This window comes from Protomyctophum bolini (genome assembly GCF_963924005.1).
Source record: "Protomyctophum bolini genome assembly, chromosome: 10".
NCBI classification, from domain to species: Eukaryota; Metazoa; Chordata; class Actinopteri; order Myctophiformes; family Myctophidae; genus Protomyctophum; species Protomyctophum bolini.
This window is the reverse complement of record NC_137871.1, coordinates 17,856,894-18,001,072: the sequence shown is the minus strand read 5'-3', so window position 1 is coordinate 18,001,072 and position 144,179 is coordinate 17,856,894. Positions and strand designations below refer to the sequence as shown.

Here is a 144,179-nt window from a genome sequence, read left to right as displayed (position 1 = left end):
TCCAATCTAGAGAGTGCCAGCACTGCAGAGGGGAGACAGCTGACAAACATACCAATGCAGCAACTTCAGTGTCAATAAATACAAATAAACATTTAAAACTCTTTCAACCATTGTGTTACAAAAAATGTCATTTGTACAATATATATAAAACCGTTACTTCCAGTCCAGCTGTTTGTCAATTGATCAAGTTGACTTAACTGTGTGGTCTGTTTACAAGGTCCTTGATATTGTCTAGGGGCACGGGCTGCCCTGTGACAGTCTGTGTCTGTGTTTCACAAAAAAATGAAATGTATTGAAAAATCCATTAGAACTCCATTGGATCCTCAAACTGTCGGTCAAACCACCTGCTCTAACTCCACTTGAGCTGTATTTAGGTAACTCAATTAGTTTTAATTGAATAAACAATTGATTAAGTATTCAGCTAAAGTGATGACAAAATAACTTTAATGAGACAATACTGTCTCACGTAGTATAGTGTCCTAAAAACATGTACGTTTATATTTTGAACCGACAGCAGAGATATGTTGAAAAATGACGCACTGTTTAAGTGCGTGCATGCGTGCGTGCGTGTGAGAGAGAGGAAATTATTAGAGTTGTGAGGGCCAAATGTCACATACCGGTACGTAGTAGAGTTTGAGAAATAGACATTGTGGGACAGTACCTGATTTATATTGTACTTTGCTGTGCGCCGGATCTACAAGCCCACAATGTGTTGCAGTGTGATGTGTTGTGAGCTTGTAGATTGGCTATTTTCAGTTATACAAATTACACAGAGAAAACAAAGCATACATTTTCCCGGTCTGTTTTCCTGCTCAACAACATGTCGCATGCTTGTAGATCTTATATTGTTTGTCTCACGGTTAAAAATGGTATAGTATAGTAGTAATACAAATGTGTGTGCGTGCGTTTGTGCGTGAGTACTGCTCTATTCTCAGCATTGTTGTTTGAAATCAAAGGAACAAACATGTGACGAGTGACTGGTGATCACTGATCAATAGATCCCATTGATGACCTCACCCGAAAGGTGGGCGGGGCCGTGGTAGTTGCTCAGGGCTGTGGTGATGATGACGAAGAAACATAGGGGGCGATTATATGAAAGTTCAAGTTATAATGTCAGCTGATTCCTTTTTTGTCCATTTACCAGTCAAGCTGGTGTTGACCCACTTTCTGTTGTGTAAAATCCCTTTAAAAGCCTTAGTTACAGTGCTTGTGGTTATTTCACAGCCGCACAATAAAAACCTGACATGAATTTGTTATTGTAAATTGCACATAACATACAGTAAGATGGTAGTTTGTTACAATGTTCACTGTTTTGCCAACCTGCATATGGTGTGGGCGCCCTTTGGTGAGGCAGTCTGTCTGTCTGTCTACAATACATGCATGTGGTGACTTTATGTGCATATGTAAAAGCAGATGTACAAGCGAGGCGTTGTGAGCTTGTAAATTGGCTATTTTTGCAATGTTTGCATCTTTCTCATGTAATATCTGACAATTTGGCCAATGTGTTATTAAAAAGGTCTTAAAAGTCATTTAATTGTCACTTTAGAAAGATACTTTAGCAGCTAAAGTATCTTTCTAAAGTGACAATTAAATGAGTTTAGCAGATACCCTGTGTAGCCAATCTTGCCAATTAACCTTATACTGTATATTGGTTTGTTTACTGAACCTATTATTTCCAAATAACAGCCCTTACGCCCACTACCTAATAACAGCCCAGGTTCTGACACCTCGTCCGTATAAACGCCCATGGGCCATTATTTGCAAACTTAGTCAGGCTCATTTATATAGTATTTTACATTTTTGTTACATTTCTTTTTACATTTGAGAAGAATTCTGCTCTGGTACCAATGTACCAGCTTTACTTCACATACTAATTATTTGTCTAACATTATGTTTCAGAGTCCATCGATGACGTCGGAGTAAAGGGTAAGTGTTTTGATCGTTCATATGTGTCTGTGTTCGGCTGTGTGTGTGTGTGTGTGTGTGTGTGTGTGTGTGTGCGCGCGTACGCCATGCGTGCGCGTGTGTGTGAGACATGCTGAAGAAATTGTTAAATTGTTGCTGGAGATGTTCCCCTCTTAACTACAGAGCATGTTTTAAAAGTTACACTATAGGAGAATGACCAGAACCGTTACTGTTACTCAGAACAACTTTTGCTGTACTTTTGTGAAAATATAGCCAGACCATAAGCTCACAACTTACGCCTCGCACTGTAAGGCAGTGCAATAATGGCAATTTTCGCAATCTTGCATAATATTTCTTATGTAATATTTGACGATTTGGTAGTCCTTACTGTAAGTTGACACTTTAGAAATGTGCAGATACCCTGTAGTGTATACACTTACGTATACTGTTTGTTGGTTTGTTTACTGTTGAGTGAGAAAACAATGTTGCACCCGGGGGACCCCCAGTTTGGGAGGGGACTGCCCACCGTTTGGGACCCCCAGTTTGGGAGGGGACTGCCCACCGTTTGGGACCCCCAGTTTGGGAGGGGACTGCCCACCGTTTGGGAACCATTGCAGTACAGTACAATGTCTCAGTTGTGTCTGTGTTTTGGTCATGTCAGTTATCTACTTGCTGGTGTACCATGTGATCTTCATCATGTTTGTGTGGGCGTACTGGCAGACCATCTTCACCCAGCCCCTGCATCCCCTGAAGGAGGTGAGTGTTGTAATAATAACCCGTCTATATGCTCATGAGGCGCCACTTACAACAGTATCGTTGCTGTCGGGCAGAAACCACTTATCTTTATATTTTCTAACTTTTGATGTTTTTTCATAAATTAATATCCTACTGTACTTGACCACACTACAGCGTCACACAAAAGCATCAAAAGTAGCAGATCCACAATACTTTTGTTTTTGTTTTTTAATTGGAATCCTGAAAAGTAACTGACATGTTTCCACCCAACAGAGACAATAATATGAAGTTCAATAAAGCAGTTCCCAACCTTTTCTGGATCAGATGCAGGGCCCATTTGGAAAATCGCGAAAAGCAATCGAGGCCCACCCATGTGACCACTTAGATGGGTGGGCTGTGTGCACTTTCAGACCATGTTTATTTGAATTATGAATCAATCAACTGTTCGTCTAACCGTGTTTTTGCATTATTATTATTATATATAACAAATATTTTGCCAATATTTGGGGGCCCACTTGCAATATCCTCACGGCCCACCTAATTCGCTTGTCTAAATGAAGCCTCATGACATGAGTGTGCGTCTGTGTGTGTGCGTGTGCGTGTGCGTGTGTGTGTGTGTGTTTGTGTGCGCGTGATTGAAGGCTGCATTTCCTGTACTTCTGGGTGACAGAGCAGTCTAATGACTCAGCTTGGTGAATACATCTCTGATGACACTTCCCAACAACTGCTACTGGGCTCTTTCAAGAACCACTCACCTATATATAAACATAACAACACAATAAGTTCATACAGTACATTCGTTTATGTCTCTGTTGTAACAATGCTCCTAGTTAATAATTCCTCTGGCCAAGGTGGCACACTGGCTTGTTATTTTCATGTCCTTTAAACATTAATGTTAATCTGTCTTTGTTTTGACTTATGATACGAGTTTGTCCTCAATGAAAGAATAATTCAATTTTTATTAGTAGTCGCTATGACAATAAAGAGCTGCAAAAACGTGCGTGTGCATGTGTGTGTATTTATAGAAGGCTATACAGTTAATCGGTTATGAAATTTTGACTCGTAATGAGTACTGTAATTTATATCTCATGTTGCATGTGTGTGTCCTCTGCTGCCTGTGGCAGTTTTACCTGTCCTACTCAGACAAAGAGCTACTGGAGCGTGAAGATAGAGGAGAATCTCAGCAGGAGATCTTAAGACGGCTGGCCAAGGATCTGCCCATCTACACACGCACCAACTCTGGAGGTGACCCGTACAAAAATGTTACCATAACATAATATCTAGTACACACCCGTTCCCTGTACAAAAATATTAACATCTACAGTACACACGCACCAACTCTGGAGGTGACTGTCAAGTCAAATTCTGTTCTCCTCCAAAGGACATTAAGGAAACAACTCCAAGATGTCCAACTCATTCAACTTTTATTTTCCAACTTTTTCATGCTGTGCACAGTTGGCTTCATTTGTTGATTTGGTTGGTTTCTTATCAGTTAGGTTGAAAACCTTTGAAAACAGAGAGACAAAGATTAACAACAATGCCAAACAACAAATGATAATTATTTTTAAACACTTTTCCAATCAATAAGTTATTTTTAACCAGTCTTGTTTTTAAGCAATAAAGTATTTTAAACAATTAAATGCATTTTAAGCAACCCAATGCCTTATTTAAAGGACTTTAACTAATTTAGAAAAGTCATTTTAAGATTCATTTTAATTAAATATTTCAAATTAACCATTTAAACACTTGGAATAAATAAATGAGATAATTAGCTGATCCTTGAGCTTGTAGCTCAGCTCTTTTCCAACTAGGCATTTTAAACATTTAACACAGTGAAACATGAACTGTTCACATTTTAGTTTGTATTTTAAATTCTTAAAGTAAATAATTTCTAACTTTGTCTTATTTTGTAAAGTTATACCTTTGAAACACAAATGAAAGCTTCCAGTCCTTCTCCAATGCAAACTGTAGCTGTTACTAAATACATTAGCCCATTAAAGCCAGATTTTAAACACATTAAGCAGAATTTAAAAATATCACTGATTAAGACAAAATAATATCACCGACCATTGGCGCCTTTGGACTTGGAACATGCCGAGTAGATCTTGCTTCTTGTCTCTGACACCTGAAAAGGCTGGAGGGAGCATTCAAACAAACTATTGTTTGAATGCTCCCTCCAGCCTTTTCAGGTGTTCCAGCTCAGCCAAACGAGCAGCCATCTTGCTGGTGCACTCTGGGAGATGTAGTTACCAGAGTGTGATGTTGGAAGATGCCTAGCAAACTCTCCACTTCTGAGTTTCGACCAAACAGTGACATAGAACATTTTAATACTGAAAGCAGCTACAAATCATTGTTCTGAGGATTACAAAATAACTTAATCCTCGCATGGCTTATTACTTTTCTATAACGGTTACCAAATATGGCAACATCGCTGTCGGGCTGAAACCGCTAATGTCCATAATATCACATTTTGTGTTTTCTTTCCCGTAAATTAATACCCTACTTGATCATACTACCGTGTCACACAAAAGTATAAAATAGCTGATCCACCACATGTTGTATGTCTGCCACATTTGGTGTTTTTGAATCCTGAAAAGTACAGTTTTGGTTTCCACCCGATGGTGGCGATATCCAAAACACTTTTTAATATCAGTTTCACTTGCAAGAATAATTTCTTCATCAAAGTAGTCCCTGGAACTGTGTCCAAAACCAAGAAAGTTGCTGTGCCAAATTTATGGAAGATATTAAACAACAAACCTTATTACGTATGTATAGGACAAAAAGCAGCACTCCCCTTACCTTGCCATATGAAAAACAAAATCACGAACAGTAATACATCCATGGAACGCTACAGTAAATATTGTAAACAAGATGTTGCTGCAAAGATGTGTTTATTGAGTATTTAACAACGAGACTCAGCCGGTCAAAATCAAGCATAGGAACTATCCGTTTTGGAATTAGATCCAAGTCCAATGATCATTATTCTCACAGCGATCAATTTATTGTTACGTCATACATGCATGTGTATGATGTAACAACAGATATGACAGCCTCCAAGTATGAAGTAAGAACAAATGCATTTTCAAATTCGTTGTGTGTGTGTCGTTGTTGCTGTCGGGTGAAAACCTTGTATGTCCAAAACTGTTCATTATCAGCTATTTCCGCTACTCTATACGATTAAGTAGGGCATTAATGTATGAAAAAAACCCATGAAAATATGTGGTTGTATGGTTTCTGCCCGACACCAACGGTATTATGGTAAAAGGGAGAAGGTGATTGGACAGTCTGGTCTTTCTCCTCAGCAATCCGCTTCTGTGACCACTGTCTGCTGCTGAAGCCTGATCGATGCCACCATTGTTCAGTGTGTGATAAGTAAGGTTCCACCGGCGTCACCTACACTCTCCACAACACAGTCCATTTGTCATTTCTCTGGCTGTGTGGTAGACGGCATGGTGACATCGCTCTTTACCCTCCTCCCCTTACAGATGCATCCTGAAGATGGATCACCACTGTCCCTGGTACCGTATGTCCTTCTTCTATGTCCCACTTGAATCAGTGGGGGGGAAAAAAACAATAACCCAGAAATGGCTGGCAAATGGTTTTATTGACTCGAAAACGGGAAACAAACAGACAGATTGACATGATTACCGTAGACTAGAATGAAAATTAGAGACAAGCCGATATAAATGATAAAATCTTTAGAAATTGAATTGGAATAGAAATATGAGACATCCATACTGCTCTACAAAGCCACAGTGCAGTAACTACATTTTTGGAGACCTTTGTCTAGATTACAGGGGTCTTCAGAGTCACTACAGGTGGGGCACCATCTTTGGGTAGAATATTTCTTTTACATTATCCACTTGAACCCTAGGATCCATATTCTGAGGGGATCATTAGCCAAAAATATAGCCGATCTACAAGCTCATAAAGCCTTGCGCTACGAAGCGTTGAGAGCCTGTATTGGCCATTTTCGGCAAAGAGGTTTTAATTGTGCAGAGGGAAAAAGAGCTGCAACATAATTCTTTAAAATGTGTAGTCCCTGCTCCATCTCTCGTTGAAGACCCCCTGGTCTAGAAGGTCAAATCAGCCTTCATCATGTTGGGGGATAAACAATTACCTCATGAAATACAATTAGTGCAGTGTCACTGCACTTTGGCTTCGTAGAGCAGCATAGATGCAATGCATATTGTATCTTTATTTTCAGAATGTTGAGCAGTGTTTCTCAACCTTTTTTAGGTCTCTAAAGATTATTAGAGACATTCAGTAACGGTTTGTGATACTGCCGTCGGTTTGTCCGGAGATAAAGAGTAGGCAGCTTGATGTGCAAGTACACTGCCTGGACATGACGCTGGTATGACCCACAATCAAAAGCTTGATGCAGAGCGCCAAGCAGGGAGGCATTGGCCCATGCCCCCCTGCTCTGTGACGCATATTAACATTTTAATACTGAAGGCCACTACATACACTAGTACTTTTACAGTGTATTGAGGTATTGTTACTTTTACCTAAATAAAAACTGAGTACTTCTTCGACCACTACAATGCTTGTTGTTGTTTTGTCTGGTTTCAGGGTCAACAACTGTGTAGGATTCTCTAACTATAAGTTCTTTATGCTGTTCCTGGCCTACGCTCTGGTCTACTGCCTGTTCATCACTGCTACCGACCTACAGTACTTCATTATGTTTTGGACGGTAAGTAGGCTCTGTTTACATGGAATATTAATTATGTACTGTATTATGAAATGTATATTGGCCCTGAAGCACAAAACCAAACTGAACTGAACTCTGACAATAATATTATGCATATTATTGTGTTTCACTTGTGGTATTTATATTTTCCTTTTGGAAGGCTTACAGCTGCACTATATATAATGTGTGTGTGTGTGTGTGTGTGTGTGTGTGTGTGTGTGTGTGTGTGTGTGTGTGTGTGTGTGTGTGATTACACTAGCTGCAACTTTCTTCAGTGAAGAATTAGAGCCAGGCACAAAGTTGGGAGAGGAAGAAGAGGTTTTGAACAATGAACCACAGAAACATTATAACACACGGACTGTTCCACTGCACCACAGAAACATTATAACACACGGACTGTTCCACTGCACCACAGAAACATTATAACACACGGACTGTTCCACTGCACCACAGAAACATTATAACACCCGGACTGTTCCACTGCACCACAGAAACATTATAACACACGGACTGTTCCACTGCACCACAGAAACATTATAACACACGGACTGTTCCACTGCACCACAGAAACATTATAACACACAGACTGTTCCACTGCACCACAGAAACATTATAACACACGGACTGTTCCACTGCACCACAGAAACATTATAACACACGGACTGTTCCACTGCACCACAGAAACATTATAACACACGGACTGTTCCACTGCACCACAGAAACATTATAACACACAGACTGTTCCACTGCACCACAGAAACATAACACACGGACTGTTCCACTGCACCATAGAAACAATATAACACACGGACTGTTCCACTGCACCACAGAAACATAACACACGGACTGTTCCACTGCACCACAGAAACAATAATAACACACGGACTGTTCCACTGCACCACAGAAACATTATAACACACAGACTGTTCCACTGCACCACAGAAACAATAATAACACACGGACTGTTCCACTGCACCACAGAAACATTATAACACACGGACTGTTCCACTGCACCACAGAAACATTATAACACACGGACTGTTCCACTGCACCACAGAAACATTATAACACACGGACTGTTCCACTGCACCACAGAAATATTATAACACACGGACTGTTCCATTGCACCATAGAAACAATATAACACACGGACTGTTCCACTGCACCACAGAAACATTATAACACACGGACTGTTCCACTGCACCATAGAAACAATATAACACACGGACTGTTCCACTGCACCACAGAAACATGGAAGACCACTGTGACAGTTATGGAAATTACTTTGCAGTAAAGAGTAGGGTGGGATTAGAACACACAACCTCTGGATAATGTGGACAGCATGTCAACACAGTGAGCTATCTGCTGGCTGGTACAACACAGCTTTTCTTCTCATTTAAGTATCTAACTAGCTTTATTCTCTCTTGAACCAGGTGGTGTTGACTGGATTTGAACCAGCACACTCGATTTACGATTTCTCATTTCTCATTTACGATTTACGATTTCTCATTTACGATTTACGATTTCTCATTTACGATTCACGATTTCTCATTTACGATTCAAGATTTCTCATTTACGATTCACGATTTCGAAATTGTGCGAGAAATGAGAAATTGTGCGAGAAATGAGAAGTGAGAAATTGTGCGAGAAATGAAAAATTTTAAATGAGAAATGAGCTACCCTGCAGATATCATCCAATTCATCCGCTGCCCCACTTTAGCTAGACACTTGACTCTGCTTTCTGTGTACACACACAGACTCACTCCCCCATTATCCCAGTCTGAAAACTCACCTCTTCAGACTCCACCTCACCCCCTAATAACATAGCCCAAAAGAGGGTAAGCCAGGTTGGTACGAGTGTAGGCTATAGCCTATACGGGTGCTGCCTTGCTACTCGCCCATCGTGCCATGGCTCTTTAGCCGACTGGTAACGTACGTGCCTTAGGAATATAGGTCCCGGGTTCGCCTCCAGGCCGAGGCTACACGAGTAGCTGACTGGCTTTGTATTGAATGTTTAGAGGTTTATCTCTGCATTACTAATGAGTCAGTGCCCATAATGAGCTGTGTGTTGATTGTTGCTGTTTGCAGAACGGACTGCCAGACACCCAGGCCAAGTTCCACATCATGTTCCTGTTCTTCGCTGCCTCCATGTTCTCTGTGAGCCTGGCCTCGCTGTTTGCCTACCACTGCTGGCTGGTCTGCAAGAACAGATCCACACTGGGTGTGTGTGTGTGTGTGTGTGTGTGTGTGTGTGTGTATGTGTGTGTGTGTGTGTGTGTGTGTGTGTGTGTGTGTGTGTGTGTGTGTGTGTGTGTGTGTCTGTGCGTGCGTCTGTGTGTGTGTGTGTGTGTGTGTGTGTGTGTGTGTGTGTGTGTGTGTGTGTGTGTGTGTGTGTGTGTGTGTGTGTGTGTGTGTGTGCGTGCGTGCGTGCGTCTGTGTGTGTGTGTGTGTGTGTGTGTGTGCGTGGGTGCGTGCAGAATTTGAGAAACCGTTTCCTGGTCCTCATAAGATTAAAAAAGTGTTTTAATAGATTAGAAAATTAGAAATTTGAAACAATTAGAAAAAGTGTAAAGATTCAGATGCCAGTGTGTAAATCTGCTATTTTTCGGCAAAATATATAGAAATGGCATTCATAAAATGTAAATGACTGTCCTAATTTTTTTTATTTCTTTACATTAACCACTTGAACCACTTATAGCATTCCTATTCTGAAGAGAACTTTAGCTTGAGTGAAAGGTCAAGTTTACTAAGTATTGATGGTTTAAGTGAAAAATGTCATGAATCCAACATGACCGTGCTGTCAAACAAGTCTATGAAGCTATCTATGAAATCTATGAAAAAGTTTACACAATTACATATAATACAGTAGGTAGTGGAGGGTCCCTGCTTCACATCTCTATCTCAGTCTCAGCTAAGGAGTCCTTGGGCTAAAGGAGGTTGAAGACCCCTGCTTATGTCATGTCTCCCCATACACAGAGGCGGTGCGCTCGCCGGTGTTCCGTCACGGCACCGATAAGAACGGCTTCAGCTTGGGCCTCAGTAAGAACGTCCGGCAAGTGTTTGGTGACGAGGTCAGATACTGGCCTCTTCCTGTCTTCTCCAGGTGAGCGTGACCCATTATCTCTCTTCTTTTTTTTATCCCATTATTTTGCAACCCATTTTTCTTCACCCAGTGTCAATTATCTAATGTAATCCTGAGCGCTACACTTCCTCTGCCAACCAGCGGACTGACCTCATGCTTCCTTTTATGCATGAGGAGTCCAAGCAGCGTACTTTCACCTGACAGGGGTGAGTTTTCCCAGCCGGACGTGGAAGGAACACGTTATTCCGACCAGTTCCTTTCCCCTCCATCAGGCTGGCCAGGGGGAGGTAGTTTAGAGACCAGGATTACTGCTTGTTTTTTGTGAGGGTACCTACCCTAGGTGAAGCTAGCTGAAGAAGCAGCATCCCATAACCAACAAGGAACAGTATACAAAATCACTAACCTGATATGTGGAAGAAAATTCCACAACTACTCACCACAGAAAAAGAACAAGAAGATCGCTGGACAGAACACTTCAAAGAGATTCTCAACAGAGATCCCCCTCTACACCCAATAGAAACACAAGAAGCTGTAGAAGATCTGGACATTAACATCAACCCACCGATTAGAAATAATCAAAGCCATTAAATCACTCAAAAACGGAAAATCCCCAGGTGCCGATAACCTAAACGCAGAACTCTTTAAAGTCGATCCAGAGCTTGCCGCAAACATCCTACTCCCACTATACACCAACATCTGGGTGGAAGGGAAGATACCATCGGACTGGACAAAAGGAGTGATCGTTAAGGTTCCGAAGAAAGGAGCATTATCTGACTGTAACAACTGGAGGGGCATCACACTCCTTTCTGCTCCTAGCAAAATATTCTGTAAAATCATCATACACCGTATCACACCAGCAGTTGATAAAGTACTTCGCGATGAACAAGCCGGTTTTAGGAGAGGAAAGGGATGCGTCGACCAGATTTTCACTCTCAGGAACATCATTGAGCAGTGCAGTGAATGGCAACGACAGCTGTACATAAACTTTGTTGACTTTCAGAAGGCTTTTGACAGCATCCATCGCGATAGTCTCTGGAAGATCATGAGAAGCTATGGAATCCCCTCCCACATAGTTAAAATCATCCAACAATTCTATACTGGCTTTTCTTGCACTGTGGGAACAAGCATCACCAGCTTTGATGTACAATCCGGAGTGCGCCAAGGATGTGTGATGTCAGCATTACTTTTCAATCTTGCAATAGACTGGGTCATGAGGAGAGCCACGGAAGACAAGGCAAGAGGGATACGATGGACCCTGCATTCCACCATTGAAGACCTTGACTTTGCGGATGACCTCGCCCTTATGTCACATACACACACACATATCCAGGAAAAAACAGACAGACTCCAGCACTATGGCCAACAAGTCGGACTGATCGTTAACATCAATAAAACCAAAATCATGCCCATTAACACCAGTACACCAACACATATAACAATAGAGGAGCAGGTATCGGAGAATACAAATAACTTCACATACCTTGGAAGCATCATTCACCACCATGGGGGAGCTAGTAAAGACATTCAAAACCGGATCAACAAAGCATACACAACCTTCATAAGACTTAAGCAAATCTGGAAATCAAAGCAATACAGCACAAAAACAAAACTCCGGATCTACCAAAGCTGTGTACTCTCAACACTACTGTACGGCGCAGAATGCTGGAAAACAACAGAAAATGACATCCATAAACTATCCACCTTCCACACATCATGCCTGCGAAAGATCCTGCACATATTCTGGCCCAAGACCATCTCAAACAATAACCTCCTCAACATCACCCAACAAGACAACATGCACAGCATAATCAACAAACGCAGGTGGACCTGGATTGGCCATGTGCTCAGAATGGACATCAATGCAATCCCAAGAGTCGCATTACACTGGACCCCAGAAGGAAAGAGAAAGAAAGGCAGGCCCAAAACAACATGGCGTAGGACGATCGAGAAGGAGCTCCAGCTACAACATCAGAGCTGGGGGACCATAGAGAAGATGGCCAAAGACAGATGCAAGTGGAGGAACTTTGTTGCTGCCCTATGCGCCAGCCGGCGTAATGGGGATAAGTAACCTACCCTAGGGGACACGGGGAGAACATGCAAACTCCACACAGAAAGACCCAAAATATAAACGTGGTGTCTCTACCCGGGACCCAAACGTACAATAATACATGATGAATTAACCACTGAACCACTTAAAGCCTTTCTGCTTGACTGGAGTCCCTCAGGGCTCTATACTAGTGTATTTTCAGTTTTCTGTTATTGTGAGGAAAGCTTTAGCTGAAAATAGCAGATCGTTTGGAGAAGAAAATTCAACATTTTGAGACACGTTTACAATTAATAAAATATTTAGGCTGGGGGTTAGGTTTCCGATGAAACATAGAGATTGTTTTAGGGATACGAGTTATTGAGTTATGCCTGATTTACAAATAGTTGCTGGTGTCGTACACCGGAAAATAGCTGGTCTATGAGCTCACAACACCTCACGCTATAGGCTTGCACATCTGCTCTATAGGCTTATGGCTAAAAATATAATAATAAGAAAATGCTGTGTGTGTGTGTGTGTGTGTGTGTGTGTGTGTGTGTGTGTGTGTGTGTGTGTGTGTGCGTGTGTGTGTGTGCGCGTGTGCATGTGTGTGTGTGCAGTCTGGGTGATGGATGCTCCTTCCCCACCTGCCTGGTCAACCAGGACCCAGAACAACCATCATCCTCTCCTATCAGCCACAACCCTGCTAGCAAGAGGTGAGATATGCTTAATGCTTATGCTGCTGCTGCCATACTGTTACAAGTAAATTATATTCTGTATTTACTTGAGTAAAAGTACAAAAGTATTGGCATGAGAATGTACTTGCAGTATAAAAAGTTTTTAAATGTGTAAAAAATATTTTGTATATCTGCAAGCTCACACTTTGTAAGCACACACACACACACACACACACACACACACACACACGGTGTCCCGGGATATGATGATGATCATGATGATGATGATTATTATTATTATTATTATTATTATCCCAGCACAGTGGAGGCCCACCCATTTCCAGCCAAACCCTTGAGGGAATCACAGAGCAGACTGCTCACTAGCACCCCCTCCTGGACAGAGAGTGACAGTGGAGAGGACAAGGACAAGAAGGGTGAGAGAGGACATGGCCTGTTAACCTGTTAACCTATTAACCTGTTAACCTATTTAGCTAGCCTATTTATACCCTGAAGAAGGCAACCTGCTTGCCAAAACGTTGGTTTATTAAAGTTTCTAGCATCGTGACTACGACTGTGCGTCCTCTTTTCTTTAGTTAAAGCCCATTTAGCTTAACATCCGTTTTTCTGGTTGTTACAAACAGGAAGTTCAATAAATAATAATAAATAATAAAGGTTGGACTCTTCAGGACATTTTTTTTTATTTACTAAAGTAAAAGTAGCAATATATGAAATAAAAGTCCTGCATTCAACAATTTACCGGAGCAAAATTACAAAAGTATTGGAAAGTATTGGCATATAGGTAGTACAAGGTTTTGAAAATGTATCAAACCTTTTTGAAAATAAATAGCAAGACAAACTTGTAGATCGTCTATCTTCAAATAACCAAAGTATGAAATAGGCCTTAAGAGGCTAATGTATATTTGTGTCATACTAATCTAAATCTGTAAGTAACTAGTAACAAAAGTTTTCAAATAATTGTAGTGGAGTAGTATAGAACATGCACCTCTGAGATGTAGTGGAGTAGATGGATAAAGTATTGAAAAGTGGAAATAGCCTACTCAGGTAAAGTGAAAGTAAGTGCTTGAAGAAATGCACGTAGTTACTTTACGCCACTGGTTTACAGGATGAAAGTGGGGTTCATGTTATTTATTGTTCAGGTACATCCAATCCAGTGATGACCATAGAGAATGAGGCGTAGCCCCGCCCTCTTTGAGAAGCGTCACCCTGTATCCAGAGACAGTAAGTAGCTTGTATAACCATCCACATAATATCATCATAACATAAATATCGTCTCTGTCGGGCAGTAAACTGTTACGTTTCCGGATTCCTAATTCCAAAATCGTAAAAATAGCAGATCGGCAAGCTCAAAATATGATGCGTTTCGAGCTTCGAGGATCTGCTATACTTTTGTTGCTTTCGTGCAACGCTTTAGTATGATCAAGTAGGGCGTTAATTCATGGGGAAAAAACACCTAAATTAAAATGAAAATACTGTATGGACATAAGAGGTTTCTGCCCGACAGCTTCTTTGATATCATGTATTTTATATAATGACAATCTGCTATTGTCTCCTCCGGCAGGTCCACGAGTCGTGCCTATAAGGAGTGTTCTGGAGATGGAAGTATTCATGTCATATTAATATCATATCAGGGGCCACGGAAAGTGTTTTTTTGTCTTTGGATGTCATGTCCGCAGTGTTTATTGATGCCCACTTTCGAACCGACCAACCTTTCGCTGTGCTCCAACATTCTGCCATGTGCGTTACAGGGGTGTTGGGGAATTCTTTTTTTACAATTTACAAAAATCGATTACATTTTCTTTTTAATTATTATATTTTTTGTTTTGCTGATGAAAGTTACAGGTCTTCTTACTGTATGGTGTGTGATAGGAATGGTAAGCTTACCATAATCACAGTAAACATTAACATCTTCAGTCATATTCAAGGGCTTTAGGAGAAACATTGATTAATTATGTTGTGTGACTTGTGTTTCTGTATCAAATAGCACCACACTTAACCTAAGATACCATCAAAGCCAAGAATTCTTACAAGCGAACCTTCTCTGGTATTATATAATGTTTTGAGCTGTTGGAAATAACTAGGCTAGACTTTGGTTGTTAAAGTAGCCTACAGATGACAGCAATAGGAGTGTTGTGAATGAAAATAGATAATCATTTTTGAGTGGTGCAACCACTCCTACAACCAGCAATGTCCGTGTACCTGTGTACCTGTGTAAATGAGCACGAGTATGTGACTTATTTATACCAGTAGGGGGCTGTGTCTCTAATGAGAGAGAGAGAGAGGGGGGGGGGGGGGGGGGATTGCACCACTCAGTTCACACGTGTGTGATTTTTTAAAATGAGAATAGAGTTTTGAATCGAGACTCGCGTTGAATCGAATCGTGAACCCCAAGAATCTGAATCAAATTGAATCGTAAAATAGCAGAAGATTCACAGCCATAACTATTACATTATTAGCACAAATGGCTTAGCTATATAAACAACGTGAATGTGGACTTCTCGTGGTTGCGCTGTTGGATTCGACGTCGGGTTGGGTCACAAATGACCGCGTTGTCAGACACAGACGAGGAGGATCGAACGAGAGGAGCTCTCTCCAGAAGTTGAACTATTGTCTGCGTGAAGGCGCTGGGAAGAGGAGCCGCACCAGCAAGTCTTTAGCACATGAATGCATAGCAGACATGGCGTCACCAGCTCAGAAAAACACTTTCTCCACAGCCCGTAACGTCATAATCAATACTGAAGTCTGTCTCCTGGTAGGGCTGTCACGATTACAAATTTAAGTTGCCAATTAATTGTCACACGATTAATGGCGATTTAATTGTGTTTTTGGCATTGAACAATGGAACATATGAATACAATTTAAAATTCTGTTTGGTTTTTAGGCTTCATTTTCACAAATTCGACAAGTTTGTATGACAAATAACTTAAACATACAAATAAATTACTGACACATTTTAGAATTTTTATACCATACTTTCTTTCTTTTTTAGCGGAAATAGCTCATCTACAACCTTACAACACGTCAAGAAGTGAGGCGAAAGTGCTTCAAAGTGTTTTGGAAAATGTTTTTCAACATGGAAACGATTATGATGATAAAATAATTGCGATTATCTCAAATAATTGTGATTAGACGATTATGTAATAATTGTGATTTGTGACAGACCTATCTCCTGGCATCACAAATGCGTGCACTTGCGCGTGCACACATGCACACACCACAAAGTAGTACATTCTATTCTCTTTCAATTAAACCTGGGCCTTACTATTTTGGCCATGATTTTTTTTTTAACGGTTCCAACATTTTCCAAATCATTCAAAAATAGCAGATCGACAAGCTCACAGTACGTCGCATGGGCTATTTTCTTTTAACGGGGGCTTAAGTGGAAGAGGAGGAAATGTACTTTTCCTTACCATTTTGTCTTTTTTATCTCACCTTTTTGCCTTTTAATTTTCCTTTTGTATTGGTAGAAATTGACAACTGTTAGCACATGACTCACATATTATGTGAGGTTCTTTTTTAAATTGCATTCCATTAATCCTAGTTTCATTTTATCGTCGTCTCTGTCGGGTGGAAACCTCATATGTCCAAAACTTTTCAGGATTCAAATTTAAAAAAGTAGCAGATGGACAAACTCGGATGTGCTACTTATGATGCTTTTATGTGACTCTGTAGTATGACCAAGTAGGGAGTTAATTTACAAAATAAATAAAAACACACACAAAAAGGTCACATTTAGAGATAAGGTTTCTGCCCGACAGCAACAATATAGGCCTAATAAGCACAGTGTACCACTCCGTGGCGTTGCAAACAATGTGACACATTTTTACCATGTATTTTGCACACTGTGTTGTTTCTTCCAGTTATGATTTCTTATGATTGTTTAAATGAAGGGAAGAGCTGGAATAAGTAAGCTACGTGTGGAAATTACACGACTATCTTCCAATTTGTTATTTTTGTTGCATTTCTTAGCTTACATGGCACAAATAATAGGCTACAAAACGTATTTTAATATAAACTACAAATAGCATCGATGTGACATTATTTTACAGTGCACTGCATCCATTGTCCAAGTGAAGTCGAATCAGGCTTAAAGGATTTTTTTCAATTTCAATTTGTATAATTGGTCCACTAAGTGGTTCTCAAACTTCTTTGTGTCAAGGACTCTAATCTAATCTATACTAATATGTATTTGCCACAGACCCCCACCCCAAAATATTTTGTTGGCAGGGCCTAGGGACCCCCATAAGATTTGTGTTGTTAAACTGTTTAAAAAACAATGTGTCACATTTCTTCACTCTGTGTCTCATTGGTGGACTGTGGACTGTTCAGAAACCCGCCTGCCATCACAAATTCAGGATGAGGATTATTACAGGCTGTGACTGAAATAACAGCTTTTCTCTTACTGGAAAGTTAGCATGCTGAACTGTAGAAGCCATTGTTCTTGCTTTGAATATTGTACATTTTTAAAATCATGTTTAGAAGACTCATTTTGGAAGCATCCACTGTCCACCTCTGAGACAGAGAGTGTGTCAACACGTGTAAATGACAGCTCATAGTGAGGACCCATACTGTTAATTGATAGCATTTTTTTTTAATAAAATGTAATTTAGTTTCATCTAGTCATCTGAAAAGTTTTACTTTTAGTCTAGTTTTAGTCGACTGAATATCACAATATTTTATTTGACTAAATCTACAGTTGATTATGTCGACAAAAACATTTTGGCCACGTAATAATAATAATAATACATTTGATTTATAACGCACTTTACATTTGAAACAAATCTCAAAGTGCTACAAAGGACATAAGGACAAAATAAGAATAAAACAATGAATGCATTCTGTGGTCACTAGTCAGCATACAGCTAAAAGTTTAAAAACCACACAGGGCATCTAAAAAGTCACATGACGTCCCTAAAGAAATATATGATTAGAAAAACAAAACAATTTCCAGTAGCATTACAAAGTTATATACAAAAAAAAACTACCAATTCCATTTCCCCCCTCTATTAAACTAACGCCAGTGCCACTATTCCAAAGGCCCCTCCTCAAGTACATTTTTAAACTGTTTTCAGCAATGGGATAATAGTTTTTGAGTGGTGCAACCACTCCTACAACCAGCAATGTCCGTATGCACCTATGTGGCCATGAGCACGAGTATATGACTATAGGGTACCAGTAGGGGGCGCCAGAAACAGAGAGAGGGATAGTGCTGCAATGTTGCCTGCTAATGAGAGAGAGAGAGAGAGAGAGAGAGAGAGGTGGGTGGGGGGGGGGGGGGGGGGGGAAGCTGCACCACTCAGTTCACACGGGTGTGATTATTTTTTTGGTGGGTAGATCTTGTTGAGCTGGTCGTTTTGAAAGTAGCTCTCAAGTAAAAAAGCAGACCTGTCTGAAGTGAGTGGTGCAACAGCGCCCCCAGTTGGTACCATAAACATACATAGGGACGGACGGACTGGTTCTCATTGCTGGTTCTAGGAGTGGTTACAAACTGTCGGCACCCCTGTTCCAATTCCTTTAAGGGGGGGCGTGTTTTTTCAATTACGTCTTTCATTAATTTAATGTATTTCTTATTAGCACAGTATCTTCACACAACCAGAAATAGGGACAGGTGTTTTCAATAATATGGGTAAAGGTAGGGTAAGTGATGTTCTTTGGTAAGTGATGCTCTTTAAGGGTGGCAGAGGGGGTGTAGTGCCCAGGATTACATTAGAAAATTCACACTGGATTTTTAATAATAATAATAATAATTTAAAAAAAATACCAATTTTATCCATTCAGGATAGAGAACTCAGAATACAGTGAAATTGGAAGTGAAGTTCTTACACAAAGAAGTGAGCAGACCAAATTGGAACTGGAACACTATACAAATGATGCGGATACTGTAAATGGGTTCTCTCTCCTGACTGGCTGAAACAGGATTTTCTGTTTATTAAAGAGCTGGAGAGACAGGGAGACTGCTACAAATGATAGTTATTTAAGCTTTTATCAAACAACATTTGTTTTAAATAAAAAATAATGACCTTACCCTACCTATAAACTGGAATGATCAAATACTGAGTCAAGAAATGTAAAAACTGTCTAGGGTGCGGCACATGAAAGCCCAAGTGGACATTAAAATGACCCAAAACATGTTTAAAACTGAAGTATTTCTTTAACGTTGTTTTAGTGTGGTAAACACCACAGGATGGACAGAATGTGTACAGTCGCATTGTGATTACGTATAACTTATAAGGGCTCTATTGAATGACTCCGAAACTTGTTCTTGTGTCGTAGCATGAGTGTGAGGAGGACTTATGGTTATTATGTCACATTGACACACTGGCTCTTCCTTAGTGTTAATTAATTCATGTTAATGAAGTCATGTTAATTAACAGCTGTTCCTGTAGACTGCTGCTGCTAACGCTGTCTGTCTGTCTGTCTGTCTGGTAGCCTACATTGCTGGTTCTCAACAATCAGTCCGGGGACCGGGGCCAGAGTCCACATGGTCTGCAATGTTAGCGGTTTTCAAACCTTTTCATGTCAAGGACCCCAAAAATGAATACCGGTATGTATTTGACCGAGGACCACCAACTGAAAAGATTTTGTGTCAGGGACATTTATGTAAAAAGAAACAGATTTACAAGCTCGCAACGCTGAATTTATATGTTGAATAGGCAACATCTAAATGGAAGAAGTGGTTAATGATTGTGATGATATCATCACAATCATACTATGTTAACTACCCCCCTCCCCCCAGGACCACTTTGAAAACCAATGTGTTATAGTTTACAAATGGAACCAAATGGACCTGTAACTCCAACTCCAAATGGTTCCATTTGGTTCCACTTGTACGTTCTCTAAATGAACACTGAGGATGTTACGGATAGATTTGGGGTCCCGGAGATTAAAAAAACAAATACAAAATCCACCAAAAGGGGGTCCATGGCCTAAAGGCATATCCCACTGGGGGTCCTTGGAATTACAACGTTTGAGAATCACTGAACTAAGCTTTATTTCTTCAACCCCATACTGCACTGGTAAACTCATTTAACTCTGAGAGTGTAGAGATACTGTATAGGGTTTTACTCATTTATTTTTACAGATCTGTATTAGGGTCCAATTTGGACCCCTGTGGTGGTCCTCGGACCTGAGGTTGAGACACAGTGGCCTATAATGTCTGGTAGACTACTATATATCAAACACTGAAGAAAGAACCCAGACTGTTTGTAAGGGCTGACACACTGGCCTTTTATAATGAAGACATATTTGTTACGGGGGAATAAATAACACAACCAAAATGAATATCAGTATCGGCCAAATTGTTATTCCAAAACATCAATATCGGAATCACCTTGGAATTACCATATTGTTGCATCCCTAGTTTCAGTGAACTTTGTTTACTCTTATGACTGAATGTGATTAATAATGTCTGTGGGAAATGAAAACACAAGTCTTCTTGTGATTGAATGTATATACAGTATGCTTGTTCCAAAAGCCTTCATGTCGTGTCGATCTATATTTTTTTATTCCCCCGGTCGGTGGGTCGGACGGCGGGGTCTATCTATCATGTGAGGTTGTTGTGTGTGTGGGGGGGTGTGGGGGTGGGGGGGGGGGGTTGTGTAGAGGCGTGATGTCGACAGAGAGAATAAAAAGAGAATAAAATGAGGTTGCCTGCTGTCTGCTTGTTTTTTAATGTGTCTCACACAACACCCACTGGGGAAGCCCTGGACTCTAGTCCAGGGCTTCTAAAAGTGGGTGCCGTAGCACTTAAGGGTGCTGTGATGCAAGTCCAGGGGTAGGTCATAAATAGTTTGATAATATTTGGAATTCATCAGGGTCACTTCAGTTTAACCACCCTCTTAGTAAAACGGACCCGAGTTAAACTATTGGTGCATTCATGTTCAGCCTGCAATACACCAGGTCTCTTCACCAAGCTCACAACGTGTCACGTTGTGACGCGTTGTGAGTTTGTAGATCGGCTATTTTTGGTGAACGTTCACCAGGAATGCTGGGGTTTAAAGATGGAGCCATTTTGTACTTTTTCTGTTTTGTATCTGTGGTTATATGTATTTTTGTTTTTTTCCTGAAAGCTGAAAGCCTTGGAGTCAAAAGGCCCAATCGAAACTGGTGCGTGTAGCCACATAAAAACATAATTTTAACACTTTGTACACTTTTTCCGGCACATGTACGTCTTTAAGTGGTTAAACACCAAGTATAATATTTATTTTCAGTCTGTCCTAATGGAAACAAATATTCTCTTGTATTCCTCGTGACATACTGTATCTTTGGGGGAATGATTTACATAATTATTTACATACCATGATTATAAGTAATATAGTGGTAATAACAATGTAATTCATGGGTGCCCTGGATGAAAAAGTTATTTACAGGGGTGACCCGAGACAAAAATGTTTGAGAACCACTGCTATAGTCACCGGTTGACGGACCACCCGGGGCCCACATGGACCCTTATCTATTTTAACAATTGTAAAGTTGGTCATGTGGCCAAAAGATGTGCGCTCCAGCCAATTAAAACATGTTCGGAAAAGATGTGGCAAGCCAATCAGAGTCACCAGCTCTCAGCCCACACCAGGCCCGCCCCCGCCTCACACGTCACTAGCTCTCAGAAATTCAGAATCTGTTCTCTCCGTCTCTCGCAGGAGAAGACACAAACAAGGAAGGGGAGCAATTGGATTTAGCTTATTCCTTCTAAATGTCTGTATTAAAATATCACTGACATAGCGATTCCCTTACTTACATCAACATTGTTGTTTGTCAATAGTTGTTTTTTGCCTAAGTAAAACAATTAGACTGTTCGCAACTTCGAATTGGCTTCTCATTGCATGCACACACGCACACACGCACGCCTGTAAGCCACCCTCCCACACACACACACACACACACGTGTCCCACACACACACACACACACACACACAGGCGCGATTACATACAGTTTCATTCATGAAAACACGGCACTTCTGCCTGCACAGAGCCGTTTTATTTGCTCGGGGACTCCTATATTGACATTGTTTATCATGGTTAATGTAACTCTGAGTGCTCAAATGGAACCAAAGCAACGTTTATTTTTAGCTCTGGACCAATAGCATAATTTCAAACGACCCTCAAACTAATTTTTTTATAATTAATATTGAATGATCTTAAAGCCAGATTTATAGTTAGTCATGCACAGAAAACAGCCGATCTACAAGCTGACAACATGCCACGCCGTGAGCTTGTAGATTATCCGTAGTTTACGGTGCCTACACTACACCTATTAGATCAACATCTTTCTTAAATAATTTTCCCATGAACAATCTGTAATCTTGCCGTGGACCACCAGTGGTTCATAGACCACTGTTTGAGAAACACTCCTCTTCTAGACGAATTATGACAAAACAATAGAATTACCACTCAAAAATCAGATTGTGTTAGAAAAGTTTCAAGCCTTTATTTACAAAACACTCTTAAAAACAACCTGTATACATACTGTATATATATATTTTTTTATATTGCATATGAATTTTTCCTTTTAAACATGAATCCTTTACATCGTGAGGAACATTGTGTTAAAGGAAGAAAAAGTGAACTATGCTTGATCCATCCATTTTCAACCGCTTATCCGTAGTCGGGTCAATGTAATCCCTTGGTCTGCCCCGAGGTCTCCTCCCAGTGGGACGTGCATCGAGGACCTCCCTAGGGAGACGCTCGAGAGGCATCCTAACCAGATGCCCGAACTACCTAAGCTGGCTCCTTTCCAGGCGAAGAAGCAGCGGCTCTACTCTGAGTCTCCCTCGCGTGACTGAACTTCTCACCTTATTTATAAGGGAGATGCCAGCCAACCGTCGGCGAAAACTCATTTTGGCCGCTTGTATTCGCAACCTTATTCTGTCGGTCATGACCCACACTTCATGACTATATAGGTGACATAACTATGCTTGAAAAAAACAAAAACAAAAAACAGTATGTTGAACCTGACCCACTCTGGAGGTTATTTGGCTGTGAACATCAACAGTCAACAACACGCATATAATGGAAGCTGCAGAGAAAACCACTCAACGCTGCATTTGTTCAAAACATCTGGAGTGCATGCAGCTGTTTCTATAGGAGCAACGGATACATTCAACAAATGTATCCCAACGTAACAGACTTCAATACCAAAAAAGAAAGATTTTTTTTCAAATGAACAGAACTTAGTTTCCCTGAAGCAAGGTTCTTAAGTCGGCTTAAGGTGCATGTAAAAAATATATAAGAAAAAGGATTTTATCCAATGAGTCAATGTGTCATTCTTTTTAGAATACTAAAACTCTACTCTTTCATTTAAATAAAAATAAAAGAAAGAAAATAAAAGTGTACTGTAAAGAGGAGTCAGGGTGACCTCATTGCATGTTCTACAGCAGGCAAAGTTTTTACTTTATTTTGGGTCAGATGTCCCAAAAACGTTTACTCTGTTGACCCTGGGTCAGATCCTTCCCCCACCATAGGAACTAACGTAAACCGTGCCATTATTTCACAGTTTCTGGGTTTGTTTCCATACTCTGTTTCAGAAAAAGTTGCTGTCGGCCAGAAACCTCATATCCCCATATTCTAACTTTTTGTGTGTGCGCAATTTATTTTCTTTTTCTAAAAGAATGCCCTACTTGATCACACTACAGCACCACACAAAAGCAGCAGGTCCACAAGCTTGAAATGCGGCGTGAAGCAAGCACATTTCAATCTTTGTAGATCTGATACTGTTGCCATGTTTTAATATGAATCGTGAAAAGTAACAACTTTGGACATAATGAGGTTTCCACCGGACAGACTTACTTAATAATGTGGGCCCTGCTCAGGAGGTGGTAACGAACCCTCAGTTCTAAAATATCTAATAGCAGACCTACAAGCTTGTACTGTAGATTGGCTATTGTCGAGTTTGTGGCTCTGACTATAATAGCAAAAAAGAAAATAAAAAAACATCACATCACATCAACTTGACGGGTTCTGTTCTGACATGTTTCAGGTTTTTGGGAGGGTTCTGGGTTAAACCCGTAGTGTAAAGGGGCCATCATTGTGCTGTACCGCGTTCAGGCTGATCTCAGGTCAGTGGTGTGTCAGAACACCTCGGTTGTTATGTTTCTATTAAAGTTTTTTTTTCACCTACTCCTCTAGGTTTTAGCAGCGTGTATGTATCATCATCGAGGTCATATTATCAACTATATATCAACTGCAAACCGCAACAAATGGACAGACAGGAAACAGGAACTGGCTACATGACTCAGTCCCCCCTCCCCACACACACCCACACATACGCACACACACCTTGCTCATATTTCCCACATTTCAAATTGGACTTTGACATGTTTATAACTCAGTCCTCAATGTACATACAGTACAGTACTGTACACAAATGAGCACCCCACCCCCTCTACACTTATTAATCTGGTTTAGACCACCATCGGACAAGACACATCTTTTTGGGTTTTTTTTTTAACTGATTTTCTCAGTTGGATTCTCTTTGTAAGTCTAGGTTGACAACCCCCGGTATCCACTCATGAGCTCTCCGATTAATGGTCCTATATTTCTCCATGTAAGTGCTTACCCCCTCGAGCCACGGACTATAGCAGTCAAATTGGACTGCTAGTATTCTGTGCCGTTGTTCACTAAATACGTGTTTGATCCACCCTGTGCCTGGAATTCGTCGTGTCCCTCGAGTGTGATGCTGGCTTTCATCTGCTGCAACAGTGACACTGCACCCACTGAGGAATACAGTGAAATTCAGTCACAGACGTGTAAAACCCATGTTTATAGAACAACATAACATCATTACAACCGTGGCTTGAGGTTCAACACTTCATAATTCAAGACTAACCATTCCTAAAGTCTCTATACTTAGTACTTTACTTGGTAAAGTTGACGCTCAAGCTCCCAGCCTGAACTTGTAGGGTTGGTTATTTGGGGCGAATGTTCCACCCAAAATAAGGATGTTAGTTTCAAGTGGTTAAACACAGTGATCTCAGTGGATATCGAGGGTGGTCGACGGAGACTAATAGAGATAATTTATTGTCAAAATCGATTAAAAAAAAAAAATCTGTCAGTCTCGTTCCAAGGCTTTAGTTTAGACCAGAAAGCAGCACCATCCTATGACCAAGACAGCAGCTACATACGTCATGTTAGTGTTTAATGGGTCAGCAGCTATTGGAAGTTGTCATGACAATCAGCAGCACAATAAATATATATACTATTTAAAACATAAAAAAAACAAAATGAGATAGTGCTAAATATTAAGGCTGAGCTTGGTGAAAAAGGGTTTGCTGATGCAAAATACAAAGTTACATATTTTTGTTTTGTATGCGTGTGTAAAATGGGAACTCAACAAAGGAAGGCAACAAATAACAAGACACCACAAACAGTTTACACTTCCCATCCATATAAAACCAGGTCTGGTAACAGCATTAAAGTGCAAATATCTTCTACCGAACAATTTTAGAAAAAACTAAAATCCCATTGTTTTTCTTTTTTCCATTCAAGCATTTCCTGTTAAATTTCAACCGCACCAACCACCAGACCTTCTACGCTTTGTTGTAGGAATTAAACACTACACACACACACAAACGCATTCACAAATGCACACACACACACACACACACACACACACACACACACACACACACACACGTTGTGGTACAGTCTTCACTCCTAACGACCTCCATGTCCAATTAGAGCTAAAGTGAGCAGAGCCATAATTTAAACTCAGTCGCACGACGGTGTCTCTCACACAATGTTTTTCTTTTTTTCTTTTCTTACACGTGACACCGCCGCGCAACGGACAGAAATGTGTTCCTACACGACAGGGTTGTTGCGTGTTCCTGTTCTACCACTGTCATCTGGTCACAACGCCGCTCTTGATTGGCTTATCCACCACGAGGGAAGGGGAGGGGCGTCGGGAGTGATGTCATGACTGCTGCTTGTTAGCCTCCTCCTCGTAGGCGTTTCCCGTTCCGTTCTGGGCGTACGCTGAGCTGGAGCCCAGGCCGTACAGGTGACCGCAGTACTTAGCGTCGTCGATGTGATCCTCGAAGAACATCTGGAGACCAAGATAAAACTGTTAATTTAAAGGGAAAGACTCACGATATTGAGTGTGGCAAGAAATATTCTGTGTCTTCTATGTATTTCTCTATGAAATGCGTACTGGTAAGTGTACACAAGCTTTTTGAAATGTGTCTGATTTGCGGTGATAATTATGTCATTGACAACCGTTCAGGATGTCAGGAGAGTCTTTGCCATAAAACAAATGATCAAAAATGCTGGCAAATTACTGGACTAACGCAACTAATATTGTGTGTGTGTGTGTGTGTGTGTCTTAATATTCTGAAAATATTTGTTAGTTGTAGCCCTAAAATTCCCAGTCTGTAAAGTGTAACAGTGTGTAAAGTGTACCTCTCTCATCTTGAAGAAGGCCATGCCTGTAAGTAGAGAGTCTGATCCGGCCTGGTGCTGGGGTCCGATCCGCTCCAGTTCTAGCTGCTCTGCAACTTCCTGTAAGCCCCCCTGTCAAGCAACGGACCACCCTGTCAGTCCACATCTTCCCTTCCTTGACTGAAGTCCACACGTTGAAACGAATGGGTGGTCATGAACGGATGCCCTCTCCAGTTATTTTATAACTCCATGTTAAGCCCATCGCACACCGTCTGCGACCGTCTGCGGCGCGGCGGCGGACGGAGCCGGTGTGCGATAGGTTCATTGAAAATAATGGAGGCGGCCGTGTCCGCCGCGCGGCGCCGCGCGGCGGACGCAGCCGGTGTGTGGTGGGCTTTAGACAGTAGACACTATTAGGGCACTGCTACTCTGTTTTGCCTTTACCACTTAGTTATTATATAGGCATTACTGGTGATGAATTGTCCAAAGAAAGCTCACTGTCAATATTAAATGTTGCCAGTGCGATAGCCATCCCCTATACGGAGGTATTAGTCAAGCATATTAATCTCTTCACCAAAAATAGCAGGTCTACAAACTCACAACATGTCACAATGCTAGGGTTCAAGTGGTTAGAGAGCTTTAATTAACTCTTGGGAGGCAACCCAACAGAAAGGTCATCTCTCAAAACAGATGTCTAACGAGCAAAAATCAACTACATCAGTATTTCCTCATTCATTCAGTCCAGCTTCAAGTTCAATTTGTCGACCGTAAATCCAAGGAAACACGGGTAGTTTGGAAGAGACACAAGCCAACCTCTAAATGCTTGTGGCCGGGAGGTGAGCTCTGCAGAGCGGGCAGTATAGCTGCCTCTCACTGGCCATGGAGGTGAGCTCTGCAGAGCGGGCAGTAGCTGCCCCTCACTGGCCATGGAGGTGAGCTCTGCAGAGCGGGCAGTAGCTGCCTCTCACTGGCCATGGAGGTGAGCTCTGCAGAGCGGGCAGTAGCTGCCCCTCACTGGCCATGGAGGTGAGCTCTGCAGAGCGGGCAGTAGCTGCCTCTCACTGGCCATAGAGGTGAGCTCTGCAGAGCGGGCAGTAGCTGCCTCTCACTGGCCATGCGATCTGGCTGCTACTCTCCTCCTCTCCTCTCCTCTCCCACTCGTTCTCAACAATAAAACAAAAACTGTCTAAAAATAATTACAAACCTATACTAGGCTACACGAATAAAGAACATGTTCACATGATAAACTAGACACAAGATACCTCCGTTTCCAACGCATTGTGTTCTTAACGAGCCGCGTTTGAGAGACACACACACACACACACACACACACACACACAGCCTGTTTGTGATTGTGACACAACACCCAGCTGGCTGTAGGAGCTGGACGCACCCCGTCAGTGAGGGTCAGTCAGATATGTATCTGCATTGCAAAGCTCGGCAACTCTAGCTCCCAGATCCTTGATTATCATTTACATGAACACAATTACACAATACACATTGTATTCCGGTTCTAAACCTAAACCACTTAACCCCACATACGTTGACGAATATATAGCCGATACCCAATATTACTATTTCACTATTATTGCACATGCTGTAAGTTAGAGCGAATGAATTATAATGATTAAGTCATTAAGTGATTCATCCCGCACCTACCGTATACTGTAGAGGTAGACTACAACTAAGATCTTCTCTTGTGGGGGTCCCTACATTTGAAAATGCTTTGTGCCAGGGACCCCCAGAAGAGAAAATTGTGTAACAAATTATTCAACATTATTCAAGCATTATTTCAAAAATTTAAAAATAAAATAGCAGATGTACAAACTTGGAGCACAGCGTGGAACAGTATTAATTATTTCTGTGCCACACTAGGTGGCATCAGAGTGTAGGTAAACTCTGCCAGGGGGATCCTTCTAATTTTGCTCATGTTCATTTCCTGTTTCCCAGCCTGTAACGATCGGCTATTATTAGCGTTAGCTCACGCTGTTTATCTTTCGCCAGAAACGCTAACATGTCGGGAGCAATGCGGTACAAAATCTAAACCATTCGAACTTTGAATGGATGCCGATTACCAAGGACATCGCTCGTGTTTTCTGAGCTATAAGGCTATCTACAGTATGACCTTTGAGATGTTAGTGTTGGCTATGCAAAGATAACAGATCTACAAGCTCACAAAGTTCTCACACTTTGAGAAATCTTGAAATGTGAGAACTTCAGAAGGCATTTGTAGAGTCGGCCTCAAGTCTTAATGGGTAAAAAAACACTGCATCGTGCCTCTTGTGAACAAAGGTGAGCACAGAGCTGCGTTCAAATACCTTGAGATTTTTACAGCTCTTCATCAGGTATTTGACATCGTAGATGATGGGGAAGAACAAACGGAGGATTTCAAAGAAATCCACCTCCTCTTCAGGTAGATTTGTGTTGGACAGGATCTTGATCAGGTACCCAAAATCATAGCCACTGAAACGCACACGCCCACACACCCACACACGATGCAAGCTCTAAATACAGGTATTTTCTTTACTAATATATAGTATGGTAAAAAATAATACAGTATATCATCATATACCGTATATGACCTCAAATCACAAAAATAAAATTTAGGTTAGAAAGAAATTATCAAAGTTTCATATCTAGTTGGCACAAAGCATGTGCCATATGACATTTCAACAAACGGATCAATCAACTGACTTCATGGCAGTTTCTCTGTACATAAATATTCTGCCATTACTAGTACTCTACTCCACCACCTCCTTTTAAGAGTTTTTTAATATGATTTATGGAATTATACAATTGAAAATAATAGCAGACAGTCTATACATTTCCATTCCGTGGAATTTAAGGATAAATGGCCTGAGGAGTTCTCTTTCTCTCCTGATTTGTTTAATAAAGAGTTGGGGAGACATGAGACCTGCTATTGGACACTATATAGCAATGATTACTATCAGAATATAGAGCTTTACATTTTAAACTAAATATATATTTATTTTACAAAAGACGATTTAGCAGCACTATACGTCACATCATTTGGAGCGACGCCCACCTGGAAGGGTTGACTCCCACTTCTAGCCCAGAGCGGCCAATGCTTTCCTCCAGGCTTTCATTTTTGGCACAGACGAAAATGAAAGCCTGGTACCAAGGCTACTAGGCCCCCTACTTCTTTCTCTCCATAGACATTTTTTCAAATGTTTGAACTTTTCTTTATATATATAGTTTTTGACAATGTAAACAACTTTATATAGATTTATAGATGACATCACGCAGAGAAACAGCACAAGTCTCCACCAGGTTAGGTAGCTTATTGTGGGCCAGCAATATTCGGAATTCACCAATCAGGACGGATTATGAAAGAATACTGAAATAGTCTGGGAGAGTTTGAATAATTTTGATATATGTTTTAAGACAAATCTTCTCTTCTGGGGGTCCCTGGCACAAAACCTTTTCAGATCCGAGTCCACGTCAAAATTCATATCAGTTTGGGGGTTCTTGGAACAAAAAAAGGAATCAACAGGCTGTATTACAGCCAATGAGAGCACAAGACAGCTGTGCTCACTGCTCACAGCACTGCTGTCTGTCTGTCTGTCTGTCTGTCTGTCTGTCTGTATCGATAGATGATCAGATGATAATATATAACCTTTATTCCTTGGGTAAATCCCTGTCCTGTGGTACATGGTAGCTATATTAGCCCAATGTTGCTGTTAAATAGTCTATAAAACCATAACCAACTCATTTAACTTGAATATTGTTGATAAAACCGCATCAGAGCAAACTTTTGGACCTTGTGCGTGCGCTCGTGCGTGCGCACGTGCGGAGAGAGACGGAGAGTTATTTCATGAAAATCAAGATTTAACGTCTTGTCTCACTGCAGCCCACGTAGGCTACACTACACGCTGTCACAAACATTTCGCAGTGTAGCCTGGCTATTCCTGTGTGTGGGGCATGCACAGAGAGAGAGAGAGAGAGAGAGAGAGAGAGGGGGGCATCCTCTGTGTCGGTCTCACGCTCGTATCACGGAATCCTGCACGTGCGTGAGATGTAAAAATGAATAAAATGAAAACAAATGAATCTGGGTCTGGATCGCATCTTGGTGAACTCTTGCAGCGTGTGATGCCTAGTCTGTGACCGATCGTTTAGTGTGAAAGCCACAACGATATAATGACAGACGATGTTAAAAAAAAAAGACTCCTGCAGTGTGAAATACATAACGATCTGATGACTCGGCGACAACTTTAAAACTCCGTGTAGGAGCCATAACCCTGCGTCCTACCTGTGGAAGGACAGCCATTTGACGCCCTCGCAGAGGACCACGCCCGACGTCATCAGCAGCTCGGCGAAGTAGAGCGTCTCAATGCCTTCATCCTCATGCTTCTTAAATTGGATGCCTGATGTGGTCAACAGCTCAATGGAGTCCTGGGCATACATGTCCTCTCTGAGCAGAGACAAACACACACACAAATTGAAAGTGTAAAATTATTAAATGTCAGTAATGTATTTGTATATTTATGTTATTTGTCATATCTGCTATTATTTGCATGACAATTAACTGTCAACATAACGTTTGTAATTGTGACAGCACTACATTTAAAAAAAAGAAGAATGTGAAGACTATGGACCCTATTTTGCGTTAAGTCCCTAAACCAGTAACTTGGGGGTTTAGCATTGGGTAAGAGGTGTTCCTCTGTAAATATTGCTATCTTGGACACCAGCCTTTATGGCTAAATCACCTCCGCTACCCGTTACATTATGTATAGGTGTGGTTTGGGCGTTACAATAATGAAACCAATCACCATGCCACATGACACTGCCTTTAAGAGAAGACTGCAGAAACCAACATCCATTACTCATTCAATACATTATCCCCAGTGCAATCTTGGCTCTCAACCTCTCTGCCCATGGAAGAGTGATGCATCGCTGCCTTGGAATAAAATTATATTTGATACAGAAGGTTATTTTGGAATCTCAGGAACGCAATGTGTTGACAGCTGGGCGTGACGTATATTAGCAGCGACATTGCTTTCATATGTAGTTTCAAGGCTTTTGCGGACAAATTAATTCCATTTTCTCCAGAAACTGGCTGTATCAAATATTAATGGACATCATTAACGACACACATCCACCCCCATGACAGAAAGACCGGGTTGATCTGTTTATTTTTCAAACACAGTTCTTATATCGCCCTATTTCAATGCAACAAAAAAATACATGAACCTGTGTACAGGCGCCCTCTACTGAAAGTGACGTCAGACTTCGGTGCTCTATAGAATTTTATATTATACTGTAATCTATTCGGTATTACATGCACAATGAATTAATTAAACTAAACAGACCAAATGCATTTGCACACTTACGTGAGGTTGAACTTGAAATTGAACTGCCAGGTGCAGGTGCCAGGAGGGTATTCACCCTCTTCGTTCATGAAGGTCAGGCCCAGTTGAATGATCTTCAACAGGTCAACGTTGCAGCGCAGCAGCTGGTACTGGTAGTCTGCGTTGGAACGGAACTCTCCGATGGGTCGGGCCACCACGCCTGGAAACTCTGTGTCCTAATCAACCACAACCACTCAGTCAGTTAGTCAGTCAAAACTCAAAAGTGAGGTGAAACATGTAATTATCAGTTTAAAGGAGTAAATCGTCACTGCCGGGTGAAAACCATATACGGTATGTCCAAAACAGTTCCTTTTTACAGTTATAAAAGAAAAACAATTGGAATAGTGAAAATACAAGATTTGCCAATCTACATGCTCAGCTCACATGTGATTTGTCTCTGATTTTCGATATGAAAATTATTATGGTACAAATAATTGTGATTAACGATATTATCATATTAATCAAAATATACTTAAATGGCAGTTTTGTTAACTACTTGAACACCCATCATCCATATTCTGACTTCTGAGGGGAACGTTCGCCAAATCTACAAGCTTAAAAGTTCAACGTGTTTTTGGCGAATCGATGTGTAGAGGGTGTAAGTGCCAGTGGTACTGCATTTTCAGCTCAACTAAAAATAATTCCTAGTGTATGACGGAGGACAATTCCACGACAAATTAAAATCTCTACGATACGATAATTGTGAACGATTTTCTTTTTTTATCACCATAAACGATAATGTTTATCGTCCCATCCCTTATTCAGTGGTTTTCAACCAGTGGTCCGGGAACCACCAGCAGTCCTTGAAGGGATTCCAGATGGCCCCAGCTAAATGATGGAAGTTGGTAACCAAATGGACCCGAATAGATCTTTAACTCTTGAGAGCATAAAATGAAAGTACGGGTCCATTTGGTTTCATTTTACACTCTCAAGAGTAAAATTATTGTTAAACATCTGCATTACCGTTACTTCATTTACAATAAGTCTACACAATTAGAGAATGTAGAAGAATTGTTATTTTGATCAACGTTTGCCTGTTATCTCTCCTAATGGTACCATTGCATGCATGGAATTGTGGACAAAATCTTATCCAACGGCAATAAAGAATTCAAGGTCTTGGGTCTGACAGGCTAAATCTCATCGAATGGTGGTCCGTGGCTCAAATGCAGAAAAATATTGGACCATGATATAAAAACGGATGAAAACCACTGCCTTATTGTGACTGTGATGTGAACAGTGTTGGTCAGTCACCATGGCGATGTAGTTGTATTTGCGGATAACATGTCGTATCCTCTTCAGTTCGTCATCGAAGTTGTTGGCCCAAACCTCACATATCCTCTGACTGTGATCCACAGTGGCTGCGGGCATAATGGACACCTTCTGTACGGGGAAATACAGAAAATACAGTAAATTATTGTCTCTGTGTCGGGTGGTGCTTTTGTGTGACACTGTAGTTAGTTACTGCGAAAGACACTAAAAGATAAAGTTAAAATATGGAGATATGAGGTTTTGCCCAACAGCAACAATATGATGTACAGCTTCTGCATGCATACAAAACAATAATGTACATCTTCTGGACACAACAAATACATCATTGCTGACAGCTAAAAACCTAATATTTTCAAAACTGTCACAACTTTAAGATTAAAATAATAAAAGAATAATAATAGTAATAATAATAATAATAATAATAATAATAATAATAATAATAATAATAATAATAATAATAATAATAATAATAATAATAGAAAAAATAGCAAAGGATTTTGGATACTTTTGTATGACAATGTAGTATGTTCAAGTAGGGAATTAATTTACGGGGAGAAATAAAAAATAAATACGGAGATCAGAGGTTTCTGCTCGACAGCAACGACATACAATAAATATAATCTACCCCTTCTGTATGCAAGAAATACATAAAGAATAATGGATCACTTCTGTAGAGAGAAACAGATCACTTTAGAGACAATAATAATGTCTTCTTTAACCACTAACTTAACCACTCATCCCTATTATACACTCTATACGGCTGCCCTCCTTTTTCCCCTCTACAACAAATCTCTTTCCTCAAAATATGTATTTCAATATCTAATTAGATGGCCTGTCTACAAACTCACTGAACGTGATTGTTCACCCGGCCAGGTTCCATATAACCTGTGGCGATCTTATTAAAAATGCAAACATTATCAGGTTAAACATCGCTGCCATGCAGGCCAGGGACAACTCAATTATTTACACGACTTCAGTTACCAACTTACCACCATTCAGAAAAGCTACGGAACTGCAAGTAGGAGCATACACAGTACAGTATACATGTATGAGGATTTTGAGTGATACACTGACTGACTGACTGACTGACTGACTGACTGGAAATGCATGATTCCAATCCATAGTTAACTGTGTGTGACCTTTGCGGCAACCACAGTGGTTGGTTATCATGAGACTGTCCCAATATGATCATATATTGGCATTCCCATATATGGGCTTAATATTAATCACAGTCAAGGATCTCCATATATGGGCATAACAGGGATTGTATTAGGGTATCGGAATGCCCATGTATGGAACTTTTTTCCTGGCCAGACGACGGCGCCGCTCTTGGGCAGTCTCCTCCGTGAGAGTGTTGAGGTCGTACTGCTTTGACATGGGATGAACTTTGACCAATAAATTCATAATGAAAACAGGTATGGACAAGGGTTCCTGGCCATGGCCAGGGTGCATGCATATATAGCGTGTCTTGGAGACCGTGATATGACAATGCGTGACCATATATGGTGACATTCCCGTATATGGGGATTGGTGAGTGACGGGATTGCAAGTTAGGTGTTGTGACAGACGTCACGTGATGTCACGATGACCTGGACACCTGGGGGCTTGGCTGGGGTGACCAGGGGGCTGATGTCACGTGATGTCATAATGATGTCACAATGCCCTGGGCACCTGGGGGCTTGCCTGGGGTGAGCAGGGGGCTGATGTCATGTGATGTCACGATGACCTGGGGGCTTGCCTGGGGTGTGTGACGGGAATTGCGACTTCATGACAGAGTGACGGGAATTGTGGGTAATGTGACAAAAACGCAAGATTTCATAGTTATCTGCGACCTTTGGTCGCAAGCAAAAAAAATATTTTTTTTGCAAAAAAAAGCAGATCGACTGTACAAGCTCACAACGCATCGCAATGTAACTCATTGAGATTGTACAGTAGATTGTCACTATTATTGCATGTTAAATTATTAAATATTCATTTATTTATTTCTACACGGGCACAGTTGAAGGGTAAATTTAGGTCTGATAATGTACCGGCAGTACTGTGCATGTATGTATACTAAATTACTTCAGAACAATTTCCACAGCATACATTTATTCTTGTTTACATTTAGTTAAGAGCCAATTTAACAAGTGCCCACAATGGCCACTCTACCATACCATCCATCCCACCTGGTTGACAATAGCCTGGTATCTATACAGCCTGGCACCCATAGCCTGTTATCTATACAGGCTGGCCTGGCACCCATAGCCTGTTATACAGCCTGGCACCCAGCCTGCATGGCACCCATAGCCTGTTATACAGCCTGGCACCCAGCCTGCATGGCACACATAGCCTGTTATACAACCTGGCACCCAGCCTGCATGGCACCCATAGCCTGTTATACAGCCTGGCACCCAGCCTGCATGGCACCCATAGCCTGTTATACAGCCTGGCACCCAGCCTGCATGGCACACATAGCCTGTTATACAGCCTGGCACCCAGCCTGCATGGCACACATAGCCTGTTATACAGCCTGGCACCCAGCCTGCATGGCACACATAGCCTGTTATACAACCTGGCACCCAGCCTGCATGGCACCCATAGCCTGTTATACAGCCTGGCACCCAGCCTGCATGGCACACATAGCCTGTTATACAGCCTGGCACCCAGCCTGCATGGCACCCATAGCCTGTTATACAACCTGGCACCCAGCCTGCATGGCACACATAGCCCTGGCTCTCATACAGCCCTGGCAGGCTGGCACCCAGCCTGCATGGCACACATAGCCCTGGCTCTCATGCAGCCCTGGCACCCATAGCCTAATATCATAGCCTGGAAGCCCATAGTCTGAGTGAGACTATAGCAGTTTATTGGGCCAGCTAAGTTGACTGTAGGCTGTAGCACTTAGCTTGCTGACAGTCATTTAACCATCGTTTGCATGACAGCAGACAGGCACACACACACACACACACACACACACACACACACACACACACCATGTGTGAACTGTATGAAACATTGACATTACATTAACACAAACAAACACTGCTTCAATGACACACACTGCAGCAGCGACACTCATTGTGTGTGTGTGTGTGTGTGTGTGTGTGTGCTGTTTGTGGATCATTAATATTGTTTACACACACACACACACAGAAAAAAAGCACGTTACCAACCAATGTCTTTATTTATCTTACCGTTCTCCAAACTGCACGGGTATTTATTTTTGTTTTGTTTGTTTACGCCTATTACTGTGTTAAATCAATACACGTGCTCTCCTCCTCTCTCGGGGTTAGGGGGGGTTTAACAAACTTTTGTTATAGTTTTTATATTCAGTTTTTACTGTCTCGACATCAACCTACAGCAGCCATCACAGCTGAGCCCCGGAGCCAGCCCACATGCCTACGTCAGGACGTAAAAGGGAACGTCTATCTGCGTAGGAGCCCAACCACGCGTTATTTGGCATCCCAACCATAGAGTTATAAGATCCCAACTCAACCCCGCCCCCACTGCGGGGGCGTGGTTTTCCTGGAGCTATGGTGGGATCGCCCCAACCACAGTGCTCCTATTTTGTCCACTGCCCCTATCGTGTAGTATAGGTAACTGCATGTGGCAGCACATGGACGTATCATCATTGATTGATTGATATCATTGATTGATTGATTGAAAATTGTTATTTACAGTTTGTTGTAGAATGGGTACAGGTTCCAGGTTCCAGGTTCGCTTTATTGTCCCTTGCAGGGAATTGGTTTGCAGCCAGATAATAGTAAAAGATACACACAACAAACAACATTCAAAACACTAATTATAGAAGACAAGGGCATAGAGAATTCATGACATTCAATAGTAGCAGAGTCAGCAAAAGTGCATAATAGTGGGCAAACTGTGCAAAGAGGCAAGAATAGTTTGACGGGACAAAGGATCGTTTGAACCAGTTAGTCTTTGTAGTGGGCAGTGGGCAGTGGGCACCCTCAGTCGACGACCTGAGGGCAACAGTTCAAACTCAGACTGAAATGAGTGATCCGAGAACTCTTAAACAGTTGTTCTTGTTAGCCAGGGTCAGATTACCGTACCAGGCACCCATACAAAACATGAGAACAGATTTAATAAAGCTTCTATAGAAAAGAGTCATCATTAGTTAGTTATTAAACTTAGTCCATGTCTTTCAACAGAGCAAAGTCATCTGATTTGACTAATGTCCAAATTAGCACTTCATCTGTTACACCACTTGAAAGAGTCCAACACTATAAATATTTGGGCATATATGGATGATACACTTCAAGGTCCATATTGAGAACCTGGTCAAAAACGTTGCAGGCAAAACTTGGTCTACTAAGAAACAAATCTTAATTGTTTGCAGAAAGAGGATACTAGAGACTGTTCTCAGTCTTATTATGGGGACATCATTATGCTTCTGTCACTACCACCCATAAGCCCCTATATGGCATCTACCACTTTGCTGGCGCCTCTTAGGTTCATCACAGGTGAGGTGACCCATACAAATCACACCATTGCACATTACAGGCTTACTAAAGTCGGTTGGCTCTCTCTCGATATGAGACGTGATGAACATTGATAGGCTAAATCATTTTATACTTCATCTCTGTTAATCTGAATACTTAAATTTATCAAACCTGCTCTCATGACTATATCTCATTACTTGTCCCTATATGGTATTGCCAGTCACTCAGCATCGAAATAGGTAAGATAGCCTTCAGTTTGTTTGCGCTTTGAGCTTGTCAATCTGCTATACTTTTGCTATTTTTTAATTTAAATCCTGAAAAGTAAGTTTTGTTTTCCACCCAACAGAGACGATGTAGGCTAGGATTCAGTAAGACAGGAAAGGATCAACAGAATAGAGCATTTTACAAGCTTTAATATACTTGGTATTATTTTGTACCAATGAATCCAGTCACATACACACGTTAAAAGAAAAATCCAACCTCCTCTATCATACATACAGCAGTCCTTATAAAACAGTGTGCTATACAAAGGATTACTACAACATGTGCTACATCATGTGCACATAACAATTAATAACACATCAACATGCTCTACAGTCTGATCTGTACAAATTTCACATGTAAACAGGCCTAAAGCTCTCTGCTCTAGTACAGTAGTGTGTTTGTGTGTGTGTGTTTTGCAGATGATTTGGGGACCACACTTATCCTCATCACGGCCCACCATGATGTATATGAGTGATGAGTTACTACTCACTATCCTGGCATTAAAGCCATATTATGTGTATGCATAATTACACCATCAATTCCCTTTGCTATAAAGGCTCACACCAGCAGTTAGTAGTAGTTACTAAGATGCCGGCTACCATTCAGACCCAACGTTTGTAGCAGCTACAAAAGAAGTTGAGCTGGTTTCAATTTCAGCTACAAAGCTACAATATGCTGTGTGAACTCAGCATTGTATTTGTCTCCCTCTGCTGTTTTAATCTGTGTACAGCACTTTGTAAACTTGTTTTAAGGTTCTATAGTTATTATTATGGGGGGAGGGGTGGTGGTTGGTATCCTGTAATGCAGTGGTTCTCAAAGTGGGACCCGTTCAACCACGTTTAACCTTAAAGATTGTCCTATTTTCAAAAGAGGGTCCTTGACATGAAAGACCCTTAAAACAAGGCTCCAGACTGCCCAAAACAAACTAGGCCTCACACCTGACCACTTTGACAGGCTGCAATTTTAGGGTTGACGACAGAGTACAGCATCTTGCAATGGGTCTGGTCCACAAGATTCGATACACCACCAAGATACCCATGTACCTGTCTAAATACTTCCTTAATGTCAACGAAGTCCACACCCACAACCAGAGGGAGTTCAACAAACCATGTGCAACCCAGATTCAGCACAAACAACTTTTAAATTCGCTCCTATGCCACAAAAATGCGGAACGCCCTACAAACTGTCATTAAGACATGTGAATCCCTTGACTCCTTCAAAACCGCTCTCAAAGGGCACCTACGGACGGCTGCAATTCGAGACTGGCCCGTAAAATCTGAATCCCCTACCCACCCCTTTTCCCCTCACTGTATATGTTTTTTCCCCCTTTTTACCTCCTTTATGATGATTTCCTGTTTTGGGCTATAGTATAGAAGAGTATATTTGTACGTCTCTAAATGTTATGATGAATTGAAAACGGTGGACCCTCTTGTAAACAAGTGTAATGCTATGGTGTCGGCCACTCACAGTTTTTGTATTGAGTTGTGTTTGAAATGTACTGTAATTCTACAATCTGTTAACACTTCAATCAATCAATCAAAAATTTTGAGAACCACTGATGTACAGCATTTTGTAAACTCCGCTTTTTTGTGTGAAACTGTGAAAATAGGGCATTAATTGTTTTGGAGGAAAAACAAACAAAAAAACATTACAAGATTAGTATGGAGATATTAGGTTTCAGCCTGACAGTGACGATATTTAACAGGCTGGTCACATGGTGCATGCTGTGACAGTTTGAACAAGTAACGAAGTACATTTACTCTTTTTTTACTCAAAGTGTCACTCAAACATGTTTCATTAAACAAAGCAATAAGCCACGAGAGGTCTCAGGCTACCGGGTATTTTACAATGGCTGGGAGGCGTAGGCAGACCCGACGCACAGCGGAGGGTCTTCTACCCTCCCAGCCATTGTAAAATACGCGGTAAGCTGGGGCCTCGAGTGGCTTATTGCTTTTCTAAAAAGGTTACAAACATATAGCAATATTAACCTAATAAAACTATGAAATTCACAAAAGTAGCTACGCTTTGCACCACCAGAGCGAGCCACATCACTTCCTTGTTTTGCTCGGCAAGTAGGCTATCATGCTATGTGACGGGAGAATAGCGCTTGATGTCTTTACGGGCTGCCTGGAGCCGGGTGCAGGCTTTAGTTCCGACATACTATTGATCCGAAACCTCAATCCTAACCTAACCCTAACCGCAAGCACGGGAGCAGCGCATGTCGGACCATCGCTTTTTCGCATCGCATGTCCCCCCGCTTCGGATCTTCGGTGTGTCGGAAAAGCGTGCGCACCCCCTGGAGCCACACATTCACAGTCATATGAGCCGGGCGGTGCTTAGACGCCCGCACGGCATGGCTTTGTAAGGCAATCAAGCGCTCTCCTTCCCCAGTACAGCTACAGAGCTGCGGAATCAGCTGGGAATGATATAAAGTGATTGAAGGTGTGGGTTATCGGTGAAATTTACAACGGTCACATGACGGTAACTAGCCAATCAGAATCAAGTATTGGGGGGGGGATTCAGAGTAAAAGCGGCCATGTCTTTCCGGCACCCCAGAGATTCTATTTTGAAGGAATCCCGGTGCTGATTGTGTGTAATAGACCCTTTAAGGATTCATTTGGTTCCATTTGTACTCTCTTTGGAGTCAAATTAACGCAGAGGATTTTAGAGAGGTGTGCAGAGAGGGTTCAGTCATTGCTCAGTGGCTCTGTGGAGGCTCTGTAAAAAGTTCCCCTCCGCAATCTCACTACCTCTTGGGTGGAAACCTTGTATGACCATGAACATAGCCGATCCTGCAAGCATGTAGATTGGCTATTTTCCCTACTTTTGAACCACACTCAAAGTACGGCATTAATTAACAGCAAAAAGAAAGATGTCGGGCAGAAACCTCTTATCCCCATATTTTTTGTGTTATTTCGTAAATTAACGCCCTACCAAAGCATCAAAAGCAGCAGATGTCCAAGCTCGAATTGTTAGCTTGTGGATCTGCTACTTTTGCCATTTTTGAATCCTGAAAAGTAACAGTTTTGGAAGTTTTCATCGGACAGAGACGATAAGAAGCTGAAAATATGCAGATACAAGGTTTCCGCCTGACACCACTTTGGGTTCCCTTCCCCTCAGGCGGCCGAGTAGGCAGCCTTTTCGTCTGAGTCGTCGGGGTCCTCACTGAGCGGCGAGCGGCAATCCAGCTGTTCCGTGCTGGACTCCAGTCCGATGCCGGACTCCTGGTCGCTGCCGTTGGAAAGGCTGGCGTCCGACATTTTGCTGCTCGAGTCCTGGGCGAAAATGAGCCGACCGTGGCTCTCTGGCGCGTCCTGCTGACAGGTGCTGGTGCTGGTGGTGTAGTCCTGTGGGGTGTTGGCTAGCAGCAGACCGTTGGAACACGGAGCAGGAGGAAGCAACGACATCTCTGCAGGAACACCGGAGGAACCCAGTCTGGAAGCACTCCGAGGGCCTTTCTCCTGCTCCAGCCTGGAGATGTTCTGTCGATGAAATGAACCAACATAGGGTTGCGACAGTTAATCAAACTAATACATTTAAAAATATTCCCCGCCAAAGTAGTCGTTGCAAAACGCAGCACAGCAGTCAAGATACAGTTTATATGGAGGTTCATTTGATCAAATGTAATTATGGTGATATTTGGTTTTGTTGACAGTGTTTCTAAAAGTGGGATCCGAAAGTGGGATTGAGGGGGTCCCATGGGGTCCCCACTCCCCAGCTAAATTAGTTAATATATCAAATCAGGCTAACTACTATAAAAACCAATATATATTGGCTAATTGAAAATAGCAGACCTACCACCCCCCCCCCAAAAAAAAAAAAGTTAGTGAACCTGCTCATGTGAGGCCAGCTGATCTTCCAGCTGCTGTGTCTCCTCTCGTATCGCCATCAGAAAGTCTTCCACAGACTGCCGGGGGTGCATCCCCGCGTCGAAGCGGTTGTACAGACCTCTCCAAAACCTATGCACACGCACGCACACACAACACACACACACACACACACACACACACACACACACACACAGCGAGAAGAGAAATACGTATTTCATATTATTACTGTCAGGCAGAAATCTTGTATCTCTATATTTAATTTGTTCATGAATGAATGTCCGATTGTATAGTTTGTTGTATAATGCAAACAATTTGAATGCCTCCAAACGGTTTCTTTAGGCAAATGAACAAAAGATTGGCTCAAATCCTTACTGACTACTTTCGAGTATGAAAACTCTTCCTCAGGCTGCAATATTTGCATTGGATTTTTGCCTCCTTGGGAACACTAGGGGGCCTCTCCACTTTTTGGTGATAGTTCATCGTATGACAGCAGCAAGGTATAGCAAAAATAGATGATTTACGAGCTCACAAAATAGATTGTCTATGTTAATGTTTAAAAATGCTCTACTATGATGCGCCAAATAGGGAAGCCATGCTGAAAGTGTGTCTGTGTGGGTTTCATAAATATTCAACCAATGAAAGGCATTAATAACAAGAGCAATTGGACATACAAGGTTTCCACCCGACAGCAATGATAAAAACAATGTGGTGGTTGTGAGGACTCACTTAAAACAGTAGGGGGCAGTGGCGGGCCTCAGCACGCCTTGTGTCTGGCTGTGGTCAGGTCTGTACAGTGGACTGATGTATTCTGGGCGTTTAGACCACAGGTAGGACCACACAGAGTGGCTCTGCTCACGCACGCTGCTCAACAACACATATTACACGCAACGTCAAGTAGAAGAAAGAGGGGAAACACAGGTATCTGTTCTTCACAAGTAAAGACGCTGTAAACAGTATAAACATTATGGATATTATAAAAAATATGCTTATTTTTATTTCAAGTGTGCACTGTGCAGTAGTCTACAGCACTGATTCTCAGAGTGGGGCCCGGGGACCCTTAGGGGTCCTTGAGGCGGGGTTCCATGGGGTGCCCTACTAAATGAGGAACCGTTTAAACACTATTGACTACCCTATTTTATTTTCTGGCTATTTTCTTCTCTTACCCTCCCTTACCTCATAATCTTTTCAAATTGGGGTCCGCTGACAAATACATAATTTCAGAACCCTTGAAATGAAAATGTTTGAGAACTAAAATATGCTTGGTCAATTAATTATTGTACGACATGAACTTTCCACATTGTCTACGTGAAATGGGCACAGTTCACAGGAATGGTCACAGGTTTAAATCTCTCACCCCAGATGGATCCTCTCTCTCTGGTTGTTGCCGACAAAGTTTCCGTACTGGCAGGAGTAGAGGTGATGGTGGATGGAGATGAGGAACCTCTCGTTGAACTCAAAGGCACAGGGGAACTGCTCCATCAGCTGCCACACACACTCCAGAAACTGATCCATGACGGGAGACACCTCCTTAGGGTCTCCGTCTAGGTGGCCGTACCTAGTACAAAATAAGGCACAACTGATTAAAACCAGGAAAACTGAAAGAGAATGCTAGCACCCTGTGGGCTCCAGTTGTAGGATTTTTAGAGCGGTGCAGCCGCTCCAATGCACAGCTTTGTGTGTATGTCCGTCTGTCCGTTTGAGCGTGGAATGTCCGTTTGAGCAGGGAATATGCTCATATGATTGGACATCATGTTGTTGACATCATCAGACTTCCTCATTGTGATGAAAGGCACCAATCACTTCAAAGTTCACACGAGTGTGATTATTTTGATTGCACCCGAGTGCTGCTGTGACGCTTCGGGTGGAAGGGCCTACAACTGGAGCCCACGTGTAAAGCATTCTCTTTTAATTTCCATGATATATTCTTTCGCTTAGCACCTGCCCAATTTTGGGTGTGGATGTGCATGTCTCTCCTGCCTTTATATAAAACCAAAAAAAGACAACACTTATGCCATATTACCATATCCAAAATCCCAGGCGATATCTAATCTCATGATATCGATATAATGCCAGTTCATTGTCCACCCTGAGATGTATGTGTTTACATACCTAAATGCCTAAATTAAATAAATGAAGTTACAAAAACGGCACCCAATGGTAAATGGTGCATTTATATAGTGCCTTTATCCAAGGCACATAGATTGTGCATTACATGCATTACATTCACCCATTCACACACCGGTGACAGCGGAAAGCATGCAAGGCACCAACCAGCACATCGGGAGCAATTAGGGGTTCAGCATCTTGCTCAAGGACACTTCAACACCAACTCTGGGGGAGCCCGGGTTCGAACTGGCAACCTTGTGGTTACCATCTGGCCACTACACCACTGAGCCACCGCCGCCCCAATGCCTCCCTGCTTGGCACTCATCGTTTGGATTGGCATACCAGGGGAGTACACATCATGTCCATATAATGCCTGACCCTTAAAAAGAAATAAAATAAAGACTAACCTGTGTGAGAACTTGTGTCCAAACGTGACCCAGTCCCTCTCGATGAGAACCTAGGGAGCAGAAACAATACAGTAAAAAATACTCTGTGTGAAGAAGACTCAAGTTTCATAGGAAACAACGTGAATGTGACTAGCATGAGAGTGGGCTACAGTCCACAGTCCATGCAGAACACACATCTCTGGGTGAACCTCTTCACCCCGGCCGTGCATGGGTCCATTCCTCCTGTGAACCTAGAGAAGACGATGTCTCCAGAACGCAGCGTTTGCTGTTCTGTCAGCTTTTATTCCCAGCAGCCAGGTGCCTCCTGGGCTGGCAGTGCTCCAGCCAGACACACGAAATCCTTCTGATCAAAGCAACAACAGGACCCACTGAACTGGCAGTGGCTAAGGAGGTAGAGTGGTTGCTTGGGGATCCACTGTCGTTGTGTGAAAGAGTGTGTGAATGGATGGAGATAATGCAAATTCAAAAGCACTTTGGATAAAGGCGCCATTTAACTACACCAACCACCACGCAGCTGAATGTGTCAACATCAATGTGACTGTGGGGTTGAACATTAAAACTGACCTGAAGAAACATGTATCCTTCCCAAGTTCCCATGAAGTATTTTTTAGTTGTTTTTCAAAAGCATAGGCTGTGAATGGCTACAGATATATGCTATATACTGTATGTAAGTCCATTTACAAATGTAATTCCATTTAATTTCCTTTTCTCTGGTTCTGTGTTTTATAAATTCTCTATAGATTACTCTTTTTTTGCAGGCATTTTGCAGTCCTCTTGTCACCTAGGGCTTATTTTGACATTTTGAGCTCTTGCTGCATTGTAGAAGTGGACAGTATCTATCATATAATTGTATGAATGTATTAAAGAAGGAGCTATAGGCTGAATCCACATCCTCTGCCTCATACACATTATTCCAATCCTGTAATAACAATTCACGTGGGAATTAATTTAGAGCACCTTCCGTTCTTGTATCTAATAATGTGCTCTAAGGCACCGTTTCCCAAACAAAAGTAATTTTTTTATTTTTTTAAATATATTTAAAAATATATTTATTTTAATAAAAAAGGAAAATAATAATTATACAAACAATCAAACAAATATAAGAAATACAAAAATGGAAATTCCCCTCTGTCAGGTGAAAAGAAGCAGCTTGGACTCCTCATGCATAGAAGGAGGCATGAGGTCAGTCCGCTGCCCCCCCCAGGTTGGCAGAGGAAGTGTAGCGCCCAGGATTACATTAGATAATTGGCACTGGGTGAAAAGAAAACTGGGTTACAAAATCGTGGGATAAAAATTAAGAGTAAAAAAAAAAGAAATACAAAAATGTATTTCTTTATGACTAACAAGTAGTGAAAGCCGATCTACAAGCTCACAATGACGAGAAGCAACGCGTTGTGTGCTATCTGCTATTTTCACTAGTTTGAGTCCTGGGCAAACGTCTAATCTTTTCACTTGGCACTTGACTGGGATCAACTCCTTTTACAGTTGGCGAGACTAGACTTCTCAATTTGGCATTCGGGTGAGACTTTCACTGCTTTGACTCCACCTCCAAGCTACCCCCTCACACACGCACACGCACACGCACACGCACACACGCACGCACGCACACACACACACACACACACACACACACACACACAAGATGTGTAGCATACAGGTACATACCATAAATCCTTTGAGGGTCCGGTAGAATGGGTCCAGCAACACGCAGGCCACTGAACACACCTGAGCCGTACGATCCCATCCGTCTGAACAATGAACCAACACACTGACCCCCTCCTCTGCAACTGCCTACATACACACACACACACACACACGGTTGTGAGGCAAACTACACATTACTGTATGTATAAACAGTGGCATATCCACAATAAGGCGAGGACAGGCCTGTCCAAATCCATTTATGCCTGGCCAAAATCCATACACTGAGAAAAAAATCACACCCGTGTGAACTGAGTGGAGCACTCCCCTCTCCCCCTGCCTATCTCTCTCTCTCTCTGTGTAATTAGCAGGCAACAGTGCAACACTATCTCTCTCTCTCTCTCTGTGTTTTTGGCACAACAGCGCCACTTTTGCCCCTACTGGCAATATTCCATTCTCAAATTATGTAGACTTCTTGTAAATTAAGTAATGCAGATGTTTAACAATGATTTAACTGTTGAGAGTGTAAAATTAAAATAAATGGAGACGTCCATTTGGTTTCATTTTACACTCTCAAAAGTTAAAGAACTAATAAGGGTTAATTTGGTTACAAACTCTCCATCATTTAGCTGGGGACCACCTGGAACCCCCACAAGGGCCACTGGTGGTCCCCGGACCACTGGTTGAAAACCACTGCTTTAGACCACTCGATACAAGGTTTCTGCCCGACAGCGCCGATATGAATATAATATTGCGTTCTGTTCCTTCCTGGGCAGACAGGAGGATTATGGTCCAGACGTTACCTTAGCGATGAAGATGCCAGCGTCCAGGACGGCTTTGATGTGCCGCAGCCAACCAGAGCTCTCTAGACCCTCCAGGAAGTCTGACATAGAGGGGGACCGCAGCGCGCACACTGCATTATACACACACACACACACACACACACACACACACATCTCTCAAAACGGGCCTGAAACAACATCTATCAGGAGACCACAATAGGAGGTAAACTCCTTTTCTCCTTTGTGCATATAATGTTTTATATAAGTTGATGGTGTGTATTATTGTGTTATTTTTATGCTATGTTGATGAATTGAATACATAGGAGTAGGACCAATGGAAACAAGTCCCCAACCAGGACTATTTTGTGTTATCCTATTAGCCTAATATAATGTCTGACTGTACCTTGTGCTGTTTACATTTCTGACTAATAAAGTAGTCAATCAATCAAACACAGACATTTGTATTACTATACATGTGAGGGTAACAGGAAAAGTGGGCACCTCAATGTAAAATTGGCTATTTCTTTCATGGTCCAACGTAGCCTAGCTATATTTGATTAGAACATGATCAGACATTAATGTCTAATATTTGTACAATTGTTACAGCTACAAAACCTGTATATTATCCACCATTATGCTACCATACTGTCATAGTACTGAAGAAAACCTGGAGACATTCAGTAGGCTAATTGGGTCTTATGAACAAATAAGAACATTATCATGCGTAAAATTTGTGAGTACAAGTCTTGCCACGGACACATGTGTACGGACATATTGATGACCCCTGGGTTAAATTCAGTTGTTCATCGCTCCCATGAGAAGAGAGAGAATAGTGGTAGAAGGAGAGCAGAGGAGCGTACGCATGTGAAAATGTGAAAGCAGGTACAGTACACGCATGATATTTAAAACGTTAGTATCATATTGTCTCTGTCGGGTGGAAATCCCATATTCTACTATACTTGTGGGGACATTTGGCCGTCACAAGTATGGAAATACAAGCACATGCACGAACACACACACAAACCACAACACAGCTGTCTGTTTCAACCAGCAGGAAACAACGTTTTATTAAAACGCCACATTCCATACCACTTGAACCCTAGCGCAGTGGTTCTCAAACGTTTTCATGCCAACGACCCCCACATTAATTGCCACGGACCCCCATCTGAAAAGGTTTTGTGCCAGGGACCCCCAGAAGATTTGTGTTAAAAACATTATCTACATTTTTCAAACTATTTCAAGATTTTTCAAAACTGTTCCAGAAATGCCAGAATTCAAACCCAACTGAAACACCAACAGTGTCATATACATCTACAAGGCCAATATTAACGCATTTTGTAGGGGGGGTCCTGGAATTGCCCAAAGGACCCCCAAGGTTTAAAGTTTGCGGAGAAGATATTTAGCATAGAGTGAAAACGAGAGGGGGGGACCCTATTGTACAGCCCTGGGGCACTCCGGTCAAAGTGGTTTAAGTGCAGGAATTTGTGCAATAGAGAACAAAAGAAATGTAGCTCACAGTTATACCTCAAAATAGACAACAAAATCTGCATTAGATTTAATATAATGCTAACTTGATGTTAATATTGGAATATTTAACAACACAAACCTTGAAGCACTGAGAAAACTGTTGCGCCTTTCTTCGTCCTTTTTTTTCAAACTTGACTACGGTAGCGGTGGTCTCAAAAACATAAGGGAAACTTTGACAGGAAAAGACTCGCTCACCGTATAGAAAAATAAGTAAAACTCCTTAGACTGAGACTTAGAAAAATATGTTTTCTTTTTATCATGCTCTTATGGTGCTCTGTGCTCATGGTGGGCATGTCATTATAGGAGGTATGCCAATACATAGGTATGTATTAATTTCAAAAACTTTCTAAAATACCAAAAATAACAGATCTATAATCTCACAGCTGACCGATTTACTTGTAGATCATGTATTTTGCCCTTGGGCGCGCTCCTGGGGGTCTGGATGTTACGGGCACCCCCCGGGGACCCCCACACAGTAACTCTGTCATTTCTTGACCGTTTCGGACGCGGGGCGGGTCGCCGGAACTGGGCTGGCACGTGCCCTGGCCACGTTCCTGTGGGTCTGGAAATTCCAGGGACCACTCTATCTATCTATCTATAGGCCTGTCTGTTTTTTCGATGTATTTTGTTAAGAGGATGTTAAACCCAAGAAATCACTTTGGCGTTTCCATTGGGGCCAACTTCCATTCATATGAGGAAATCGTGTTAAAATGTGATCTATAAAATAATCATTGCCTGGCGCAATCTGCCTGCCTCTAACAGCGAAAGAGAGAAAGGCATATAATAGCTATTAACATCAGTGCGTTAAAATGCAATCTAAAATAACTATAAAGAACAGATGCAGATAGGATGCACACGCACGTCTCCTGGTGCTGGGGGTGACGAAGGCTTTGCCTAGCAACCGGGTCAGTGTTAAAAGTTGATTTTCATATTGATAAAGTACATTAATTGACAGAGAATTCCTTCAAAAACAGAGACCAGTTGGATTTTAATTGACGGAATACTCCGTCAAAGGCAGCTAAAAATGGTTCACAATAAAATATTAAATAATAAGTTATCTTTTCCATAATGATAAGTGACAACATACATGTAACCCATTAAAAGCAGGAAAGCATCCGTGTCATTTTAGATTTTAGCAATATATTGTAGGCCCTAGGCTGAATATGGCACATTGGTTGGCTATTCAAAAGTAGCAGATATACAAGCTCATAGATCTGCTATTTTTGAAAACCGTGAACATTTGTGCAAATCGTTTCATATATATATATCTTTAACTAAAATCTTTGCTTCTGGGGGTTCCTGGAACAAAATAGTTTCAGAAGGGGGTCCGTGACTAAATACATATAATTTGGGGGGTCTTTGACATGGAAACGTTTGAGATCTAGTGATATAGCAACATGCGTTTAGAACATTTTTTTATAATTTTGATAATTTTCACAAACACAAATGGTCTCTTCTGGGGGTCGGTCCCAGAAGATGGTCCCAAATGGGGGTCTGCGGCCAAATATATATAAATGTGAAAAAAGTTTTCTACACACTGCTGTTAAACTAACACTGGGGTTTCACTGTGTGTCAGAAGAGTCAATAAGTGAGCCATGTGACAGCAGGTGAGCGAGTTCATTCAACCTTTGGTTTTAAAACAACTTGTGGGAAATTGTTCTTTTAACTACTTAAACCCTGTATACTTAGCTGACTGGAGTGCCCCTGAGCTCTATACAAGACAGGGGGTCTTGTATAGAGCCCCGTTTCCGCGCTACACTAAATTATCTTGGCCAAAGATTGCAAGCTCACAGTGAGCTTGTAGATCGGCTGAGTGAGCTTGAGCTAATCCTGCTGAGAGAGAGAGAGAGAGTGTGAGAGAGAGAGAGAGAGAGAGAGAGAGAGAGAGAGAGAGAGAGAGAGAGAGAGAGAGAGAGAGAGAGAGAGAGAGAGAGAGAGAGAGAGAGAGAGAGAGAGATCTGGTGGTCTCTGGGGTTTTAAACTAGTGGTTCTCAAAATGGGGACCCCCAGAGGTCCTTCAGGGGGTCCCCAGCTAAATGAGGAACAGTTCAACCACCTCAACCCAAAGCAGGAATCCAGGTTGAAAGAGATTACTTTCACTATAATGTCACCAGCTAGAAGGAAATCCAATGAGAGAACGTATCAGAATAATTATTCAGATCAGAGGTTTCTCTGTCCCCACCTACAATAATAATAATAATAATAATAATTTATAAGGCACTTTACATTTGAAACAAATCTCAAAGTGCTACATCTGTCTATACCTACAGTATAGACAGTTAGTAGAATTCTGTACAAACTTTAATCTAACAAAGATCTTCTCTTATTGTGGTCCCTGGCACCAAATCTTTTCAAACAGGGCGTAAATACATATCAAATTTGGGGTCCTTTACATTGTTTGCTTGCCGCAATTGTCATTTTTTTTATATATATTTATTTTCCATATTCAGTCATTTTATTTTGGTAAAGGTTTGTTTTCCGGATGTGCATTACGACCGTTTCCGTCAGTTTCCCATGGCGTTATGCCAGTAAGTGGAAGGCAATGGTATTACGTGCTTCCATGCAATACTGCACAGCAGTTTGTTGGTGAGCAGCGTGGTGTGGTTTGTTTAAGGTGTTTAAAATGTCATTATTGAAATTATGTATCAATACAAGTTGTTTGTTATATTTTGTTCAAGTTTGACTGATGGATTTATTTTGTTTTCAGTGTGCTCATGGCTGTTTTTCATTGGGTTCTCTCCCCATTCATTCCCTTTGTTGCCGAATGCAGCCAATGCCAATGCAGCCAATTGAGTTGTTGAAGTTTATTTGTTTATGATTTTGGTTTGCTTAAGTATTTTTGTTCTGATTGTTATTTTTTGTGTCTTCATCAGTTTTACATTGTGCCCTGTTGACCCTGCATTGATAAAGCTACCAGTAACAGAAACCAACTGAGTCGTTAATGAAGGCAGTGACACATAGGATCACAAGTTCAAGGACTCCTTGAACTTGTGATCCAATGTAGTTAGTATTAGTCAGGTCTTGTCATTTTTCATTGGTTAAATATTAACCGATATATATTATAAATTTGTTTTGATGAAGTAGGGCATTCATTTACGGGAAAAACGTAAAAGGTTGAAATACGGAGGTTTCCGCCCAACAGCTCGCGCTGCCAAGGGGGCAGGGAGTTATCGCAAGTCCAGCTCTTCATTCTCTCCACATCCCATCACCATTCTCACGCCCTCCGTCCCTCTTTGGGGGGACGAGGTCCTGGATCGTCCAACTCCAGGAAACCAAAATAATTCGTAAATGAGGTCCAGATGGATTCAAAGTAATCCTAGAGAACGCATCCCTCCTGCATGTTACTCAGAAAGTCTCCTGTGGGAGACCCCTGGTCCAGGGACGTGCAGCACTGTGTTCTCATATGAACACCACAGGGGTGCGGTGTCAATAAGCAGTGGGCATTAGGGCTAAAAGTACTGTATCTATTATATTCTATGCGAATATTCTATCAATTACTTTGACGAATAATCAAGTATTCCTTTGACAATTTGTCTTATTTTGTATATATCAAATAATCAACATGGAAAGATTCTAGCAGATTTTTGAGGGGCGCTAGGCCCTCCTATATCCAGCTTTTGGTGTGTGTCCACAAACTTTGTCCTAAACAAACATAAAATTCCTATTGACAATGAATGGAGAATTTACATCACAGTGTCTGAGCAATGTCTATTTTAACTCATGATGATGTACAATGATAAGAGCGCACCTCACTTCACACAGGTGTGATTTTTTATAATCAACTAAATCGATTAGTTGGATTCACCACTTTGACATCCAACGATGTTGCACAAATGCATCTCGGTAGATCCCCCCCACCAACATCCAGAATCTTTTAACATCGATAATGAATTATTCTTCATAATTGCAAAGATTTGATTATCTTTACAGAAAAGATGATTTATAGAGTGATCTTCGGTCCGACACCGATCCTGATTTTGGAGAGTGGGACACAAACCCACTGAGCTGATGCTAAGGAGGCAACCCCGTGATGTAAGGCACCAGCTCGCCTGTGAGCATTTAGTGTAAGGCACCAGCTCGCTTATAGTGGTTAAGTGTCTTGCTCAAGGACACTTAGGAGCCGAGGATCGAACACGATTCGAACAGGGAACCTTCTGATTCCAAGACGGCCACTCTGTCTCCGGAGGCAGTGCCATTAACGGCACATAGAAATGTCTACATGATAACATGAGTGTGGGATGATTCTGAATTGTTCATTACCTTCTAGCATCTTCTGTTGACTGTTCCTCATCACATGAATGTTCTCGATGCCAATGAACTGAAACTTGATGTTGGAATAATTGTCTTCGTTCTCATAGCCCTTTCCTGCGGCTCGGTTCGCCATGGCATTGAGCTAGAAAGACAGTATAGGTTACATTATGATATATGATTCATACATCACTAATATCAATGATACATCACTCTTTTAGCACAAAAACGAATGCATAAAAAACAGATGCTGCCAACATCAAAAAACCTGGTACAGCTTTTTTTCTCCCTTTGTTCACAGATTCAGTTTCTTCCTAATGCAAAACATTTCTATATTTATTTAGTAAGTAAGTAAGTACGTTTTAATGATATACTGATATTTGTGATATTATATAGTCAGTTGGTTTACGTTTGTTTCTGTGCTTACAGAGCCGTTTCACCAATCACCACAACGTATAAAGTATGTCAATGGGGAGACTATGGTTTGAATATCATTAATCAACGGAGCAAGTATTGAAGATATCTCCCAATATTTAAGCTGCATCGTGGCAAGGTAACTACACAACCCAAACCTCTACCAAAGCGTCCTTTCGTTTTAACTACATTATCTTTACATAATATCAACCCCGTTTCCACTAGCATGAAAGCAGGATGTTTTTGAAGGTTCTTGTTGCGATCGGAGGAGCGAGCCCAGCTGTCTGCCGGTAAATATAACGCACCTGAACATACAGCTTTATGGTACAGTAACACGTGTGTGTGTGTGTGTGTGTGTGTGTGTGTGTGTGTGTGTGTGTGTGTTTTTTCATAAAGGCCATGGGTTGGGGTCTCACCTTGGGCCTGGTGTTTTTCTAAAGGCCATGGGTTGGGGTCTCACCTTGGGCCTGGTGTTTTTCTAAAGGCCATGGGTTGGGGTCTCACCTTGGGTCTGGTGTCCACCACATACATGAACTGGCTGCGGGGGTTGGAACTCACTATGGCCTCCAGCAGCTGCTCGTCCTCCAGGCAGCGAGCGCTGAAACCCGACAGAGGTTGGCTGCTGCGGCAGATGGCGGCCTAGTGGAGTGGGGGAGTAGTTTAAGATCTAAAATCTGCTAAAATCTAAACTATATAAAACCACATATTACACCCCAGGAAATAATTAACATGTATTTTTTGGCAAAAAGGGTGAAGTGTCCCTTTAAAAAATGAATGTCCTGGCCTACATGATCATCCTACAGCACAACAGCGGCAAAAGTAGAAGATGCAGATCTGCATCTATTTTGGAATTTGAATTCTCAAAAGTAAGAGATTTGGACAAGGAGATTTCCACCCGACAGAGACGTGATAATGACATGCACAAAATAGGAAAGCCAGGTTGAAAGTGGGTAACGAACGTATGATTGCAGACGGGAAAATGTGTCTCTAACACGAGTGTCTCTATGAATTGAATTGAGAGAAATTATGCATACAGTTAGATAACTGAATTTGAGGTTAAATGCAAATTAGCAACTGTCATCCTGTTTCGTAACTGTGGTACTACATGACAATGAGAGAATTTACGAAAGAATCAATGAATTCTCCCCACAGGATCAATAAAGGGCTATCTATGTGTCTATTTAAGTGTTAATTTCTGTATTCCTTATGGTGTTGTTTGTATTGTTTTGCGGGGGCCTTTTATTGCAGTGGTTCTCAAGGATTTCTTGGCAAATGGACAGGTCAAATGAAACTAAGTTGTATGTGATCCTATTTCATGTACTTTGGTTTGGACCTTAGTAAATCTACTTGACATTAGTAAATCTTTTTAACAAGTAAATATTGGCATTAATAAAATGGCTCACAAAATGTGGAACATTACATTACAGTCCAAACTGCAGACTCAACCATTTCTTCAGATTCCACATCACTCCAATAGCCCTTTTGTTTATCAGTTTTGTTTTTCTTGACCACAAACATTAAGAATGTTATTGGTGAAGCATGATATATGTTCATTGTTTAGCTGGTATCTTATAGTTTCAATGTACAGATTGTTAATTAGATAGCATATTGTTTAGACAGATGCTAGGTTCATTGTTTAGCTGGTAGCCTTTCTTGAGGCAATACACTTCTCTGACTGCACTCGTATGCTCTGGATAAGATGCCAACATTTTAAATTGTTAGTACAGTAGTGCCGTTTACACTGAAATAATACAAAAAGTATTAATATGCAAGTCTGGGATCATTGGTGCCTCTGGATTTAGATGTCAAAGTTGATCAACATTTTAATCGTTCCTTTCAGCAGACATGATGACTGGGGATGACGTGACCTTCATGTGATTCCCCCCTTTTGGCTTATGAAAATAGATCTGAGCTCATTTGCACATAGTGACGGTGACCCCATGACCCAGTGAACCCTCAGCCCTGGGAAGATGACCTCACACGCATAAAACATGATTTGTGTCACATGATGGAATAAATAAATATATGTTTAGGACACTACAAAACCAAAGTGCAGTAACTACGCAAAGAATCAAACTGATTTAAAAAAAGAAATAGCTTTAAAGAGTTTCAAGGGACTGAACCCCCAACTGCTCCAGTGGAGCTGCTCAGTAGCCAACAGTATAAGACGGTGGTTGTACTAGGCAGATACTTTGATGTGTGCAGTGGTGTCATGCTCGTAGAACGCAGTACCACACCGTGGTATCAGTAATTTTTTGACGTGCAGGAACGGAACGGAACGGTGCATGTGCGTGCAGTGCACGCTAGAAGAACGCGTCCCCCTAGATTCAAGAGAAGACGCAACTAATCAACCTCGCGTCACCAGACTCTCCAAGACGCACCAAGTACCCAGTGGTCTAGGTTTACTGGCGCCCCCCCTCCCCATTTTCACGCTGTGTCAAGTACCATGCCGAATCGAATGGCTACTACTTTGCATAACAACAGCTTTAACTGTTTATACCTGAGCGCAAGAACAGATTAATTTTGTCCAAGCTCCAAAGCAAACTTTTTAGTTTCGCTAATGTGCAGTAAAGATGTTTGTCTGACTACTTTTGTTTGTGTCTAAAACTCTCATACACTTAACAATAGGCTTAGGCTATATCAGCTGTTCTGTGTGCATGCTGCGATGCGCACATGCACGAGCATGCACGTGTGTGCGCACATGGTGTCATTATAACGCTGTGGTACCAGTAAAAAAAAACACCATGACACCACTGGATGTGTGTCTGTGTGAGTGTGAACATAAAGCAGGGTGTTCCTGAAAAAATATATTCTCAGCGAACAAAGCAAATTAAAGGTAAAAAAAACAAAACATAACTAAATCTGAAAAGAACACATGTGTTTGTCTGAGAGCAACTTTCGGCCTTGGGAAGAAATTCTGTGCCAAGTCAGACCAACACTAGTATAACTACTGACCACGTGTGCATAGTACCAGACCATTCTAATGAATATAGGCAGATATGCCTTTTCTCAGAAGGACTAGTAAGGATTCTTAGCTGCTTGTTCCTTGTGTTGTCATTATCAATATGTGAAAGAAAGTGTATTTATTTTCAAAGTACCTCTTCAAACCTGGTTACATTTGGCTACACTGCAATTTGAACACAATACAATTTATTTAACTGTAAATATATTAGCAATGCGGTGCATGCATGTTTTTTATTTTTTAAAGGGATATACAAATTGTTGTAATAATGCATTTGTGCTGCATGTGACATTGTTATCTTAAGTTCCAAAGATTTGGACACCCCTGGTTTTAACACTTTTAACCTTTTCTCTATATGGCAGAGGGATAATGATGATGACAAACTGTGAACTAACGTGATTCTCCTTGCAGTAGTACGCCAGCGCAGGGAAGCGGCCTCTGCTTCGAAACTTAGAACTCCCCACGATGACCGGGGGTGTAGCTGATTTGGGCACGTACACCTCAGCTGGGTACGTGTCGCTCACCTGGGAAAACAACACACCACAGATGGAAAAAAACACATTAATTTGGAGCAGGGGTCTTCAACGTTTTTCAGACCAAGAACCCCTTACATACCCCACTACATATTGTACATAAATTGTGTAGAATTGACTAAATAGATTTCATAGTTGGCTTCATACTTGTTTGACAGACCTTTAACCACTTAAAGCCTCAATACTTAATAGTAAGTAAACTTGACCTTTGGCTCTGCCCGACACATATCAGCCATTTTACTTTGATTTACAACATCTGTGTCTGCAATTATGCAGCTATCTTATCTGATGTGTTTGGATTTGTAACTTTTTTTAAAGGTTTGGGGCGACTGTGGCTCAGGAGGTAGAACAGGTCGTCCAATGATCCATGGGTCGGCGGTTCGAATCCCGGCACCTCCTGTCTACATGTCGAAGTGTCCTTGGACAAGACACTGAACCCCAAATTGCTCCCGATGTGCTGGTTGGTACCTTGCATGGCTTCCGCCGCAATCAGTGTATGAATGTGTGTGTGAATGGGTGAATGTAAAGCACCTTGGATAAAGGCGCTATATAAATGCACCATTTACCAAAAGAGTAAAAAGAAACTTTCCCTCAATTAAAGACAATTCCAACAAATTTCAAAAGTATTGAAAATCTAATAATTCCCATAAATAATTGAAAACATTTAAGAAGTAGTGAAAATGCCAGATCCCCAAGCTCGCAACGTGAAGCGACGCATGGTGAGCTTGTAGATCTGCTATTTTCACTAGTTTGGGTCCCAGGGAAACATCAAATTTCTCTTTTGGGTCTTGACTCTTGAGCTAAAAAGGCTTTAATCAATCCAGCCTCTGTGAGTTGCAGGTGGTACTGACTTTGTACTCTCGGTTGACAGCAGAGAGCTTCCACAGAGAGTTTGTCAGTCCCATCCTGCTGTAATCAGCCTTGACGTTCACCAAATCCCACTGCAGTGTCCTGTCCTCCTGCTCAGCATTAGGGTTGTAGGAGAAGCAATACAGCTCCTCGTAGCTCTCTGCAAGAAATATACAATGCTGCTTATTAAAATGTTAACAGACTGATACCTGACTGTAGACGCTTTTGGTTCTTGTAAAGTGAAAAAAAAAAAAACTTATACCAAACATGTGTACAGTATATTATAAACACAAATGTTTTACTCTTATATAGCTGACTAGCTGTACACAATATAAGACACTAAAGAAGAACCTTGAACTGTTTTTTGCTTTTTGTTTTATGTTCCTACAGAATCTATTGTTGAACCTTGTGTACTGCTGCTAACCTATAGGCAGGGCGCCCTCGAGAAAATATAACAGGATTTGACCTGTATAAAAGCAATTAAAAAAAACGTTTTTACTTGTATTGTATCTTCCTCTTTGAACTCTTCTTTTAACTGCAATGTTGAGCGCGACTGACTGACTGACTGACTGAGTGTGGATCTGTCATGAACAGGACAAGGAGTCACCTGGCTGGGACAGTCGCTGTAGCGACGCTTCGATGTCGTGACAGTCTCTCTCTTGGGGGATGACAAAATGGATGAGCTGGAAGTTCTTGCAGTGGATGACGAGCGGACATCCTGACGCTGTGATTGGCTGCTTCTCCACACTAGACACCAAGCTGTGAAGCACCTGACACAAAGAGAGAACCAACATAAACTGAACCCAACCGACCTTCAACTCTGTATGCTTGCCAAGAGAAACTTTATAAAGCGTGTTTTTCCACTTAGTTTAAGGTAGGGCCTAGGGGGATTGGGTTTGTTTGGGGGTTAGGCTTGGATCCCAACCAATGGCAATTTTTTTAGTCTTAGATACGTACTCTTATTTTACTGATATTTTGTGAATCAATTCGAAAAACTTGGATTTGATTCGAGTTTCTATTTCAAACAAATAAAGGTAGAGATAACTCTTTGATAGATAAATATTTATATCAAGTCCCCCTGTCCCTGACCGAGATTGTGTGCGTGTGACTGACGCGCGCGCGTGTGTTTATTTTCGTACCCAGGTTTCGTTGCGGCTCTCAGAAGAGCTGTGGTTTTCTACGTAGATGCTGTGCGTGGCTGTCAGGTACAAAGTCCCAACACTGGACTTCCTGGGAGACACCCGATCGACCAGTTTGACATTCTCCACCTGCGACAGACAGAGATAATTCAGTTATTCACAACCATTTTCATTTCATGGACTCACAAGTTTGATATGCATCAGGCCACGTACAGACCCCTGGGGTATAGGGTTAGGGTTAGCAGGGTTTGAGATCATCGAGGTGACTGATGGGGTCCCAACCCAACCCAACCCCCCCCCCCCAGGCAGGGCCATTTGAGTTGGGACCCCGTCAGTCACCTCGATGATCTCAGCCCCTGCTAACCCTAGCTGGCAGGGCCCCTGCCCTTTTGGAACCGTAAGGATAAATTTGGTTCCATTTTTTATAGGCCTACACAGAGTTACAGTCCCCATAGCTACAGTCCCCACACAGTTACTATGGTTACAGACCCGAAAGGTTCGGGCCTCTCGTACAAAGGGTGTCGCTCGCCGAAAATAGCGCATTTGCAAGCTCACAACAACGCGTCGCTTGTGTAAATCGGATATTTTCGCAGTATAAAGGGCAAAAATCATTCTTAACACATACATACAAATCGTTCAGAATGAGGAACTAGAATGCCTACGTGGCCGCTGGCTACACGCCCAGATTAACAAATCACAATGTATTATAATTATACAAATAAAGTATTTAGCCATTTAAAAAAAACAATGTATAGTCATAAAATCGCAATGTATTGTCATACAATGTAATCACTGCGGTGTGTTACCTTCGGGATGCGGATGTGCTCCATCTCCAGATGAAATCAGAAAATCCCTTTACGGGTTTTGGAGGCTTTATCGATCTCTCTGATTAAACAGCTTTCGTTTAGATGTTGTCATCCAGGTAGCAGGCTACTGATGCATGCATGGTGTAGATTATAAGGCCTATATATCATAATAAACAGATGTTTATTCCTGCAATGAAACGCAGGTCGTGATAATAATATTTATTCCTGGGCCTGTCTCTACCATGCAACCTGCTGGGCTGGCTGCATTTCATGGTCCTAGAGCCCGTTCTCTACTGTCTGGCTCACACAGCACTGGACGGACCATGGGCTAGAGCAGTGGTTACCAAAGTGGGGTCCGGGGACCACTAGGGGTCCTTGAGGCTTGCATGGTTTCATCTGCGGATTCGGGTTCTTGGAAACGCCCCCCAGCCACTGCGTTAGTTTTACTCAGAGAGTTGTCAACTTGTCTGTCAGAGTGTTTGTAGTTGTACACTCTCAGAGTTAAATTAAGAGAGAAATGCCATTCAATAGGGGGCCGTAGCCTAATTCAGGTCAAACCGTGGGCCCTAGAGCCGTACAAATCTTCTCTTTTGGGGTCCCTGGCATATATTTTCCAATGGGGGGTCCGCTCCGCAGGCTAATGAGTATCATTTTAAAGTAAAGTAAAGTAAAGTAAAGTAAAGTAAAATACAATAAAATACAATAATCAATATCAGATCAAAATTTACCTTTCAACCTTTTGTTTATGCCCATAATGACTAGATATATAGCCACATAGGTTATAGCAATGTCTAGAAGTAGGCCTATGATGCCTATATCAATTAAATATTCTTCTATTTATTTGTATTGATTTTCTCTTAGTTATTGTTTGTTACATTCAGGATAAAAAGGCCATTTTAACATTGAGGTTCCCATCGTTCCCACATGTTTAGGTTCCCACCACTCTACCGGTTACCATTGAAAAGACTGGGCACTACACAGTCATATAGGCAGGAAGATGGCGCCCAAATAAGCCAAAATCCTACCGAACGTGTCACTATGCCCTCCCCCTATCAGGAAAAAAAATGGCAATCAGAATAACCCGTTCTGAGTGAAACTCCTCAACATATATAATATGTAATTACTTCAGATGCTTGTAATAAAATAAATTAACATGCCCATTTCTCCAGTCAGTACCCTGCATGGTGCCCAGTTAAAGGGATATTTCACTTAAAAAAAAACTCCAGACAGTTTTTAAAACACTATAAGGATATTGTCCTTCTAATACGGGGGGCATGGTTTTTCATTTAACTGTTTTCATTTATTTTTGATAATTGTTTTTGGAAAAGAATAAGGACTGGAGGACAGGGGACTAAAGATTCAAAAATATATAGGCTACTAAAAAATAAATTAAAACAGTAAATGAAAAACCATGGCCACATCACGTATTAGAAGGACAATATATCAGTCACCAGAATAAAGACAGGTGTTTTCGATTAATCTATCATCGTTTTAACGATGGTGGCTCAGGGGTAGAGTGGCTGGATGGTAAATGGTGGCTCAGGGGTAGAGTGGCTGGATGGCAACCGCAAGGTTGCCAGTTCGAACCCGGGCTCCCCCAGAGTTAGTGTCGAAGTGTCCTTGAGCAAGACTCTAAAACCCCTAATTGCTCCTGATGTGCTGGTTGGTGCCTTGCATGGTTTCCGCTGCCATCTGTGTATGAATGTGAGTGTGGATGGGTGAATGTAATGCACAATCTATGTAAAGCGCCTTGGATAATATAAATGCGCCATTTACCATTTACAATGGGTTTGTATAGGAAGGGGGCGGGGCAGCTAAAATGAATATCAAATATATAACTAAGGCCTATATACTGGAGAGACATAAAAACTGCCTGGGTTGCTCACATAACTTCACGTAAGCCAATTAGTAATATGAAAAATTTACCAAAAGTTTTTTCTTTTCTTTAAGTAAAATATCCCTTTAATCCAGTATTAATGTTTTGTGCATTAAAACCAACAAAACAAAAATAAATAATTAATGTCATTATATCTTTATTATAACCCCTGCCCACTTTGACGCCCGGTCTATACCAACAGTCATTAAGACATGCGAATCCCTTGACTCCTCCAAAACCTACGGCACCTACGGACGGCTGCAATTCGAAACTGGCCCCCATAAAATGGTAAACATTAAACAAGTGTAATTGAGTTGTGCTTGAAATGTACTTCTCCAATCTGTTAATATCAATCAATCAATCAATCAATCAATCAATCTATCTATTTTTTTCTCTTTAAAAATAAAAGAACGAAAGCCGTTTAATGTTATAACAGCTGCTGCAGATCAATACTACAAATGTCAGTTAAATTTCATCATCGCAGCTTCTGCTTCCCCTTCTCGCAGCTTCCTGCTTCTTCCTCAGGACAAGTAGTTATAGTGAATAGTCATGAATTTGCTTTTTGAATTGGTTGCTATAGCGCCACCTATAGGGCGAAAAATGTCTTCTAGAGCACATCATACACTCCTGGACCAAATTTGGTGTAAATCGGCTTGACTGATTTGGAGAAATTATGTCGACAGAAATACAGAGTTACAGACACAAAATATTGCTACACATAGCCATGTATTGCCAATGGCAATACATTTGCCATGGTGATAAAATAATGTTATAAAAAATGTAAACCGTTTTTTTGTGTGCTATATAGGGTCCATACTCCATAGAACAGAAAAAACATAGTTTACAAGAATCTTCACGAAACGTTCACTTAAGTACACAACTACACAATGACATGCACACTATTTCTGCTTCTCCCTCACACATCCAACCACATATGCTGCAGCTGCAACACGTGTGGGCCGTGGGGGGTTCCAGCGGAGATCAAACCTTCACCAACATCATGATCTGACTACACTGTCAAGCGCACAAGAACACAACAACAAGTAAGTAAAAGTTAATCCTCTCTAATACATCTGGAATTGTGCAATGTGCAAAAGGTAGGTTATACAGTAGCCTATACTTTTTGTTTAGCCGATTGCAAATTAATTTAATAATGGGCGTTTCCGCGTTTATAATTATAAAACACTGTAAACTAAGCTAACACACACACACACACACACACACACACACACACACACGCGCGCACACACACACGCGCGCGCGCGCACACACACACACACACACACACACACACACACCCACCATAGACTGGGTGCAAGTGGCAACATAGACTTGGAATGTTATTTGCAGGCTTCAGTTCATTCTAGAATCAATGTGTGTGTAAGTGTATAGTTTGCAGGTCATTGTAATGCAAGCTGTGTAACCGTGATGTGTCTAAAGAGGATTTATAACAGTGTTATTGTTCAACCACACTGTAGGACGACAAGGGTTCTAAAACAGTTTCATGTCAGGACCCCCACAATTCAGCTGCGCAGACCCCCCATTTCAAAAGACTCGGTAAAGACCTTTAGTAGCCTATAGTTATAGGCCTAGTTAGAGAATGTCTTTATATCTTATTGTATTACCTTATAGCTGGAATAATTAGTGAAATTACACTTCAAAGCTGCATGGACTCCCTAGATAGTGCATGTCATGCAAATATGTGTGACCTTGTAGTTCCTATATGCTCAGTAATTTAGCTTGAGAATCTCAAGGTAAAGTGCACCGGATTTCCTTGTTGAGTCATTATTATTATTAGGAAATGTGCCCAAACTGCCCATATAATCAAATCAATGTGTCTGCTCTCTCATACATACGTTGCAATTAATCAGTTAACGTGAGTTTAACATGGAAGGTTAAAGAGAACGGAATAGGGGAAACCAGGGAATAGATTAGTGGTTTTATTTATTTTTGTTTAGCTCTGGACCACTAGCTCAGTTAAATTACTTTAGTAAGTCTTGATTCAACTCACCTTGAATTAACGAAATTAAGCCCTTAATTATTTAATATCAACTTTAAGCACAACTTTTATTATTACGGTATATGATTTATTTTTAATTTATACGTTAATTCAATGTATTATCTGCTGCACAGCACACTCTAAAATAAGGCTCTGGTGTGCAGAGAACCACAGCCAATAAAAGTGATCAGTTAAACTAAGCAAAAGTGATTGACTTACTGATGCTTGACAACACACGCATGCTTGCACGCATGCACGCACGCACGCACACGCACACACACACACACGCACGCGCGCGCGCACACACACACACACACACACACACACACACACACACATACAAACGAACGAATGACAAACTAAACAGCCTGAACTGACTGCCAATGAGCAAACATTGGGTTAAACACGTCAGACATATTTTTGTGCATTATCGTGTACTACAGTCTGGCCTTGTACCTTATGCAGGATGTATGTCTTATGCTGGCTTAATAGGCCTTCTACCTTATTTGCAGGCCTACTATGCAGGAAATGACGTGAATATAATAATTTGAAAACTCCAATCGATCGATTTGCTGACTCAGAGTCAGTACATCAATTATGATACTGCTATAGGCTACTATAGTGCTAAACTATAGTTCTACTGATAAATATAAAAACAAAACACAGGTATTTAATTTGACAGGATTTTGAGCTCAGCATTGCGATGCAGTTTTGTAATATAACGTAGTATAACATGTAAACATGATTATTGGGTCAAGAGGGGACATGGCAGTGCCTGTTGTAGTGTAACAGAGAGGGTTCGATTAGCAGGGGTTGTAAACTCATATGTACGCACTGACGCATGTCTCCCCGCCCTGAAGAAAGATGACATCTCTGACAAACATGACCTACTTTCGGCATATACCTGCCGCAGTGCCTGTAGCCATTAAAGACAGAATACTTATTTCAAAACAAAACCCTTGATATTATATAACTGACCTATTTGACACACTATGTAATTTTCATAGCAATGTAATATGCATTACACAATTTAATTAATTAAGTAATTTCTTATGTAATTGTGTTATTGTATGGACTGACGCAAGACATGGCCAAAGCATTTCCAGGGGTCCCCAGCTAAAAACGTTGAGAACCCCTGTTTTCTAGTATAGTTAGTTTGACGCAATGAAAAATGTATGTTGAAAGGGTCTTTAAAAGTCCTTAAATTATCACTTCCGAAATGGGCAGATACCTACTGTATATGTTGGTTTGTTTACTGTTGAATGAGAAAACAATGTTGCACATTAAGATAATCCTCTGGGGACCACACCGCTACACCACTGGTTCTCAAAGTTATGTTCATCTGTGGACCCTCAAGGGTCTAGGTCTATGGCCCTGTTTTCTTGGGATATATCTGTTTTTGCTGTTACAAATGTTCTCTTATGTGGGTCCCTGGTACAAATTCCTAAGTGTCCGTGTGACCAAATGCATATGAGTTTGGGGGTCCTCGACATGAAAATGTTTGAGAACCACTGATACATACTGTAGCTACTGTACATAGACCGTGTACGGTCATTTGGGGTGAACCACATTATTGAGTGGACACATTAACCAAGACGTGAAGCTTAATCTCTTTTGGAATTCATTTTTGGAAGTCATGTGTCCCACGGGGACAGACCCAACGTGACCAACGATCAACCCACAGCCCAAAGAATGCTCTGTTATCTGCAGCCAGCATGAAAACACAATGACATATATGTTTCTGCAAAGTTGCAGCTCTTTATATTTAGTTTTGACTCGGTTCCACAGATACATTTTGTGAAAATAGCCAAACTACAAGCTCACAGTGCCTCGCAACCTCTTTCTTACGTAATATTTAATATTTATAGGTCTTAGAAGTAGAAGAAGTAGAAGACATGTGTATACACTTATAATTTATGTTAGGCGAAACCACAATGTTAGTTGCACGTGACATTAACCGTATCATCTGGGGACTGCTCTAAATCCCAGTGTGAGCTCAGGTGGCGCAGTGGTAAAGTATCTTTCCCATCACCGTGGTGCATGCGGCTTTGTCAAGTGTCTATACAAACACAATTGTTTGGAGGAGGGAAGCCGAGTGTGGAGGGTGATAATTATTTGTAAATACACGTACCGGTATATTCCTACAGGCTGTGGGGCACGCTATGGCTGTCAGCAGGTTGGAGGCTCCCGGTGGGCCTCCTCACTGGCAGGTGAGCCAGTAGGATACAACAGCAGTGACAACATCACCCATAAATGTTGGCATAAGGACTAAAAAAAGGGGATAAAAATCTAAAATTAATACATCTCTGTGTAAAGTCTGTCATATATGCTTTGTCGCATGATGGCAGCCTCACGGTTCTCACTTACGGTTCTTATGCTCATACTAGACAAGGGCTACTCTGAGACAAGTCAGGAACGATGCAAGACAGGAATGCATGCCTCACCAGTACTCAAGTGCTCGGGTTGAGTACTTTGTAAACTACTGTGCACTGTATGTGTATTTATCCAGTATTATATAGACTGGATATACCCATGTCAGTATAATGCAAATCTATAGTACAGAAAAAGAGACAGGAAATGACTTTTGATATACCTGGGAGGGACGGGCCTCTGATGAGGTCTTCATCCATAGAGAACACGTCTCAAAAGTTCATAAAAACAGAATTACATGCAGTTAAGAACAGCCAATGTCTGGACTGGAGGCTGCAGCGCCCAGACTGACCTTGAAATCTAATATGTGGAGGATTTGTGTTGTTACATTAAATTTAAGAGGTGAGTCACTGTTAAAAGCCTCGGATCCTCAGTAAATGCTCTTCTCCAACTGTATTTGTTCTGAAACCACAAATAGTAGTTTATGAATTTTATTTGATTGGTGGCAGACAGTGTGTCAGGAGGTAGAGCGGCTGCTTGGGCATCGGAAGAATCCTGGTTCGAATCATGGCTCGGAGTGTCCTTGAGCAAGACACTGAACGCCTTGCATAGTTTCCTCCGCCATCTGTGTGTGAATGCGTGTGAATGTGTGAATGTAATAATGCACACTGTAACGCACTTTGGAGAAAGGTGCTACATAAATGCACCATGTATTTACCATTTTAGAGAGATGGAATATGACATGGTTCCGTAGCAGGTTTCAAGCCACCGGGAGCGTCCCTAATATGTTCCCTCAGCACTATATGCGCCCTCACCTTTTAACCGCTACCTCACAGGTATTTGTGAGCTTTGCAGATTGATATATTTGTATGTGGCTTGTCAATGAATTTATTGAGTAACCAGGAACATAAATTGAGTTGAGCAATCATGTGTTTTGTTAAGACGTAGGCCGTAGGGCTTTGCCTTAGTTCCTGACATGCTGTTCTGCAATTTTGACAAACGGAATAAAAACAGACAAGTCTTGATCTGTACTCTGTTGGAACGACGACGTGGAACACAGAACAAGTATTTTCACAACGCTTTGCTTTGTCAGTGTTTATTAAAAACAGTTTGAAGCAACATTATGCTGTGAAATATTACATAAGGCAGTGGAGGAAAAAAAAGGTTATCTGAAAAACTTATGTTGCTATAATTGTTTTCATGTCAAGGTTTGCTTTGAACAATATATATATATACACACACACACACACACACACACACACACACACCGGAAAACACATTTTCACAATTAAAAAAATAGCAGATCTACAAGCTCATAGAGCGGCACAAAGTGATGCGCTGCGAATAAACTTGTATATCTGCTATATTTGAATAGCCAAAGTAGAAAATATGGTTCAAGTGGTTGGAATGATTGTGACGTAGATGCGTTCCCGGTTTTAATGGATTAATCAAAAACGTAATCCATCAAATAATCGCAAAAGAAAATAACCGATAGTCGCCACCCTATGTTTGTTGTTGAATATGTTATTGGCCAGACCGGCTGCTGCTGCTGAACCCGCGATGACCCGCGTGAGTGTGTGCGTGTCCCCATCACTGCGTCTAAATGCTGCTACTTTGGGCTGTTGTCTGCCTTATCACTTAATTGTTCACTCCAACATTTCCTGGTGACGCCGTCGTTGGTTAAGTGGAGCGTGCGGGCCAGCCCGGTGGCTGGCTGCACAGTGACACCATGCAGCGCTAAGTGGAGCGTGCAATCCGTGCAGCCCCGGTGGCCTTACAATGGCAAACAACTCTCCACATCATCCATGGCTGCCTGGCCTCCGCTCGGCTATTGGGGGACAAATGCATTCAATTGGTTTCACACAATTAGTACGAGTCAACAGTGAAGCAAAAAAGGCAGTTCCGCCGCCTCTTGTTTTGTCCATCTGTGCTATGTGATTCACGCAGATTCATTTCAAACGCTTATCGGCGATTCCGAATGACAAACATGCAGTATTTTGTTTATTTACTAAGAATAAGCAAAATTGTTCCAAACAACCGGGAAAGCATCTGTGTCATTTTAGATTTAATCTATAGGACATTGGTTGGCTATTCAAAAATAGTAGATCTACAAGCTCATAGCGTGTCACTTTGTGCTGTGCTTCTGCTCTTTTAGAAAAATTGAGAATTATTTAGCAAATCTTTGAATATATACGGTTCATATTTAACTCAAATATTTGCCTCTGGGGGTCCCTGGAAAAATATTTTGAGATGGGGGTTGGTGGCCAAATACATACGGAATTATGGGGGTCCTTGACATGAAAATGTTTTGAGCACCACTGATATAGCAACATACGTTTTTCAGAAAACTGTTAGGATTTTGAAGACTTATGTAGAATCGGCCTCAAAACGTTTTAGAGACCGTTGCAGTGGTCTGGCAGTCCAGACCACTGCAAAGGTCTCTAAAACGTCTCTAAAACGTGTTTTTTTCCAGTTGCAGGACATTTGGAGATAATGGTTGCAAGTAGTTGCAACTTGCAAGGGTTGCAGTTGCAAGGAGTTGCATTGGTGTGGACTGACTTTTCCAATATTGTTGGGAGACACATATTGTCATTAATCTCCATAGTCAGTTTTTTATCAAATGCAACATTCAGAGATCAGTTGTGTCACCTCGTGCTTCCATCAGTTTCAATAGATACGAATACACCCTATCATACCGTCTGGTGCAGAACACAAAGACACTGTCAATAAATTATAAAGTATACAGATTTGTACACCCTAAACAAGCATCTTGCCTAATGCTTGCAGACATGAAAGGCCGTTATGACATCAGCCTAGTCCACAGGTAACGTAACGAGTGACAACAGAGTGGGTGTTGCAATTGATTCAAAGGTACTCTGCAATAGTCACACACAAGACAACAGCGTAATGTTACAGAGTCACACATCATGGTTTTCCATTGATTCAAAGTAACTAAAACACTATAGTTATGTTATGCATGCATGCGCATGTGTGTGTACTATACCAGCATGTATGTGAATTCGTGCATGAGTGTGCATTAGAAACAAACTGTTGTCCCTGGCTATAATGTGTGGCTGCCATTAAAGTGTGTGTCTCGTTTGCTTTCCCGTCAGCATGCTGGTCAGTTAATCAGTCCATAGTCCTGCAACCCAAAGCTTGATACACAGAGCTGTCTGTCTGTCTGTCTGTCTGTCTAGACAGACAGACAGACAGACAGACAGACAGACAGACAGACAGAGGAATAGAGCTGGCTGTTGTCTGGGGTCTCAGCTGTGTCGTTGCTATGTGGGCCGGGTCGTTCTGTGCTGTGTTCTGCTTTCTTCCCAGCTGTGACCTTCCCACTGAGGTCTTAAAGCTGGTTTGAGCTGGTCTGCAGGGCCAAATAAATAAATAATAAAAAAAACGTGCTCTACTGAAAACTCCACCTCATTATTTGTAACGATCACGAGTTGTGTTTGATGGCAAAAGGTGAGTCTACAAACATGCCGTTGTCTACAGCCAAACTGATGTTTGGCCCACATCTGCCGATGTGGGCCAAAGTTGTAACCACTTTCAACCTGGTGTCTCTAATTTCGAATACTGTAGCTGATCTAAAGCATCGCATTTTAATTATTATTAAAAATTGGGCTTACACGGTTCATTCATAATGTATTTTTCTAAAAACACAGTGGAAGTAGAATATTTGTCTTTGCAGTAAAGTCCGAAGTATCCAAAGATACAGATACTCAAGTAATTAAGTGCAGATATTCAGATACAGAAAAGTATAGTAGCCTACTCAATTAAAAGTATACTTTGTCAGTGTCCTACCACCGGTCGACGTCGATGACTCCGATCATCCAGGGGGAACATTGAGCAATACCTTGTCTTCCATTAAGCGTGGACCCAAACCACGGGGAGTGTAGCTCGATCATCCATACCCTCCATTGACCAATCAGCACGCATGCTTTTAGCATTTCAGCTCCTGCGGGCTGCGCTGGGCAAACATAAATGTCTGCTCCAATGTTTGTCAACGTCAGTTGCCTAACCATTTATCAGTGGTCAGTAAGTACCGGGGCAGCTGGGATCTGTTTGGCCTGCGGAGCGTGCATTAGAAATGACAAGTCGTCACTGTGACATTTCGGGGGTGGGGAAAGCTTGCATGTCCAACATACTTTTCGGAAAAAGTTTTTTTTTAAAGAAAGAAAGAATGAAAAAAAAGAGTATGTGGTTCCATTGGATCCAATCAATTTGATCTGCTATGTTACTTTCACATGACACTGTACTATGACAAAGCAGTAACAATAAGGCATAAAACCCCAAAGCTAAATCTTTAAAAAAGAATATCAAAAATGCTCCTCGGAGCACAGGTCTCTACCGGGTCAGGAATGTTTGTTGTGGGCGTGCATTGTTTGGTATTGAGTGAGCATAGAAGTTGAATTGAATTGAAATTCATGATTTGAGGCATTTTATTATAAAAAGGCCACACCTGCAAACTTGACATATCAATCTTGACCAACCACGATAGAATTGAAAAGAATCTGAGATATCCGTGTACCGTGATCCACGATGCGCGTGATACTTGGATAAAATCTGAAGGACTAATTTAAAAGAATGTGTTTCACACATTCGTCCTCCTGAAGGCGCTATAAAAGGCAGATTCGAAAAATGCAGGCCAGACGTTTCACCGTGGCCTCTAGGGAGTGTGCATACAAAGTTGTATGCAGATCGGTGCAGTTATAGGTAAAGACGCGACTCAGCCTGTTATAGTGCCAAAACGGGCCACTCCTGCAAAGACTGAAAGACCCGTTTCGTTTAATGGCTATAGAGATACTGTGTACCGATTTGCGTGGTCTTTGGACAAAATGTGTAGGGGTACTGTAAAAAAATGTGTTTTGCAATAATCGTCCTCCTGGTAACGCTATAACAGGTCCATTTGAAAATCTTTGGGCAGAGGTTTTTCTTGCCAGCCAGGGAGCGTGTGTGCAGTGCACCGTTTGTCTGCGATCAAGCCAACGGTGGCAGAGATTAGCTGATCACAGACGGAAGGACACACATGCAGACGGACGGACAGTGTGTAAAACAGTCTCTCTCCCCATGCCTTCGGTCTGGTGGAGACAATGAAGGGAAGTTCTACAGTATTGGGAGAGGTGTGTGTGTGTGTGTGTGTGTGTGTGTGTGTGTGGGGGGGGGGGTTGCCATCCCTGCTATGACGGTGTGCTCCTATGTCCCAATTTGGGCCATTGACCTTAAGATGCATTTGGGTACTTATGGTGCAATATTAGCTCAACAACAAACCACAACGGCTGGAAGCAAGAAATAACCCTGTCCCGTGCATACCACTGGCATCTGGAGCCAGGGATCTGGCGGAAGATAATTTTTTTATTGCAACAAAAATAACAATAGCGCTAATAAAAAATTACCAGTCCCGTACGCATTGTGAGCTTGTACAGCTGTCACTTTTTATAGCTAAAGTATAAAATTCGGCTTAATTGGTTAAATAAATCTACCCCGGAAAAGTAACTAGCAGCTAAAGTTGTCATAATTTACAGTATATATGCTTCTGGGATGTAGTGGAGTAGAAGTGTAAAGTAAAAGTACCTCAAATTTGTACTGAGGAATGGGCTTCAGTATTTGTGTAAATGTACTTAGTTACTTACTTACTTTTCACCACTTTTCACCACCAGGGCAGGACTGGTGGCTGGAGCCAGGTCCATAGTGGCAGGGGAGGGCGGACAGAGCCAATGGAGAGAGTCCGGGACATGTGGGAGGAGTGAGAAATATTGTTCTGTTCAGTTTGCCAATAGAGTTTTAGTGCCAAATTGTGTCTTTACTGAGCATACTGTATGTCCTGCATGGGACTGCTGGGACCTGTGTGCTGAAAGCTGCATTAAGGATTTTTCTTTCATTTATTGACACGTTTTCCCATCTAAGGGTCAGAGTTTGCAGCCGTCACATCAACTAACCAGGTGGGTTTACTTAAATTCTCCTGCAATTGTCTATCACATCTTTATGGAGCAACTATAAGCAATGCATGTGGATTGACAAAGTTGCTGCAGTGAGTGTTGTACACAAAATGAAAGTAATTATGGAAGGAATGTGCTTATTTGATGATGTTGTTTCAGATGAGTATATGGAGAATGATTGTCACTGATGCATAATATAGGGAGGAATTAATTAGAGATTGCATTCAGAAAGGACGGTTCATTTTAACCATTGAGCTGGTAAAAGTATAACGACACATAAAAAGTCATCCTTTACAGTAGTCGTAGTAGTTGAAATAATCTCTTTTTTTTCCTGTATCCAGGGAATGCATGTATAGATCTGGGTCCTGTATTCTGAAAGGGGCCACAATAAATCCCACATTGTTATGTTAATGAGCTGCTAAATACAAGACCGTATTTGCATTTTTTCTGTTGGTTTGAAAAAAGCCGCACTTAAATGGACATCAATGCAATTTTAGACGGTACTCAATACTGATTTAATAGTGAAGAGGCAAAAAGTATTAGTTGAAAGAGAATAACACTTGAAAAGCACACTGCAAAGCATTAATTTGAAAACACTGTATTATTTTGACATACCATGTTCCCCTGACCATCACATTAATGCACGAAGACAGTTTCACATTCATGGAGCAAAAGCAAGACAAATAAGCCTTTGAAGTTGCACTTTTCTCTGCAGTAAAAGTGAAAATGTTCCAATTAGTGAGGGGAGTTGACGGCCTTACTGCGTCATATTGTTGCATTCACACACGGCCCTTTTATGAATGCGGCCCTTTGAGTGTTTAGATCTGCATCGTAAGCCCACACAAAGATACTATACCACTGTTTATCACCAGGGGTCCCAATGTGCACCCCTACATGTCTGTAACTCTGAGCATTGTAGATCAGGGGGTCCCAAAGAGCAAAAACAATGATTAAATGGGGGTCTGTGGTCTAATGTATATCATTACATCTACAGTGCATGGTGTGTTTCTGGGCTGTGTGGTAACATCACACACATTCATGTCAACACTTGCATGGGGCTAATGAGGTTCAACTGTCAATAACCTCCCCTTTTTATGTTTATGCAATTGTTTCTTCTACAGGGGGTTGGTTTAGAATAGAAACCACTCAATTCCAGTTCTGAAGCACCACCACAGTGTAATTCCAAAACAAGCTTTGCATTAAAAAAAAAAGACTTCACAGTCCAGGTTGTCTTTTATTGGTAAAAGAGAGGGGGGCACTGATTCAAACATGGATACCAAGGTAAACATGACCAAATTGAATTGATTGTGTGACTGTTTCCTGGCGACACTGCAGTCACACACGCCAACAGGCATGCACACGCGCACACACACACACACACACACACACACACACACACACACACACACACACACACACACACACACACACACACACACACATGCCACACACACACCATCCACATGCAGCTACAGTAATTTATTTTTTACTTATTCAGTGGTTCTCAAAGTGGGGTCCAGGTCCCCCCAGTGGACCTTGAGGGGGGTTCCAGGGGGTTAACCACTTAAGCCCTTTTTTGAGAGGCTCTAACCCCTCCTATATACAGGTTTAATGTCTGTGTTTAGTTCAATGTTTGTTTTAAAAACGCCATTGACAATGAAGAGAAAGTTTACGTCATCTTGCCCCTAACAAGATCATTTAATGTTTGTTTTTGACACTGTTCGTTTTACATCATCATTACTTAACCTAATCACCTCCTCGATGTTGTAAGATGATAAGAGCGCCCCTCACTTCACACAGGTGTAATTTTTATTAACCTTTTCACAAAAATAGCTGATCTACAAGTACACATCATGTGACGCATCGTAAGCGTGCTCTTGCTGATCTGCTATTTTTCTATGTTGGAATTCTGTTTTACGTCTGTCACACGGCAAAAATAGGGACGCCATGTTGAAAGATGTTTTATGTATTCCCATTTATATTAAATATTGAATTACATTCAGATGTCTTGTTTTGATTGTTTTGTTCCAGTTTTGCTTACAGTACAACTCAATACAAAAACATGCTATCCATTGTTCACCCTATACTACAGCATGTTCACAGAATACTGGTCTCTACTCTACAGCAACAACAGCATCAGCATCACATTCCACAACAACCCAGTACCCATGCAGTGCTACTCAGAAAATCTATTACACTATGCTACCCAACTAGTTCAACCTGCAGCAATAGCATCATATTCCAGATATCAAAGTACAGCAATGACACTACTACAGGCCTATACTTTGTTACAGCAAATGCTCCACAACAACAGAAATGCATGCCCACAACAAACACTCCACTGAACATTGTTTGTATTTGTATGTACAGATAGCTGCTCAGCCTACTGTCATTAATAATAACAGTACACATGCGCGCGCGTCGGTGCCGTTTCGAAACAAGCAACTTGCAAGGCACACACATGCACGCTCGTGTGCACGCACACGGCTCCGAAACAACACTAACACAGCCTCTCTCTCTCTCTCTCTCTCTCTCTCTCTCTCTTCCCAACTCAATGAGTGCTCGAGCCACTTTCAATGTGATTAAACCAGCGATTATGTTTCTTAACTTTGTGAGATGAATGAATGAAGCAGACCACTCTACCTTTCTGTGGGTCCGGTGTGCGGTCACCGGTCAGCTCAGCTGTCTGCCCCAAGCAAGAATTTCAAACTCACAAAACGTATTCTTCGTATCCTTTCCTTTTGTTATATGATCCAAAATGGACGATATGCTCCCAGTCTCTTAACTTAATTTTCCCCTCCACGGACACGGGACAAAACGGATTATAAAGTAAATAATAAACTTATTTCATTTAAAATACTTGCACCCGCCATTCTTTCAGTTTCACATCATAAACAACCACACACGAGCAGGTGCTGTGATTGGTCAATAGCCAATGACCTCACGGTCTGAGGCGGGCATTAGGGCTGAGAGATTTTAGCCCCAATGGCAAGTAAACCAAGCAGGCGTGTCTTGGCAGCTGTCAATCATTCAACGCAATGAAAGCCAATGGAAGCATTTTGGGCTGTAAAAAATCAGCCCATTTTGACCTATTTTGTGTTTTTCTTGTATCTATTTGATGCTGTTGCTGCTTTAGATTATACCAGAATATAAAAGTATCTATTCTAAAACATTTTAATAATAATTTCTCATCTTTACTCCATAAGATAGGGGGGGGCTCAGCCCCCCTTGCCCATACATACGAGCCATCCTTACAACTAACTCTTCTGTTATTGGGGTCCCTGGCACCAAATCTTTTCAGAAGGGGGAATAAATCAGCGGCCGAAATAGTCATTTTGAAAACTCTCTCTCTCTCTCTCTCTCTCTCTCTCTCTGTCTCACTCAGGGGCGGTCATCATGTTGGGGCAGCTGCTGTCGTTCGGGCGCTCCCTGGTGCGGAGGAAGGTGGTGGACATGAACTCCCTGGAGGATTCCAAGCTGTGCCGCTGCCTGGGCACCGTGGACCTCATCGCCCTGGGCGTGGGCAGCACGCTGGGCGCCGGGGTCTACGTGCTGGCTGGAGAGGTGTGTCATCATGGCAAACACAATTTGTATAATCTTTTATTTACTTGAGGCCTTATAAAAAGGCGCTGTGACTAGGTGGTGGGCGCGTGCCATGGTAAAGTAGCTGTCCACCACCGCAGAGTCTGGGGGTTCAAATCCACCACGGTATACTGGGGAGGGAAGCGGGCGGGGAGGGTGATATTAGACACTGTACGTACATTCTCAGACGAGTGTTAGGTTGGAGGCTCTTCTACGTTCTCCCAATGGGGGCTCCTCACTGGCACATGGAATATATTGGCATAACTAAATTGTGGAGAGAAAAAGGGGTACTGTGACAGACATGTATAGGCCAGGGGATAGGAACAGAGGAGAGGACACAGAAGGTGAAGGCTGAAGTCCAATTTATGTTTGGAGCGAAAAGTGTTGACCGACGTGTTGCATAGCAAAGGTGGGTGCGCACCTCTGGAGAAATGAAAGATTGCAGAAATCTTCATAAAATGTTATGTACTCTAATTGGTTTGTCTATATTTTGTGGCAACACTGTTGCGTAGGCGAGTCGCAGACAGTGTGAATGCTCAAATCTGAGGACGTTGAGAGACGTGTCGGTTGACGCTTGCTCAAAAGCATGAATTGGCCCTGAGGCCTTGTTAGGCTGTCCGCTAAGACGTTGCCTGCTTGCTTTTTATGCTCTGATGTCCTTCTAATTCCTTCACCCTAAATGGAAATGTACATTTTCTTTCTATGTAACAGGTGGCCAAGGGCAACTCGGGCCCCAGCATCGTCATCTCATTCCTCATCGCGGCCCTGGCGTCCGTCATGGCGGGCCTGTGTTACGCCGAGTTCGGTGCCCGTGTGCCAAAGACCGGCTCCGCCTACCTGTACAGTTACGTGACCGTAGGGGAGATCTGGGCCTTCATCACCGGCTGGAACCTCATCCTCTCTTACGTGATCGGTGAGTCAGCGACAGCGAATTTGTATGACAATGTATTCTCACTCTCAAGACATACTACAGGGATGAGTTGTGTGTAGGCAGACACTCAGAGATCTCCGCCTACTGACATATCTAAATGAATTCATTGTATGACTTTGAACGCCATAATTATAAGGGCCAATCTAAAGTCTTTGCATTGGTTCTGTGAAGCTATTTATTTTGTTTGTGCTTATTCATTGTATTCAGATAACAACAGACAGTGGAGATCTCTGATTTGGCTAAATGAGACTAGATAACCACTTTCAACCTGTATAGGTTTTTCTTTTTTAAATTTACTTTTGATTGAATTTTAATCAAACATACATGTAAACAAAACGACAATTGACAATACATACTGTACAACAGAAACAAAACAAAACAAGACAATATACGTACAAAACACACAAGGGGAGAAATCTGCCTCTCTTCTCTATTGATGATCATAATACATAAGTACCTCAAACAGGTGCATCTGCTTCTACAGGTTAAACAGATTTAACTGAATTTAAACAAAATCAGGTAGAGACATGAGTAATCCATCTAAACCAGTTATCTGTGAAGACTTCAACTTGACCTCTAAAGCTGAATGTAATTCTCTCCATAATAAATATACTATAGATTAAATCAATTCAGTCATTTATAGTTGGTATTTTGTACATTTACTTACGAAATACCAACATTTGTTTCCACTTTTTGTGTCCTCTCGCCTCCCAGGGACATCCTCGGTGGCCAGGGCCTGGAGTGGGACGTTTGACGAGCTGATAGGAGGACACATCGAGAGGTTCGGTCAAACCTACTTCCCCATGAACGCTCCTGGTTTGGCGTCTTACCCTGACTTCTTCGCCGTCTGCCTCATCCTGCTTCTCTCTGGTAAGACAATTAATCCAAACTACCCATCACTCTTATCACCGCAAAGCAAAGCAAAGTTCTTTGTTTACCCAGGGAAGTGGACTAAGCTCGAGATGCTTGTTTACAGCCACACCCTGCTCATAGAACATTTCATGGTAGGGGTTCAATGCCTTGCTCAAGGTGGTAATTTTAACGTGCCGGTCCGGGGATTCGAACTGGCGATGTTCCGGTATCAAGACCGCTCCGCAAACCGTTCGGCCACCGCTGCCCACCAACGTTCTCAATGTGGGGTCCAGGGACCCCCAGGGGTCCTTAACAGGCTTCCAGCTAAATGTGTTAATATAGCATCACAATCAATGTAACCATATTTTACACAAAAAATAGAAAAAGAAAAAAAGGAGGAAACATTTGGAACATTTGAGCAGTGGCCATAAGTTTGTTACCACGGTTTACTCCACTGTTCTTTAACTTCTGACCCATACATTAACTTTAGTAGGTGATCTCTGATTGTATGGCTATGTGAGACTAGTCTAGCACATTGAATTGCCTTGTTGTTGAAATGTAGGCTACTGTATAAAAAATAAACTTGCCTTGCCAAGTACTGTAAATATAATTACTGTATGTACAGTATACTTATTAGGTATGTACACAATATACTATACTATACACAGTATAAAGTAGTACACATACATACATATCAACATGGAAATATGAATCAGTGCATTTCTTCATAACAAGCAGTGTTCATATGAGCCACATCTGGTGTAATTCAATAGAGAACGCAGAATGTTTGGAGATAAGTGCTTAATGAAGGCCTGAAATACTTTGCTTGTTGTGTCACATTACTGGGTCTTGTTTTTAAAGGCTAAGCTAGGTTTGTTGTGTCACTACTTCTTTTTAAAGGCTGTTTGTCCCCCTTTTTGACAACACACTGCTTGCTACTCAGTTACACCCATTCACACAGCCCAGTACTACCGCAGTAACTTGAACTGCTGAAATATGGCGAGCAAACTTGAGCACTGTCAATAGGCCAACAGCCTTATTTTATGCCATTTAGATTTTTTGCATGTATACATCTTGTTTCGAAGGCATAAACAAACTCCTCAAACCAGCTCAGGATATACAGTTGATACACTAGGGTTGGGCCCTAGAGCTTTATTTTAATTTTAATTTATTTGACAGGGACAAAGCTCATTAATCAACATGTCAGTTTTCACCTCAATGTAAATGGGCCAGAGTTAGCCAAAGCTAAATTTCATCTGTAGTCCCTGGGCACTAGGCTCTTAAAAATGAATTTAGTTTAGAGATAACACAGAGTTACCATGCATGAACAGGCTGACCATGGTACATAAGATCTTGCAAGGTCTACATATCTTTTTAAGAATTGTTTTACTCCATTTTTCACCGGTGCCAGTGTAGCCAAAGTTGGCAAGGGAATGTTTACTTACATAGGAGCTACACAAAGGAACAACCTTGACACCCGTGTCAAACTGACAACCAGCTTGGCTATCAGAAAAGGTCCCTCTATACAAGGTCATTTGTCTAGGGATAGTGGAATGCGTTATTGTCATTTGTATTTACACAAGCTCTTCCAGATTCTCAATATCAGCCTGGCTGCAGTCACGTGCATGTTGTGTGACATGTCCCACCCCTACTGGAGGGCATCCCAAGTTACTTCCCGCTGTAAAAATGTCCCCATCCTGTTCCAGGACTGTTGTCGTTCGGAGTGAAGGAGTCCGCCTGGGTGAACAAAGTGTTCACTGCCGTCAACGTGTTGGTGCTCCTGTTCGTCATCATCTCCGGCTTTGTCAAAGGAGACCCGCTCAACTGGGAAATATCAGAAGAGGCTCTGATTAATGCCACCATAGTCAAAAGGTAATGGGTTCCCACTAATGTAAGGTAAAGGTAATGGGTTCCCAGTGGCACCGCTATACTTTATTTTGTTCTTTTATAGAAGCAAGAAGATGCTGGCTCACAGTTGCAAGACCTTCCCCCAGGCGATGGGAGATAATATCACTGTTAAGCACACTGCCATAACAGGAAGAACCAACCAACTCTAGACTGTTTCCTGTGTTCATTCAGTTAGTTTCAGGCCAGTTGGTTAATTATCCTATTAACGACCAACTGAAAGGTCATTTTCGTGAGTGTACAACTTCAACAACGACATGTTTTTGCCTAGTGACACAAGGGCTGGGCATGTCTCTGCCAATCGGTGACGAGGTCGGGGGTGGCACAGTGCTGAATCACGTTTCTGTTACTCGCATCGCAATGCGACACGCTGTGAGCTTGTAGATCGGCGAAAAAGACATTTTGGAAAACCTTTTGTTCTTTTACTTTGGTACCTCATATGTCCAAAACTGTTACTTTTCAGTATTCAAAATTCAGAATAGCAAAAGTAACTCTGCTACTTTTGATGCTTTTTGATGCTGTAGTATGATCAAGTAGGGTGCTAATTTACAGTAAAACACAAAAGTTAAAATATGGAGGTTTCTGCCTGACAGCGACGATATTGTCATATCAATACCTTTTTGCATTTACTCAAGTCAAAGCTTAAATGCAGGCCTGTTACTTATATTGTGGTACTGCTACTGTGGTGTTCCAGGAACCTGTCTGCGACAGCCAACGTGAGTGACTACGGGGCAGGAGGCTTCATGCCGTATGGCTTCAGCGGGACGCTAGCCGGAGCCGCCACCTGCTTCTACGCCTTTGTGGGATTCGACTGCATCGCAACCACAGGTGTGGCGTTATGCATGGGTTTCTGCAGGTTGCAATGAGATGCCATTAAAGGAGCATTTTCAACTTTATATTCAAATATTTGGTCCTTCACTAATACTCATTTAAGATTTAAGATGGCGCCATTTATGTTGTGTCACTGGACCGTTCAGAAACCTGCCTACCAATAACATCATGTTATGAGGGGGGGAAAGTTAGCATGCTGAAATAGATCCATTGTTACTTTTTTTTAAGTCGCTTGTTTGAAATGACCAAACCTGTCTACCGATGATGTCACTGGTAGGAAGATGTGAGTTTATTATTAAAACCATTAAAAACTACATTTAATCTAAACCTTCTTAAAAAACAAAAAGTTAAACTAAACTAGAAAACCCATGTTAGAAACAAACAAAAACTAAACTGAAAACAAAAAGTCAAAATGAAATCAAAATAAAACGTATCGTTTTTGGGAAGAAAATGTATATATTTCGTAAATGAATGCCCTACTTCATCATAATGTCGCACAGAAGTACTGAAAATAGCCGCAAAGTAGCTCACAACACGTCGCTGTGTGACGCGTTGTGAGTTTGTACATGGGCTATTTTAACTATTTAAAAATAATACAAAATAATAGTAATTAATAAATGGAAGGGTTTTGGACATTTCGACAATTAAAACTTTAATAACCTTTGGTGTTAACAGGTGAAGAGGTGAGGAACCCGCAGAAGGCCATCCCCATCGGCATCGTGGTGTCTCTGACCGTGTGTTTCCTGGCGTACTTTGGCGTGTCGGCGGCGCTCACGCTCATGATGCCCTACTACCTGCTGGACGAGAAGAGCCCGCTGCCCATGGCCTTCGAGTACGTGGGCTGGTCACCCGCCAAGTACGTGGTGGCCGTGGGCTCACTGTGTGCCCTGTCGACCAGGTAAAAACTATCCACATGTTCTATTAGATCTGCGTGTCACCTTGCTTGCCACAATTCGAATTAATGCTCATAATTATCTAACCACTTAAACCTTATTAGCGTTCATATTCTGTGGGGGGGGGGGGGCATTAAGTGGTGAACCACTTTCAACAGGGCATCCCTATTTTTGGGCAAGTCACGAATCACGATAGGCGAACATTTTCACAAACTGTTTCAGGAAATAGCAGATGTACAGGCTCACAACACAATGCGGTGAGCTTGTGGATCTGCAATAAATAATAATAACAATAATAATAATGGCATGCACAAAATAAAGACGCCTGGTTGAAAGTTATTAAAATGCATTGAGACAATGGGATTGGTTGTGGGTCTTACATGAGTAGATTAATATATTAAAGCATGTGTGATAATTGTGAAGGAGCTGCTACCAGTGAGTGAATATCATTGTTGTATCTCTCCACATTGGATTGATTTTCTCTTGCATGAAGCAGTGGGTGCAATGATTCAGTGTCTTTGTTTTGAGACATCTGCTCGGCTTGATAAATGATGATAAAATGATAAATACGAGGATGATGAATGTCTTTAAAGAATCAAAGCTGGCAGTGTCTCAAAGCATGCTTGATGTGATTCTGTCTTTCTTCTCTGGAGGGTTGCTGTTTCATTCAGTTTTACCACAAAAATGTAATCAGTTAACCAGCCAGATCCGGGGTCAGGTTAATAGTATTAATATTTACATTACACATCTCCCCTCTGGATTTGCAATGATTTTGTAGGCCGTTGTGAAATACTGCTGCTTATTGCTGCATATTGTTGCTGTCGGGTGTAAACCTAATATGTCCAAAAATGTTTGTAGATCGCTATCTTTGCTACTTCTGTGTAATGCTGTATGATGAAGTAGAGCATTCATTTAGGGGGGGAAAGCATAAAAAGTTAAAATATGGATAGAAGAGGTTTCTGCATGACAGCAACGATATGTTGATACCTGAAAACCTGGAAGCTCAAATGTTGTTTTTTCTTTCTTTCCCCTTTAAACGTAAACTGAAGGTTTATGTCTGGGGTTAGTTCTCGGAGATACATGGTTTCATATTGACAAGATAATTGAATAAACTGAACCAAATATAGAATATTATTATGTTTCTAAAACAAATACTATTATGTTGAGAACGTGATATTTGGTCTTATGAGGGAATTCAGCCTACAGAAAAGAAAGACACTCTTGACTTTGATTATACCTGTGTGTGTGTGTGTGTGTGTGTGTGTGTGTGTGTGTGTGTGTGTGTGTGTGTGTGTGTGTGTGTGTGTGTGCGGATGTGACTGTGTACCTCGGGGGCTTTGGACTAACTGGGTGCTGCATGTGTTTGCTGTATCTGTCTCATGCAGTCTGCTGGGCTCCATTTTTCCCATGCCTCGTGTAATCTATGCTATGGCCCAGGACGGGATTCTTTTCAATGGCTTAGCCCGAATCAATGCTAGGACCAAGACCCCACTAATTGCTACAATGAGCTCCGGTGTAGTCGCAGGTGAGAGACGCGGGGTATACACGTCCAATCACATCACTGCTGCTCTGTCTTTGTCCACCAATCAACTGTGAAAGATACAAGTCTACCGTGCAACCAACCGCGGTTCAGCTACTGACTGTTGTTCCTATTCCATCGACATGTTTTGATCTACAGCCATCTTCGTATTCCGTCAAAATTATGAGGTTATTATGTCAATTTAGGGATTTCATGTGTCACATGTTGTGTACTTTGCTCTCTCACAGTTGTGTCGGTATGCAGTGTAAAGCCCGATTCATACTTTGTCGCATGTCGGTGTCGCATGCTGAAAATAGCAGACCTACAAGCTGACAACTGTAACATGCATGACACGTTGTCAGCTTGCAGATCTGCTATTTTCAGCATACGCGATGCTGTCATGAGACAGAGCATTAATTAGGCATGAAGTGTATTTTATTTATTTATTTTAACGCTGAACCTGCATCTTCTTCACCAGCCTGTTGGGCTCCATGTTCCCTCTGCCCCGCATTCTCTTTGCCATGGCCAGAGATGGCATTGTGTTCACTTTTATGTCCAAAGTGAGTAAGCGGCAGTCGCCCGTGGCAGCCACCATGGTGGCTGGCACCACAGCGGGTAAGAACCCATGCACCGAGGCCAGGACTCCACAAACAAAATGCTCTTTTCGACTACAAGAACTATAGTGAACCGTGCCGTGGAACACATTCCACAGGTTCTGGGTTTGTTTCCACAGGCTATACGGCTCTGTTTCAAATTATGTACTCGGAACCTAATTTGGGCCCTGCTCAGATGCTGACGGCAGTATCGGAAAGGCTGCCAATGCTGCCTAAGATGCTGTTATCGGTATCGGCGAGTATATGCCACTCTATGCCGTTCTGATACCACAATTTATCACATGATGATATTTAAGTTAGCTACAGTAATCAATTATTTTGTGTTTAACTTCCGTTGATGTTACACTACTGTTTTATACTCGTACACAGTACAGTTGACATTATTGTACTAAATTGTGGCTGCACTTTTACAATTATTAATGGAATTTGTATTTATTCCTAGATGTTTTTGTTACACATTGGTATCCGAACATCTCTAGTCGCGACATCATTTATTATGACCTATTCCACCTGGTTGTGGTTATAATTGAGACGTAAACAAAAATCCCTCGCAGAACTTCACGGTTTCCGGGGACGTTTCAGGTTCTTGGAAGGTTCCGCGTTAACCGCCCGTAGTCGAAAAGAGCTACGTGTGACAGCTGGTCGTACAGTACTAGGGTTATGTCTCTAATTCTCCTGGGTTTTGTCTTTCATCTGTGTTTTTCTCATTGTGGTGGCGGGTGTTGTGTGACTCTGAACGTGCCTGCATGACAAACCTGGTGACAGTGTTTCCAACACAACTTGTAATCAAAGCCGCCGATATCAAGTCTGTTTTACATAATTGTCCCAATCGGGCAGAAACCTCATATCTCTGTATTTTTTATTAATATAGTTCATCATACACACATGTCACACATGTCTGAAACTGTATCTATATTTACATACAGAGAAGTGGCAATGATTACTAACTAAGTAAGGGAATGAAGAGCTATTTAAGACTTATTTTTAACATATTACTTTCAGCACCTTTAACATCAGGAACTATCTGACAATATTATGTGAAGAGGAATGAGCTGTATACTGTAGCCCTTTGAAGATAAAAACATATAAGCTACATGGTATTACAATGAAAAACATATCTCTCTCGGGTGGAAACCTTGTACAGTATGTCCAATACTTTTACTTTTCAGGATTCAAATTCAAAAATAGCAAATGTAGCAGATTGACAATCTCAATACATGTTGCTTCGTGCTATGTTTTGAGTTTATAGATCTGCTACTTTTAATTACTTTATCCTGTGACACCGTAGTATGATCAAGTAGACTAGAGCATTCATTTATAAACAAACACAAAAAGTTAGAATATGGACATAAGAGGTTTCTGCGCTCCAGCTCTAAGATGAAACATTTGCTAGTGGGATCATGTGGTCATGCTGTGCCCACTGTGTTGAGGGCATCCGGTCCGGAGAGGCTGCGGTCAGATACACACTTTGATGTTAGCAGATGCTAACAACAGGAGGAACACAGCCTGGACAGTGTGTGTGTGTGTGTGTGTGTGTGTGTGTGTGTGTGTGTGTGTGTGTGTGTGTGTGTGTGTGTGTGTGTGTGTGTGTGTGTGTGTGTGTGTGTGTGTGTGTGTGTGTGTGTGTGTGTGTGTGCGTGCGTGCGTGCGTGCGTGCGTGCGTGCGTGCGTGCGTGCGTGCGTGCGTGCGTGCGTGCGTGCGTCCTACTAAATACAGTAGATCACATATACATATTTCCCCTCCACTATGTTATTTTATTTTAATTAGGGCATCAGTGGTTAAATAATTGGGTATTTCTGTAAGTTTGGGTCCCGGATAGAGACAGTAAAATGTACCTTTTGGGTCCCAAGAGATGAAAGACTCCGGACTAGAGAGGTCTCTCCACAGGGTTGTTACACCAGTGGACACAGGACTGGTGTGAGTGTTTGAAGCGTGCTGGTTGTCAGGTGTTGATATAGAAAACACAGTTTTCATAATCACACTCTGGGAATGTTTTTCTTGTGTGTTGTTGACTATATAACGAGTTACAACATGTCTGTCTGTATGCAATCTAATGTGCACCTGGTGCGCGGTGTATCCACTGACATAGTGTAACCTCAATGTAACATGGTTTACACATCGACAATGCGGGGCAGAAATCTTGTATATCCAAAACCGTTACTTTCCAAGAAATGGAAAGAAAGAACGTGTTTATTGGTTTTAAACCCACTGACATCTGCAAGCTACAAGCTTACAACGTGCCATGATGCAACGCGTTGTGAGCTTGTAGATTGGTTATTTTCCACAAAACCACAAAATTCCATTTGAAATGTGAAGACACAAGGTTTCCAAATTCCACCCGACGGTGACTATATAAAGAAAACAACACACATTAACCAAGAAGATTCATAATCTGTCACCAGCTTAATCATGATTTAATAATACAAATGAAAAATAATCCATTGCGTTTGAATGGGCACTACTTCAGTGGATACACCAATAATCAATAAAAAAGGTAATTCTGATCATAATTGTTGTGTCATCATATATGTGAGATGAAATGATATATTTCATGTTATATTCTATTGCCTGTTATTTGTGAAATTATGTGATGTGGTTTAACACAGACTCGTCGTCTAAAATATTTGCATTGTCTACCATATCGTTGCTGTCTGGAAGAAACCATTTACCTCCATATTTAATCTTTTATGTTTTTGTTTTTCATGAATTAAGGCCATATATATATACAGTGTAACATAAATGTAGAGAAAATAGCCAATCTTACAAGCTCAAAACATGTCCATCGGCCATTTCCACTACTTTGAAAGAGTTGAAAGAGAAACCTTTGGATAATCTTTGCCCATAATGACATGCCCAAAATAGCCACACCAGGTTTAAAGTGGTTAAGTGCGTCTGTGGGTTTTTATAAATATTGAACCAATTAAAAGCTAAAGAAAAGAATTAACAACTTTAATAACTTATTTTTACATTTCCTGGAAAGTGACAGTTTTGGACGTACAAGGTTTTCCCCTGACAGCGACCTTAATGTGTTGATGCTTGTAATAATGATTTTTTTAAATGATGTTGTGTGCTAAACGTTGTATTTTCTCCCTCCTTGCTTACAGCTATTATGGCTTTCCTGTTTGACCTGAAAGCCCTGGTGGACATGATGTCTATTGGAACACTGCTGGCCTACTCCTTGGTAGCTGTGTGTGTGCTCATTCTCAGGTGGGTCAATGTAGACTGTGTGTGTGTGTGTGCTCATTCTATAGACTGTGGCCCTCAAAAAGAATATGCAACACAATATTAGAAAATATGTAGTGCAGGTCCCTGCTTTCTCTTTCTCTCGGCTAAGGGGTCCTTGGCCTGAAGACCCTAGACACCGGTCTTTGGATGACTGCATCATTTTAAACAGATTAAATTATACAGGTCAAAAAAGAAGTGAAGGAGCTTCTGAATTGACACAAGGTCCTTATTCACAAAGGAGAAATACGCCACAGTGTTGCGTAATGCGTAATGATATCGTATTCATCCGAACGATGAAGCTACGGAGTGGTGTGTACCATAGGTACGCAGGTGTATGTCATAATGAATGCGAGCAGGTGCCAAGTGATCGGAAAATCACCCGACAACCTCATTTGCATTGATCCACGCCCCATGTCACACCATAAAAGGCTTCAAGCATGACTCAGCAGACTGAGATCTGAGATTTGTCTGAGATCCATCTGTCAAAAAAAGGGAAAAAAAGAAACAAGGCTTTGCAGCTCAAACTAAATGGAGGTCCCTGACGGTGGAACAACAAAATAATTATATTTTCCAGTAACTAGCGGCTTCACAAATTACAATAAAAATGATGGAAGGAAAAGAAAGAAATCACAGCCGCGGTCACTGCTGTATTATGTATGTATGTATATGAATATAGCCCGCACTCTATTAATTTGATAATTCTACACAGGAGCAGGACCACAAACAAGCCCTCGTAAGTTAGGGCTTTTATGTTATATCGTTTTTGCAACACTCGTAGACCTACCACTGTAGGCTACTATATATGTACAAACTGACATCAATCCATCAAAGGACACCAAAGGAAATTAAAAGATTTCCAAGCTTACAACGTTGCGTGCTCCGCTGCAGCAATATCATTATAAAATGCAGCTTGGCCATTTATTTATTTAAGTTCGGGACCAAGGCGGGTGCTCACGCACACCTTTGCAGAGGTAAAACATATATCCGATATTTTTTATAAAAATATAAAAATATCGGATATATGTCAATGCAGCCTGCATTGATCGATGCGGGGAAGTCGTCTTTTGAGAGAGAGAGAGAGAGAGAGAGAGAGAGAGAGAGAGAGAGAGAGGGAGGGGGGCATGGGCCCTCAAGACACTGTCGGTTTGCGATAAAGAGAACAGTATACATTCATAAGTGAATAATTATAGGCCTACCTCGTAGGCCTGGGATCCTCTTGTCTGAAGAAATTATAATCCAGTGAGTTTAATTGAGGTGGGCCTGCAGGCCTATCCCTAGCGGCTCAATTTGCGCAGCTGTTTTCCTTACAAAATGGTAAGAGTTAAACTATTCTGTTCTGGCATCCATGTATATATTATTATAAATGAATAGCATGACACAAATGGAGGCTTTCAAACACGCTGATGCCATTCAGTAGCCTATAGGCTAATGTGGTCTTCTATTTTTTTATATAGCCTACTGTAGTAAATGAAAATAATGTGGAACCAAACAGGAAATGAACTCAACCAACAGACCTAGTCAAATGACACATGAGGGAGACTTATATAGTGGTGGACCAAACCAATAAATACACAAAGGGGTGGACAGCAATTAGAGCCAACTGGAATCCATAGCTGGAATCCCTAAACAATTCCCAATTCCCCCCTTCTCAATCAAGTATGTTGGTATGGTCCTCTGCATCAGAGCTGACTCCACCCCCTGCCCCATATGTTGCCATTTCAGGAAATAAATAAAGAACAGAACATTAGTACAACAGTGCATATTGTCACCAAGCCATTTTCAAATACTGATTGTGTTTTATGCATTATAATATAATACAATCATTGCAAATGTCAATACTAGAAGTTGTAGAATGCAAATGTGAGTGTTATCTCTCTGTCGGGCTGGGATCACAGGGCTCCTCACAGGGACTCTAGGCCAACTTGCCTCTAGAATGCATGCATATAGGCATACAAGTGATACTTGTGCTTTTATGTGCTGACCAATGTTGGGGACACATGCCTACATATTTTATCTGAGATTTGGGAACATTTTATTGATTCAGCATGAAGACTAAAGCCTTCTAGTTTCCGACCAACCAACGTCACCGTCAAGTTCACGGAGATGGCCATGAATTCCAACGTAATGTGGAAATCCTCGTAAATGCCTGTCCGCTCACGTAATGTCACGTTATGAGCGTAAATGCTGTTGTGAATGAGGACCAATGAGTTTATTGCGTTGCTCTATCTATTGCATCATGTTTGTGACGTAACGGTGCTCAATGCTGTCTTTGTACGAAGGCTGAGGTGCTTTCCACAGCACTAATGCCTGTATTTACTCCACCTAAATAGACCCACATGTCTGTTCTGACTGCTGACCACAGCCAACTGCACCACCGCTTAGGTTCCTGTTGACATGTTTATGAGCTGACCCAGTTTAACCTCTGCTCAACAGCACCTCTCTGTGTGACTGCTTTCACATGGACTCTATTATTCCACTTATTCAGAATCCAGAATGACAGCTCAATCAGAATAAAAAAAAGGGTTGTGCAACGAATTATTAAATAGGGCTTAAATAGTGGTTAATCAAAATAACTAATTTAGTTGATTATAAAATACTTTTCTTCCCGTTGATTCCTTAATATATATATATATATTTTAAACAATTTATCCAAAAAGTAGTCGATAAAATAACCGCTAAGAATATACAGTAATTTAGTGTGTACATTATGAACCTCCAGGTATCAGCCCGATTGGGCAGAGAAGCCGAGCTGCAACGGAGAGAAGGACTTCCTGGCGTCTGGTGTGGGCGAGTCGGACCTGACCGAGTCCGAGTCGCACCTCAATATGATGAAGGACGGAGGCTCCGCCCTACAGTCCATCCTCAACCCGCCTCTCACGCCGTCAGAACACTCCTCCTCACTGGTCAACTACCTCGTCTGCGTGCTAGGTGCGCAACACCAATCATCTCCTAGCATCCTTAACCACAGAAATAAACCCTGCTAGAGTCCCTCAGGGCTCCTTTCAGTTTTCTGTTATTGTGGGGAAAGCTTTTGTCACATATAGCCCATTGGCAAGCTCACAATTAGGGTTGGGACCTGGAACCGGATTTATTTCAGACCTGGTTCTGAGATTGAAGAACCAGAATCGGTTCCATTGTATTTTGAACCGTTTCTAGAACCCTTTTTCATCACAATGTCAGAGCCGGTATGTGGACGTCTGCTATACAATTACTATACCAGTGGTTCTCAAACATCTTATTTTCTCTCTGAGAATGTACAAATGTACTCTCTCAGTTACATACCTGTAAGGGGCCATTGGAACCCCCTATAGGAATCGTTTAGGGAACCGTTAAGAGGACATTGTTAAGGAACCAGAATCGTTAGAATCCTAAAGGTTCCCAACTCTATATGCGTCACAAGTTTGCAACGCAACACATTGTGAGCTTGTCGATCTGCTATTTTTCATGAAAGCTTTCCCCACAATAGGGATTCTGGGCTTTAGTAGTTAACCGTTGAAATACTATTATACTTAATTGACTCCCCCAGGTCTCTATACTAGGCCCCCTTTTTCACTCTACACCAGTGGTTCTCAACCTGTGGGCCACGAGAGTATTGCAAGTGGGCCCTCAAATAATTGGCAAAATACAAAGATTTATCGATAATATAACATTAATATAAGAAATATAATAAGAGACTGTATTATTTATTTTAAACCTTGACCAAAGCAGTTTTCTTTGTGATGCTGCATTATTTCCATTGATCTAAGAAGGAACACAATGGATTAATCGATCATTAAGATAAACATGCCCAGGCATCCATCTGGCCAGTGGCGTGCACAGATTTAGAGGGGCAGGTGCTCAGGTGAAAAAAGGGCACCTTGTGCAGCGCGTGGAACCGGCTGGTTACCTTAATAGTGTGAGATTTATAGATGTTGGGGCCTAAATAATATATTAGACGCTTTTTATCAAAATGTATCAATGTCACCAGAGGGAAAAGGGCAGGGGTGCTCTATGTGCATGCCATTGCATCTGGCCACTTAACACGGCAGCCAAAAAGATTTTCAAGTGGACCCTGAATGATCCAGAAAAGGTTGAGAAATAGCTGTCGTGTATTTTATAGTAAACTGTAAACAAACCATCTCGACACCCTGATTTTGAATGACAAAGGCAGGCCTTGTAGACAGAGTGACTGCAGATAATTAAGACAGACAGAATACAACAGTTTACATTTGTAAACTGTACATTTGCACAAGAACATGGGTTATTGCATAGAATTATTGATTCCTAGATACGACATAGCTAAAATAGCCAATCTACAAAATACAAACATGTCCTTTGATGTAACATACTGTATTATGTATTGTAACCTTCCACAGTGACAGCGGTGTGTGTGATCAGTTATCTGACCACATACTATCCTTACTGTATCCTGGGTCTGGAGGTGTGGATCCTGGCAGCGTTGGCGGTGTGTGTGATCATCTTCTGCGGCTGTATTGCCCTCATCTGCAGGCAGCCTCAGACCAGCAAGAAGGTCTCCTTCATGGTGCGTACTGGCTTCCTGTACTGCTACTGTCTCAATGTGTAATATGATGCTCTTCGGTTTATTCATTAAAGGACAACTTTAGTTTATCTTCAAACTAGTGAAAATAGGCGCTCAAAGCTTAAACAGAGACAAAAACCTAATACGTGTCACGATGCAACACAGGTTTTTGTCTCCGTCTCTGCCATGGCCGGAAATGTTTTCGCTCCTGTCAGTCCGCCCATGTGTGTGTCAGTGTGTCTGTGAACAGCTAATCTCTGGTACTGTTGTCACCACGGTCCCAGTAGGCCAAGGAAGAATTAACCTCTGCCATAAATGATTAAAATCAGCCTCACTGGCCTAACAGGCCGATTTACATTTTGGCCTGTAACTCTTGGTCGTATGATTAAGAAAAAAGACACCTGGATTGCTTTCGTGACACAACTCCCATATGCCACGTCCATTTCTGCTTGAGCTATTTTTCATTTTCTTTAAAACATACTTTTTGCTAATACTCCATTTTGCCCAAACCTTCTGGAATCTGTGATCTAGATGTATCAGTCAGATATTCCATTTTACATTCCAATTGGCTATCACTGACTTGCATAGTCTGCCAGTCTTGGGTAGACCAGTAGGCCACCCTCCTTGACAGAGACCTTCAATCATAGGGATGCACTTATCTAGTAGATATTTTAACGAATCTCTGTAGACTATGTTAATACAATATAAAAAACACAACTCTATGGTAGAATATTGTTAATACAATCTAGATAACACAATCACAGTTGTTGGAGGTGCTCTTCTAGTGCTAATATCTTGATATTTATATTGTCATCGTTGATGTAATCATAATATCTTTTTCCAAACATCCACCCACAGGTTCCCCTCCTACCGTACCTGCCCATCCTGAGTATCTTTGTCAACATTTACCTGATGGTGCAACTCAGTGGAGACACCTGGATACGCTTCTCTGTGTGGATGGCAGTGGGTGAGTGGACTGGCAATGGTCGGTTCTAACCCCGCTCATGATGACCTATGTTGCATACCATCGCTACCGGGGGTCCTTTCTTTGGCGTGAATATATTTGAGAACCACTGTGCTAAAAAACCTTGACTGTGGCCTTGACTTTGTTATAACAGACACTGTTATAGCGGTTAAATGTTCAGTTTCAATTGTCTTAGATATTGATGGTATAGTAACAGTTCTCTCATCCATCAGGCTTCCTGATCTATTTCGGATACGGCATGTGGCACAGCGTGGAACGACAGCGCCACCTGCAGAATCCCGTCAAGAAAAGCAAGAAAAGCACCACCAAGGAAAAGAGTGACCCCAGCAGGGAGAAGCAGGGTGGTGCAGTCCAGGACCGATTCACCTGCCCAGAAAAGACCAGCCAGTGTTAAAGGAGCCTGGGATTCACCCTGAGACTCGAGGTTTTTTTTTCCGACTACAAGAACTAAGTGAACCGTGTTGAGCAACTTATTCCACGGATTCAGGATGTGTTTCCCTGACCTGACGCTACGGCTGGGTTTCAGATATGGTTCTCAGAACCTAATTTTGGCCCTGCTCAGGAGGTGGTACTAACCTTGAGTTCTGGGAACCCAGAACTCTGAACTTATACTTATACCAGCGATCTACAAGCTGAAAACATGTCACAACACGATGTAAAGTGAGCTTGTAGATCAGCCTTTTCCGCTTTCTTTTTTTTTTCTTCTACAGAACGTCACAGGTTCCGGAAGGTTCTGACCTGGGTTAACCCTTCGTAGTGGAAAAGAGCCATAAAGAGGCCACCTAGTGGACACACAGTGCTATTTGACTGTTTACTAACCCCCTCACATACACTATAGTCATAGACACAGTTGGCCATTCTCTAGCAAAATGGGCGCGTCAGTATTCTGGACCAGTGGTCATCATGAAGATGTAACGAGGTGGTCCAGTGTGTAGGACACGTGGGCGGTGATGACATCATACCGGACAGTAATGACATCACACCGGACAGTAGTGATGTTTACAAACACAAGTCTGTTCTAGAGCAGATAACCAAGCGAGTGATGTGCCTGTGCTCCTCCCTGAATGATTCTCCTCAGCCAGATCTGGCGTCATAATCAGTATAATCGTTTCGTTTAATAATGGTATAGTACTATATAGTAATCGTTTGGTATAGCAGCCCATGTTTTATTCCAACTAGTAGTGCGACTCGCGAGATTAGACGAATCCATTCGGCAATCAGGTGGAGGATTAAAAACGAGGTGGCAGCAACCAGAACCACTTTCTAGAACACACACAGGACAGCCAGTTCTGAATGAAAACCAGGCTCCCGCCCGTGTAGAGAGCCTGATGATGCCAGGTTACACAAAAACAGGTATCACACTGGACAGTGATGACATCACATCGGACAGTGATGTAATCAGACAGGTAACACACTGGACAGTGATGACATCACATCAGTCAGTGATGTAATCAGACAGGTAACACACTGGACAGTGATGACATCACATCAGACAGTGATGTAATCAGACAGGTAACACACTGGACAAATGACGTGGAAAAGCTTTCTTCTAAGGTGGTTTGTTGTGATTGAATTTGTCTTTTCCGGGTTCATTTATTTTGTCCTTATAAGCCTGTTTTTGTTTTCCTTTTCCTTTTAGGTGGGTTAATAGTTAGCATACCACATTTGAAATCTGCATTATCCTTTCAAAGGTTCAGCATTTTACTGAATGGAGAGATTTTCTTTTTATATACTATGCTTGTATTATAATGTTATTAGCTGGGAAAGCACTTATTTGTAACATTCTCTCACGTACAGTAATAAGCACAGAGTTCAATCATGACACTTAATTAACTAATTAACCAGCCTGCGTTAGGGGAGGGGGGTCACTTACTATGTCAAGGTAGATGCACCCGCTTTCTCTAAGGAATTTGTTTTAGTAAAGTTCACGATGCGTGGTGAGTGTGTAGATCGGCTATTTTCACCTTTTTAGTGCCTATAAGTGGTTAATTCACAATGTATTTTTTAGGTTTGGGTCCATAACTAGACATGTAGTGGAGTCAAAAGTACAATATTTGTTGTTGAAATGTAGTCGCCATAAGTATAGGCATATAAGTATAGTCATAAGTTTCCAAACATAAAACAAATAGCTACTCAAAAAAGTGCATTTACTCAAAGAATTTATTTAAGTACAGTACTCAAGTAAATGTACTTAGTTACTGTCCAACACTGCTGTAAGTTGTTTACACATAAAAGTCAAAATGTAGAGTGCAGATGTGCCATCAATAGGCTTGCATGTGTACATGATTACAGTATATACTATATATATATTAATATTTACGATATTCAGTGTTGTCTACACAGGTCCGTATCATTACTGTTCTCTCAGCATACATGTGCTTTGATGTATTTTATCCACATTAGCTGTTACAATCAGTATTTGTGTATTGTTTGATACTTAACTTTCCATACCAAAAGTATTTTTCTCTTTCTCTATTTTCTACTTGAGTACAACAAACTGACAGACTGTACGTTTGGCTTGGTCTGGCATATTGTTTTATGCGCTCTTCTGCAATTACAGACAGAACATTACATGAACTGTCTGCAAAGTCTCTAAACCTAATATGTTTATTAACTGTACAGTTTTAATTGCAAGTGAAAATGACATTTGTGGAGTAGTAGTAGTGTGTAAGTATTAAATGTTGTCTCCAGTCTGTGTACCTTCCAGGTCTACTTAACAGCAGTGGTTCCCAACCTCTTGTTGTTTTTGTTGTTCCCAACCAATCGATTGATTGATCATTACAACATGCGTGTTTAGTGGGCCGCAAACACTTGAGATTTTGATGCAGAATAGGTTGGGACTGCTGACGTAAAGTACAGCAGACCTCCCAAAGGATATGTTTTATAACTGTAATGTTGTTTCATAACTGGTGGAAGCGTCAGAGCTGACTACTTTCATACCTATGAGCCTGTGAACCCGACCCTCTCTCTTATTCTCAACCGCTTTAATTTCAAGGACCCCAGTTTGATATGCGTGCATTAGTCCACAGACCCCCATTTGATACACACAAGTGATTTGATTAGATTAGACTTACTTGGTCAAATTAAAAAAATACTTTGACTCGACTTGGACTGCAACGCCTATGACTCGTGACTTAACTTGACTTGAGCCCTCTCTTGACTTGAGATAAGTTGAAACTACTTGTACTTGCAAAACATTGTCTGTGTCCTACCTCTGCAACATATCGGACAAAATAACATTGTATTCACTAAACGAAGTTACATAGTAGAGCTTTAATCTAATCCAAAAAACACACCTGTGTGAAGTGAGGAGCGCTCTTATCATCATACATCATCTCATTTCCAGCCAATTACAACTTGCGTCCTCACTTTTGTCTTCTATGGACAATGTTAGTGTTTAAACAAACCCTCAAAGCTAGACAGAGGAGGGGCTAGCACCCCTTAACAACTAAGACGTCTCCTCTTAAGGGGGACCTTGGCACCAAATATTTTCAGGTGTGTGTCCGTGGACGACTATGTATGAATTTAGGGGTCCTTGTCATGAAAACCATTAAAACCTTTCGAAGTTTTGATGACTCCATGTCCATCTCTATAATCCTCACCACTGAAACCTTCTAGTCTAGAGAACTGGATTTACAACTGTACTTAGACCGCTTTCTTCCTCACCAAATCTCTTCGCCAACAATAGCCGATCTACATCACATAGCCGGTCTGCTATTTTTGGCAAAAGTTCACCCCAGAATAGATATGCTGGGGCTCAAGTGGTTCAAAGATACAATGTTGAGACTGCGGGATATTGATAGGCGATCGATGAGGTTGATCAATTAAAATCTTGATAGGATTTGGGTGGACGAAAACAGTAAACTGGAACAAAACGTGAAGATTTGTCTCAATGAGTATTGTTTTAAAACGGTGGTTCTCAAAGCTGGCCCCGGGGACCCCCAGGGGTGTGGGGTCCTCGGCTAAATTAGTTAATGTAGCACTCAAATCACTTTGTCTAAAATAGCCAATCTACGCGCTATTACTATTATTTTTAAATGTATAACATTTGAAATATTTGGGAACATAATGTGGACATTTTTGAATATTTGTGAACCAACACAAAATCTTGTGTTATGGGTGTCCCTGACTCCCTGGCACAAAATAGTTTCAGATGGGGGTCCATAGCCAAATACATTAATAATGTGGGTGTCCTTGACATGAAAATATTTGAGAACCACTGTTTGTTTGTTTTTTAATTAAAGAACCTTCACACTAGCGTGCATAGAGCATTTAGCTGTGTCTACAGAACTATATTATGGGATGTAAACTGTGCTTTTATAGTGCACATACGTAGCTGTGATGAAATAGCATATTATTACTACTAGGAATACTAGTAGCACTGTATTAACATTGTAACTAATAAATGTATTTTGCAGTAACTGTCTGGCTTACTTTTTTTTATTTTTTATTTTTTGCTGATAAAGGAGTGTAGTAGGGATGTGGGCTGGGCAGTGGGATTAAATTATGGTTAATCTTGAGAAATTAAATGTTTATCACTGTATTTTAATACAATTATTATCATATTCTGGTTTGTTTAACATTCTTTTGTTTAGACTAAATAATTATGTGTACTTGCTTCAATGTGTTCAGTAGGCTAATAATCTATTCTAGACCCTAATAGAGAAAAAAGACAAAAACAAACATTGATCACATTGGAAAATTAATTATTAACCATTGAATGGAAGGTGTGTCCAAACTCTTGACTGGTCTAGGTCCTGATTTGTATGCATTAAATCAACCAGAAGCTTTGCTAAGAACCCGTAGGGCAGCCACTAGAGGGTGCCACACACCATCAAAAGACATTTCCATCTCACGCCAGAGCGTCTAAAACATAAAACAAAGTGAGTTGTTGTCTGTCTTTGTCTATGTATTCTGTACGGATGATGGAGCTGCTGCAGATCTAAACTGCTAAATGCAGTCTCAGAAGTCAGGATGTTGGATGTTACTGTCAATATGCGTAATATTCATTATATTAAAGTGCAGCAGCATTAAGTTAGGCTTTTATAATTACCAGGTGCTACGCCGTGCAGATTTCTGCAATCAATGGGTGTCATCACTAAGATCACTTACCTTACCTGATGTTTTCTGAGGCTGATTTGAAAACTGTCAAGTGGCATTTCTTCCTCAGCCTATAGTGGGAAATCTGAGGAGGAGGATTCTAAAAACGACTTATAAATCCTAAAGCCTTGTTTATACTTCACTGTGCAACGGTCCTATGCTGGAAAATAGATGACATTTTTGTCATCCAAATGCATTATATGGTTAAATGGGCCCTAAGAGATGCAGAAATTAACTAGAAAAAGTGCCCTTCTGGGCACAGGTCTCCACCAGGAGGATAGGAGTGTGTGTGTGTGTGTGTGTGTGTGTGTGTGTGTCTTTATCTCTGTGCATTTTTTCATTCGTGTAATTCTGATGTTTGCGACGCCACACTTAAAGCCACGACCTTTCCTCTGATGACATTGACACCACCTGGGTGACTGTGTCAGACAGACCCAAACTGCAACAATGTTGCAGGTCCTTAAATCCGAAGTAATTTAAGCTTTAAAGAACGTTTGAAGTATCAGCGCGTGTCATTAAGGTTTAAATGTGCACACAGCCACACAGGTGTCTTGAGTCTGGTCCGATTAGTGTCCTTGATTGGATTCAACAGCAACGCAAACCACTGTGCACCACACTGTATGATCATGCAACAGAATGAACAGATATGTTATCATAGCCTGCATTTTTCTTATAGAGCATTTGATGCATGACAAGACTTCATATAGGCCGGCCTAACTACTTTGTAAAGGATAAACAAATATTGGCCTTTATCCATTATTTTGCAGCCATCAGAGTTTTTTCATTATGGCCTTTTTATTGTTTGAGCTTTCTCTTGCACAAACATTGCAAGACACATCATGTGTCTGCACAAGTGCACATCAAGGATGCTCATTTTGGACCACATTGATCAGTGTGCGCCTAAGAATTACAGATATTGTCAGTGATGCATTTTTTTTTCTTTTTCTGATGGTTGAAGCAGAATATTGTTTTTGAAAAAATAAATAAAATCCTATAGCTTCTGTTTGTTTCCTTCTAGTGTAATGTGCTTCAGTGCCTACCTGTTTTGTTTTTATGTTTTGTGTAGGGTGTGTGTGTGTGCATGTGTGTGTGTGTAGTAGTAGTAGTGTGTAAGTATTACACACACACACACACACACGCACGCACGCACGCGCGCACACACACACACACACACACACACACACACACACACACATTAATCATATAATGCATGTAGGCTGTACAGTAGCCTAAAAATCCCCATGCATCACATGCAGGCTTGTCATGTAGGTCTACATTTTTATCAATATTTTTGCCACTGACTATTATATTTATGTAGGCTATGTATTTATTGATTCATTCAGTCAAATCAAATGATGACCAAAGTTGTCACCTGACGTTTAGTGTGCATGTGATGTGAATAACCTCTAGGGGCCATCATACAATGTAACAATACCCACCTTTTAAGTCGGTGTCAGTTTGTCTGCTTTCCGATTAATTTAGGCCTATTGGTTCCCTGCTACAAACACTCTTACGTTCAGAACTAATTGTAAATAAATGAAAAGAACATGAGAATTTACCAAATTATCAGTGTATTTATTGACAAGATCAATATAGCCAGACAATACAAATCACAAAAGTGCTGCTTTTATATCACAAAGAGCTAAAGGGGTGTGGGGTGGGTGTATCTAAATGTGTACAAAAATATACATTCTCTCAAGACCAGAACATGAATTTGGATTAGAATATAGATCTACAAAATTTAGAACATCTATAGGCTAATGTGTAGTGTGTACAAAAATATAGCTATACATTCTCTCAAGACCAGAACATGAATTTGGATTAAAATATTGATCTACAAACATAGAACATATAGTGTATACAAAAATATAGCTATACACACTCTCAAGACCAGAATATTAATTTGGATTAAAATATTGATCTACAAAACTTAGAACATAATAGGCTAATGTGTAGCATATACAAAAATATAGTTATTAGTTATACATCCTCTCAAGACCAGAACATGAATTTGGATTAAAATATAGGCTACACAATTTAGAACATGGTCTAATGTTAAACAAGGATGTAGAAATATGAACGAAAAACGATATTCTCTCGGCAGAACTAGCCCTGAAGGCTGAAACAGAGACAAGCGTCGTATATGATCCATATGGCTACAGCAGGACATATGAGGAAGGTTTTAGAGCACAATAATAAAACAATATAAAACCACTTAGAACTTAACATGTTCTATTGCTTGCTTGCCTGTTTCAAACTATGTACAGTCTCTGTGTTCATGTTTCTTCTCACCCCTCAATTCTCAAACTTCTCAAACGCGCGAGCGTCCCAGTCCAGAACCCACAGGGGCAGTTCTCCTCCTTTCTCCGGCAACACTGGCGTCTGTTCTCCATGTCCACCACCAGTGCCACCGACTTGCGCCAATGGACAGTAGCGACGAGTGTGCGCATTGTCCCCGGTGGCGTTGCAGGTCGGACAGGTGTATCGCCTGAGGATGGGACAGGTGACCCTCCCGTCCTCGCACCTCAGGCTGTGCGATAAGTAGATCTCGGCTGACTCTCCGTTCTGTTTGCAGAATCGACAGCAGGCGGGAAGCGGAGGTCGACGGGCACCACGACCACCACCGACACCAACAACACCAACCGTGTCCGAGACGCTGCTGGCCGAGCTTGGGCTGGTGGGGGTCTCCACGGAGAAACGGCTCAGTCGGCGGCGGCGGCCAGCCGTCTGAGCCGTGTCCGAAATGCTGCTCATACTCTCCTCCGAGACACAGCGGGATCGGCGGCCAGCTGAGGTGGCTGGACTGAAGGCGATGCTCTCCACGGAGTTGAGGTCAAACTCCTCATCCGAGACACAGTGGGGTCGACGGCCAGCCGGGTCCGAAAAGAGGCTGCTTGAGGTGGCTGGACTGAAGGCGATGTTCTCCACGGTGGAGATCAGGTCGAACTCCTCCTCCGAGACACTGTGGGGTCGACGGCCCGCCGTGGGCGAAAAGAGGCTGCTTCGCCTGCTTGAGATGGCTGGACTGAAGGCGTTGCTCTCCACGGAGTTGAGGTCGAACTCCTCCTCCGAGACACAGTGGGATCGGCGGCCAGCCGGGTCCGAAAAGAGGCTGCTTCGCCTGCTTGAGGTGGCTGGACTGAAGGCGATGCTCTCCACGGAGTTGAGGTCGAACTCCTGCTCCTCCTTGTAACAATTTGGTGTACCATTGCCCTCCTCGATGTCCAGTGACAGTGAGGTCCGTCCGGCCCATCCGAGGCTGCAGTTGTTGGGGTTGTTGACTAGTCTCCCCAGCTGCAGGTAGTCGTGCCACGGATCGAAGTCTCGGCCAGGGTCAGGGATATGCTGGGACGTCTGTCCGGCGACACGTCGTCTCTCGTCGTCTCTGGAGGATGTCATTTTGGGTGGTGACTGACTGCCGGTGAAAGGTCTTCTTCAGTACAGTAGTAGACTAGTAGTGAGTGTGCAAAATGCACGTTGGGGCCATTGGGACCTATATATACGAGGTCGCGGCCCCCTTTGAACCTGTGCCTGTCTGATTAGCGGCGCTCCAAATTGCAACAATGTTTAAATGTCTGTCTGGGTGATCAGAGTTTAAAAAGCCATTCTGTTTGATGTTGATGGTCCATGGTGTCATGCGCGGGTCGCCTGTCAGCCTTGATGAGCCATCCATCATACCTGTCTGTCTTTCTGTCTCAAACGAAATTGGCATAATTAAGGGACTTTTATAATTTTGCTTTTTAGTTTGGGTTCAAATGAGTAAGCCTACTGTTTTACCAAATATATGTTTGTTGTAATCTGTTAATTTAGTGTTTAGCCTAGATTTAATTACAGAAGAAATCCAAATGTTGTTGCAGTCTGTCAATGTATTATAACAATAAAGTGTGTGTGTCCTTTTTATCTCTGTGCATTTTTTCATTTGTATGTAATTGTTCTGATGTTTGCGACGCCACACTTAAAAGCCACGACCCTCCTCTGATGACATTGATGACTGGGTCAGAATGTCAGACAGACACAAACTGCAACAATGTTGCAGTTCCTTTAAATCCGAAGTCATTTAAGCTTTAAAGAACGTTTGAAGTATCAGCGCGTGTCATTAAGGTTTAAATGTGCACACATGTGTCTTGAGTCTGGTCCGATTAGTGCCTTAATTGGATTCAACAGCAACCACTGTGCACCACACTGTATGATGCAACAGAATGCCTGCATTTCTCTTATAGAGCATTAGCCTACACAATTTGATGCATGACAATTGACAAGACTTCATATAGGCCTAATTACTTTGTAAAGGAGAAACAAATATTGGCCTTTATAACTATCCATTACTTTGTTTGCAGCCATCAGAGTTTTCATTATCATGATGGCCTTTTTATTGTTTGAGCTTTCTCTTGCACAAACACATGTGTCTGCACAAGTGCACATCAAGGATGCTAATAGATATTGTCAGTGATGCATTTTTCTTTTTAAAACATGGAGATGGTTGAAATGAATGAAATAACAAAAAAAATCCTATAGCTTCTGTTTGTTTCCTTCTAGTGTAATGTGCTTCAGTGCCTACCTGTTTTGTTTTTATGTTTTGTGTAGGGACTACGGATATAAACTAGCATCTTAATTAGCTAAATCCGGTATATTTAAGTTGCATTTATGTAATGTCCATTAATATGCGAAGTAAAACATAAATAATTGAAGAAGATAAATAATTGCTAAATGTATACATTTGTTTCATTATTATGTATTGCCAATAGAGAACATAGAACTAGACCTTTGCTCTGATAATGACTGTTGATGAAAAGCAGGTGTGTGTTGATGATTAGTAGACTGTAGTCAACTTCAGTGTCAGACAGTCAATTGGAGTTTGGAAGCTTAATTAGCACATGCTTCCAGTGGATAACTTAAACCTCTACAAAATGCATTTTTGTTATTAAGCACATTAAAATCCCCTTAATTCAGATTTCCTATGAAGTTGGTTTTTATAGCACTAAACTCAAATGAACCATGCCTTCTATTATTTACAGATGGTGCTAAATTGTTCTGTTGTTTCTACTGTACAACCACTGTAATGTAAAAAGAAAAAAAAGTTATTACAGAATGGGAATATAATACCTTTTCATGAACTTGAGATACATTTTCATATTTGAGTCCAACAGTGCCATAACCTCAAAAGGATAACATTTATACGGTTAGTCTTTATCTCAGTGAAACAGATTCATAATTATTACATTATCTGGAAGTTGAAGAAACTAACTGGCTTAAATATGTTTTTAATTTATTATGCACAAGCATCATGTCAGGTTTCATGACATCACGCCTCGTGACACGTCACACCACCATATATGCCCGTCTCCATATATGAAGATCACAACGCTGACCTCATCAAACCCTGGATAGCCATAATAGGTCTGGAGAAGACAGGATCATCACCTAGATCTGCATATATGGAGCCGGCCAGCAACTCTATCCAATCCAATCCAATCCACTTTATTTATATAGCACGTTTCACAACTCAGAGTTTACAAAGTGCTGTACAGGAGAAAAAGAAAAACAAATGCACTAAAGCTACCACACAGAAAAACAACAGCGAGAAAACAAGTACAAACAGTGAAAACAACTGAGACACATTACAGAAAAACAACAGAAAAGCAACAGCATCACAGTGAGACAAAACATATACAAGGACCGAAGGAACTCAAGCAGGGTTAAAAGCCAAGGTATAGAGGTGGGTCTTTAGGCGAGATTTAAAAGTCTCGATGGAAGGGGCCAATTTGACGTGGGAGGGGAGTGCGTTCCATAGTTTGGGGGCTACAACAGAAAAGGCTCGGTCGCCTCTGGACTTTAAGCGGGTCTTCTTTGTGACCCTGAGGTTTAGCTGGCCCTCAGACCGCAGTGACCTAGGAGGAGTATAAACCTCAATAAGGTCAGACAAATAAAGAGGAGCCAGACCATTTAAAGATTATAAACTCTACATCTGACCTCAAACCCCAAACCCTTAGATCTCCATATATGGAGCTGAACTGTTCTGACATTCCATATTTTGAACTTCCCCCACCCGTCTTTCCTTTTCGATGTCTCCCTTCTGACTGATACCTGTCAATTCCATGTGAGGTCAACAAAGCACACAACAAAGCACACAAGTGTCTGGATACTCCTTTTATCTTGAAGTCTTGTTTTAGGATTCAGTCAATACTTTGGAGAATATATAATTGAAAATAAAATATATATTATACAACTTAACTTATTATTAAAAATAAAATAAAAACATTATCAAATGCATGCAGTTTGTTAAAAAAATAAGCTATATTAATTAAATTAGTTTTGTTATGGGGAAAATGTACACTGAATAATCCATATAGGAACTGATATGGAGCTGTAAATGAAGAACAGCTATCAGATACTCTTGATGTGGTATCCTATCTCATTGGCTACACCTTGCTGCTTTGTTTTACTGTGTCAACCTTTTGAGGTCCATACCAGGACTCTTTGTTATCTATACTTTTCCAGAGGCTGCATATTGCAATAATCACACCCTTCTTCATAAAACGTGCTTTCTTCGATAAGATGAATGTCTACATTTTACCGTTACATCTTATATGCCATATGGAGTTATTGTTTTTATGGTAAATAAATAACATGATATATTGGCAAACTTGGCAAATATTTGGCTGTGTGGATGTAACTTAACCATGCCAATTCTAAAAATGCCTTCCAAATCAGTAGTCAATTATGTTCAAAATGATTCAACAATTTCAAGAATTTTCAAAAATCACAATTCACAAAGCGACTTGCTGTGAGTTTGTAGATCATGCTAGTTCACTGCAGTTCCATGAGCACAATATTATTAAGCTCTGTCATATGATGGTGTCATGGACAGAAATAGCAGATCTATCAGCTATCTATCTATATGCTCACCACACATTACAGATTGTGAGCTTACGTACATCAAATATTTTCAGTCTGCAACATGTCATACAACTAAGTATCAATCAGGCTTTAACAGAATCCAAACATGATCTTGACATATGTATCACACGGATATTCCATTATTTTATGTCCATGACAATGAGATCCAAAATAATATGGTTTCCGTTATAACAAAGCTTGCACTTAGTCTACATGAACCAAAGTCATATTGGGTCTTTGGGCTACAAAGAGGCTGATTTCTATATTCCACTACCAGTTTTCTATGGGTTGGTAAAATACAATGTGGTGGAAATGTCATATCATAACTAGGGTCTGGCATGAGTTAGCATCTTGATTATAGCTGACAAGCTGACTAGCACATTTAGACCTGAGGCCCATTCTAGAAATGGTTTTCTGAAATTGTTATAATTTCTTTTGCTACATAACAACTGTGATGTGACACAGATTATATTTAAAGTTATTGAAAGGTATAACAACATATAGGTTACACGTTACAGCAGGTCTAAATGAGCTAGTCTCAGTGTCCCAAACCACTGGTGGGTTGTACAGTGTCCTCCAGAATTAGCACCCTTAATGTGTTGAAGACATTATCAATGCATGTGCTAACGTAATTTGAGGTATATCTAATACACACAATTGGGATTGGGTTTAAGATTGATCAATTTACTTGCAGAAAAAGACAAACATAGCCTAACTTTACCACAAGGGGAGCCAATGACATTGATATTATATATGTATATACTGTATATATTGATATGCTTTCACACAGATGTTCTTCATCCTGTACTTCTGCTATCTTAAACCAAATGTCACCAAGCTACATCTTCATAGCAGCGACGGCTCCAGAAAATTGTGACTGGGGGTTCTATGGAGGGGCTGGCTATTTAGAGGGGGGGCTAATGAATCTTGGTTTAAATATAGAGGTCAGTCAATTGGGCTTGTTTTGAGGGGGGGGCTAAAGGCCTATTCATAGTCTGGATTTTTGGTGGTGAGCTGACCACCGGAGTTGAAATAACGTTGAGCGGTGGTGAGTAAAAACAGAGAGAAGGGCTGGAGTGGTGGCGGTATTTGCTCTTCACCACGGCTCGTGGCGTCATGTTGTAGTTCGGTGGTCACCTAACCACCGAAAATCCAGACTATGCATGAGCCTTAAGCCTCCACCAGGGGGCTAAATCCCCCCCCCCCCCCTGGAGCCGTCCCTGCTTCATAGTTCAAACTTTGAGCTTCATTCAATTTCAAAGCTTACAGTAGATTGTGCAAATTGATTTTGGTCTTTGGTGCTGTGCATATTTCATCTGTGACAATATTATCCTATGTCAGTATTCTTTGACATTTTAAGACCTCTTACTTCAACTTCAACGTCAAACTCAGTGTGTCCATCGGCAAAGACTCGAGGGAGCCCACAGTTGTGTAGTTCATATCCAGTTGTCCAGAACTGCCACTCCAACCATATGTCCATATAGTACAGTATTGGCATAACAATATACGAGTAAGACGCGCAAACGCGGGAAGCGAACGCAGATCGTAAATTGCAATAACAATTCACCATGACTCAGCCATAACCATATAAGGAGTCCCCAAAGCAGCTATACGTCCAAATATGGAGTGTGTTGCATCAATGACAAACAAATCACTCAGCTCCATATATGGGCACAAAGGGGGGACAGACACACAGACACACAGACAGACATGATCTGCTAGGTCTCATAGTAAGTGCTCACTGCGTTCGCAATTAGCATATACTGATCAGGGATCCCATAAAAGGGATAAGGACTGACAGATACAGATATCTCCATATATGGGCATAAAAAGGACACAGGTGGACAGACAGAAACAGACATCTCCATAAATGGGCAGCAAGACTCAGACATATTGGTCCGTTTGGCAGTGTGACATACAAGTGTGAGGTCCCCATACAGCCTGAACTCTAGATGTGGGCCCAAACCTCTAGTAAAAATCACCAAGTAGAGAGGTATTCAGCTTTGCAAGAGCAGAGGGGATTGATGATGTGATTACCTCTGGCAGGTGCTATGAAAGTGAATGCACTTCATATGGTTTTACACTACACTTTGAGTTTCGTTACGACCTTTCACACGACTTCTGCTTTTTAATTGCTACTCTTTTTGGTTGTTCAGCTTGATTTTATCCTTTGAAAACAAATGCCCCTTTCCATCTCTCCTTCATTCTTCCCTTGCTTTCCCCAATAACAAGTCTATATTACAGTATCTTCATACTGTTAACTTGTTAACTATCTTGTAAGTGTTGTAATAATTCAGGACAGACTTACAGTCCATAACTGCAGCCACAACAATAAAACAATTTCCACCTAATAACACAATATTGTACACATGATATATTTTTACATTGACTTGTTCAGAACAAAAGAGACAAGTCACTGGCAATGAAATATGTAATATAATCAGCCCCCTCATCACAAAATGAAAATGTTATCCAATATTAAGACAAAAAGGGATTAAGCCATAGAATTCAATACATTTAGAAAGGATCTTAAATAAATATCATGTTAATGCTTGTGTGTTCTCAAGTCATTTGTATGTACTTATATCTGCAACCATACGAAATAATCACTGAAGATATCACAATTAACCCATTTATATAAATATGCTTACACATTTACAAATGCCATTTTCAAAAGTGCTTTAGACAGTAATGTAGAAAACAGGAGAGGATAGAGAATGCAATCCAGGCCTTGACTCTGTAAAGCTCTGTGTATGCAGTTACTGGAAGTATTTGGTCTTTTAATCCTTGAACTGGGATACAAGAAACTGGCCCCTAATTAGAGGGGACCATATCCATATATACAGGTTCTCTGTTTAAGTAGGTGGCCCAGTAGACTAAGTTGAAGCTTCCAAAAAGTACCGGGAACATAATCCTCGACATCCTGTCAATTTTGCTAACACTGTTGAATGTCTTCTTGCTCTCTTGGGCTTTACTGGGATCAGCAGAACCGCCTTTGGCAATGGTTGGTAGCATGGTTGTATCCTTAGTGATATTCGGCGCATAGTTGGCAACGGCAACAGCATAGGCGTTGTTCTTCTTGACAACAGAGGCCCGCTCCTTTTTCTGTCGAGAGAACAAAATGTTATGGAACAACATAAAAGATTGAAAGGATAGTTATTAATTGACAACTGTTGATTAAAAAGCATCCAGGCCCATTGCTGCCTCAAGCTGTAACAAAAGAGATGTCAATATTAATTTTAAATTCATCATCGCACTATAGCTCCAAATAGACTGGGTTAGGCTAGATGTGTGTACCCATACGCAATGCAAGAGTTGCTACTGTAGAATGTTAGATATATATATATTAATAGTGATAATAATATTATTTATATAATGCTTCTCTGAGTACTTAAAGATGCTTTTCAAGGGGAACATGAGAAAACAAATAAAAACTACTTTATTAGGGAAAAACTAAGACTATGGAATAAAATAAATGAAAGTGGAATGAGATAGCTGGGGAAAGTAATATTCTAGAGGTGGGTTTGAACTTAGCATGCACTTCTCAACTATGCACTGAGAAGTGCCTAGTTTCGACAGGTCTGCCTGCTGTGGACACTGGACAGTGAAACTAAACACGGGCAGACGCAAGGATAGTCTATCATTCATTTATAATGGAAACCAGCAACATGTTGATGCAAAGACCGTGGATGGGAAATAAGATTTAAAAGGCTATGGACGCGTGGATGAAAGCACAGATGTGTGCAATAAAGTTGTGTCGGATCTGTCTGTGCATTGCGTCTGCTGACTGCTGCTCGTGTGTTGTGACTGTCACAGCGTCACTGATGCATAGTTAAAGAGCGTCATAAGCATGCGCCCTTCCTGCGCTGGAAGTAGCAGATCTACAAGTTATCTACCCGTCGCAATGCACAACGCTTTGGGCTTGTACATCTGTTTTTTCCCCGCAGTTTAGTTGAATTATATCGATTCACAACTTTAGGACCACTACTACTATTCGGTGATATCTTTCGGCTTATTTGAGCCGAACCGAATAGGCCGAAAATACATTTTTAGCCATTTTCGGCCGAATATTTTTGGTGGCCGAATTTTCGGTGCATCCCTAATATAAAGTGAACAATTCCATTCCTCAATGCGCATCTCTATTGATTTTCTTTGAAAAGAGACTCTGTCAGAGGATGTTTTGCGTTACCTTGTCAGTCACAATGGTCTTTCCATCCCAAGCCCAGCCACGCTTTGTGAAATAATTAACAGTGGCAAACTCAATCAAAGCAGAGAAGACAAAGGCATAGCAGACGGCAATGAACCAGTCCATGGCGGTGGCATAGGCGACCTTGGGAAGGGAGTTCCGTGCACTGATACTCAGAGTGGTCATTGTGAGAACGGTGGTTACGCCTGCAAATAAAGGAAAGAAAAATAGCGGTTAATCCCTCCACACTGAGAGCTGCCCTAATGATAAAGGGTTTTACTATTTATAGAATAAAGAGGTTGTCTTGCTGGATGCACAAGACACAGCAAGAGTCTATAACACCTAAAGTGGGAGATATTTTGTACACTGTCCCCCATATTGACAGAAGGTTTAAGAGCTTGTTGAAGTAGGTTACATGTCTTGTAAGTATAATGTCATTATTCCCATGAATCATGATGCGCATCATACCCTGTAATAATCAACAAATAGTGTTGTTTCCACATGGGAGTAAAATCACAGAATTACATTATCACCTTGACCTCTGCCAGTAAAACGAATCTAGCCAAGACAGGACTTGAGTTTATTATTACCCCATCGACCCTAATGTCCACTGACCTTCGGCAATGGTATTATTTAGAGGATTTCCTGTATATAGTGCAGCAAATAGCCATAACAATCGTTCAGTTTGTGATAAAAGCATGAAATTTGGTACACTTGTAGATAAAGATATTTCAAAAAGATTTAGATGTGGAGGCATCTTGAATTTTCATCACGGCGCCCATGGCAGCCATTTTTCAAAATGGCCGCCAACAACAACTGTTTTCTCATGAGTGATGGATATAATATGATATTTCAGACTTATTTACTATACCTAGTACTTGGTAAATGTATTTAGGATTTTTTTTAATTGTCTTTGAATATTCAAGATGGCCGCCGTTTTTCATGATGGCAGCCGTCACTTATATGACGGTCTGATACGAGTCATTTTTTATGATGCAGAATTCAAATTTGGAACTTTGGAATTGGCCAGAAGCTTGCTTCTACCTCACAACTGAATAAGACCACTGTTTATTTTAAGATGGCAGCCATATGGCCAAAAACTTAATTTTAATTGAAAGAAAATAGAGCTATTATCTATTTTGTTGTACTTAAAATGTTGGTCTAATAAACAAGAAAATAAACAACTGAACCATTTGATGAATGGAATCTTAATAGAGTGGATGTTGAAGCACAACCAGGGCACACTGGTGACACCACTGCTGTGAAACTCAGCATGGGGTTCAGAGCCAGCTAAATACACTAAACTTAATTATGCCATATTTCTTCTGTAATTAATGTGCTGGTTGTGGTGATAGTTTAGTGGTAGTGTAGTTTAGTTTCCTAAATGCTATCTAATGTTAGCCCCATCTACTTAATAGTTTATATATTTAGATGTAGTTAGATAGCCGCACCTGAATGGACAGGATGTGCCAGCGCGGGAGAGCCGAGCCAAGGGTAACAGGGCTTTATATGACTTTCATATAGTTACCCGGATGGTGTACAGATCGCACAGGAATTGAATGGTACTGGATGAACGATCGGGCTAGGTGTAGGGTAATGTTCTTATCCGAACCTAGTTGTATCCCATACTTGAATGTGTTTTCCTGTAGTAAAAGGTGGTAAAAGGATAGCCCCTCGGCCTTTATTGCAAACGTTTGAAAACTGCAAATTTGAAAATGTCAAAGAAATTCCAACGTGTGAATTTTGATGGTCAAGGACCATCAACTTCTTGCACAGTCAAGACTGACTGGAAGCTCTGTATTATATGCCAAGAACACACGTCAGAGGCATTGAGATGTCCTAGGCAGAACACGCGAGCAGACAAGGGGAGTGGATACACTTCACTTGCAGAGCATTTAATCCAGTTTAATGAACTTGGCCAGCTCCCTTCAACATTTCCAATTGGAAGACTGGATGAGGGTCATGGTATTGAAGCAGCCATGGTGGCGAACAAAGCTCAATTCCATCATACATGCAGGTTGAAGTACAATGAAACCATGTTGAAAAGGGCAGACAAGCGACCATGCAGTGAAAGTCCTGATCAACAGTCAGAATGTAAACTCAGAAGGTCCCAACCAAGTCGGACTCCTGAAACGATACAGGACATCTGTTTATTCTGCAGACAGCCTGCTGTCAATGAAGGCCTTCATAGTGCTGAAATGTTTCGAGTAGACAAACGGGTGCGCGCTGCTGCAACCCTACTACAAGACACAGAATTACTTGGGCGACTTAGCGCTGGGGACATGATGGCCATTGAAGCCAAGTATCATGCCAGATGCCTAGTAGGTCTCTATAATCGTGCCAGAAAGGCTAACTTAGAAGGTCTTGAAGATCATGGCCAGGGACATGCAGCATCAAACTCTGGTGTTGTGTTTGCCGAGTTGGTGCTTTACATAGAAGAGGCCAGACAACATGATGGGTCAGCACCTGTATTCAAACTAGCAGAACTTTCCCAGCTCTACAAGTCACGAATGGAGCAGCTCGGAGTAGAGGTTGATAACAGAGTTAACTCTACACGTCTGAAAGAGAGACTTCTTGCCGAGTTCCCTGATTTGCGAGCTTACACTAAGGGAAGAGATGTCCTGATGGCCTTTAAAGACGACATTGGCACTGCTCTTGCCAAAGCCTGTGAGCACGATATCAACAACGATGCTATGCACATTGCACGTGCTGCACAGATTGTCCGCCGTCGCATATTTGGTGAGGCAAAACCATTTAATGGTTTTCCTGAACAATGCAAAGAGGACTCTGTGATAAAATTATGATTCATCAACATCTTAGAAATTCTAAAGTTTCTAATTCAGATTCTGCATCAAGTATAATGCATAGTTCAACACAGAGATCATCCATATCTAAAAAATGGCGGCCATTTTGAATTTTCAATGAAAATGTTCAATTATCAAAAAAACACATTACCAAGTACATATTGTAAGTAAATTCAACTATTTTTTTCAGCAATATCATTTTATATCCATCACCCATTAGAAAACAGTTGTTGCTGGCGGCCATTTTGAAAAATGGCTGCCATGGGCGCCATGATGAAAATTCAAGATGCCTCCACATCTAAATCTTTTGGTAATGCCTTTGGCTATAAGTGTACCAAATTTCATGCTTTTATCACAAACTGAACGATTGTTATGTATTCAGGAGCTAAGCAGCCGCACTAATAGTATTTAGGTGTATTCTTTGAATTTATTCTGCCATATCCATGACTGGGAACTGGGTAACAAATTTAGTTCTGTACTTGCATGACAATAACACTCAAATATACAAATATATTGTATATTTGTTAAATGTTTCCAAAATTGTAGTTTAGATTAGTAGTTAAAAGTTGAACTACTTGACTCATTGCACTAATATGAACGTAGTTAAACTACCAGCAAGCGACTGAAATATTCAGTATAGTTAAACTAATACATTTAGTTTACGACTCGCCAACACTAAAAGTAGAGCTATCTCAGTAGGAAATTATTGGGGAAAAGTTGAAATTACCCTGTATTACAAATAATTATCTGAAATTAAATATTAAGTATTGAAATCAAATGTAAATGTTGTTAATAAAAGAAAATCAACCAGACTCTCTCTCTCTTACAAATAAAAGTGTTCAAATGAACACAAATGCAGTTTTGATGACCAGTTGCATTTCATAGTATATTTCAGAATGCTGCAATTTCATTCCCTTCATTCCCCCCCACAAAGACATCCCTATAAGAATTCCTCTTCACTTCAATGACTTTTAACATAGCTAAGGCTACAGTATGTCCAAGGATGATGATTGATGCATCTGCCGTACACTTACCAAACACTGTCCTGGCTGGCACTGACTCTCTGTTCAACCAGAAAGACACTTGAGACAGTATGACAGTCATTATGCATGGAAGGTAGGTCTGGATGACGAAGTAGCCGATCTTCCTCTTCAAATGGAAATGAGCTGTCATGACTGTATATTCACCTGCATGGAAAATTGAAAAGGTCACAGGGGTCAGAATGCCAGTTAAAAGAACAAAAACGTCTTGCTGTCTGTCTGGGGCACGTGATGACATTCTTTTGGGGTTGTGTGTGTGAGTGAAAAGGCACAGGCCAATGTGGCGAAGGGATTAAAACCAGAAGGCAGGGTATAGAGCGTCGCAGAAATGAAAAGCCACTGGGCAGGCACTGGGGAGGCACTGGGAAGACACTGGGGAGGCACTGGGAAGACACTGGGGAGACAATGGGAAGACACTGGGGAGACACTGGGAAGGCACTGGGGAGACACTGGGGAGGCACTGGGGAGACACTGGGGAGGCACTGGGGAGGCACTGGGGGGACACTGGGGAGGCTCTGGGGAGGCACTGGGGAGAGACTGGGGAGGCACTCAGGGGCACACTGGGGAGGCACTGGGGGGGCACTGGGGGAACACTGGGGAGGCACTCAGGGGAGGCACTGGGGAGAAACTCGGGGGGACACTGGGGAGGCACTGGGCAGACACTGGGGAGGCACTGAGGAGAAACTGCAGCCACTGGGGAGACACTGGGGAAGCACTGGGGAGACACTCAGGGGGACACTGGGGAGGCACTCGGGGACACACTGGGGAGACACTGGGGAGGCACTGGGCAGACACTGGGGAGAAACTGCAGCCACTGGGGAGACATTGGGGAGGCACTCAGGGGGACACTGGGGAGGCACTCAGGGGACACTGGGGGAGGTACTCAGGGGACACTGGGGAGGGGAGGTACTGGGGAGCAACTGGGCAGACACTGGGGGAGGCACTGGGGAGGTACTGGACATTTTATATCACACACACCATGATTCACTAGCCCCCCTTTTTTTGTAGCTTGGCATGGCGTGATTTATTTCAAGCATGGCGCGTCTATCAGGAAACCCTGATAGACTCCATGGATGTTTGTCATTCTATTAATATTAACCTGGTCATTTATATTTTCTAAATAAAATCTGCTCATATTTGTGTCTGATTTGTGTCTGAGTTAGACTTTTTGTGTGAATGTAAGTGATGACCCTTTGATGTGCCATTAGCCCTTGTTACTTGTGGAAAAAACTATGGCGTGTATTTAAAAAGTGGTGCGACTCCCCTCTCCCCCCTCTCCTCTCCTCTCTCTCTCTCTTAGCAGGCAACAGTGCTGCACTGTCTCTCTCTCTGTTTCTGGCACAATAGGTGCATGGGTGGGTTAACGTCACATACGTAGGCGGACACGGACATTGCTGTTCCTTGGAGTGGTTGCACCACTCAAAAACAGATTATTCATTCATATCTATCACCAGACTACGTATTATTAGTTATATTCTACTACTCTACTCTTAACAACTTGATTGGATAAGATTACAGTTTGCAGAAGTGGTCCGTTTTGACCAAAATGCCTCAAATCATCCACGCACATTCCCATGGGTGCTGATAGTTATTGTAACTGGTAAAGGGAGGCTGGCTAGGTATGGTATGTGCACTCCTACACCATGCATGCCTATGAGAGCATGTGGGGACACAGACCAGGCAGTTTGAGGGTAACAGATGTTTATTCAGTTCTTTGGTGGTGCAGAGGGTTATGGCATATAACATGGATGATGACGAATGATAGTTTAAGATGGAAGTGATGATTTTAAATAATGCATCAGCTTGCGGCACAACTGTCAAGGTTCTCACAGTACCTCTGATAGAGGGCAAATGTTTCTGAGGTTACCACCACCTGGGCCTATATAGGCCAGCCACAGGTGTGCCTAACTAGTAATCAGTATAGCCCCACCCTCCACTAGAGGAGGAATGAGGTGATCAGCTCCGGTTCCACCCCACTCTCAGTGCCCAGACCCGAGGCAGGGTTGGCAATTGGCCTTTCTGTGTGGAGTTTGCACGTTCTCCCCGTGTCCCCTAGGGTAGGTACCCTCACAAAAACATGCAGTAATCCTGGTCTCTAAACTACCTCCCCCTGGCCAGCCGGGCGCCTGACAGAGGGGAAAGGAACTGGTCAGAATAACGTGTTCCTTCCACGCGCTACGTCCGTCCGGGGAAACTCTCCCCTGTCAGGTGAAAAGAAGCAGCTTAGACTCCCCCACCCCCACCCCCCCAGGTTGGCAGAGGAAGTGTAGCGCCCAGGATTACATTAGAAAATTGACACTGGGTGGAAAAAATGGGTTGCAAAATCGTGGGATAAAAAATATAAAAATAAATATAAATAATAATGTGTAAAATTTAAATATAATTTTTTGTTGTTTGTAAATGCACAATTAAGCCTAATGTATTTTACCAAAACATCATGATACAACGTGTTGTTAACGTGTAAATTTACACAGAGCATATCTAAGTACATACAGGCTATTCATGCATTCATGACCCATGGAACTTAACATTTGTGTGACCCCATGACATTTCCTCTAGTACTACTGTCAGGCAGAAATGTCAGTTTTGCGCACATAATATAAGATATGGCAAATTGCAGGAAAACCCCCATGGCCATTCCTCTAGTCACCCTCCCCCTTACCCTAAAATGTCTTAATTTCTGTTTTACAGGTACTTTGTAGATTGTTTTATTGTGGTATTTCTATTATAAATTAATTTCACTCTAAAGTTGCAGCAACATAGGTTACACCAGGTCTAAATGGGTAAAAAGTTAAAACGGTTTTGTCCCAAGGAGTTGCAACTGGTGTGGTTTGGCTTTAAGGATGCCAATCTTGGTTGGTTAAAAGTCTTCAAACCACTTTGACCTGGTTGGGTGTAATGATCAGCAAAGCCTCAAGGGGTCACTAGCAAGGCTAAGATGAACTGAAACAGTATTTTGAGAGTAATTCCCATAAATGTTGTGATTTCCCAGTAGTGTGAAACAGGAGCTGTGCATATCTCCGCTAGTCTGACTGTGACGTTCCACTTAGCATGACGGTCTGCAGACAGTGGACATGACATGGTTGTGATGATTATATTTTCTACGTGTCTACAATCTGTGCCTGCAGACAAATTTCCAGACAAATGACGCATAGCTTTAGAGCTAGTTCAGGCGGGTTTACACACACAAGCATCACTGTGTGGGTGATGTACGTTATGTGACGTGTCAAACAGCTGACCAATTTGGAGCTCAATTTAAGCTCACCATATTCACTGTTCTGTTTTCCATTGGAGGGTGGAGGGGTTGTTTTATATGTAGGCTATACTGTACTGTACGTAGTGTCAAAGTCACTAAAAAATAATGTCCATTCAGTTCATAAACAAAAATATGTATTATCTGTATGCCAAATAGTCACTTCAGCATACCATAAGTCAGACTATTACTAACCGTAACCTTAAATCACACCCTGGGCCCATCTCACCGCGGTTCAGAAACGGCACATGTTTCCACAAGGAACGATTCTTACCCTTTTCTGCACAATGAATCCAAAAAGTGAAGGGGAAGAAAAGGTTTACACTAATTCAAACTTAGCAACGCCAAAGAAAATCCAACTTTAAACGGTTACACGAGCATACAGCGGTTGTTTAGCATGTTTTTCAAGGAAGTTCAAAAGCTTTAGCGCCTCCCCGGCGCCTCCCCTGGTCGAAAATTCTGCACGACTTCCTTGATAAACATGGAAGCGGCTGACTAAACAACCGCTGTATGCTCGTGTAACCATTTAAAGTTTTCATTGGCGTTGCTAAGTTTGAATTAGTGTAAACCTTTTCTGCCCCTTCACTTTTTGGATTCATTGTGCAGAAAAGGGTAAGAATCGTTCCTTGTGCCGTTTCTGAACCGCGGTGGGAGGGGCCCAGGGTGTGACCTCATCTCGGAGCTACAGAATGAGCGTAGGGAGAGGGCACATATGGGGCTAGGCCTTTATATGGGATTCATACTATTAACTAGCCAATTACAACACCGCTGTCCCTCCGGGTTATGGAATGTGCTATATTACCAGTAGCCAATAGCATGCATGCAATTTGTCAGAACAAGCCGATATTAACAGCAACATATAGATTCATCAACATGACAACATACCGCCAAATGAGTCGTGTCCATGGCTAGATAGGAGAGTGTAGAGAGATTGGTAACTGACTGAGGGCACAGAGCGGAAAGACATTAAACTAGTTTGTGTCGGAGAGTTGCAAGGACCCGGGTCTCACATTTAGTTAGCATTTAGTTAGTGTACTAACTGGCTGCATTACCAGGCATCGCTTCAAGAATAAAACTAAAACTAAAAAATTGTCAGAATTGAAAAAAGAAAAGGCTAGTACAGAAATTGATGCATAGCTATTGGCTTATCACAAACTAACCTCCTGCTCTCAATGCACAGCCTCACAACAGTTCATCATTATTGGGCCCACAGTACCAAATCATTGGGATTAATAATGTTTTCCCTAAGCATACGTAAGTGTGCCTCTCCTCCAATGCGCAATAACATACACTATTTGTATGCATCACAACTAGCAGAGAAGATTTTCACTCCACTGGTCAGTGGTCAACTGGTCATACCAAGACCACATCATTTCATAGCAACCCCATCATTTCTGGATGAGGAGGTGGAGGTAAATGTGAATTGTATCATGTCAATGAAACACTTTTAGTCTCATATGAAATACATCCTCCAGAATGCAGCTTTAAAATACTCAGCGATTAGAGTAGCCTTATACTTGAGAGTAGTTTTCATAGAGATGGTTTTAGGTTTAGGTATATTTATTTAGCATGTAGTACAAAAAATAGACAATAAGTTAAGAAAAAAATACAATGCAAGGAAAGGAAGAAACCAGAAGGCTTATATGGAATCCTTTCCTGTAGGAAGAGGTCATTGGTTTAAAAGATTAAAAGTTCATAAAGAACAGTAAATTCTACATAAATCTACAAGTTGGCAAAGGGGGGCAGCTGTGCAGTAAATAAATAAAAACACAGACTCCACAAAAAACAGAAATAAACAATACAACAACAAACACACAAAAGAAAATATAACGCATCAAGGTAAAACATGTAAGATATTATTATACACACACACAGTCACACACACACACACACACACACACACACACACACACACACACACACACACACACACACACACACACACACACACACGTGTATGATTCTGTCACCACTACTAGCAATGCCTGACAAGGCTGTGAAACATTGCCAATGCTGCAGTAACAAGCAGAGCTTCCAAATGGAAAGATATCTCAAAGAGAAGCCAAGATTAGACATGAGAAGAAAAAGATGTGTTACCCATGGCAACAGAACAGAGAAACATAGCTCATTTGCTGCGATTCTGAAATGAAGGCCTTGATACATACTGCCACTTGGCACGGGGGAAGTCCTTTTCAGCAGCGGGGGTAGGAGGGGTGGGTCGATTCCAAGGACTAATCCCTATGGATTTTTTTTGCGTACTAGTTGTGTTGCCTCCATTTTCACTGTTTTTGTGAAGACAAAGACTGTCTCTAACATGTACGTATGCACACACGCACGCATGCACGCACACACACGCCCGCGACCGCGCGCGCGCACACACACACACACACACACACACACACACACACACACACACACACACACAGACTTATGTACTATATTCCTAGCAGTATAATCTTTTTAAACATGAGTGAGTGCCCTCTTGGAGTGTTAATTAAACTCACTGGGTGTAATAATGGGTTAATCTTTACACTGTGATGGGTGTAAAAGTGGTCACTGTTATACTCTCAGAGTTCAATTTAGACTCTGGATTTAACTGTGTTATCTTCCATAATTGAATTTGCATGCCTGCCCCATGCCTTGTTGTGGATGGGGGAGGAGGGATCCATGACATGAGACTGAATTCTCTCAAGAGACGCTTAAGATCCCTTCACTGAGTGCGGGAAGATGGTAATTATAGCATGAAGATGATAATCACTTCGTGGCCACAGATGTAGGAAACCGACATAAGTGCTAACATTACTAGACTGGTTGTCTGGTGAAGCCTATACAATAAAAGCTGTCAAAGAGAGGGCAGATCCTTTTATACGGGGCAATATGCATATAGCACTTGCTGCTGAATAGGACGTTTTAGTGACGGAGAGTGGCCTACATTACAGGGAGGTATCTGAAACCAGTGATTCTCAACTGGATTGGATTTCCTGCTACTATGTGCTAAGTTTGGTGTGGATATGAAAAACGCTGCGCACCCGACCACGTGGCCCTGGTGTGACTAATCTCACGGCAGTCCCCCGAACAGTAGTTTGTGCCACACTGTCCATCATTCACGGTCGACCCACCCTCTTATAAGCAATTTTAATATGGGATGGGATAACATTCCGGTATGTTAAATTGTGTGTACAGTTGAATTAACAAATTGCTCGTCTTGTGCAGACTGCTGCAATTATGTCATCTGTGTTAAAACAAAACACCCACCCGTCCAAACTATCTATGAGCAGTCTTATCAGCACAGAAACTAGTGTCTGACCTGGGTTCCAGCTTTTCCCATGGAGCAAACTGAACAATTATCCAAATGTGTTCCTGCCTATACAGTATGTCTATTGAGCCTTGCGAACCAGTGGTCCCCAAGTCATGTGGCTCATAGGGCAGGAGCCTATCTCCTGTAGCCGTGAGGCAGTTTGATGTACACGTACATCATCCTGGATATGACGCTAGTACAGTATGTTGCAGGGACTTACCCCCAATCCAACTCTTGATGTGCCAAGCAGGCACGCATTGGGTCCCATTTTTATAGTCTTTGATATGACCCTTTGGATTGAACCACCTCCCAGTCTTAGGGCAGGATGTTGGTCATGGGGGCTGTGCAATAGGTGCCCAGAAGGTGTGTATGGGTACGGTGGCACAGTCGGTAGTGCTGTCGCCTCACAGCTAGAAGGTCCTGGGTTCGTTTCCCGCTGGGGGCGCTGTGGGTGCTGGGGGCGTGTTCTCTACCTCCGCGTCATCAGTGCCCAAAGCCGAGGTGGGGTTGGCGAAAGGGCCTTTCTGTGTGGAGTTTGCATGTTCTCCCCGTGTCCCCTAGGGTAGGTACCCTCACAAAAAACATGCAGTAATCCTGGACTCTAAACTTCCTCCCCCTGGCCAGCCGGGGCAACTGATGGAGGGGAAAGGAACTGGTTGGAAATAACGTGTTCCTTCCACGCGCTACGTCCGGCCGGTGAAATTATCCTGTTACGTCAATCAACAATTTGATCATAAGAATTTTGTCCACAAGAACATAGGCTTGAGTGCCGGCACAAAACAGGGTGAGAGTGGCTCAGGGGTAGAGTGGCTGGTAGAGCAGCCGGATGGGAACGATGAGGTTCCCAGTTCGATCCTGGGCTCCACCAGAGTTAGTGATGAAGTGTCCTTGAGCAAGACACTGAACCCCTAATTTCTCCTGATGTGCAGGTTGGTGCCTTGCATGGTTTCCTCCTCCATCGGTGTGTGAATGTAATGCACAATCTATGTAAAGCGCTTTGGATAAAAGCCCTATATAAATTGACCATTTAAAACAAGACTGTTCCATATTTAAGGTTATTTTATTTGACCTGGATTCAAAAATCCATCACAATTGTTTGGTCACTGATTGTGATGTCCGTTAGCTGTGGAGTGATTAAGAGCTGTACAAAGGCGTTGGACTTCATAAGCATGGTATTATAATGGTACTGTATATGATTATCATATGTATCAACCAATCATTTGAGCAACCAAATCTGTTTTAAAAGTTTGTATGTATATGTAAGTTTAATGTATATGGTGTTTTGTCTAGTAACAATATTGGCTATCACAGAGTGTGATAAATATAATTCCATACTGTGAAAGCATGCTATTCATACAGGTTTCCCCCAGAGTGAAGCCTGAGAGCATACTCATCTATGCCAAATGACCTAGTTTGTTGGTATGCTACTAGTTCCTAGTTCGATTCCATGTTTCCTGTCTTTCTACAATGTTTAAAGGCTCAGAAAAGCCCCCACAAGAGAGGAAGAAATCGTGGCACGGACTCCCTTGATAGTTGAGAACACCCACCAGGGAACTTCTCTCTGGTAGTAATCTATTCCACACCTGTTGGGAATAGTGGTGGAGGCAAGAGGCCTCAGCTCTCACTTTTATCTAGAACCTAAAGGAGAGATCGTACATTAACAATCCTTTACATTGGCTTCCGTGTTGGATTCAAAAGTTGTTCTACAACTAATGACATTAAAAGCAAGACATGCAAGAAAAGCATGGACTAGTGCATTTATAGGGACAGGGTGGCCTTATGATTACAGTGATGGTCTCGGGTTCAATTCCCACAACAGCCATCGGACTATCCTTGAGACGTACTGCTCAGTAATTGTAGATTTCTCTGGATAAAAGCACCAGTAAAAGCAAATGTTCTCCGGGCAAATGTATTTAGTATTTGAAGTGTAATTGATCCATTCCCATGGCTATTTTATAATGAGACAAACACTGGGAGAGCTGACAGGGAGATGGCACAGGAGGAAAAGACTCTTGTTGCATTTAATCCTTGGCCAGAAGGCACTTGTGGTCCAGATGGGAGCCTCCAACATTTTAAGCATGGTTCAAATCAGCCTGTCACAAATTCAGCTGTTCCCTGTTGGATGCGCTTGCTGATTCCTTTCTTTGGCAGTTGATGCACCAGTGCACTGTTGTGAGACAGGTAGCAGGTTGTATTTTGAGCTCCAACATAAGACTAAAGAACATAGCGGCCATTCCTTTATTCTGGAGCTCCCTCTAATTGTGCCGATGACAGCTACAACTCCCACCTACAATGCTCTTTTCTGTTGCAGCATCTCTCACAAAACTCTGTCATGCTCTCTCTACTGTTCCCCTCTCTCCCTTGTATGGTGGTTGTGTGACATCCAGTGAGTGAGAAACATCCAGTCTACATATCTCTTATTCGTTCCTTCCCATCAATGTCTGTATTGGCTAGGGAATTTCCTTTACCAATGAACCACGTGTCTGCATTTTGCTCATCTTTGTTCTCTAAAGGGGGTTTCCTGTAAAGTGGGAAGTAGCCCAGCTGTCATGCTTTGCAATATTGGTTCTCCAAGTCATACTAAATGAAGATGGAACGATTTATTTGTAAGAACCCCCAGAAGCAAAGAAAATCCCATTAGTCAAATTCATGTCAAGCTAAAACAGCCAGGACAAACATTTCCTTGCGTTTTTCATTACCAGCAAAGTCAATAGCATAATAAGCAACCAACGGCAAAGCACAGCAAACAACGTTGTTCATTTTGGATGATGCATTGCACTGGCCAGGCAAATTTTGTATGATTTAATTTGCTAGTATCGCTGCATTTGTGGAATAGGCAGTTCAGTTATCTCAATTGCATTTTAAAATGGAATGAATGATTGCTGTTGAAAAAGCTGTCTGTGGGTATCAGATATCAGATAGATGACACACACACACACGCACGCACACAAATACAACTTTACCTGTACTTGATTTTATGGTTTCTTGTCCTATTGTTTGTCCAAGCAGATCATACTGGTTCAAACGGGAGCTCTCTTCTTCCACTACCACTGAGTCAGAGGCATTTTTAGTCCATGCATAGGTCACCTCTGACATTGTGTAGGCATCTGAAAAAGGAACCAAATATTGAGGAAATACTGCATAATTTGGCCCAAATTGTTGTTTTAGTTAAACTTCAAAATATAGTACAACTATATGTCTAATCTTAACAAATAACACAAGGAATTTGTAGACTGACTCAAATTGTTCTTGTTTCACAATTTGAATGGGATAATTAACGTATATATTTATGTTTCAAAACTGTTGGTGTAGCCATTTCTATGAGTATAGTCCTAGACTCCTATAATTAATTATTTATCTCCCGTTATACGTAGGTACACTAGGGGACGATATTTGCTAAGTCTGTATATACATATACTCCGTGTATATAATGGTTGAGCCCCACGGCAGCTTTTAACGTTGATCCGGTTGCTATGCTACGCCTCCGTCACCACCAGCTATGGGACGTCAAATCTGATGTCCGTTTACCTCGGTTCAAAGCAGGATTTTCAAACCTCCATAAATCGGGAATCTAGGATCGCTGATTCAGCCATTCAAAGTTCGGATGTCATTTGTGACTTAGTAGTATGTAAACGTTTCTGGCGAGAGGTAAACAGTGTGCGCTAATGGTAACAAGACTACTCGCCCCGTTTCTGTTTTCCTCCCAGAATTTTCCCCAGTGAGGGGTGGGAGAGGCTGGACAGCAGACGGCTGGACTTTTAATTTCTCTAACTATAAACTTTCATGAGAGCAGACAGCCTAAGTACAAATATAATTTAAGTCTGTTATTTATAATTTAAGTCTGTTCACAGAAGTTGTTGTAGGATATGTGGGGATTATCTGACGAGGTACCATTTGAGTGGGCAAAACCTTACATATACTAAATTGTTTATAGGGTCAATATAAGTAAAATAATATAGCCTTTCCACAGGAGTATCTTTTTATATTTTTCCAAAAAGAATACAAACAGCCAATAGCATATTACAAAGTTATCCCCCTCACTGGTGAAAATTCCGGGAGGAAAAACGGGCAAGCACCGGGGCGAGTAGTCCAGTATTCGCGCTAATGATAGCAAAGTGTGTGTATTGAGTGTGTCTAAGCTGGCAGGGGGTTGAATCTCCTTCTCTTAAAGTGAACACTGATGGTGGCACAGGTTAACTACATTTATGCCAACAGCTAGTGGCACAGAAATAATTCCAGTTTCACGTTATATAATTTAGGGCAGCACACTTTAACCCATTAAAACCGAAAAAGCATATGTGTAATTTTTTATTTTTGCGTTGGCTATTCAAAAAAAGCAGCTATACAAGCACTCGTACATCTGCTATCTTGAAAGTGTGAAAACTACGGATTTAGAAGGCATTTGTAGAATCGACCTCATGTCTTAACCCATTCTGAACGGGAACCCATTTTGGTGTCAGCATCATGTTATGCTTTAGCTATTGAAAAATAGCAGATCTACAAGCTCATAGCGCGCCACCGAGTGGCGCGCTACGAGCTTGTAGGTCTGCTATTTTTTGAAAAATCGAAGAACGACTGACATTTTTAGAATCTGATCTCAGGTCAGAATGGGTTAATCAGACCAGTGTGTGTCCAGTGGAAACCTCGTATGAATCTGATCTCAGGTCAGAATGGGTTAATAGGTTAAAGTTGTCTAAGCTATTGTCTTCACCATCGTCATCCTCATTAGAGCAGTTACTCACAGCTGCCAAATTTCAGGGGGCAGGAGTGGAAGTCCATGGGGAAGTCTTCCAAATGCATGGGACACTCAGCATGAACTGTTAACCTGCATCCAATTAACACAAATGAAGAGAAGCTTGTAAATACATGAAAAGCAACAAAAGTAAGGGCACAGTGAGATTTTCTCACATTGTTCATTCTAATCTGGGATCTGTAATGCCTATAGGAGATTGCATCTATGATAAGACTACTAAAGTACTAAATCTGATAAAGAAATGCATTGTATGCAGCTGTATGCAGTTGGTCTATTCCACCGCACGAAAGGGCTAGGGCAATGTTTTATTAAAATGTATGAACTCAGAATGCGCTCTGACCTCGCACTGCAATTTCAACATTGTACTATGATAACACACAAACAGTGATAGAAAGATGACAACGCAAGGGGGCACCGTGGCGCCTGTTGTAATGTCTTTGTCGAGTTTGGGCGGCCATGGTTCAGTATGCCCCGAACCACGCCCCGTCTGCCAAAAGCCAATCACAATCAAGTTGTAACGTACTGTATAGTCTACACAATGTCCTATGAAGTGAATAGGGTATTATTTAGGCATAATTGGTTAAAGTTTGAGCGCTTTTTCCACAAAAGGGATAAGTACAGGGATTTTCAAATATTTACAAGCTTTTGCCACAAAAGGCACAACTGTCTCTCTTAGCGTATTTACAAGCTGCACAGCCGTACAGCTTGTAAATAAGCATAGTATAGTGCCACGATGAGGCCAATTGTCTTCCTTTGCCTGGGAACTGGGAAGAAAAAGACTGTACTGTACTACTGACTACTATTTACCTCATGGTGTAGAGAAGGGTCCCGTCATCTTGAATCCTCAACAGTTTATTTGGCATGGTCATGTTGTGAGCTACAGATTTTTTCCCATTGTGGAAGAAGGTGTCTGGGGTCCAGATTTTACTTGCCATTAAATTGTTGAGGCGTAAAATGTTCATTGGTCCATCAAATTTCAATCTTTCATCTTTCCAGCTTTGCCGAAAGAAAACATCTATTGTGTACTCCTGTAGACAAAAGACACAATCATTGTAGCAAAAGACAAAATCACAAACAATTTTTTCAATGTATATTTCAAACACTGTTCGACCACCCCACTTATTTCCAACATAAATATCATTTTTATAAATGTTTAATTCGATTTTTTTTGATAGGGTCGATTCAGTAGAACAAATTAGTGGTGCACAGAGTACAGCAACTTGCAATGGGCCTGGTCTACACGATTCACTACACCACTAAGATATGTACAGTGTACCTGTCAAAATACTTCCTTAAGGTCAACAAAGTACACAATCACAACACCAGAGGGAGTTCAACAAACCACTGGCAACTATGCCACTAAAATGTGGAACACCCTACCAACAGCCATTAAGAAATGTGAACCCCTAGACTCCTTCCTTCAAAACCGCTCTCAAAGAGCACTTACGGACGGCTGCAATTCAAAATTGGCCCCTGTAAAAAAGTTAAAGTACATGTTTCCTCTTTTTTACTTTCTTCAACTGTAAGATATCCTTGTTTCATAGAAGTGTATATTAAATATTCTGATGAATTGAAAATGGATTGCCTTGATGTAAACAAGTGCTTGATGTAAACAACTAGTGCTTTTTCTGGTTTTAGCCACGTAGCAGTTTTTGTATTGACCTGTACTTTCGTTGAAATGTACCCATTCTACATACTAAATTAAACTAGAAAAAGTGCTCCACGGTCTCTGCCAGGCCAGGTAGGTCAATGTGGGCCATGATCTGAGGTATTTTGTTCAAAGCGAACCATGCCAGCAAACTTTAGATGTCAAATCTTGGCCAATTAGGATGAAATATGAGGAATCAGACAGATCCAATTTACAATTACAATTTACAATTTAGGAATTCAGCAGACGCTCTTAATCGAGAGCAAATAACAGTAAGGAAGAACAACACATGGTAATACATCAAATACATAAAAAATAGTCATCAAGAATCATACGTAAGCTAAGAACCTAACATCAGAATATCTATATAATAAAACTATGCGTATACATTATAGAGTGCTATTGCAGCATTCTGGATCAATAATGGAGAGGCTTAAGTGCGCATGCCGGAAGGGTCAGTAAGGAGAGAGTTACAATAGTCAAGTTTTGATATGACTGATGTCTGGATAAGGAGCTGGGCTGACTCCTGGGTGAGGATGAGTCTAATTTGTCGTTTTGAACAAAAAGCCTCAAATCATGAACGCAGCGTGCAATTTACGTGAAATCTTTCACACACTTTCCTACTAGGCTGAGGAATATATCCCACCCTTTTCAAATTGGCCTGTTATAGCGCCACCAACAGGTGGATTTTTGCAAAACACATTTTTGGAACAAAATGCCTCAAATCATCCAATTGCCATCAAAGGCATAGGAACAAATGGCACCCTTTTTACATTGGCCTATTATAGCGCCACCAGGAGGCCACTCTAGTTTATTTATTTTTTACTTTTCAACTTTGTGGCCCTGTATCCTATAAAATCCACTGCATGTGAAAGAATCAATCAGAGGCTCAGAGGAGAATATTCCTTGTCCTAGATTATTTTTATTGGACACTTGGCCAAGGAACAATGCCTCACCCTGCCAGCCATGTGCCAGTTTCTATAACTCACCACTGTCCCATAAATGTGCATTTCTCATGAATGAATTATGATGCCATTATTCCCCACATATGTGTTTCCATGGAGACAATTCTACAAATAAGATATAATGTAGTAGGGCCTTTGTTTATAGATTATTTAATTGAAGACTTGTGCCCTTATCAAGGCTACTTAATAGTCTACTCTACTTTCTATTGAGGACCGTTGCATTGTGTTCAAGCCATTAAAATAAAAGGCTTTAGAGGACATAAGGGGCCCTGATGCATATGATCAGTAGATGAGCGGATGTTTGAGAATGACTAATAGAAAAGCTGTAGATAAACATAGAACTGACTTGACTAATGAGAGTGTTTTCAATAATGTATCAGATAACAATTGTCAGAGGAATAGTCATCATTCCATAGCATGGATAAGCAATTGTCTCACTTCAGAAGAGACGGTAGTGTGGGATGAGCAAGAGAAGAGACACGACGAAAGAGGAACACAGAGAGACAGGGAACAACTGAGAGAGTGAGGGGGTCGGGGAGAGATCATGAGAAAGAAAAATAACACGTTGGGGGGTTACAGAGAGAATGTTTGTGATGATGCGTTCCAGGAACAGTAATGAATGTGAGACATCTCCTTCACCGTCCTCCCACTGAGAAAATGAACATGGAAGGGCCTCAGCTAAAGGCAAGTGAAAGTGGATACATAAAGAATATACAGGAATGAATATCCTATGGTCTCACCATATCCGTATCTGAAACAGGCCCAAAACTGGTGACATAGATGTTTGTCTTCACCTCTGTTACTCGATCTGCAAACAAAAGACAAATTAAACAACTGTGGGCAATAAAAGAGACTTCAGTCAACGGTAGTAATGTTTATAACCAAATGGTCTTTTGGTTTTATGTTTATTTGTTCTTAAATACAAATCTAAAAAAGAACCATATGAACGGAATTCATTGAATTATTGATACATACTACTGATACCTTACCTTTATGAATACATGTGAAACGCTTGCACAAGTAGCTATCTATTTAAAATTGTATACAAGAAATTGTGATTTGTGCCAAATATATCAACCTTGTCATATGTGCATGTGCGAGTGTTTCAGATAGGCCTAGATGTATAAATGTTTAAATTGTATGCATGTAAGCATTTTATCCTGTATGTATGTGCATAGTGTGTTTCACATATTATTGTATGCGTGTTCAGATGATTTACAGAGTATGTGAATGCATTTGTGTAGTATGTGTAAGAGTGTCTTGTTAGCTTGTGTCAATGTGTCTCATTATCCAAGTCCAACAAAGCCTCTCATACAGAGTATGTATCTATGTATGTCCACCAAGGAGCGAAAAAGCAGAAGACACGCACATCCCAGACCGACTAGGCTGGGTGCGAGGGTGCTGGATCAAAAGTGAAAATAAATGAAATCCACACACCGGTTTATGCTCCCATTTGCTAAATTTAATTGTGGTATCATTCCGAGCCACCAAAGTTCTGAAGAAGAGGCTGGTGGCTGGATGCGTTACCACTATTGCATTTCGCAAATGGGAGCATAACTGGTGTGCTGATTTCATTTATTTATTAAGGAAAGTAGACCAATCACAGAGAACTACACAACTGAACTGAAACTGTCAGTTTCAAACTTTTTCATGCCCATCTGAACATGTTTTGTACCAAGGGAAGACAAGGTTTGTGTTATATATTAAAAGATGTTCAAACACTAAAGATTTTTCTTTTGAGAACTGCTGTCAAACAAGTTTTCTGACAAACTTATGTTGCTATATATTGCTAAAATAAAAAATGACACATGCTTTGCCGGTTTTAATAGGTTAACGCAACCTGTCAACATGCCACTAGAATGGAAGTGAACATCTGTTTCTGACATGTATGTGTGACCATGCGCAGTCACAAATATACTAGCTGAATGGATGATGGTTCAGAGTAGCCACATTTCCAGTGTTTATTGAATTTTTCATACAATCTGGGAACCCAGGGGGCTGGCCAGGGTAAATCAGATAAGTATGCAAAATACACAGTGAAATACTGAAATATGCTGATTATAAAGCAACTAATAGCATACAGTTATAATCAACGTTAATTCAGAAATCAACGCAGTTCACTGGAAAGACATTGTGCAAGCTTACTATGAGATATCGCATTTTAGGAGGGATCGGGCGAGATTGCTGGGGCATTTTAGGCTGCTAGTTGCTACACTATAAATGCCATGTAAGCTTTGATTCAAGCATATAAAACAAAAACATGCCCTAAATTCTCACAGTGATGCAATAGAGATGAGGCATGCAAAGGTCTCATGTGTTTTTCATTTAAACAATGTGTAACTTCCAGTTGGTCGTACCGAGTCACTGCATTAAGTCCATTTGCATTCACGACACTGTCTCTTTCAATTATTACAGCAGACTTGGTCAATTAAAAGAAAAGCTTTGCTTTATGGTTTACTTTACTATCTGTACAACAGAGAAAATAGCACTTTGTAATCTAAAGAGATCATTACTCTTAAGTAAAGTGCTCTGATGGAAGGCAAGGCAAGGCAATCTCCTCAGTTCCCATCATAAGGACACCAGACACAAATAATGCTCTCTTATTAATGAGATTGTGTGAATCACAAGATTCTGGCAGACTGCAGGATAATAGGTGCAATCCAAGTGCTGACTACTACTATAGTACAGTATGTACACAAATTACATTATAGAATGAATGAATGAATGAATGCCTTTTTTAGCACTGCAGACTGGCTCAATGACAACTAATACAAAGACATCACCCACATGGTAGATCCATATACCAAGGTGCAGAGTACATGCATACAGAATTTGACTGATTTAACAAGAATAAAACGCAGTACAAATTGCCATGAATAGAGCGCTGAAGTCCTGACGTCACTTGCTCATCCCCTGGTTCATGGAAGTTTTTCTCTATGGAGAATAACATGGGGTCATCTTAAAATCGTCTCATATAAGAATTGTGGTCCAAGAATAAACAAACTGCCTCTGCGATATTATCGGGGAGGTGTCTCTGCATCGTTTATGACAGTCAGTCCCAATCTAAATTACATAAGTTGAGCCTTTGCATACGCCTGTATATGTCATTGAGGCTAGGGCAAGTGCAACGGCAAGTGCTACGCCACTACTACGGGCTAAGATGGAGTCTGAAGAGGGGGGTTTTCAGACTACGGTGGGAGATTAGGAGTGATATAGTGAAATAGCGAAAGAGTGAAATAGTACTACCACCATGTACAAACCACAAGGCAAATACATAACAAACAGATTAGTTCCATGAGAGTTCCGGTGCATGTGCATTTTAATTCCAAAGCACAAACACAACAATATTTATACAAATGACACATCCTTGCAGTGGCAAACCAACAAAAGAACAGCCCTTGGGGGGAAATCTTGTTTACTATTTAAAAGGATCCAGAGTGCATTTAATGCCTTGGGGCGTAAGGCTACTTATTTATAGTAACATTCATACTTAAAGTTCATTTAATTCAGCAAGAACACCCATAAATATGTGTGCTTTTAGTCCAATGTGAACCATTTGGTACGTACAGATGGACTCACTGAGGCATTGCTAATTTGTCAGAGGTGACCTGTCTGTGTTGAGAAACTATACAGGTCCTATACTTTGACTAAAGAAAAGAGGAAGATTTCAACCACGACCTGTAAAAGCATAATCTATTATGTTTGGCAATGAATTAATGCGTGAGAAAATGTGTGTACTTGTGTACTATACTACTATATGTAGCCCCAATTAATTCATGCATCCATCATTTTCTTGCTACCCACAAAGATCTCAAACCTCAGACATTATCTAGGCTCATCTTTACTAATTGATTGTTGTTGGAGTCATTACATAATTGTACATCCGTGTACGAGCTTTGCCGTCCAGAGAACTGTACGATGTTTATAGTTACAAATCAAACTGCCCAGTGGAACAAAGAGATCAGTGCAAAGATTACATAAATCAGAGGAACATACTGTTTTTTTTGGTGCAATTTCCCAAAGTGGCTTGCATTAAATTGTAATGTCTGATATGTTTGACTCATATACAGTATCAATGCCTTCCTGGTTTATGAAATATCTGAATTTGAATTTCAGTATACATTTTGTAGGTAGTATTTTAAATTAATCTAAATAGTATACAGGGTTTAAATCTGCATTCCTGAACTTATGAGCCCATTTTGGCCCCTTTTCCCCCCTGGCGATATGAATAACCTGTGTTTAAACTTGGGTTCATATAAGAGGTTATAAAGTGATCATCATTTTATAATCCGTCCTACTGTATGAGCCACAGATGCCACATGCAGTGTTCATGGTATGCTATAGGAGGAGAAAGTAAGGTCTTAGCTGCATGGACACAGTACAGCCCTGTCCAGAAATGATACACAGCAACACGAGTCACTGTGCAGGCTGCCTCACCTGCAGCAGAACTCTTCTCTCATAGGAAAATCAACAGAATTACCCTCGTAAAGGATCCACTTGACCTTAAAGGGATCAGTATTTGTGGATTCAGTGAGCTCAGTTTGACTGTGTTTTGCCAAAGCCTTGTGCTCTATGTCTGTTCCAATTTCACTTTCTCTCCATTTCTTTTCACAGGGGCTCTCTAGTGAATTGGATTTACAGTCCAAAAATAGGTTTAATCTATTCACTGCCATAAACCTGGAATTCACTGACCATCTCCAGTGAAATCACTGATATTCCAGGACTGTGCTAAAATAAATAAATAAATAAATAAATAAATAAAAGAAAAAAAATCTGAATGAATGAATTGATTTAATGGATTCATTAATAAAGCAAGCAAGCAAGTGGACAATTTTAAGATTATAGCCTAATCTAAACCAGGGGATAAAAATAAGGTAGGCTAATGACTAATTGTATTGTGCAAACCTAACCTATGGAAGAATGAATGAGAATGAACTTGAACTTCAATTGTTATCAGCTAATACAGCATGCTAGCAGTCCAGTGTTGCAAAGTCTACCGTCAAGCTGGAGGTCTATCCCCATATGGCAGCTCCAGGGCTGGGCTGATGGCCCTATGAATTTGAATTTCAAATGACACCAAATCCTGAGGGAGGAGCTCAGCTTTGGGGTGAGGGGCCAGTTGGAAATGAGATGCCAAACATGGAGGATGATCGGGGAGGTGAGGATGGATAGAGAGCCACACATGCTGTACTGAATCCATATGAGAGGATATAATTATTCTGTCTCAACAAAGAATGTACATTAAACACATTAACAACCTGTTATTGAAGGCAAAACCTCATGAGGCTTATTTACCAGAAATACTATATGGAATTCATTATGTATGATTGCCTAAGGTTACATTCAAGAAACTCAAGTTATGTACCCAAATAATGTAATTTGCATGTAGAATGTGAATGATGTTAAAGTACAGTGTTTCGCCAACATGTTGGGGTCAGGGGCCCAACGTTATGGGCCGCGAGTAAATATCACAATATTTTTTGTTTCCTACATTTAGTTTATAACTTAAAAAATCAAGGACATTCCATACATTTGACGATGCGACACATTGTGAGCTTTTAAATAGATCTGTTATTTTCTCTAGTTTGGGTCCCGGGAGACATCAAATTTCTCTTTTGTGAGTTTGGGAATCACTTTTATATTATACCAAATTATTTGAAGAAACTCTGGTGTGCTGAGAGTTAAAACTAAAAAACAGACTAGTTGCTACTTGCTATGCTGCATAATGTTGAGATCATACAGTAATAATATTACTGTATGATCTCAACATTATGCAGCATAGAAATGTGTATATTATACACATTTCTCTAGCATTGAAAATGCTACTATACAATATTCAGCCATACTGTGTGTATATACAGTACACACACACACACACACACACACACACACACACACACACACACACACACACACACACACACACACACACACACACACACACACACACTCCATTTTAACCTAAGTAGTACTATAGACGAATAACAGTTTAAGTCCACACTAATTATACATAATGTATAATTAGTGAAATCAGGACAACTAGGCCTTTTCGTGGAGGGGTCAGAATAAAATTTGGACTTAAACTGTTATTTGTCTACTATAGACGAATAACAGTTTAAGTCCAAATGTTATCTTATCTATCCTTGGTTCTAGTGACTGATATTGTCCTTCTAATGCGTGAGGCGGCTGTGATTTTTCCATTACTTTTTTCGTTTCTCATATATGTGTATATATATTATTATTTTTCTTTTTTTATGTTTATTTTATTTCAAGGTGAAATGTCCCTAACCTCTTAAACCCCAGGGGGGTAAAGGGGGTAAATCCACAACATCGGAGTTGGAACCGGAGACCAATTGGGTCTCCATTGACCCGCTGAGAGATGTTCAGAGGTGGACAGCCGCTGCCCCCACCGGCGGGGGCAATGGGGCTCAAATTAAAGGTTTTCCTTACCCCCGATACCAGGCCGTAGACGATTGTCGTAGCCATCCAGCAGTCTGTCCAGGATTCTTGTGAACAGCGTTATGTTGTTTTTGAAGGCATCAGTCGCAGCATCAGCATTCACTGACCTAATGCAGTCAGGAGGATATAGCACTATAAGAACACAAACCATGAACTGTCCCTTCTGTCATAATAGCATGATTCACCTGGCATCACGTGTTAATGCTGTTTAATTTAGTATTCGATTAGAAATCTGTAATATTCAGTGTCCTCCGGGTTCCAGAGGTAACCTAAGCTTATCTGTGATAAGAGTAGGTGTAGTGATGGCTCTGGGATCTGAGAACTTAATTTGGATCATCACTTGCAGATCTTCTGTGATTTGAGGAGACCATCTCTGATATGCCAGGGCACATCTTTTCAATGTAACTAGGACACTATTGTCTCCATCAGGCCGAAGTTTGTGTGTGTGTGTGTGTGTGTGTGTGTGTGTGTGTGTGTGTGTGTGTGTGTGTGTGTGTGTGTGTGTGTGTGAGTGAGTGAGTCCGTCCTTCTGTTACCAGCTAATCTCCGTTAACCCTACCCGGTCGATGCCAAACTTTGCACGTGTACACACTCCCTAGATGCCCCAAATTTTCCCAGGACGGCCTGTTATAGCGCCACTAGGAGGCTGACTTTTGTTAAACACATTTTTGTTTGATATTAATCCTCCATATGTAGTCCAAAAATCCTGCAAATCGTTACATAGTATCTCTATAGTTATGTGCTCAAGACAGATCTGTCCGATATTTCATATTCCATCCTGATTGGCTAACATTGGCTTTCAAAATGTGCAGGATTGGCCCTTTCTGAACAAAAAGGCTCAAATCATGAACGCAGTGTGCACTGCAATTTAACAGGTGGATTTTTGTAAAACACATTTTTTGGAACAAAATGCCTCAAATCATCCAATTGCCATCCAAGGGTAAGAAGAAATGGCACCCTTTTCACATTGGCTTATTATAGCGCCACCAGGAGGCCACAACCTGACCTGCCCTGGTGGAGACCTGTGCCCTGTGGGGCACTTTTTCTAGTTTTCTATGGCCTGGTTTGTGAAAGAGGTTATTGTTGAACATGAGAAATTAAGATACACTAACCCAGGCCATAAACACATGCAAGCATGCACACTGCACAGGCACACACACGCGCACACGCTCACACACACACACACACACACACACACACACACACACACACACACACACACACACACTAGATTAGAACATACTTCTTTTTACAAAACCACTCTAAACTATCCTATAAAAACTCAACTGAGCATACAGTAGGCTACTAGGCACAGGGCAGGCAGGCCACATATATGGGCTAATGCATAACTCAATGCATTGTGCCCACACGTTCCATCATGAAACCGTGATTTGAAGTCCAATTCCCCTGAAAGATGACGAGTGATCATCAAAACAGATCGTCCCTTTAAAGGAATTCCTCATTCAAACATCTTACCTCGTTTGCCAGAGCGCTGCCGCTGTCAACGCGAGACAGATCAGAAGTGTAGAAGCGCACTCCCTATTCCCCATGGCTGCATGTAGCTACTCCTACACACGAGAGGCAATAATGAAGACACGTTCAATTACAATCACACGTACGGCGATGCGTTCGGCTCTGCATTCTTTCTGATACGCCTTTCCTTTTCACCAAATTATCCTTTTAGAAACACTTGCTGTGTGTAAGTGGATAATTGATCTTCTTCCCACATCCAACCCAGGCTGAACCTTTGCGTAAAGAGGAGAGACACCATGCAAGTGATACTAATTAGTATTCACTGACACGTTGCTTTTGCTCCCAGTAAATGAGAATCCACGTTAGCTCAAGTTAATCAAACGTTTCGATAATATAATATAGGCCATATTTGTGAGCAGGAAAATCCAGCAAATACTTTTATTAACGCAAAGCGGGACATGTAGAGCTTCTCTCCCACGCGTCTGAGCATTCTGGTCTCAGTGGTCTCTTGCCTGGTCTGGATAAATTAATAAACAAATCGCAATAAACAAAAAACGATACGTTAAAGGAAATGGCAGACTAACCTGAAGTGAAGAAAGTATGAGGGATTTGCAGCTTAAACCGTAGAAGGAACAAAAAAGTTCAATTCGACGCCCTCTCCCTTTAAATGATGGAGCGCAAGTCTATCAGAAAAAGCTAACCGCCACTATTACTGTCTCAGCCAATTGCAGTACAGCTGAAATATAAAAGAGCTTTCATGGTTTCAGAAAATAAGTTAAATTAAATATATTGGAAAATAATAATTGAAGAGCTGGAGTGATCCTTGGTTTTAAATTGAACGGCACAGTATCCTCTCCATTTGTTAACAGCTCGATGTGATTCGTGATAAGGAAGAAAGCACATCTCAGTCTCCCTCATCTCAACACAAAACTACAAAGGATGAGAGGATACACACAGGGTCCTAAAGATAGTTTCGTAGCCAATTCACTGAAAGGTCTCACGAGACCCTCTATGTTCGATATGCTGTGAACTAAGAAGATCGTGCACATTATGTGACTGTCCCTCTAAAATTGAGCAGGTGTTGAAGTGATTGTGATCGGCACGCGTAGCCTATTGATTTCACAGCTTATTGTAGATAACCCCGATGACAATTATGAGATGTGCTGCAGCTGATGAATATCGGCTAAGCAGTAGGCAGCCTTTATTTATTTTATTTTATACAACCTTAGGCTATTTCCTCTTGCTTATTCCAGTACTGGTAAATCAAGTGAGAGCAGCAAGATATAAAGAATACAGTAGGCCTAGTAGACTACACAAAAATAAATGTGTCATACAAGAGCACTTCCTCTTGATTTAACAAAATATTTTTGTTCAACATGCATGTTTAAGTTGACTACAGTAGGCCAGTATAGTAACTGCATTGCATGTTTCAGGTAGTGAAAGTGGCAGTGCTACCCTATAGCAGCAGGCCTACATGCTTTGATAAGGAGATCAGACTCACTCATGACATAAAATATATTTAGCGAAAATAGGTAATAATAATAATAGTTCAAGGCCACAATTTGTCTTGTTGCAAGGCTGCAAGGCATTGTGAGCTTGTAGATCTATTTTAACTATTTGATGTACAGCAAGTATACTGCATAGCTGTATAGGGTACATGTTTTATCATCGCAGGAACAAGATCTATTTAGAGTTTTAAAGACACACATATCTCTTATCTATTTCATTTTAAATTTGAGCTAAAAAAGTATTATTTTATACTTTGGCTCTGAAGTAGCGGTTCGGGCACCCAACCCCTGCATCCTGTCAGTCTTGTCCTATAAATAAAAGGCATAAAAGCCCCAAAACAAATCTTTAAAAAGCAGATATAGAAGCTTATAGCGCGTCACTACAAGCTTGTAGATCTGATATTTAAAAATAATTGTGACAAATATTTGAATATATTATTTTATTTTAAAGTGATACATCTTAGCTCAAATCTTTGCTTCTATGGGGGTCCCTGGAACAAAATATTTTGAGATGGAGGGGTCGGCGGTGTTTCATACATTTGTAGAATCGGCCTCATCTCAGGACTTAAGCGGCTTGCAATGAGGTGGCTATAGTGTAAGGTTTTTTAGAAGGCTCCTGGCTTCATGTTGAACTGTCCTGGAGCATGAAGAGACAGACACAGTGACTCCCTAACTTGTATGAATGTTTGTGAGGTAAAGATGCTATTGAAATGCTGACATGCCTTAAAAATATCCTGAAAACAGAATACTGCTGGTAGACTTGAGAAGAGAACATATCACTCCTATTTTAACTTCCCCGCTGGTCACCTGTCTGCTTCAAAATTAATGATAAGATTTGAATGATTACCTTTAAGGCACTTTATGACCTGGCCACTGATTACATTTTTTAGTTAGTGGGATTAAACAAAAGAATTACCCTGAGGCCCATAGGTGGTTGTTCCCGAGTGGAGACTGAAGACAATGGATGACCGTACCTTTGAGGTCTAGATCCTCGACTCTGAGATGACCTGTCTGTGGAGCACATGCAGGCTTGATAAATCATACTGTAAATCTTCTTTTAAATCAAAATGTAGGTATGGAAAGGCCTTTTCATTGTTACATTTGTAGAAATGTCATTGTTTGATTCTCTTAATATAATCACTTAATTTCTTTATGTAAATGTCCTATGCCTATATGATAGTACTTTTTACCTGTTTGTTTTGCATTTAAATATTGCCCAATAGGCACGCATATACTGCTTTTTTGATAAAATTAAGAGGAAGAAACCCATGGAAGGCACTGGGTTTCTTCCTCTTTTTTATCAAGGGGTTTAATTTGCTTCTTTGCGGGTCTAAGGACCTCATGTTTGCATCTCAGAAATTGAGGATCAGATCTATTTAGTAAGTAATTTGTTTGTATGTTCTGTTAAAGTTTGTGTTAGTATTATGACTGTTTTAGTTTTATATAATGCAAATGAATTTCAGACAAATTAATTAATATATACAATGGGCTTAGGCTATATGAATTTCACATTATATTATATATGTACAATTTCACTCTGAAAAGCATGAACATTCACACGCGAGCACAGACTGCGCACACACACACACACACACACACACACACACACACACCCTCAGGCATTGGCCCATTATCAGGCTCAGAGACTTCCCCCTGATGCCACTCCAGTCCAGAAGGCGTTTCCATTGATCCCAGCCTTAATCCATACCTGTGACAGGTGATCAATGAAGCAGTTCATCTCAATCACCATGACCCTTGGGCACGGCATCCAGTCCAGCAAAATAGACATGTGGAAAAGGATACTACACTATATTACTACATTTTCAAGTGTTCATTTAACTCTGTAAAGTAGATTCAAATGGACATTTGGTTCCATTTGTACACTTTTGGAGTTACAAATGTTGCGATTTGACAGAAGGGAAGCAAAAAAGAAGAGATCTAGGACACGGGGAATGTATATAATCTTCAACTCAAACAAATATGTGTTACCTGAATCTGGTAGCCCATGCATGACCAACTGGCGGACCACCTTCACTTAATGCGGCCCGCAGGTTAATATCTGAATATTGATATATTATAGATTTCAGCTTTTACAATTCCAAACATGCAAACATGACCCGCTTTAATTACTTAGTAGCTTAATGAGTAGTATTAAAATGTTATTGTCTTTGTTATGTCCAATGTATTTGTATTTAGTTCATAAAGTTAACATAACTATAACTAAATGCATTTGAAATTAAATTGAAAAAGAAAAAAAAACTTTTCAGGATTCCAATTCAAATATAGCAATGAGCTTGTAGATGTAATGCAATGTAGGCCTGTGGAGTGAGTGTGGAAATATAGTGTCCACCCCTGTGGTAGCCTACCGTATATGGGTTCTATGCAGCATAGGTCTTTATTGCAAGATGTTGCATCAGCAACATGCATGTCCCAAATGAGCACAATGAGTGACGCTGCATATTGATCAACTTCACTGGAGAAGATGGGGAGGACGGAGATAACAGCAACATGACATATTATTTAACGCTGACTAATAATAATCACACATAACCACACACAGGTGTGACAGGGACATGGTCAAACAATTAATTCCCCTTCTGCTCAACACCCATATTGTTTACAATGATATAATTGGGGAGAGAATAAACTCAGTCACATTATAAATCTTTGTCATGTACTGTATTTGCATAGCAAGTCTGTTTGAATGTAAATAATTTCACCTTCACCCATTTACAAACACATTCAGACACCGATGTAAGGCATCAACATTCAACACGATGCTCTGATGAAGGCTGATACCTCATAACCGAAACGTGTAAGCCTTCCCTTTTGGTGTGTGCCAATAAAAAAGTGGAAATGTGAGTACTTTGTAGTTTGTTCACCATTTATTTAACATTTTTGATTTTTACATTTACTTTTTAGAGTAGGCTACCTATAGGTGTCTAAGAGAGGTGGCAGTAGAAGTTTTGACTAGGTCGTTCAACAGGATCTTAGAGAATGAGACGATGCCTGAGGAATGGAGGAGAAGTGTGGGAACAGACCCCCATTCAGAAACACCCCCATTCAGAAACACCGCCATTCAGAAACACCGCCATTCAGCAACCCGGTTAGGGTTAGGGTTAGTGCTGATTTTTAAGAACAAGGGTGACGTGCAGAGTTGTGGAAACTACAGAGGAATAACGCTGATGAGCTTCTTGACATATATACCTTGGGCCTCAGCACTAGAAGTTATATGAGGCAACAGCAATACCAAGGGTGTTACAAGTGCAGTTAATGACAGCAGAGAATTGATTGATGTTGCAGTTTGTAGAGGAGCAGCCAGGTACATGACAGTCTAATCAATCAATAATATATCATGCAAGATTGCATGCAATGGTGGACAGTAACAAAGTACTATACTTAAGTACACGTAAGTACAGCCTTAATAGAACAGAATAGAATGAAACACGTTTAATGATGTTCACAGATTCAAATACACACATTTGTCTTCACTACCACCCCACACACACACACACACACACACACACACACACACACACACACACTTTGATCACATCTGCTGGAGAAGCACAGTAATGCTAGGAACAGTTCTGATTTTGAACATTTGAATTCCATTTTGAATTCCAGACTTTTGTAACAGCGCATTTCAAAATTGCGGTATTGATACCTTTACTTAAGTTAAAAATGTGAGTGCCTTTTCCACAACTGTCACCTATTGAATCAACTGATGCTGCTGACATTCAACTGACTGTCACGGTGTAGACGGTGTAGTACTCAAATGCATGTGTTGCTCAAATGCAGAACAACCAGGCCAAGGCAGAGAATGTTCAAGAGGTTTTATTCTCAAAACTCACACTGGGAAAATAACAAGGAACTCTAAAATATACCGACAAGGAATTGAACACACTGGGGCATATATAGACATTACAAAGACTAACTAGAGTAGCGGACCAGCGGTCACTGGAGACAACTACATTTAAGAAAAGTGGAAGAGCTCTCTGTGAAGGCCTTTTTATGTGCCACAAGGCACAAAGTAGATAGGTAACAGGTCAATTTAAGACATTCTTGTTTATGTGGCCTTTAACAGTCAATTTCGTATTGAATTTCGTCTGAGTATTGTTTAGAATGTGTGAACCATTCACAAGTACAAAAGCATTGGCATGGTATAGTGACTCATAGCAAGCTTGTAGATTGGCTATTTTCAAACAGCCAAAACCGAGATCCATGTAGGGCTGAAGTGGTTAATGTTCATTGTTTTGTAATAATAATCTAAATCTACAAAGTAACTATAGTACTGGTAAGTAAAGTTTTCAAATAAATAAATTGTAGTGGAGTAAGTATTGCCTCGGAGATGTCGTGGAGTAGTAGTAGTAGTGGTGGAAAATTGAGATTATGCCAGCTATGTAAAAATACCTCAAAATTGTACTAAATTGTACTTAAGTAAATGTACTTAGTTACTTTACACCACTGACAGGCGATGCTGATGAACGCTGAAGCTTTCTCAGGCCAGTTACCTCGGCAACAAGCAGTGCATGGCGAAACATGTTGAGTGAGAGAGAGAGAAAAGAGGAGCACACCAAAAGAGGCTGACACTCTTAAAGCGATAGGTCACCTGTTCCTGACATTTTACAAATCTGTGGTTAAACAGCAACGGCTTATCTTGTGTACGTGTTTTGGCTTGTATTGACTGTGTAAAATAATTTCTCCTCTGAGGACAGACAATCAGTCAATCAATCTGTTTTGACAAATTGAACAAGATATGCTAAAAAACAATTCTTATACAGAACCATGCAGTCTTTACTAGTGCCTTCCTTCCCTCTGTGATGGAAAATACATCATGTCTAGTGAGTACATGGAGAATAAGAATCCAAAAATAAGTATAAGAGTAATAACTCCAAATAGACTCTGTTTGCTCCACTAAGATAACAAAAAAAGTATTTGTCCTAAAATTTGCTAAATAATAATTATTTTAAAACAATGGGACCTGTTTGATGTTTTTTTCCTTCTTTTTTTGTTTTTGTTTTCATCCTGGGGTGGAATTATTCTGTTACATTCAATGTATCTGAATTTGTAAGTGACAAATAGACCCTCTGGATTCTTGATTCTTCTGTTTCCATCATTTTTCTCTCCTCTTTTACACAGAAGGATGGGTGCAGATGGCCTTCTGGTTCACATGTGCTCTGTGGAAGTGAGTAATCATGCATTTCCTGACAAAACTCACATGAAAATGTCATCTCTGTAGATCAATTTAGAATATTTTACATATTCAGTATAAGGCATAGCTTTGTGAATGCTTATTTAGTCTGGCGAGTTGACAAAACAACTTCTTTTTTAATGTACAGTAAAACAGACAGTGCTCCCAATACATATGGGGGTGAATTGGTGATTTATCATTTAAAAAAGTTATTCTTGTATTAAAGCTGCCATTAAATCTATAAGATTTATATTTTTATTTATATATTTATATATTTTTCACCTCAGAGGAGAAATTATTTTACACAGTCAATACAAGCCAAAACACATACACAAGATAAGCCGTTGCTGTTTAACCACAGATTTGTAAAATGTCAGGAACAGGTGACCTCTCAGGAGGGATATAAGGGCTGATATTGATAGATGGAATTTAATTCCATATTCATATCTGAGTTCACGCATAGAATCTGTAAAAATGAATGTACTGCCAAGACTTCTATATTTGTTTTTATCAGTCCCTATCTCAAAACCAGAACAGTTCTTCTCTGAGTGGGATAAAGCTATATCCAGATTTATTTGGGCAGGGAAAAAACCTAGAGTGAGGCTCAAGACATTACAACTACCAAAGGAAAGAGGGGGATTGGCCCTTCCATGTTTGAGAGATTATTATAGAGCAGCTCAAATCCGACCATTGATTGGATGGTGTAAGCCAAGTTATAAATCAAGATGGAAAGATATAGAGGGTTCAATGGGAAGGGGGCTACCTATTAATATGTTGGTGGGAGACCCATCCTTGGTCAAACACTTGTCAGATCCTCATAATGTGATGATAACGGGTTCATTGAAGGTGTGGAGTGAAATAATTAGGAGATATAAGCTGAAGGACAAAACTGGAATTCTCAAATGGTTTGCATATGATCCAGACTTCAGACCTAGTACACATGACATGAGGTTTAGAGGTTGGATTAGGAATGGCCTCTCTGCATACTGTACTCTTTTAAAACAGGGTAATGTGATGAGCTTCCAGGACTTGAAAGACAAATTTAATTTGCAGAATTGGGACCTTTTTAGGTACCTACAAATCAGAGACTTTATAAATAGAAAACTATTAAGAAGAGAAGATACAACAGGAGTAGAGATCATTAAGATTTTCCAAAATGCATATGCTGACTCTACTTATCAAAAGATAGTTTCAAATTTATATGAAGTTCTGCAAAATATGAAAGGAGATAATACTCTGAATATTAAAGCAAGATTGGAAACGGAGGGCAACCTTACTATATCAACAGAAGAATGGGAAAGAATATGTGAACATCAGTAGAAAATGAGTAGTTCCCCCACATGGAGAGAATTCAGCTGGAAAAATGTGAGTCGTTTCTTTTGCACTCCAGCTCAGAAAAGACACTACACGCATCAGTCGGACTGTTGGAGACTCTGTGGGGAAACATTGGCGAATCATTTTCATGTATTGCCCTTCTGTGGTTCCATTTTGGAGAAGTGTCCACAGTGTCCTGGAAGCAGTCTTTGGTGTTGACATTCCTTTTGATTTTAAAACCATGTATCTTGCAGATCTGGGAGGACTTCACTTTGCAAAGCAGGATCAGTATCTAATGAGGGTATTGCTGGTAGCATCCAAAAAAGCCTTGTGGCTTACAAATGTTATACTAACTATAAATGAATGGATTGATTTAATCTATGGTATATTTATTATGGAAAGAATTACATTCAGCTTTAGAGGCCAGGTTGAAGTCTTCACAGATAACTGGTTTAGATGGATTGCTCATATCTCGACAATGAGACCTGATTTTGTTTAAATTATTTTGTTTAACCTGTAGAAGCAGATACACCTTTTTGAGGTACTTGTATTTTTGATCATCAATAGAGAAGAGAGACAGATTTTCCCCCTTGTGTGTATTGTATGTATATTGTCTTGTTTTGTATTGTCAATTGTCAGTCGTTTCGTTTTCATGTTTGTCTGATTAAAATTCAATAAAAAGTAAATTGAAAAAAAAAGAAGAAAGATTTATATTTGTTTGTCCTTAAAGGTGCATTTGTGTGATCTAGATCTTTTCCTCTGTATTGCAAAGGTTCACAATACTGTATATCTTTGCAATACATCATGCTTCAAGAATCATGAATCATGAATCTCGATCTCTATTTGTAATTTTGTATATAGATTTTTCCTCTTGATTATTTTAAATGGGAACCCCACAAAAATGTCGGAGGGCTGGGCAGTACACACAAGTGGTAAAGATGAGTTCAAAGAGAGTTCACATAATATGTGAACTATCTATAATCTATATTATAGATTAACTGACTAGCGGATTAATTGAATAAAAAACAAGCAATACTCAGGTTGGATACAGACAGGATTTACTTATTGTGCATCTGCATCCCATTATTTACATAATCCAAATGACTCACACATTTAAACTGCTGACTCCATAACCTTGGCATTGCTATTTATTGCCAATAGTTCTGCATTCTTGCTATTACTAATTTACCTCAGGTTACCAAGGAAACTAAACCAACTGCAGTACTACAGTTTTTGCAAATTGTTTTGCTGTTCATAGTACTGCATCTATAATTCTGAGCCATTTATGTTGTTCCTATAGTAAGTTATAATACTCTGTGAGGATTTACATTTTTATATTGGTGGTTGCGGTTCATTGTTGGCCATGTTGTTCTTACTTCATAGTCGGTGAGGTTGTCCATGAGGCTAGAACAAAATGGCCACACAATCTTATGGTCAATGTTAACACAATTCTTTGTCTTGGAAGTAGTTTCTGGACTAGGTGAATCTGAATGATATTTTAGGCCCTTCACACTTTAAGTCAGTTTCATAACTGTGAAGCATTGCACTAAATATTATTGGTAATTAAAAGTTATTTGGCCTAAAAAATAAGGGAATAGTCAAAGGTAATGATTAAACTGATGATGCATCATCAAATCCTTATGATTTATAATAAATTATAATTATGTAATATAATTGCATTTACACACTCTTTTCCAGTATAACCTGCGTACAAAATACATAGCTGTGAACAAGTAACCAAGATACATCTGCAGAGTATAACCAGAGTGTACCAAAATGGGCAACAAGTCATGATACAAGAAGAGTCAGGTAGACTCTGAAGAGATTAATTTTCAGACTGTTGCCAAAAATGGGAAGGGAGTCTGCAGTTCTTAAAGGGTGGGAGGTAATTCCACAGCTTTGGAGAGGAGGGAGAAGAGATATAGGACACTATATCATGAGCATTGTCCTCAGGTTATGGTGTCGTAGGGGGAGGACAGATGTCCTGTGTTAGCTGATCTAAGTGTCCGGTAATGGGTGTAGGGGTGGAACGTCGTGAAGGTAGGGCGGCGTCATGCTCTTGATCACCTTTACGTCATCACCGGCAATAAAATGCCAGTGATGAGTCGTGAAAATATAGTGATGTTGAAACTTGAAGTGCAGGTGTGTGTGGCAGTTTTGAAAATTGTATGAATGAATGAATATAATTTTTTTGTGTCTTATAGGCTACATACATTCATAGTACCTGCACATTGTCACCTTGCTGAAATAAAGGCCTATTGAAGAAAATGATTTTTTTTTGCCATATCCTTATTCAAAAGATCTTGCCGTTCCCACCCCAGTAATGATAGCCCATCTCAATAGTGTGACCTATGGCCTAGAGTACAATGTGACTTCGCTAAAATGATTAGCCTATAGTCTGGAGTAAGATACTTACTCCATTAATAATTTGGCCTAAGTCAGGTTTGCAATTGCCTATAAGTCAAAACACAAATTGGCCTAAGTCATTTTATAACTGGCAGGCATTATAACCCATTCCACTTTAATAAACAGATTCCAATAAAAACTGTAGAGTCTAAAAAGCCACTAGGTGGTGTGGTATTATAAGATATGTCACTTGACTTGGGGGATGGCATTCAGGCATATGAAGAATGATGGACAATTCTTAAAGAGCTAAATTATTTTCTGTATACAGCCTCAGTGTGAGATGAATGGATAATTTAATTGCTTTTTTATTAATTGTTATAGTTTATAGTGTATGGAGAATCCAAAGCCTTAAATGTGACATATTTTTGTTTCAGTTCATTGCATAAATAAATACATAGACTAAATAAAATCCTCCTCGGAGCACAGGTCTCCGCCAGGTCAGGCAGTTATTGTGGGCCAGCAATGTTCGGAATTCAGTCATTATAGAGGTGAGTGGAATCTGTAGAAGTTGAGGGATGAATGTTATTGCACATGTTGTTTTGTGTTAGTGTAGTATATGCATGGTTTTGTGTAAACTTGAGTTATTGTTAATTGTATCTTATCTATAAATGCACCAGGTCTTTGTGTACGGCTGTAATGCACGTAACTTGAGAACCGGTTGCCTCACCGACTTCACACCCCGTTCCACAACCCCACAGGGAGTGCTCAGTGTAGTGCCCAGTGTTGAGTTGGTCGGACCCACGGTTGT

The 144,179-nt window shown here is 41.1% G+C and overlaps 5 protein-coding genes across 7 annotated transcripts in view; 2 read left to right on the top strand and 3 right to left on the bottom strand.

Moving 5' to 3' along the window:
- Positions 1-15,331, top strand: part of zdhhc2 (zDHHC palmitoyltransferase 2) — a 21,556-nt gene extending 6,225 nt beyond the window's left edge. Inside the window, exons 2-13 of the mRNA XM_080774076.1 lie at positions 1,900-1,926; positions 2,567-2,661; positions 3,765-3,885; positions 5,943-6,012; positions 6,126-6,158; positions 7,213-7,333; positions 9,419-9,551; positions 10,307-10,433; positions 13,056-13,151; positions 13,431-13,546; positions 14,270-14,351; positions 14,692-15,331. Of these exons, the coding sequence (XP_080630202.1) occupies positions 1,900-1,926; positions 2,567-2,661; positions 3,765-3,885; positions 5,943-6,012; positions 6,126-6,158; positions 7,213-7,333; positions 9,419-9,551; positions 10,307-10,433; positions 13,056-13,151; positions 13,431-13,546; positions 14,270-14,310 (980 nt within the window). The 3' untranslated portion in view covers positions 14,311-14,351; positions 14,692-15,331. The remainder of the gene's footprint in view (positions 1-1,899; positions 1,927-2,566; positions 2,662-3,764; positions 3,886-5,942; positions 6,013-6,125; positions 6,159-7,212; positions 7,334-9,418; positions 9,552-10,306; positions 10,434-13,055; positions 13,152-13,430; positions 13,547-14,269; positions 14,352-14,691) is intronic.
- Positions 15,332-22,578: 7,247 nt separating this feature from the next.
- Positions 22,579-36,488, bottom strand: cnot7 (CCR4-NOT transcription complex, subunit 7). 2 transcript variants are annotated; one of them, XR_013964721.1, is made up of 8 exons: positions 36,316-36,488; positions 33,122-33,250; positions 31,853-32,046; positions 30,772-30,933; positions 28,820-28,964; positions 26,523-26,633; positions 25,743-26,169; positions 22,579-25,680 (listed from the first exon to the last, which is right to left on the bottom strand). XR_013964721.1 is itself a non-coding variant. In XM_080773732.1 (7 exons), the coding sequence occupies exons 2-7, from the start codon at positions 33,236-33,238 to the stop codon at positions 26,038-26,040; spliced, it is 861 nt and encodes a 286-aa protein (XP_080629858.1). In that variant the 5' UTR covers positions 33,239-33,250; positions 36,316-36,488; the 3' UTR covers positions 22,579-26,037. The 2 variants fall into 2 exon arrangements, 1 of the variants encoding a protein (XP_080629858.1); XM_080773732.1 differs by having other exon boundaries at positions 22,579-26,169.
- Positions 36,489-39,171: 2,683 nt separating this feature from the next.
- On the bottom strand, positions 39,172-59,338 carry mtmr7a (myotubularin related protein 7a). Its single transcript, XM_080774037.1, has 14 exons — positions 59,090-59,338; positions 58,284-58,412; positions 57,752-57,914; positions 57,147-57,304; positions 56,158-56,286; positions 53,305-53,439; positions 52,399-52,531; positions 46,633-46,742; positions 45,854-45,979; positions 44,189-44,238; positions 43,030-43,230; positions 42,402-42,536; positions 41,678-41,804; positions 39,172-41,327 (listed from the first exon to the last, which is right to left on the bottom strand). Exons 1-14 carry the CDS (start codon positions 59,111-59,113, stop codon positions 40,962-40,964), a joined length of 1,986 nt encoding a protein of 661 aa, XP_080630163.1. The 5' UTR covers positions 59,114-59,338; the 3' UTR covers positions 39,172-40,961.
- An 11,801-nt stretch (positions 59,339-71,139) lies between these two features.
- Positions 71,140-95,431, top strand: slc7a2 (solute carrier family 7 member 2). Of its 2 annotated transcripts, none has more exons than XM_080774776.1 (13): positions 71,140-71,279; positions 74,662-74,840; positions 75,570-75,771; positions 76,504-76,659; positions 78,348-78,513; positions 79,241-79,374; positions 80,053-80,275; positions 82,268-82,404; positions 85,509-85,611; positions 88,349-88,557; positions 89,985-90,151; positions 91,007-91,115; positions 91,346-95,431. In XM_080774776.1, the coding sequence occupies exons 2-13, from the start codon at positions 74,673-74,675 to the stop codon at positions 91,525-91,527; spliced, it is 1,956 nt and encodes a 651-aa protein (XP_080630902.1). In that variant the 5' UTR covers positions 71,140-71,279; positions 74,662-74,672; the 3' UTR covers positions 91,528-95,431. The 2 variants fall into 2 exon arrangements, with proteins under 2 accessions (XP_080630902.1, XP_080630901.1); XM_080774775.1 differs by lacking the exon at positions 82,268-82,404 and adding an exon at positions 81,656-81,795.
- Positions 95,432-105,775: 10,344 nt separating this feature from the next.
- gabra2b (gamma-aminobutyric acid type A receptor subunit alpha2b) lies at positions 105,776-133,797 on the bottom strand. Its single transcript, XM_080773190.1, has 10 exons — positions 133,594-133,797; positions 133,013-133,104; positions 131,528-131,643; positions 125,818-125,885; positions 123,272-123,492; positions 122,454-122,536; positions 120,675-120,818; positions 111,155-111,307; positions 107,320-107,522; positions 105,776-106,235 (listed from the first exon to the last, which is right to left on the bottom strand). Exons 2-10 carry the CDS (start codon positions 133,084-133,086, stop codon positions 105,945-105,947), a joined length of 1,353 nt encoding a protein of 450 aa, XP_080629316.1. The 5' UTR covers positions 133,087-133,104; positions 133,594-133,797; the 3' UTR covers positions 105,776-105,944.
- Positions 133,798-144,179: the final 10,382 nt, after the last annotated feature.

Coding starts and splice junctions, on each gene's coding strand:
- cnot7 (XM_080773732.1), bottom strand. CDS start 33,238: ATGCCCGCAGCCACTGTGGATCACAGTCAGAGGATATGTGAGGTTTGG. Junction 28,965..30,771: donor AAATGGCTGTCCTTCCACAG/GTAGGACGCAGG, acceptor TGTGCGTTTCAG/TGGCTATGATTTTGGGTACC. Junction 26,170..26,522: donor CCTTCTTCAAGATGAGAGAG/GTACACTTTACA, acceptor CTTGGTCTCCAG/ATGTTCTTCGAGGATCACAT.
- slc7a2 (XM_080774775.1), top strand. CDS start 74,673: ATGTTGGGGCAGCTGCTGTCGTTCGGGCGCTCCCTGGTGCGGAGGAAG. Junction 90,152..91,006: donor GCAAGAAGGTCTCCTTCATG/GTGCGTACTGGC, acceptor ATCCACCCACAG/GTTCCCCTCCTACCGTACCT. Junction 91,116..91,345: donor CTCTGTGTGGATGGCAGTGG/GTGAGTGGACTG, acceptor CTCATCCATCAG/GCTTCCTGATCTATTTCGGA.
- gabra2b (XM_080773190.1), bottom strand. CDS start 133,086: ATGGGGAATAGGGAGTGCGCTTCTACACTTCTGATCTGTCTCGCGTTG. Junction 120,819..122,453: donor CCCCCTGAAATTTGGCAGCT/GTGAGTAACTGC, acceptor TTCCTTTTTCAG/ATGCCTACACAATGTCAGAG. Junction 106,236..107,319: donor AGACCATTGTGACTGACAAG/GTAACGCAAAAC, acceptor TTCTCTCGACAG/AAAAAGGAGCGGGCCTCTGT.
- mtmr7a (XM_080774037.1), bottom strand. CDS start 59,113: ATGGAGCACATCCGCATCCCGAAG. Junction 58,413..59,089: donor AGCACATCCGCATCCCGAAG/GTAACACACCGC, acceptor TGTCTGTCGCAG/GTGGAGAATGTCAAACTGGT. Junction 57,305..57,751: donor ACAGCGACTGTCCCAGCCAG/GTGACTCCTTGT, acceptor TATTTCTTGCAG/AGAGCTACGAGGAGCTGTAT.